At 38.2% G+C, this 144,179-nt stretch overlaps 2 protein-coding genes and 1 non-coding gene across 32 annotated transcripts in view; 2 read left to right on the plus strand and 1 right to left on the minus strand.

Moving 5' to 3' along the window:
- Nucleotides 1-4,936: 4,936 nt before the first annotated feature.
- Nucleotides 4,937-81,040, minus strand: SMARCA1 (SWI/SNF related, matrix associated, actin dependent regulator of chromatin, subfamily a, member 1). Of its 7 annotated transcripts, none has more exons than XM_054471596.2 (25): nucleotides 80,653-81,040; nucleotides 75,784-75,870; nucleotides 73,753-73,919; nucleotides 73,304-73,404; nucleotides 73,096-73,196; nucleotides 69,176-69,355; nucleotides 65,312-65,467; nucleotides 63,462-63,593; nucleotides 62,116-62,184; nucleotides 57,005-57,114; nucleotides 55,138-55,364; nucleotides 54,053-54,174; nucleotides 50,344-50,379; nucleotides 49,262-49,414; nucleotides 47,375-47,507; nucleotides 46,262-46,410; nucleotides 44,351-44,470; nucleotides 39,245-39,355; nucleotides 38,873-38,986; nucleotides 29,337-29,459; nucleotides 26,874-27,006; nucleotides 23,955-24,073; nucleotides 23,631-23,843; nucleotides 6,513-6,623; nucleotides 4,937-5,412 (listed from the first exon to the last, which is right to left on the minus strand). In XM_054471596.2, the coding sequence occupies exons 1-25, from the start codon at nucleotides 80,824-80,826 to the stop codon at nucleotides 5,341-5,343; spliced, it is 3,213 nt and encodes a 1,070-aa protein (XP_054327571.1). In that variant the 5' UTR covers nucleotides 80,827-81,040; the 3' UTR covers nucleotides 4,937-5,340. The 7 variants fall into 7 exon arrangements, with proteins under 7 accessions (XP_054327571.1, XP_054327573.1, XP_054327572.1 ...); XM_054471598.2 differs by having other exon boundaries at nucleotides 4,937-5,480; nucleotides 80,653-81,014; XM_054471597.2 differs by lacking the exon at nucleotides 50,344-50,379 and having other exon boundaries at nucleotides 80,653-81,014.
- Nucleotides 75,999-76,070, plus strand: LOC129025572 (small nucleolar RNA SNORD112). The gene has a single exon (XR_008497317.1). It is a non-coding gene; the product is annotated as a small nucleolar RNA SNORD112 (small nucleolar RNA).
- A 9,154-nt stretch (nucleotides 81,041-90,194) lies between the features above and the next one.
- OCRL (OCRL inositol polyphosphate-5-phosphatase) overlaps nucleotides 90,195-144,179 on the plus strand; it is a 58,670-nt gene continuing 4,685 nt past the window's right edge. For 3 of the 24 annotated variants that reach the window (XM_063660475.1, XM_063660483.1, XM_063660486.1), the window contains exons 1-20: nucleotides 97,710-97,887; nucleotides 98,152-98,234; nucleotides 102,344-102,423; nucleotides 105,933-105,971; nucleotides 115,014-115,124; nucleotides 115,552-115,641; nucleotides 116,324-116,444; nucleotides 116,531-116,692; nucleotides 118,262-118,363; nucleotides 118,890-119,004; nucleotides 120,129-120,245; nucleotides 120,348-120,535; nucleotides 122,384-122,495; nucleotides 123,862-123,971; nucleotides 125,572-125,707; nucleotides 131,459-131,569; nucleotides 132,199-132,364; nucleotides 132,620-132,855; nucleotides 140,653-140,676; nucleotides 143,314-143,430. In XM_063660475.1, coding sequence (XP_063516545.1) covers nucleotides 97,849-97,887; nucleotides 98,152-98,234; nucleotides 102,344-102,423; nucleotides 105,933-105,971; nucleotides 115,014-115,124; nucleotides 115,552-115,641; nucleotides 116,324-116,444; nucleotides 116,531-116,692; nucleotides 118,262-118,363; nucleotides 118,890-119,004; nucleotides 120,129-120,245; nucleotides 120,348-120,535; nucleotides 122,384-122,495; nucleotides 123,862-123,971; nucleotides 125,572-125,707; nucleotides 131,459-131,569; nucleotides 132,199-132,364; nucleotides 132,620-132,855; nucleotides 140,653-140,676; nucleotides 143,314-143,430 — 2,259 coding nt within the window. In that variant the 5' untranslated portion in view covers nucleotides 97,710-97,848. Of the gene's footprint in view, nucleotides 90,296-97,257; nucleotides 97,344-97,615; nucleotides 97,888-98,099; nucleotides 98,235-102,343; nucleotides 102,424-105,932; nucleotides 105,972-110,928; nucleotides 112,144-115,013; nucleotides 115,125-115,551; nucleotides 115,642-116,323; nucleotides 116,445-116,530; nucleotides 116,693-118,261; nucleotides 118,364-118,889; nucleotides 119,005-120,128; nucleotides 120,246-120,347; nucleotides 120,536-122,383; nucleotides 122,496-123,861; nucleotides 123,972-125,571; nucleotides 125,708-131,458; nucleotides 131,570-132,198; nucleotides 132,365-132,619; nucleotides 132,856-140,652; nucleotides 140,677-143,313; nucleotides 143,431-144,179 lie in introns of those variants that run through there. The other 21 variants (XM_063660484.1, XM_063660482.1, XM_063660487.1 and 18 more) reach the window with 19 other exon arrangements.

Genomic DNA, 144,179 nt, shown 5'->3' on the forward strand with positions numbered 1-144,179 from the left:
ACATAATAAATATTCTAGCAAAGGTGAGACCTTATGCAAAGATCTTTTCTATCTTGGATATAGCAAATAGGCTTTGAGCTCCACCACTGAAGGAGATATGTTAATTCAAAACTATTCATGATGAGAGGTAGACAGTTGGGAGATGAATAGTGCTCACCATCAATCTCTCATAGATATATGGAGACTCTTGAGGACAGCCCACATAATTTGGTAATCCAATATGTTGATGAATTCTAGTATCTGTATCACAGGAAGATCAGAAATCAACCAAGCATATCTTGGGGGCAATACAGACAGGGTTGAAAGTCAATGGAAAGATATAGCTTGGATCTGACTACAGTGGCCTAGATGGAAGTTTCCTCAGCAGGAGAGCAATGTATCAGGAAAGGGACAAATGATCAAGTCACTAGGCCAACAAATGAAAAGAGCCTGGTATCAACAAGCTTTTGTAATGGTTGCATTACAGTAAGAAAGGCCAATGCTTGGTCCAATTATCTAAATGAAACATTGGCACAGGGAAGGGATACCAGCTAGCATGGAGAACACTTAAAAAGACAATAGCTTGGGCACCAGCTTTGGCCTTACCAAACACCTGAGAACCTTGGAACCTCTGCCTAATAATAATACCCAATACCAGCCGGGCGTGGTGGCTCACGCCTGTAATCCCAGCACTTTGGGAGGCCGAGGTGGGCGGATCACGAGGTCAGGAGATCGAGACCAATCCTGGCTAACACGGTGAAACCCCATCTCTACTAAAAATACAAAAAATTAGCCGGGCGTGGCAGCGGGCGCCTGTAGTCCCAGCTACTCGGGAGGCTGAGGCAGGAGAATGGTGTGAACCCAGGAGGCGGAGCTTGCAGTGAGCCGAGATGGCGCCACTGCACTCCAGCCTGGGCGACAGAGACTCCGTCTCAAAAAATAATAATAATAATAATACCCAATATCATAGCTATTGGTGATACAAGAAAATTTATTTTGTTACTTAGCTTCCAGAGGCCTGGAAGGCTCCTCTAGCCTCTGTAAGGTAGCCTGGAAGAGCTAGGAGTTCCCAGTGCAAAATACCCTGATTCAGTCACACCACCCACTAACTGTTCACGGAGGGAATATAATTTACAAGAACAGACCAATAATATGCTATCCAGTCATTACTCTTATTAAACACCCTATGATTTCTAAATGAATTACTAAGGGGTAAGAAGAGCTATGCACACAAGGTGAGTATCTTAATTTGAGTTCCCTCAGAAGCAAATGCTGATAGGAAGATTCTAATGCAAGTAGTTTATTCAGGAGCTGACCTAAGGAAATACCTACAGGGGAGTAGGGAAGTGATACAGGGAAAAGAAAGCAGTTAATAGAGTGTGTTATCAAGACAGCCACTACTGTGGGTGGCTGGAGCTTAATCCGGTGGGTAAACTCTGGGGAACCATAAATCACATACCTTAGTTACCTTGCTCAAGAGGTAAGAGAGTTGGGGCATTCATACACCAACTCCCATCAGTTTTTTTATTCAGAGCCACTTCCAGATGTGTTAATCCCTAGCTCTTCCAGCCTACCATGCGGAGGGTAGAGAAGCCTTCTAGGTCTCTGAAAAAGCCTTCAGAGAGAGATAGTGGCAGATAAAAATCAGTTGGAGCACACAAAAATAATAAGGCTGAGGGATAGGTGACAGGATAGCATTAGCTATGTGTATTTCAACCATAGAAAAATCTTACTCCTTGTCTATTAGGCAGGATGGCTTAGGAAGATGAAGGAAACATGAGATGGAGTACTCAGAGAAGTTTGAAATTTGGTAACAACTTGAGGATTTCAGGAATTGGTAAGAACACCTGGAGAGAAAGACATGTGGTGGCCTTGAAGCTGGCCTGGGACTCTTAGCTGCACTGGCTACTGCACCATAGAGGGGGAACAACAGACCACAGAGGGGACCTTTGCCAATAATTAGGAAATAACAGCATTTTATTTTGATGACAGTAGATAGATTCACCAGTTAGGTAGAGGCTTTTCAAACCAAACACTCAGCAACTAAGATAGCTGCAAATATTTTAGTTCAAAAGCTTCTCTTAACTGGGAGTCTTAGACGAAGAACCAAATTTGGAAACATATTTCATGGGAAAACTGTGTAATCTGAAAAGTATCCAAGTATAGCATAACACTTGTAGGCCAGGTAGCCAGAGAAAATGACAGAACTATACAATAAAGCCATACCAATGGCTATGACGAAAACAAGAGATTACTGAGCTCACCACCTGCCTTCTTTTGATTCTAAGGAAATTAGAGCCTGAGTAGCCAATGAATCAAGACAGAGCTTTACAAGGACCTCTGTGGAAGATCTAGGGTTGTTGGGAAATCCCATTCACCCCTTATCTTTTACAGATAGAGGCCTTGAGTGAAGGAAGCCACTCAGGGTCTCTGTTTCTCTGCTCACTTTCCTCCTTGTACATTTTCCAAACAAGGAATCAGGTTGGGTCAGATTCCAATGTAATCCATTGGACCATTTTTGCTGGTGGGCAGAATCATTACGCTTTATAAGACTGCATTCATGTATATAGCACTCTCTTCTGCTTCCTCTGGCCTCCACGGAGCTGATATAGTAAACTGACAATCCAGATTTCTCTCCCTAACATAGTAGCCATGTCTAGGCCACTTGTTTGAAATGGGATTTCTTTCTTGGGATTTTTACATTTCAATGGGAGTTTAATTTCTCTGTATAAATTTAACAATAAAAGGGGTTTCATGTTCAGACTTGAGGCATTTTTGTATTTCCAAGATGCTATTATTTGGACTAAGCTATCATCTGGTATTCACTGTATGGGTCTGTTTGGTAGGCTAGGTTCAACAGTGTAGCTATACATACTTTAAGATGAGAAGTAGAATAGGCGATGAATTTTTCACTAAATATATAGTGTGGTCTTTAAGTCCTGAATAAAACTATTTCACAAGTTTCTAAGGATGACATCAGAAGCATCCATTGAAGGCCTTGGGGACCTGAATTTCACATCACTTTGGTCCAAGAAAGACTCATAACAGCCATGATATGGAACAGGGAAATGACTCCATGAAAAGGCTACAAGAACTTACCTGCAGATTTTCTCCCCTAAGGCAGAGAATCACATATTAGCTCAGCTACTGACCCCTTTGGATTACCAGAGAAAGAATGAGAAGCAGAGATTGTTAAATGTCCGTGCTGGGGTTCAAGGACTGTAACTGTGCCCACTCCCACCCACCATCTTCTCTGCTCCCTAGGAAAAGAAAGGCTGAACTGACTGATCAGAGTCCAGACCCTTATTAGGCTGTTTTCTACTGCACAGAACTTGGGGTTATCAGTAAAACTCCCTGGTATCATTTTCTCCAGCGCAGATGACTAACTATAGCTATTCATATCGTTGGAGTGGAAAATTCCAAGGTTAGATTTTGGGCTGAAGAGCTCTGGAGTTTGCAGCCAAAGCACCAGCTAGTGAAGTATTACTTTGCTCACCTTAGCCTCCCTTTCTTACAGAAAAGGCAGTTAAGCCAAGGACAGATTTGGGTATCCCTGGGTCCCCTGATATAATATCGTCCCAACCTTGTCTCTTAATAGAACCCCAATTTTACCCCAACCCCCAACAGGGTACAAGAGTCTAAGTGCTAATAGTGGAAACAGTAAAAATAATCCAACCAGAAACATGGCAGTAAGAGATATAAAATCTGGACAATGAATGGAGACTTAGAAGAGTCCAACAGACAGTGGGTTGTTGTTCTAGATCTATTCCTCTGTTGGAGAACTTCTATGAAAAGACTGAGGATGTGAAGAATGCTGACTAACACTCAGGGGCTACCCAGAATTTGCTAGTAGTACACTAAAGAGAGTCTGACAGGAAATGCAAAAGATCTTGGAAGGGGGAAGAGACAACTCTTTAGTGGTCCAAACCTTGTTCTGGTAACTAACATCATTATCCTGCATTCTCAGCTTTACTTATTTGTTGTGTATTTCACACTAGATTTTGATCCATTTTCCCTGCTCTCTTACAACCTGACCCAGATTCTGATTAATTCCACACTAAAAGTTTCATGTAATAGACCCAGGTTCATTCCTGAACTGACAGTCTCTGTGACAGAGGCAGTAATGTAAGACGTTCCATTTATTTCCCTACATTTGCCAGCCCTCTTTCAGGTATATAGGACCACATGACTACTTTGGTGGCAATGAAATATAAGTGGATGTGACATGTGTCACTTCTAGGCTGAGGCAGTAAAGAGCCTAAGTGCTACATGTTCCAGATGTTGCAGCCACAAAATAGCAGAGCCTTAGTCATCCTGGAACTTTGAGTTACTGTGTGGAGCAGATCCCTTCCCTTCCCACATCCCTCTGACCTGCATGAGATATGTAGTGTGAGCAAGAAAAAAACTCTTGGTGTGTAAAACCTCTGACACTTTGAGATTGTTACCTTAGCATAACTGTATTCCTGACAAACACAGCCCCCCTTCTTCTGCATGCATAGTGCTTATTTCATACTCTAAACTTAACTGTTAATAATTCTACATGTTACACCCAGGCCCTTCTGAACTGACTCTATGGGACAGAAGATCACACACAAGTCAGCAAGCAAAGCTTTAACTTTGAACCAAATACACAGTAGTAAGCAATACAATTCAGTAAACACAACTACTTTCTACTGCACAAAAAAACAGGAAATAATTAAATTTCTTATAGACATTTCTTTATTATATTTTCCCACTTGAATATTTAGAGAATAATTTAAATGTAATGCATACTGACAGCAAGCACAGTATCAAATATTAGCTTTTTTAATATTTTTCTTTCCTCACCCTTTATTCCTTTAGGAAAAAAATATTTAGATGACCTCAAAGAAACAATTATTATGCTAATCACAGTATGCAGTAACACAAACAAGCCCAGACTCAATAGAAAAGAAAGCAACAAAGAAGTGAAAAAGTCTTTCTCCTCAAAACATTTTAATTCATTTTTCCACAGCCATATAAATTTAAAGTATGAAACAACAATAATACAACTATAGAATCTAGGTTCTCTTTCAAAGCAGCGGCATATAAAACATAGAAAAGCTAAAACCTCAGCACAAGCTTCAAAAGAACAAGGACTGAGAGGATTTTGATGAAGACATGAAATGCACAAAATACAGTACACAAAAATACTAGAATGCCATAAAATATAAAGCTACACATTTCAGGTAGAAAGCATTGTAAAATATATAAAATATGCAAGAAATCAAAACCAAAGAGATTTTTCTTAGAGTACCATGAATACACTGGAACTGGCAATTAGCATTTGAAGATGGGAACAAGAAAATAGCAGTTTCCCATTTAAAACTTTATTTCTAGGCTTTAGGATTTCACCTTCTTGACATCCTTCTTTCCAGAGCTCTCAGTAGCTGACTCTGCTTTTCTTTTCTGTGACTAAAATGGAAACAGATTTAATGTTCTGCTCCAATATGCACATTTTAAATGGCCCAACAATGTTAAATCTAGGATGTAAATGCATTAAAAAAAAATTTTAACATGAATATTCACTTAAATGTTATATTCACAGTTAATGTTCTATATAGCCCAACAAACTATATAACCCAATGTAAAATAACCTTCAAAGATGTTTCTTTTTATGAAAAGACATAAAATACCCATCAAAAATAGTCATCAAGTATCTACTTACACACGGTATTATAAATGTACTCTTATCTTAAAGAACTACTTAATGTTTTCTGGGCAAAATTTTGTTTATGAGTATATATTTTTTAAAAAACTTATGATAGGTTTTAACGTACCATATTTCATATCTTCTATGATACACATTTCTTTCACATTTTAGCATCTCTGAAATCAGGATGCATCTTACAACTGATGACAAATTACACCTGGCAGCATTTTCCCTCAGTGGTACATAAAATAATGCTGTGTCTTACAACGGAAGGCATCTTAGATTCGATGAAATATGGCAGTTTACTTAACCACACTCAAATAATACGATCTATTAAAGAATATTTTAAATTACAGCTGTACAAAGCAACCTGACTGGATTAAAATCAAGTTATCCTATCAATTCAACAGTTCACTTATTACCAAGCAAAGCTTTGTTGTCTGCTCAGAGTTCCCATTTGTACTCATAATTCCACAAACATCAGAAAAGTTACTTGATCAAATCAGAACTCCTAGTTTCAACTTCAGCCCCATCCCATCCCACCCCTACCCCTCTGCTACCCCCATGATAGCTCTAGTCTCAATTCAAAAGATTTCACTTGCATTATACTTCTGTTCAGATTCATGAGGAATTTTTTAAAATACTGAGCCTAGTTACTAGGGAGTTCCTAACCATATATTCTACAAACAAATAAGAAACATGGTTGTGAAGTAATTCTTCTTCTGTCCAAAACAAATTAGCATTTCATAAAACCAGCTTTTATTAATAGGTATCACTATGGCATTAAACATAATATAGGCATTTTAATTATGTAAAAAAAATGGGATCTACCTAAAAGTTAGGAAAATGCTGAAAATTTTACCATTGGAGTTTTAGTTGCCCGTTTCTTCTTTTCTGCTCTCTCTCTTTCCTCAATTTCCATATTTTCTTTCTCAATCAATGAAATCAGAGTGTTACAGCGTCTCTGGAATTCCTAAATGAAGTAATAAAAAGATTTTTAATTTCTGCAACCCAATCATAATCTTTAAAACGCTGACAACTATTTAACTGTATGATTTCTGTGGTATAGAATTTCCAAAACTGCTATTTTTCAGAACAATATTCACACATACATCCATATCATATAATGCTACTCAGCAATAAAAAGGAAAGAACTATTAATACAGTTAACAATCTGAATGAACCTCAAGGGAATTATGCTAAGTAAAAAAAAAGCTAATTTCGAAAGGTTACATACCATATTATTCCATTTATATAACATCCTTAAATGACAAAATTATAGAAAGAAAGAACAGATCAATGGTTGCCAGGAGCTAGGGAGAGGAGAAAGGGTGGGTGTGACTGTAAAGAGATAGCACAATGGAGTCTTATGGTGGTGGAGGTTACACAACTCTACACATGACAAAACTGCATTGAACTGCACACACACACACACACACACACACACACAAGAGCGCATGTATAACTGATGAAATCTGAACAAGCTCTATAGATTATACGAATGTCAATTTCCTGGTTGTGATATTTTACTATAGTTTTGCAAAATGTTACTATTGGGGAAAACTGGGTGAAGGGTGCATGGGACCTCCCTGTACATTTTCTTTACAACTTTTTGTGAATTTTTATTTCAAAATAAAAAGTTAACATAAATCACATAAACAAAAAAAAATAAGGGGATATTCTATGGTCAAAATAAGTTTTGGAAGTACCCAGTTTACAAAAGTTAAACAGATTTACTTATTACATGGCTTATCAGAGCCTTTCAGTTCCCTATGTGCACTGTGAACCACTAGGTGGGGCGTACAGGATGCAGCAGTTGTCAAAAATATTTAACCAACAGACTTTCTTCTCACCGGACATCTTGTGGGATCAGAGTTCTGGGGACCACATCACAGGAAACACTGCTGTATTTGTTAATTCAGAGCAAATAATACCTGAAAAGATTTCTACATTAACCTTGCCACTACCTATATTTCACTGTCAGCAAATCAATGCATGCAAACTATAAATACTTTTTATGAATGTATGGTGAGCATTAAACATGATTCATTAATACGGAATCCCATATATTATTAACCCTGTATACTTTGCTATATTTTAAAGGTAAATAATGGTTTAATATCAAAGGATAAGTACTATTTGAAAATGATTCCTTTTCTGTATAAGCACAAATGTCTGCCAGAATAGCTAAACACTCAAGAGAAAATGTAGGTTTATTGGCAATTAAGAACAACCCCAACACATACACACACAAATGGTCAAAGCACAGGAATAGAAAACTCACCAAAAAAAAAAAGTCCAAACATTATAGTCAAGTTTCACTGCAACTAATAACCAAAGAAATGCAAAGTAAAACAATGCCATCTTCATCAAGTTAGCAATATGTACATGCTTGTGTGCATATGCACATACATGGTATACGTATCTGACATTGACAATAAGATGTTGAAATGGGAACTTTCATTCACTGATGATGAAATGTCAATATTACTATCTGCTATGGACTGAGGTATGTCTCCGCAAAATTCATTTGAAGCCCTAACCTTCAATGTGACTGTATTTGAAGATAGGGACTTGTGACTATATTTGAAGATGGGGACTTTAAGGAGGTAATTAAGGTTAAATGAGGTCATATGGATGGAGCCCTAATCCAATAGGACTGGTTTCCTTGTAAGAAGTGGAAGAGACATCAAAGCTCTCCCTTTCTCTGCATGCACTCCAAGAATGGGCCATATGAGAACGTCACGTGCAGAAGGTGGCCATCTGCAATCCAGGAGGAGAAGCCACACCAGAAACCAGCCCTGCTGGCACCTTGATCTTGAACTTTCAGTCTCCATAACAGTGAGAAAATAAATTCCTGTTGCTTAAGCCACCCAGTCTGTGGCATTCTGTTATGGCAGCCCAAGCTGACTAACACACTACTTTTCTTGAAAGCAAATTCGAAATTTCAATGACGGATCTTAAAATTTTCATACCCTTTGACCTAGCAATTCCATTCCCAGAAATTTATTGTAAGGAAATGAGATGTATACGAAGATTTACAAAACAATGTTTAGAGCAGTGTTAAACTGGGAACTAACTAAAATTTTGGTAATCTGGAAACAGAATACACAGACACGTATTATTATTATATATATACACAGAAATAGCTAAAAGAATATTAACAATAATGTTACTAGTGGTTAACATCGGCTATCTCTAAGAGTAGGACTACTGATAACTTTTATTTTTCTCTTGATACTAGCCTGAATCCTCCAAATTTTCTGCAATGAACATTTAAGTCTTGGGCAATCTGTAACTTTTTAAGAATGGAAAATTGCTTAAAATTCAGTTTTATCTTTCCAAATAAAATCCAAAAAAATGGCATATAACATAGGAAATGTAAGATACAAAATAAGATCAACTATCCAGGCAAATGAATTTTAGGCTCTAAATGAAACCCAAAAGGAGGCGGAAAACCAGAGTCTAGCCAGAAAAAAATTGCTCATTAATGAATTGTTGTTTACCTATTAAAAATAATCTAACATAACACTGGCATGTTGAAGTTTCTTATGTATCTTCAAACACCCAGGGTTAAATAATTTAGAAACAATAGCTCTGAAATTTTCCTTACTTACCAAAACAATAGTGATATCTTTAGTATGCAGACCAAATATTCTCCATAGCTTCATTCAATAACACACATACAAATTAAACAGCATGTTATTCAATTTATCTATTATAGAAAAGGCTAAGTTGACCCTGATGAGATTTGATCATCGGTTTCTAGGGAGACTAAATAGAGTCTTTATGTAAAGCTGATTCATGAATCATTAAGCTATATCCTCTGGCTATTATTATTCTCAATAAGTAATAGTTGCTTGTGACTGGAGATATCTTTAGATACACATTCATGGTTCATGTGGGTGATTCAGAAAAAAAAACTAATACTTTTGAGACAGCCTCCTATGCAGGGAAGTAGAATACCTCAAAATGATTATAAATGGACTGTGTAATTAGTTCATACCTTCATTCCTTTTAACCTGTAACTACTCCAGACAGAAAAATAATCTAAGATGCTAGAGAAAGACATCGAGGAATGGACAAGTATGGGTATTACCTTCCTATCATAGGTCATGTCATGTTCTCTATAGATACCAGCTCCATCTTTTTTTTTTTTTTTTGAGACGGAGTCTCACTCTGTCGCCCAGGCTGGAGTGCAGTGGCACGATCTCGGCTCACTGCAAGCTCCACCTCCTGGGTTCACGCCATTCTCCTGCCTCAGCCTCCTGAGTAGCTAGGACTACAGGCGCCCGCCACCACACCTGGCTAATTTTTTGTATTTTTAGTAGAGACAGGGTTTCACCATGTTATCCAGGATGGTCTCGATCTCCTGACCTCGTGATCCACCCACCTCAGCCTCCCAAAGTGCTGGCATTATAGGCGTGAGCCACCACACCCAGCCTCCATTTTTTTATTCTCATGCTTCATGACTGCCTAACGCAACATACGTTATCATAAACGGAACACTAGCTAAAACTAGCAGTTAAAAGGAGAAAGGCTAGATTACCAATAAAAAATGACTCATTTATTGAATAAGTGACTATGAAATGACTAAGAAATTTCATGATGTCAAAAGCACGTTCTTTTTCTGTAATTTCTCCTTTCATATATTCTCCTAGATTCTTGTACATCTTTATCTTCCTATTTTGTGGGGGATTACAGGGAATTGTTCATAGGACCTCAAACTGTTTCCACAATTCTATAGTCTAGTTATCTCTTTCTCTCACCATTTCCCCACACTGGATTTAAAAATGAAGTTGGAGAAAAACAGCACACAAGAGGAAAAGAGGAGATGCAAAAACAATAAAGACAACAGAAGAGAATAGGAAAATAACAAATGGAAAACTGCTCTGTAGTGTTAATAGTTGTGGCAAAAAATTCCTATGTTCAAATGTGTATGGGAAATGTTGGTTTTTTAAAATGTTAAACAAATTTCTTTATGATAGGACTTCTCAGAGCTTTTAGCATTCTAATGCAGAGTGGAAATGTGAATGGCAGGATTCAGTATAATCAGCATGTCCCAACTCTATCTGAACACAGAACTCTTGTTCTGCATATCATCTATTTGCACACCCTGGAACAACGTTTGGTAGAAATCAACTTGGGAAATGTTGCACAGCATGAGTGATGAATACAACTAAGTTAGGATCAAAGTACAGGCGTATCTCGTTTTACTGCACCTCACTTTACTGAGCTTCATAGATATTGTGCTTTTACAAATTGAAAGTCTGTAGCAACCCTGCATTGAACAAGTCTATTGGTGCCATTTTTCCAAGAGGATATGTTTGCTTCATGTCTCTGTGTCACATGTTGGTAATTCTCACAATATTTCAAAGATCATTATTATTATATCTGTTACGGTGACCTGTGATCAGTGATCTTTTATGTTACTATCATAATCATTTTGAGGTACCACGAATCACACCCATATTAGATGGCCAACTTTATTTATAAATGTTGTGTGTATTCTGACCACTCTACCAACCAGCCATTCCCCCAACTCTCTCCCTCCCTCACGCTTCTCTCTATTCCCTGAGACACAACGATATAGAAATTGGGCTAATTATAACTCTAAAATGGCCCCTAGGTGTTCAAATAAAAGGAAAAGACTTACTTTAAATCAAAAGCTAGAAATGATTAAGCTTAGTGAGGAAGTTGAGACAGGCCAAAAGCTAGGCCTCTTGAGCTAAACAACTAGCCAAGTTGTGAATGCAAAGGAAACGCTCTTGGAGGAAATTAAAACTGCTACTCCACTGGAAGCATTCCCTATGAAAACCAGCAAAAGAGAGAGACAAGGATGCCCTCTCTCCCCACTCCTATTCAACACAGTATTGGAAGTTCTGGCCAGGGCAATCAGGCAAGAGAAAGAAATAAACGGTATTCAAATAGGAAGAGAGGAAGTCAAATTGTCTCTGTTTGCAGATGACATGATTGTACATTTATAAAACTCCATCGTCTCAGCCCAAAATCTCCTTAAGCTGATAAGCAACTTCAGCAAAGTCTCAGGATACAAAATCTATGTGCAAAAATCACAAGCATTCCTATACACCAATAATAGACAAACAGAGAGCCAAATCATGAGTGAACTCTGACTTACAATTGCTACCAGGAGAATAAAACACCTAGGAATACAACTTACAAGGGATGTGAAGGACCTCTTCAAGAAGAACTACAAACCACTCCTAAAAGAAATAAGAGAGGACAAAACAAATAGAAAAACATTCCATGCTCATGGATAGGAAGAATCAATATCATGAAAATGGCCATACTGCCCAAAGTAATCTATAGATTAAATGCTATCCCCATCAAGCTACCATTGACTTTCTTCACAGAATTAGAAAAAACTACTTTAAATTTCAGAGCCCGTACAGCCAAGACAATCCTAAACAAAAAGAACAAAGCTGGCAGCATCACGCTACCTGACTTCAAACTATACTACAAGGCTACAGTAACCAAAACAGCATGATATTGGTACCAAAACAGATATATAGACCAATAGAACAGAAGCCTCAGAAATAACACCATACATCTACAACCATCTGATCTTTGACAAACCTGACAAAAACAAGCAATGGGGAAAGGATTCCCTATTTAATAAATGGTGTTGGGAAAACTGGCTAGCCATATGCAGAAAACTAAAACTAGACCCCTTCCTTACACCTTATACAAAAATTAATTCCAGATGGATTAAAGACCTACACATAAGACCTAAAACCATAAAAACCTTACAAGAAAACCTAGGCAATATCATTCAGGACACAGGCTTGGGCAAAGACTTCGTGAGTAAAACACCAAAAGCAATGGCGACAAAAGCCAAAATTGACAAATGAGATCTAATTAAACTAAAGAGCTTCTACACAGCAAAAGAAACTATCATCAGAGTGAACAGGCAACCTACAGAATGGGAGAAAATCTTTGCAATCTATCCATCTGACAAAGGGCTAATATCCAGAATCTACAAGGAACTTAAACAAATTTACAAGAAAAAAACCCAAACAACCCCATTAAAAAGTGGGCAAAGGATATGAACAGACACTTTTTTTAATCATTATTATACTTTAAGTTCTAGGGTACATGTGCACAACGTGCAGGTTTGTTACCTATGTATACATGTGCCATGTTGGTGTGCTGCACCCATTAACTCATCATTTACATTAGGTATATCTCCTAATGCTATCCCTCCCCCCAGTGAACAGACACTTTTCAAAAGAAGACACTTATGCGGCCAACAAACATATGAAAAAGAGCTCATCATCACTGGTCATTACAGAAATGCAAATCAAAACCACAATGACACACCATCTCACACCAGTTAGGATGGCGATCATTAAAAAGTGAGGAAACAACAGATGCTGGAGAGGATGTGGAGAAATAGGAACGCTTTTACACTGTTGGGAGTGTAAATTAGTTCAACCATTGTGGAAGACAGTGTGGCAATTCCTCAAAGATCTAGAACCAGAAATACCATTGAACCCAGCAATCCCATTACTGGGTATATACCCAAAGGATTATAAATCATTCTACTCTAAAGACACATGCACACGTATGTTTACTGCAGCACTTTTCACAATAACAAAGACTTGGAACCAACCCAAATGCCCATCAGTGATAGACTGGATAAAGAAAATGTGGCACATATACCCCCATGGAACACTACGCAGTCATAAAAAGGATGAGTTCATGGCCTTTGCAGGGACACAGATGAAGCTGGAAACCATCATTCTCGGCAAACTAACACAGGAACAGAAAACCAAACACTGCATGTTCTCACTCATAAGTGGGAGTTGAACAATGAGAACACATGGACACAAGGAGGGGAACATCACACACTGGGGCCTGTCGGGGGGTGGGGGACTAGGGGAGGGATAGCATTAGGAGAAATACCTAATGTAGATGCTGGATTGATGGGTGCAAACCACCATGGCACGTGTATACCTATGTAACAAACCTGCACATTCTGCACATGTATCCCAGAACTTAAAGTATAATTAAAAAAAAAAAAAAAAGTGCTACTCCATTGAACACACAAGTGATAAGAAAGCCAAACAGCCTTATTGCTGATATGGAGAAAGTTTTAGTGGTCTGGACAGATCAAACCAGCCACAACATTCCCTTAAGCCAAAGCCTCATCCAGAGCAAGATCCTAACTCTTCAATTCTATGAAGGCTGAGAGAGGTGAGGATGGTGCAGAAGAAAAGTTTAAAGTTGGTGGAGGTTGGTTCATGAAGTTTATAGAAAGATGCTGTTTCCATAACATAAGAGTGCAAGGTGAAACAGCAAGTGCTGATGGAGAAGCTGCAGCAAGTTATCCAGAAAAATCTAGCTAAGATAATTGATGAGGGTGGCCACACTAACCAACGAATTTTCAATGGAGACAAAATACCCTAATATTAGAAGAAGATGCCATCTAGGACTTTCATAACTAGAGAGGAAAAGTGGATGTCCAGCTTCAAAGCTTCAAATGACAAGTTTACTCGTTAGGGGCTAATGCAGCTGGTGACTTTAAATTGAAACCAATGCTCATTTATTATTCTGAAAATCCTAGGGCCCTTAAAAATTATGCTAAATCCACTCTACCTTAGCTCTAGAAATGGAACAACAAAGGCTGGGGTGACAGCACTATTTATAGTATGGTTTTCTGAATATTTTAAGCCCATGTTGAGACCGTACTCCTCAAAAAAAGATTCCTTTTAAAATATTATTGCTCTTTGACAATGCACCTGGTCACCCAAGAGTTCTGATGGAGATAATATATAAGGATATTGAGGTTTTTCATGCCTGTTAACACAACATTCATTTACAGCCCATGGATCAAAGAGTAATTCTGACTTTCAAGTCATATTATTTAAGAAATACATTTCATAAGACTATAGCTGCCATAAATAGTGATTACTCTGATGGATCTGGGCAAAGTCAATTGAAAACCTTCTGGAAAGGATTCATCATTCTAGATGCCATTAAGAATATTCGTGATTTATGGAAGGAAGTCAAAATGCCAATATTAACAAGAGTTTAGAAGAAGATGATTCCAGTCCTCATGGATGACTTTGAGGGATTCAAGACTTTAGTGGAGGAAGTCACTGCAGATGTGGTGGAAATAGCAAGAGAACTAGAATTAGAAGTGGAGCCTGAAGATGTGACTGAAATGCTGCAATTTCATGATAAAACTTGAGTGGATGAGGAGTTGCTTCTTATGGATGAACAAAGAAAGTGGTTACTTGGGAAGGCATCTACTCCTGGTGAAGATGCTGTGAACATTGTTGAGATGACAACAAAGGATTCAGAATTATACATAAAATTAGTTAATAAAGGATTGGCAAGATTTGAGAGGACTGACTCCAATTTTGAAAGAAGCTCTACTGTAACACGCTATCAAACAGCATCCCATGCCAAAGATAAATCTTTTGTGAAAGGAGGAGTCAATCAATATGGCACACTTCATTGTTGTCTTCTCTGAAGAAATTGCCACAGCCACCCCAACCTTCAGCAACAACCACCCTGATCAGTCAGCAGCAATTCACACTGAGGCAAGACCATCCACCAGCAAAAAGATTACAACTTGCTAAAGGCTCAGATGATTGTTAACATTTTTAAGCAATAAAGTATTTTTTAATTAAAGTAAGTACTTTTTTAGACATAATGCCATTGCTTCCCTTATAGACAAAACTTTTATATGCACTGAGAAACCAAAAAATTCATGTGACTTGCTTTATTGTGATATTTGCTTTATCGTGGTGTTCTGGAACTGAACCTGCAATATGTCCAGTGTGTGACTGTGAAAAGAAACTGGGAACTAAGAACAAAGAACTTAAAAATTTTACTTAATTCCATTGACAAAAGGATCTTATTAACAATTTTTGAGCAGGAGGAGTGATGTAATCAAAGTGTACTTTGTACTCACAAATCTTTTCTTGATACAGAGTTCATAAAATCATAAACTCGCAAGATGAGAAAGGAACTTTTAAGTCATTCAGGTTGATGCTTGAATCCCTACTACCAGGTCCTTGCTAATTAGTTGTAGAGACTGTCTGAATTCTTCCAATGATGGGGTACTCACTACCTCACAAGGCTGGCTATTCCAACTTCAGACAAGTTAAAAATGTTCCTTTATGCAAAGCTACAATTTGCTACCTCATGGTTTCCAAAAATTGGTTGTAGGTCTACCTTTTGTAGACATTAGAGAACAAGCTGACTTCCTTTTCCATATGACAATCTTTCACATATTTCAAGGAAGTTCCCATGCCTCTATCACAGTCACCCCTAGGTCCCCAAATACCCCTCTTTAAGGCTAAATAACCTCTCCCTTTATACACCCATCCTTCACTTAACCCTTTTCTTAAAGAATTGAATGACACTTATATCAACCCTTGGTTATAATTCTTTCCACCTTTCTTACACATACTTTTAAGCCAGGTGTTGGTATACTGTTTCAATAAAGAGCCTGATAGCAAATATTTTTGACTTTGCAGACCACACAATCTCTGTCACAACTATTTAGCTCTGCCATTGTAGCACGAAAACAGCCAAAGACAATACATAAACAAATGTGTGTCCATTTTCCAAGAAAATCTTACTTATGAACCCTAGAATGTGAATTTTGTATCATTTTCACATGTTGCAAAATATCCTTCTTCTTTTGATTTTTTTAGCCACTTAAATATATAAAAATCATTCTTTGCCTTCAGGCCACACAAAAACAGGTGGGGGGCCACAGTTTGCAAGTCCTGTTTTGAGCTACAGACTTAGCTTCACTTTAAACAAAATTGTGCTGCCTTGATTCTCCATACTTTTTTAATGGTTTATGATTCTATTCAATGCAAAGTCACTCAAGTTTCAATTTTTGAATACCAGGATATGTATCTCTACCTTTAATAAATGATGTAATGTTTGCAGTGAGTGGCACTGCCCTTAGTGTGTAGTGAATATCAATCATCCTGGGCACTAAGTTCAAATATCCTTTGCTCCAATACTCAGCTTCAAAGCATCAATTCAAAAGGCAGAGAAAGCATCAGTAGACTTGAAGTGACTTATTGAAAGAGATTAAAGAGGCTCCACATTACATTTCCTATGTACTAAAATCCTAGACACTAAGCCTACCTAAGTCTGAATGACAGAAGGTCTGCGCCTGTTATGGTTGAAAGTCAAAAGCAGCTGAATGAGCAAGGGCACACAAAAAACTCCACTCCGCATTTGTGCCTCTGAATTTGTAGCTAAAGTTCTATGAGGTCAGAATTTTCTTCTACAGCTCTAAGTAAAACAAAATGGACATTGCTGCACCTTTGCTCTTTTTTAATCGATGTCTTCACCTATACATTCTGCAGTATATTTCCCAGGTTCCTAGTCACTTTTGAATCTCTATCATACTAATGAAAAGCAATGGCAGTCTATACTAGAATGCACACAGGCAGTTATATGAGAGTTAACATTCAAATAAACATATCCTACATTTCACAAACAAGTATTAAATGTTATGATGCTTTTACGTAACTGCTGCTGCTAAAGCATTGCTATTTAGAAAATACTGTATCACTGGGCACAGTGGCTCACACCTGTAATCCCAGCACTTTAGGAGGCCGAGGCGGGCAGATCATGAGGTCAAGAAATCAAGACCATCCGGGCCAACACGGTGAAACCCCATCTCTACTAAAAATACAAAAATCAGCTGAGCATGGTGGCACATGCCTGTAGTCCCACCTACTGGGGAGGCTGAGGTAGGAGAATCACTTGATCCCAGGAGGCAGAGGTTGCAGTGAACCAAGATTACGCCACTACACTCCAGCCTGGCAAGAGAGCAAGACTCCGTCGCAAAAAAAGAAAAAAAGAAAAAAGAAAATGTTGTATCACTTCCTCGCAAGATAACACATAAGAATAAATACCTTAAAAGAACTCCTGTTAGTGCATTAATTGTATTTCATGTCAGATTGTTACAACAGTTCAAGGTACCAAATCAAACACTATTGCTGCATAATAAAACATATGACATTTATAACTGGCTATTCAAGTTTATGAATAAATAAAAGTTGCAGGGATGATAGCCAAATAAAGTCTAACCTTAGAAAAAGGTAGATTAAAGGAAAAGTAAAATGAACTCCAACCCACTGGCATATTTGCTCGCATTCTATCCAAATCTGGTCCAACTGTAGGAGTCTATGGGATAGAAGCAAACTTAAATACAACCGTTCTATGCCCATTTATTCACTGAACGCCTACTCTGGGTCACGTGCTATGCTGGTCTCTTTAAATATAACTATTAATAATTGTGGCCGGGCACAGTGGCTCATGCCTGTGATCCTGATACTTTGGGAGGCCGAGGCAGGAGGACTGCTTGAGTCCAGGTGTTCAAAACCAGCCTGGGCAACACAGTGAGACCCTGTCTTCACAAAAACTAAAAAAGCCAGCTGCGTGCAGTGACATACGCCTGTAGTCCTAGCTACTCAGGAGGCTGAGGTGGGAGGTTCGCTTGAGTCCAGGAATTTGAGGCTTCAGTGACCCATGATCATGCCACTGCACTCCAGCTAGGCAAGAAAAAGACCCTGTTTCTAAAAAAAAAAAAAAAAAACATTTAATAAGAAAAGAACATTTTAGTCTTTTAAGTGCATGAGGAAGTAATAAACTCCTAAGTGCATAAATATGTGGTTTTAAATATTTTAATTCTATAGTCAAGAAGAACCCATCAGTACATTTTACAGTTTATTAATTTTACCAATGATGTATTAATTCATATTTTTCATATTCTACTAAGAATGTAATGCTCTAAAATATCAATATTAGGCCAGGCACAGTGGCTCATGCCTGTTATCCCAGCACTTTGGGAGACTGAGGTGGGTGGATCACTTGAGGTCAGGAGTTCAAGACCAGCCTGGCCAATATGGTGAAATCCCATCTCTACCAAAAATACTAAAAATTAGCTGGTTGTAGTGATGCGCACCTGTAATCCCAGGTACTCGGGAGGTTGAGGCACGAGAATCACTTGAACCCAGGAGGCAGAGGTTGCAGTGAGCCAAGAAAAAAAAAATTAGCTGTTATCACACAATTAAGTACTAACATGAAAATTAAAAATCATGAGTAGCTGTCTTTCCTTATGAAATTTCCTAGACTACACTCCATAAGCGGCAAATAAAAGTGTTACTGTGACTATAGAACAAGTTGGCAATTTTTTAATTTGACTGTCATTTTTCTAAAGTATCTGTAAAGAAAATCCATTTCTGACTGGACTGATAATTTATAAAATATCCTGTGCTGAATCAATACTAATTAACATTTAATACCTCCTGATAAGCCAAAAACAGGGAAGTTAATAAACAGCTAAAGCAGTATTTTCTAAAAAGTATTTTTTTCCTACAATTCTAATGGAGAATGTCATTTTCTTACCTTTTAAATAAAAAACACTTTCATTTATAATAAAGCTGTGATTTGAAAACAAGCAGTAATAACACTATTTTCATTACATTGTATACCACAGTATGTGATTCTCTTTCTTAGATGCTATCAGAAAAATGCATTGAAACTACTACAAAAGACATGGTAATTGTAATGACTAATTACTAATACTCGGATTCAACTCTAATATATACAAGGCCACAGGCAATGCACGCACAGGCTCTTGAGCTGGCTGGAAAAGGAAAAAGCTCCCCAGAGGTTAAAAGGTAAGAATTTTTTTTTAACTAAAATTAAGAGTCAAAGCAACCCTGCAAATAATGCAATAAATGGTTCTATCAAGAAATGTTCCTTATTTCAGAGAGTTAAATTCTGCTTTTTCTACTTTAACTACTTAGAAGGACCTAAGAAGGTACAAGGAATTACTGATTGAATTTTGGGTACTCTTTCCACATGTCCTTTGCAGTAAACTGACTAATGTGCTAGAACTTTTGGACTTCTTAGATTCTTCTAGAATCTCCCAGTCACGTTTAGTCTGTCACTAAATGAACAGAGATACTCTCCTGACATTCATTTCCTAAAAGAAGTGGCAAGAAAATTAAGCTAGTGTTGGTAAAGGGATTGGCAAGCATTATATAAAAGGTACTATATAAATACAAAGTATTACTTCCTCTTATGGTTATTTCATAAAGGTCCTTTTAACTCTGATAAGTTTTGGACTATCCTAAGACTATGACCTCATTCTAAGATGGTTTTCTTAGAAAGAAAATGGTAGGGCAATTCATATGCTCTGAGCTTAAAAAGCTAAGTTGATCATATCCTTCCTACTTGTTTATGTAGTTCAATAGAGACTGATTACTTACTTAAAGACCACACAAATTCTCAGAGAAAGAAATCACAATCCTTTTAGCACAGAGAAATTGAACTGAAACTCATTTTCTCTTTTGTATAGCTAGCATTTTTTAATGAAAAAGAGCCTCAAAGAAATTTGCAACCTTTAGCTGAAGGCTTTCAAAGTGAGGCATATTTAGAAGCGGAAGTTCGTGCCTTTAAGCACTTTATGGCTGTTAGTTAAGTCAGGAGCCATGAATTCAGTACTTTGAGATCTCTGAATCAAATATAACTATTAAGGTTTCTACTTTTTATAAGATGCATTTCACACTATTCGTGTCTCTGAGAAAGAAAAGAGTCATCTTTAAGCCAGATCGTTTTTAAAGGTATCTTTAGTCAGCTAAGTTCAATCATTAGTAAGATTTTCATTTGAACACAGTGACACACTCACATAATGAATCAAATTACATTCTCTGTAGTTCTAAGATGGGATTTTTCAGTGAAACAACTTCTTTGTATTTCAGAAGTCACAAGTGCCTCTTTCAAAGGGGGCAGTTTCTCTTCCTAGTTTGTGAATGTGATTCACTATACAGAACAGTTACTAAAAATGAAAGGGGGAAAGAAGATCATCAAGAACCGTCAATCCATTTCTATAATTTCCTAACTGTTGAAATTATCATGAAATATTCTAAAAAGAAGTTCCAAATGTATGTTTTAAAATATATTATTTATACTCTAAATCCAGAATTATAAGCAAAAATTATTATAAGCAAAAATTATCCATTAACTAGAAGGGAAATAAAAATTTAATACGATAGAAAAAGTAACAAAACTTTTCAATTAAAATATTTAAATATAAAATAAACTATTGCATGTCTTTGAAGATCGTTCAGAAATAATAAATTCCACTTTCTAGAAGGTAATTGAAGACAGAAATGTCTTCATTTTTAACAGACAGAAAAAGATTTCATTTTATGATCATTTAAATAGTTAATATGTGCTTTTTGGAAAACACACTTGAGATTTACATTTCTCGGTAAAGAAGGAGTACAGAGGTAAATGTTTTGTAAAAAGAAGATGGAGGAAAAACAGATTTTTTACAAGGGAGTTCGGAGACATCTAGTGGTTGGTAATATTATCCTGGATTTTTTTCTTAGAAAATAAAATAAGGTTATGTAGTTCCACAGTCGTGTTCATATTATAAATAGTGTAAGATTTTCCTGGCACTTTGAATGTGTTTCGTCCTACTGGTTTAATGATTTCAGAAACTGAAAACAGCATTAAGCTCTCAACCTTTTAAAAAATTAGCAAAATATCACTGAAATAAAAACTCAAAATTCAATAACTGTTCTATCACAGAAAAGGGTATGTATATTCTAAAATATGATTAACTGACAAATGCAGGTAGGCATTTGTCTTTTACAAGCTGTTAGTGGTGCTCTAAATTAAATCATTACATGTATAAAACCCCAAATGGCTAAAAGATTTATCCTGCATGGCTTTTAAAAGGAGTTCTCTGCTAAACATAGTCATAGATTCACTGTGCTAAAGGGGACCTTAAAAGGCCAAGTAACTCACTGCCAATGTCTTCAGAGAGTCAAAATAGAATTCCACTTTCAAAGGCTAATGAAAAGCTATTCTACATTGTTCTTCAATAATCTATTTCAATGATCCAAAGAACTCTATAAAACAACTCTTCCCTATATCTAACCTCAGTCCTTCATGCTACAGATTACCTCTTTATCTTTTTTATTCTTTTCTTAATTCTTCCTACTGTATCTTGCTAACATATACATCTTTTCATATTCTTTTGTACAAGTATAGCACTTTACATTTATCCCTATTAAATGTCATGTTTGCTGGGCGAGGTGGCTCACGCCTATAATCCCAGCACTTTGGGAAGCCAAGGCAGGTGGATCACATGAGATCAGGAGTTCGAGACCAGCCTGGCCAACATGGTGAAACCCCGTCTCTACTAAAAATACAAAAGTTAGCCAGGCGTGGTGGCAGGTGCCTGTAATACCAGCTACTCGGGAGGCTGAGACATGAGAATTGCTTGAACCTGGGAGATGGAGATTGCAGTGAGCCAAAACTGCACCACTGCACTCCAGCCTGGGTGACAAGAGTGAAACTCCATCTCAAAATAAATAAATAAATACCTACATACATACAAAAATAAATAAAATAAATAAATGTTGTGTTGCTAGATTCAACTGATCCATCATTCCAACTACTCTAGTTCCTTCTGGATCATGGCTTGGTCTAAAATATTTGCTAGCTCTCCAAGCATACACCATTCATAAATTTGATGGACATATTCCACACACTCTAAATTTGTGTTAAAGTTTTAACAAATATGTGATCTTCTAAAGCATCTGCCAAAATTAATGTCTTCACTACAGTAACCCAGATTTTTCCTTTCCTTTTATTCAACTTGAACTGAAAATATAAAGTGAGTCAAGCAAAATATTAAGCATTGTTTCACACTCAGTCAACTTTTGGACAAAAAGATATTTCTGATAGGTAGCAGCTAAGAAAAATGTATCCTATTTTATGACTAGCCACAAAAACATTGTTTGCATTGTTAGTTTCTGGTTGCTTTTAATTTTTAGGCTGCATAAATCTATTTTGTCTTAATTACCTTGGCTGACAAAAGATTAACAATTCCAACATTAAAAATGTGTTGCATGTATTTCAAAATAATCATGAACACCACTGCTAAGTAGGACTAGAATAGAAACACAATTCACATTAGAAAGTAATGAAGGAAATCACATAAGCTAAAATAAAATATCTCTTCAACTTAAATATTCTGTTTCCTAATAAAAAACTCAACTTAGGCAACAACTCCTTTTCATTAAAAGTCCATCTTTAAGTCATTCGCATAGTCTCAAGCATAACCTGCTTACTTACAAAGGGGAAAACATAACTCTAAAGCGGAGAGCTCTGAAGATCATCACATTAACAAGTGACCAAACTTAGCAACACCAACAGTGTGACAACATGACATAATGTGCCGTCTGATGGGATGCAATAAAAAATACATAACATCACTTCCATAGCACTCTTGCCAAATACGTTGAACCTAAATCTTACAATGAGTAATAAGGTAAATCCACAATGTGGGACATTCTACAAGACAACTAGCCTGGACACCTTTAAAAAGTCATGATCACGAAAACCAAAAAGTTGTGGATTAAAAGAGATTAAAGAGACCCAACAACGAAATGTAATGTGTGAAACTTGCAGGATCATCAATTTAAAAAAAAAACAGCTATAAAGGGCATTTTGGGGGCAACTGGAAAAGCTTATACATAGACTGTATACTAAATAACATTACTGAATCAATGTTTTCAGGTGGGATTGTGGTTATGTAAGAAAATGTCATTACTCTTAGGAGATACATGCTTAAGTATTTAGAGATGAACACTCACATTGTCTGTAATTTTCAAATGGTTCATAAATATAGTTAAGTATACTTATAAATATAAAATATAGATATGCATTTAAGAATATAGAATATAGATGTCCCCATATTTTTTAATACAAAATATAGATTCTCCACGTATATATAGGTGCTATGTATGTACACATATATACACAGAGAGAGAAAAAGAGAGAGCGCCAATGTGCCAAAATGTTAATTGGAGAATCTAGGTGAAGGTTATATGGCGTCGGAAATTTTTCAAAATAAAAAGTTGGAGGAAATCGGTAAGAAAGGAATACATACCATGGCAGTCCTAGACTTGATAAACCAGTCAAATCTAAACTGGGGAGCATTTCGTACACACTGTCTTAATTCTTCATATACATTTTCTCTATCAAAGCCCATTTTGTGTAACATACAAATCAAGAATCTATCTTCTTCCTCAGTATAGTTCTTTCCTTTGCTGGTTCCATACTGAATGCGCAACTGATGAAATGGAGCCTTGTATCTTGCAATCTGTGTATTTAAACAAAATAGTGCTTTTAATTGAATGTGCAGTAAGAAGTCAAAGCTGACCACTATTTCAATTAAAACTATCTAATAATAATTTGACATAAAACATAGTACTTTGGCATCCAGGGCTTTCTTGATACTGATCCTTCGTTGAATTCTTGCTTCTCCACGTTCAATTTGAGCCATAATTTTCTCAATGTCCTGTAATTCATTGCAACGTTCCCAAAATACAGCTGAAAAACAGAGTTATTTCTTTAAAATCCTATCATTTAAGCAAATAAATCCAAGGAATTGTAGAATAAGGAATTAATGGGAAAGAATACAATGAGCTTGTACTTCTTAAAATTAAGATTCAGATTGATCATATATATAATATGTTAAATTATTAAATACTACTAACTTTTCACTTAAAAATAAGACCTCAACAAGGTTTTAGGTTAGCAATTTTCCTTCATGAAATAGTATGGAATCTTATGATCCATTCCAAATGACTAGGATTTCAAAAGATGATGCAGATACTGATTTAAGCTAGGCTTTTTACTCAAACATGATAGAAAAGGGACCAAACACATAAAGTGACACAGGAGAGAGCAATATATAAACAGTGAATATAGCTTCCTAGCATGCAAAAACAATTATGGGCCAGGCACAGTGGCTCACACTGTAATCCCAGCACTTTGGGAGGCCAAGGCGGGCAGATTGCCTGAGGTTGGGAGTTTGAGACCAGCCTGGCCAACATGGTGAAACCTCATCTCTACTAAAAATACAAAAATTAGCTGCACATGGTAGTGCATGCCTGTAATCCCAGCTACTCGGGAAGCTGAGGCGGGAGAATTGCTTGAACCCGGAAAGTGGAGGTTGCAGTGAGCCGAGATCGCGCCACTACACTCCAGCCTGGGGGACTAAGTGAGACTCCGTCTCAAAAACAAACAAATAAACAAAAAACCCAAGCTATTATGAACAGGTTGTTCAAATTTTTTTCTATGGAGCAGCCATTTCTCCTGAAATTGTCATTTGCTTTTGGAATCACTCACTAATCATCTTATGGTATTTCCAATGACCAGTAGTGTGTTTTTAAACTTACTTGGAATACCCTTTTCTCATAAAAAAAAAAAAAAAAAAAAAACTCATTGGGATTTTAATTGCATACACATTGAAAAACATTCCAAGTCACTCAACCAAATTTTATAGATGAGCCAAATAATCTAGCTGTATTAATATGTCACATGACTTCAATGAAAGGCCTTTTAATGACATACTCCACATCCTCAAGCTTGTCATTTTTAGAGCCTATCAAGAAAGGTATGTGAGCACTCTGATTTTTATAAGCACCTGTGTTCATTTACTCATTCACTCACATATTCATTCAACAAACATTTAAACACTTGCTATGTACAAGATACTGTATATTCATGGGTGGCCAATTGTACACATTTCTTCTCTTACTGTAACCAACTACAACAAACTCATTGCAATCTCCCCACCCTGTGACATGGCCCCCAACCTGGCAGGCAGCAATTAAACAGTCCTGAGCTAGTCATGCCACCTGGCTTGATGTCAAATTTGAAAGAAAGTCTGACAGGATAATCTTTTTAAATCACATTTTTTCTTGCAACTTCACATACACCGATGTTATCTCCCTACCTATCTTCTGAAGAAAATTCTTCTTAAAAATCTCTCTGCACATACCCTTTTACATTCTTTTCATTCAACTCTTGATGCTAAAATTTCTCTCTTCAATCTATTTTTTCCCCTAAGCCTCCAAATGCCCTAAATTTATGTGCTAAATGTTCAGAGTAATAGTAATGTCATGCTGGTATCAAGGAAAAGGAAGTTCATAAACTTAATGTTATATTATATGTAATAAAAACTCAATACAACTGACCTCTAAAGTCCCCCAGAAGACTCTTTTAGATTTCCAGAAGAAAAAAAAATCTCTCTAATTAAATCTGGATTTCTTCAAGCACTAGCACGCTAGATAAATTAAAAGCTGTTCCTAGCCATTATTAATCTTTAGTATATTTATTGGTACTGTAACGTTTCTTTCCTACTATTGCAAAAACAGAATTTCAGTGGTAGGGTTAAATAGATTTGGGGCAGGGGCTATCATAGAAACTTAAACCTACTTTGTAAACTTAAACCTACTTTGCCATTGTTTCAATGACAAAAAATGCTCTAGATTCTAAACATCTTGTTTCAAATTATAAGTTTAAGAGCTGAACCTATGTGGAAGTTAGAAAAGTCCCATGTACTACATATAGAAAACTTGCTAGACATATTTACCTATTTTTAATAAGATTTCTGGATAGCTAAACATGAAGAGGTTTCGCCCAGGGAGGGCACCAAAGCGCTGCGCCCTCTTGGTCCATACCTTGCCCTACACGCTTCATCTGTATCCTTTACAATACCCTTTATAATAAACCAGGAAGTGTAAAAAAAATCCATATGCTTCAGCAGCTAAACTGATTCTGGTCGAGCTCAACAACACAGGTGAGTAAGAGAGGGAGAGGATTTGAGGACCAGTTAACAGATAGATTAAAGCAACCTTTTCAGCTCTACGCCCACTAGCCCCAAGTTAATGGGACCCACGGGAACTCTCTGGAATAGGGTGGAACTCTGAGGGTGTTTGAGTATCTAAATGGGCCTGACAGGAACTCTTTACTTTAAGGACGACCTAGAAAGAAAGGCACGAATTCAATCCACTGAATATGAATCTCAGAACTGAACCAGAAGAGGACCAAATTCCAGAGGTGGGAAGGTGGGAAACTAATTTTGTCAATGCTTATCCAATAGCCACCCTTGTTTTATCAGAGCTTTATTTGCCTCTTTTAGCTAGGTGATAGAGACAATAGCAGTCAGTTTGTTAGGATAAATCTTATAACCTTTTCATAGAAATACAATTATAGTTTATACTCTCATCTATGTCTTATTCATAAAAGTTTAAAACATCTCTGAACAAAGGTACAATTAAATTGATGCTAAATAAATGAATAATGTTAAAATACAACTCCATGTTTCAAAGTATACACAAACCTGAATACTCCATGACCTCCTCAGGGGATTTGCCCTCTACCTCTCGAGCTATGTTATCAATGTCATCTCTTCCATATTTCTCATTAGCTTTAATAAACTGGTTAAAATCTCGTTTAGTCCAGTTTGTGAAACCCTGTGAACAAAAAGTTAAGCATTATCAATAGAGGTTAAATTAATAAATCCATTTATTGTCCTATTTACTTCTATACAATGATACATTAAAAAACACTTTAAAAGACTTAAAATGTTTCTCCTTATAAAACTGCACATATTTTATCTTGGAATCAAAAGTTGAGTGAGAGTTGTTATAGAAATAACTGCTTTTCTATTACAAAGAAAATGTAATCCTCTCCAAGTACTTGAAGTTGATACATAGTTCTAAGATCTTCTGTAGTTTTTAATTTCATATTTTATAGATGCTTACTACATTAAAATACAAATGCATGAAAATAAAAATGCTAATATAAATGCTGAAGTCGTGATATTCTAGTACTTCAATGATTTTTTTCACAGATCTGTTCCCACATAAACTAAAAGAGAGAAATGTGGATGCACTAAATCAAAAGAACACTGAGGAATAACCAAAAGAGAATGCAAAAAAAAATTGTAGCTCTTTACATCATTCTGAACTAGTGTGAATAAATAATTTCTGTTCTAAATTATGTTCATAAATAGAACTTCTACAAGCAGAACGTTATTGGAGCCACTCAATTTCTTTATTAAAACATAAAACACTTTAGCCAGTGTTTTAAGTTCCCTTGGCATTATTAGCATGTCTGTGAAGTCACAAGACCAAGAATTTGTTTTCCACTCCTCGAGCCCCAACTCACATAAATGTGATACTCCAGACATTGCAAAACTCCATCCCTGACTTTTAGTTGATAAAGATTTCAGATGACCCCACATTTTGTTCCCATGTACTGCCATGGTTTTTTGAAAAAGATTAATTATTTAAGGCAGCAGAGAAGGACAAAAATGAATTCATCTACTAGGAGGGGCAGAAAACTGATTATATTTCTAATTACAAACTAAAATATTATCTCAGTTGAGACTGTATATTCATGTTATACCATACATTCACAATATACTCCAAGTCATGTAGCATTCTAAAGCCATAACTTTACTTTTACATTCAGGAAATACATTTTGAAAATAGAACATGAATATTTAAATATTTTATTTTATTCTGTGGTAAGTTCTAATATTCAGCCATCTGCAATTATATTTTCAAGCTAAACTTTATTACTTCCAGGCATTTGGCTCAAAAACTTATGAATATAATTTGTGAAAATCCATACAATAAAATTACATGTTATAGCAAAATAAAACCTATATAATAAATAATATATAAATATAAAAACTCTTTCAATAATTAACATGGAGAATTACCTACTAGTATGCACTGCACATTGTTCAAAATTTGTTGAATAAATAGATCTTGCTGGCAACCCTCCATACTAAAGTAATGTCCTACAGTACACATTTTGTTTATTTTGCAAGCCTTCTATGCTGAAATTCTTTTTATCTTCTATAGTTTATTTTAGAAGTAGAACACTCGTAAAACCCATTATAGCAATACCAACTTAAAAGCATTAATATTTTGTTCAAATGGAAACCTTCCTAATTTAGTAATTGTTATACAATGATCACCTTAAATAATAATAATAATAAAAAGCTTCAGAAATCTCTCATCATTGTATGAAAATTATAAAAAAAGATAAAAAGAATTTTGAAAATTATGAAATTATTCCATTAATGAAAAATTAGTAGAATATAACTTCAGGAGACAATTCACATCTATAAACAAAAGAAATTTAAATTTTCAAGAATATGTTAATAACAGGCTTGGCGCAGTGGCTCACACCTGTAATATCAGTTGCACTTTGGGAGGCCGAGGTGGGTGGATCACTTTGAGGTCAGGAGTTTGAGACCAGCCTGGCCAACATGGCAAAACCCCATCTCTACTAAAAACACAAAAATTAGCCAGGCATGGTGGCGGGTGCCTGAAGTCCCAGCTACTCGGGAGGCTGGGGCAGGAGAATCGCTTGAACCTGGGAGGTGTAGGATACAGTGAGCTGAGATTGCACCACTGCACTCCAGCCTGAGTGACAGAGCGAGACTGTCTCAAAAAACAAAAAAGAATATGTTAATAACTACTGTCTATCAGAATTCAAATGTGGATTCACTGACCTTATTATAATTGGCAAAATGTATGTCAAATTGCTAATACTTGACACTTATATTTTGCATATACATACTACCCAGTATTTTCAAAAGGGCATATTCTATAAGATCAATTTTTAAAAATAAGGATATTTGGTCTAAACATGTTTACAAAATAGCCCTGAGTTTTGTTGGTGTGTCACACTAGGATACTAGGCCCATACAATAAAAAGTGTGATCTATATTTTCTTTTTTTCTATTGATTGACTGTAAGTATTACAGCCACTGAAAATATTTTACTTGTGTGAGAAGTTTTTCCTTCTCTTCAGTCTCTTCTGGTGTAAGAGGTTCAGCTCCATCAATCTTTTTTTGCTCTTCTCTTTGAGCCAGAGCTGGATTTGGGATATCAGGATTCCTTGGGACCTATAAATCAAGAGACAAACTAAGAGTAAACTGATGAGAAAAATTAATTACTAAGGCTGTATATACACATATCAATCTTTAGAGTTATTTAAAGAGTAAACAATATAAAATCATAGCCAGAATGACACATGGTCCTCCACATTTCTGCTACCATGATCCTAGTGAAGTAAAAACCACTCTTGTGCCACATAATATTCCATAGTTAAAACTCACTGGTAAATGCCACATTAGATTTCAGATATGACTGTACCCTGGAACAAAGTCTATCCTTACACTGTTGTAATATACAGAACAAACAAAAAGTTTGGCAGTAAGAAAAAAAAGAACCCATATTCCCCTGGCAACATAAAGCAGGATGAAGAAGTGGCAACGCACCTGAACATTACATCCAACAGTCTGATCAGTTCAACATGCAAAAAGAAAGGAGTGCTTTTATTGCCTGCCAAGGTATGTAACGGGAGAGAGCATTTTTACATAAAATGGAAAGTTTGGAAAACGTAACAGGATAATGAAGAAAAAAAGAGGAAACAGAGAATATAAGAGGGAAGGGTATAGTAGAGCACACAAATAGCTATAATAGGACCAGTGGTCAAGGAGAAAAAGACTACAACAGCAGTGACCAACAGAAATCATATATGGTGTTTTGGGTACAGAACTGCAAATACAGTGAAAACTGAGAAGAGAACTCGAGTTCAAAAGATAAGGACAGAAGCTCGGCTCTCCAAGAAAGCAAGCTGTCACCTGTATCTCAAAACTGTAGCCTGCAGAGCCTCAGTGTATCACAGTGAGCATATATAACCAATGTGGTTCAGCAGTATGGGGCTGAACTATACTGTGTGTATGGAGGAACAAATGAAGTCTCTCAGCCTAAAGCCTGATACCATCGCTATGTGCATCTGCAGCTACAAGGAAGCATATTGATTTAAGAGGGCAAGTACATAACATGTGTACTACACTTTATAGCATTCCATTAAACATGAAAATAAAAGGGCTGGCAGTAAGCCTTCCACTGCTTGAAATGCACACATGACTCATTCCCTAGGGGCATCAGGTAGTCATGGTTTTACTACCCTGTAATTATAATACACATTAGAGTGCATTTTTCTCATTGTTATATGTATTTCATAGAGTTTGGAACTATATCATTGCAACTTAAAAGTAACTGAAAAACTATTAAGTACAATAGTTCTTCAAGTATAAAACCTAACTGAGCATTAAAAAGAAATACTGAGAAATTAGATTCACTTGTAATCATCAGTATCAGGCAATCAAATTAGCAAGTATTGACTAAATGTCTATTATGTTTGTAGAACTATGATAAGTATTGATTGGAATATAAGTATAGGTTTTATCCCTTATCCCAAATGTTTCAGACCAGAAGTGTTTCAGATTTCAGATTTTTGGGGGTTTTGGAATATTTGCATTATACTTATCTGTTGAGCATTTCTAACTTGAGAATCCGAAATCCAAAAAATGCTCCAATGAGCAGCATTTCCTTTGGACGCAATGTCAGAGCTCAAAAAGTTTTGGATTTTGGAACATGTCAGATTTCAGATTTTTGAATGAGGGAAATTCTACCTATATTAGATATGGTCCTTGCCCACAAGGAGCTCACAAACTAGTTATGGAATTTTGAACTGTACCTTAAGAACTCTAAGGATCTGGGGAGATGGAGAAGGAAGAAAGAATATTCTAGGCTAGGGCAGTATGAGCAAAAGCATGAAGGCAGAAATGTGCAGGAAGGCACATATGGGGTTTATGTTGAAAAGAGATAAGAAACAAGGCCGGGTACAGACAGATTTACAGGGTCTTGAAACTACACAGAAGGTGTTGCAGACTTTTGAACAAGGGAGTAAAGTGTCAAAATGCAGTGTTTTTACCTGGAAGCCTTTTGCTGAATGGACTGAAGTGGGGCAGCGACTAACAGGCAAGAGAACCTGCTCAACTATCATAATCTAGAAATGATGCATGATCATCTGGACTAGGATGGTGGCAAATGGAAATGGAAAAGAAGGTGTACATTTAAAATGAAATGTAGCCCAGTCATAGCATGATTAAAAACAACTTCTCTTCAGTAGCTAAACCCAATGTTAAAATTACAGGCATACCAGCAATTCCATTCCTAAGTATTTACCCAAAGAAAGGAAAACGTATCTATACAAAGACTTTGACAAGATTGTTCGCAGAAGCTTTACTCATCATAGCCAAAAGCCAGAAAACAGCCCAGATGCCCATCAAGAGAATGGATAAGCAAACTGTGGCCTATCCATACAATGGAATAGGTGTTCCACAATCAAAAGGAAGGAGCCACACAGATACATAGGACAACATGGCTGAATCTCTAAAACATTATGCTAAGTGAAACAAGCCTTATACATATTGTATGATTCCATTTATGTGAAATTCTAGAACAAAAATTTAAAAACCTAATCTATGGAGGGAAAGATCAGAACAGTGGTTGCCTCTGAGGAGTGCATATGGTCACTGGGAAGAGGCACTTTCTGGGGTGACAGTAATGGTCTATATCTTTATAGGAGGAGTTCGAGTTACATAAGTGTATGCATTTGTGAAAAAACATTGAATGGTACACTTAAGGTTTATATATTTCACTCTATGTAAATGTTACTTTAAAAAATCATAAACAAAATATGACTCTGGATAATGACATGCATGTTCAAGTGTTTCTGGGTAAAATGTACTTATGTCTGCAACTTTGAGATGCATAATAATAAGATAAATATCCATATGATAGAGGGACAGAGAAATGGAAAAATCGGTGAAAAAGCAAATACGATAAGATGTAAATTGTCAAACATATGTGGGGTATATATGGGTGTTCACTGTACAATTATTTCAACATTTTTGTATTTTTAAAAATCCTTCATGATGTTTTTTTCAAAGTACAGATACAGCTTTAAAAGTTAATAGACCCCTTAAATTGCTGGTATGTGAAATTACTTTGGTTTTATATTTTAATTTTAATTGAAAGAAACCTCTTTGATCTTAAGATATTCTTCTCTTAAACATTTTCAAAATTTCCATGTCCAACAAACCATATTTTTAACAAAATGAAAATATTTTATAAACATCTAACTTATGACAGAAAATAGGTAATATACTCACATAAAATAAAATAAAACTGTTTATTCCCATGCAGACATCCCCATACTAAAAACTTCCCCTTTCAACTTCTAATAAAAGCAAAATCAGAATATTTTATAAAACCATTAGATTTTAGAATCCACTGCAATTTATTCTATATCCAGTGGTCATATTAATTAACATAGCAAAACAAGAATGACTTCATGAAAGCTATGTTTGCTATTTTAATTCTAGAAATTACTCAAATAGCTGCTAAAATGTTTAGAATTAGAAAAGGCTCAAAGTTTCTAAATTCCTATATCTCCTCCTGATATGGTTTGGCTGTGTCCCCACCCAAATTTCATCTTAAATTGTAGCTCCCACAATTCCCATGTGTCATGGGAAGGACCCAGTGAGAGGTAATTGAATCATGGGGGCAGGTCTTTCCCATGCTGTTCTCGTGATAGTGAATAATTCTCATGAGATCTGATGGTGTTATAAAGAGGAATTCCCCTGCACAAGTTCTCTCTTCCCTTCTAACACGGAGGACGTGACTTGCTCCTCCTTGCCTTCCGCCATGATTGTGAGGCCCCCTAAGTCATGTGGAACTGTGAGTCAATTAAATCTCTTTTCTTTATAAATTACCCAGTCCCGGGTATGTCCTCATCAGCAGTGTGAAAACAGACTAATATACCTCCTATAAAAAAACCTTAATAGTCATCATTTTAATAAGACATACTTTTTTTTTTTACCTCATGAGGTTCGTATCAGCATTAAGCTTCCTGGAATGATTTCAAAGTACTACATTATGAATTAAGCAGATAGGCCAGGCGCAGTGGCTCACACTTGTAATCCCAGCACTTTGGGAGGTCAAGGTGGGTGGATCACCTGAGGTCAGGAGTTCGAGACCAGCCTGGCCAACATGATGAAACCCCGTCTCTACTAAAAATATAAAAACTAGCCGGGCGTGGTAATGGGTACCTGTAATCCCAGCTACTCGGGAGGCTGAGGAAGGAGAATTGCTTGAACCCAGGAGATGGAGGTTACAGTGAGCTAACACAGTGCCACTGCACTCCAGCCTCGGCAAGAGAGTGAGACTCCGTCTCAAAAAAAAAAAAAAAAAAGAATTAAGCAGACAAATTACAGACCAATAGTACTGAACAGATACCCAGGAGGTATTTAAAGTCCTCATACTCTATGTCTCATTATGATCTCCATCAACACAATATATAAAAAGTTATCTTTCTAAAGTAAAAATCTCAATTATTATTTGGATTTCTACTCAGATGCTAAGGAATTTGTGATTAAGAAATGTATTCCATGAAGTAGTGAAAAACTTTTTTTGGCCTTGTTTCTTAGGAGGAGTTTAGCAAGCATTGCACAGGAAATATGGAGTACTGAATTAAATGTGACACCACACAAAATAAAAGCAGTAACCTGAAATCAGCTCACCATATTTTAGTTCTACCACTGAAAAAGTAGGTGGCCCACAATGACACATTACCAAAACTCACAAAGATTATGGAACTTCCTCCATTTGTCAAATGTTTATATTTGTCCCTAAAAAATTTTTATTGGGGATAAACATTAGAATGTTCTATAGCTTTCTTTAGCTTCGAATGTGGCAAAACTCTTGCATTCCAGGTGTTAGACTCAATGGAACGTCCAGATATTCTGGATATTTAATGCTGCAACTGAAATTTCAATTAAGTCATCCTCTTCCAATATAAAGGTTTTAGTGATCAAGTGACTTGCATGCATTAAATAACAACTCCTTTAAGTCGAAAGAGCAATGAAGCTTTTGAATATGCCTAAGGTCAAAGCTTAGATAGCAGCAAGAACGGGCACATTATGTACTGCTGTCCACCAAGCGGTTAGGGCGAAACAAATACTTCTCTCACCTTCAAATAAAACAAAACTCTTTAACTCCAGATCTTATTATCAGCAATACTGCTGTGACCTTGTGCTGAATATGAGGGTGGGAAAGGGGGAGAAAAACAGAAAATAAAAATGCGAATAACCAGGAAATACAAGGAAACCACTCTCTACCAACTGCTTCAAAACTTGTGGGCCCTTCACTAGCCCCACTCCAAATCACAACAGAATAAGCCTTTGGAGACTCAACATAGATAAAATGTAACCATGAACCACAGTGCCCCCAGCTATGGGCATCACCTATGTCCACTTGGCTAACAATCCTTTAGGCAGAAAAGGGGGAAAGAGTCCCTTTTTGAGAATCTGTGTACACAGAATACCAGGTAACTCCACTAAAGCAATTTTGTTTTGTTCATTTGAGGATAAACTAGTGTTCTATTTACTCTGTGGCCCTGATGAGTTTTCTGAAGGTACAAGGGGAAAATAAAGCAATGCTAGTTATGCCTTGAGAAGATATGTCTAATGGTTACATATCACATCATCCTTAAAAGGGAGCTTTTTAAGATGATTAACATGCCCGCTGATTTGTCTATTCTCTGAACTCAAACAAAAAAACATCCAATTAAAGAACCCACCTTAGCTCAGGTCCATAGTTTCTAGTAAAGAATGGAAGAGACAAGGTCCAGAAAGAACCAATATCCAGAATGTATTCCTATTTGTCATGTAAATCCTCAGCTAAGCATGCATAAGGAGGATCAAGGCAAGTACCATAAAATCTAAAGTATAATAATAATAATAATAATAATAATAATAATAAAATAATAAAATAAAAATAAAAATAAATTTAAAAAAAAAAGACAATACAGAAGCAATCTAGGATACGGCTGAAGAGAGCACAAGGCTAGGAGTAGAGTAGTAGGGGATTGGTTCTCCTTCCACCACCACCACCGCAGTCCAAGTCGCCACCATCTTCTCTCATTTTGATACTTCAACAGCCTCCTGGCTGGTTTCCCTGAATAAACCTGCCATTCTCTGCATCGCAGCCAAAGTGATCTTTTAAAAATGTAAATCCGGGCTGGGCATGGCGGCTCACACCTGTAATCCCAGCACTTTGGGAGGCCGAGGCAGGCAGATCAAGAGATCAAGAAATCCAGACCATCCTGGCCAACACAGTGAAACCCCATCTCTACTAAAAATACAAAAATTAGCTGGGCGTGGTGGCATGCGCCTATAGTCCCAGCTACTTGGGAGGCTGAGGCAGGAGAATCCCTTGAACCTGGGAGGCAGAGGTTGCAGTGAGCCAAGATCACGCCACTGCACTCCAGCCTGGTGACAAAGCGAGACACTGTCTCAAAAAAAAAAATGTAAATCTGATCATAATTTACCATTTATAAGTTGTATGACCCTGAGCAAATTATTCAGGGCAAACGACTCAACCTCTCTATGCTTGTTTCCTCATCTGTAAAATAAGGATGTAGTTCAAAGGCTGTTAGGAGGATAATGAGCTAACATTTATAAATAACTTGGAACAGTAAGTAACACATGTAAGGACTAAGTATCTGCTATTAGTATTACTTTACCACCCGCCCACCCACCTCCCTGCCTTAAAAACATCTCAGTGGGTTTCCTTTACTCTAAAGCTAAAGTTTGATCTCATTAATAAGACCTACAGAGCCCTCCATATGATTTGACTCTGCCCACTCACCAGCCTCATCTCAAGTCACCTTGTTTCTCACCAGTCCCTAACAACACTGGCTTTCTTACAGCTCCCAAAAGGAGCCATCCTCCTTCCCACCTCAAGACCTTTGCATATGAGGTGCCACTTGCCTCAGCTTTTCTCTCCCACACTTCACTTAGCTCATTCACATCTCTGGAAACTCAGCTTAAATGACACTTCCTTAGGGAACACTTCCCTGATCTCCCAGTCCACATGAGATACCTATATTATACTCCCTCATTAGCACCCCTTGTAAGCACAGAACCACACAAATGCCACCACCATTACGTTGTAGTATCTAATGCCTATCTCCTCTATTAGAATGTAAGCTCCATGAGATGAAAGACTTTGTCTTATTCACTGCTTTATCCCAAGTGCTTGGCCCAGTATCTGGCACAGAGGATTGCTCAATAAATAGGTATTACACTTTAAAAAAAGGTCTTCCTTTTACTCTTTTTCCCTTTCCTCTTGCTTCTTTCAGGGAAGTGAGGAAGAGCAAACAATAAGGTGCAATAGCACGAATTCCATGCCATCTCCCCTCTCCCTATTCATCCCTTTCCTCTATTCTTATACCTCTCCTCCTCCCCTTCCTTTCTACCACCCTTCACAGCTGTCCCTTCATTCCTCCATCTTCTGAGGTTTCCTCTCTTCTCCATCTCCTTCCAGCTGGCCACCACCCAAAGAGTCACTGTAAGAGTTCACCCCTAACCACAAATTGCCTGTAATGAAAGGCATTGTTTATATTCAAACCAGACCCGTGGCCCGAATGCAGTGGTCACTGTAAATTATCATGGGGAACAAAATTTCAGTATGTCCAAAGAAGGAGCATAAAGTTATATCAGAGATGATTTTTTTAATTGTTGCTACTTGACTACCACTTGGCCCAACTCCCAAATGTCATGCCACACCATTGTAAACACAGTCCTTATTTAGGACTGCAGAAAGAAGCAGGGTTACATCACATGCCGAAAGAGCCCAGAATGTCTGAGTGGAACGAATAGAACATCTGAATACTGAGAAACTGGTTGTGAGACCAGGACCCATGGCAACCCTGTTAGTTCCATGATCTTGAACAAGGTCATTTAACCTCTCTGAACTTCAGTCTCCTCACCTATTAAATGGAGATGATAATAACACCTACTTCATGAGGTTGTTAGGAATCAACGACCTCAGCATGTGTTAAAGCACTTTGTAAATTATAAAATGTTCTATGCAAATATTTGATTTATTACTGAGGTCTAACATTTCAATTAATTCTCCTTTCAAGTCTCACTAACAACAGTTAATGAAAGTAACAGAAAATAATATTCTAAACCTAAAATTATTATAAACCTTAATGAGATGATATGTATTTGTTTACCTAACTACTTCATTATTAAACAATAATTATTGTTAATAATTATCATTAATTTTCCTACTTTTATTTTGCATTTGAACCTATAACTTACCTGTTTCTTCTGGTATATCACTGTTTTCACTTTCTTTGAAACTAGTTTTATGTCTTATGTGAATGTTCACCCTAGAGATCTACTCTAGTTCCAAAATATAATGAGTTAAGATATAAGTATCTTATATACATGGAGCTTTTCTAGGCACATTCCAGCTACTAATTAAAATAATGGGTCACAGTTCCAGTTGTGACAAACGTTTACAAAATAAAATTTAAAACACAGCTGTTAATTCATAAAACAGAACACTTCATAAAATTAAAATAGTGTTAATATTATTTTATTTTATTTTATTTTATTTTTGAGACAGAGTCTCCCTCTGTCGCCCAGGCTGGAGTGCAGTGGCGCGATCTCAGCTCACTGCAACCTTCACCTCCCAGGATCAAGCGATTCTCCTGCCTCAGCCTCCCCGAGTAGCTGGGATTACAGGCACTTGCCACCGCACCCAGCTAATTTTTGTATTTTTAGTAGAGATGGGGTTTTGCCATGTTGGCAAGGCTGGTCTCATACTCCTGACCTCAAGTGATCCTTCTGCCTCGGCCTCCCAAAGTGCTGGGATTACAGGCATGAGCCACTGCGCCCGGCCAGTATTTTATAATTTTTTAATATTAGTGATTATTATACCTTTAGTCATCTCTCTCCAATCACTAGGAAGTCAATTTCAACATACAGAAATTATCTGGTATGCTTATTCTCTCAATATGACAGATTCAGTGTGACAAATATTAAATTTCACTCATGAAAACTAGGATTCTATCTACCTATATAAATAAGAATTCCAAATACCAAAAGATCATTTTAAAATTGTATAATTCACTATCATGTTTATCATTATCTTTAACACCTAAGTGACTACAATCTACTAACCACCAGCAAGGCTTTCAGCAACATATAAGCAATAAAGACAGAAATACTATTTCTTGGACCTATTAAGGAAACGATCAAAAATTTCCTATCATATATTAACATTCGCTTTTAACTGCATACCTATTGTTCTCTCTACATATTCTTTAACTATTCAAACACTGGCATTATAAAAATAATGTTGTTATTACTATTTCGAAATATTGCATAATTCTTCATTAATCTCATTTAGTGATGACTGTACTGGTGATTCAGTGGTTAGATGTTTTACATCTAGTTAAACTTCCTCTTTGGTTTTAAAAACATCACTGTTGTGATTTGCTGTCACATTCTCTCAAATTAAAATGCAACATCTTCTAGTCTAGATTAACAGATTAAATTATTTTAAAGATTATATTATATTAATTTTAAAAAATTGAAAAAAATACCTTATAGCCTATTGTCTTCCGATAATAAAGAATTTCCTTTTCCAGGAGCTCAAATAAGCGTGGTGGGAAAAATTGAAAATCCTGAACATTTGGCTGTTTTGGAGGCCGTGGAGCCTATGAGAGGAAAATGTATTATATATACTTCTTTTCAGTACATGAAGTAAACTTACTTATCTTTTACTATTTCTGTTATATATGGAACAATAAATACAATAAAATCCATTTATATGGCTGGGCCAAATCAAATACTTTTTTGTACTGTTATATTTTAGAGACTATGATTTGGCAATGATACAAGTAAATCTGACCCATAGATCATGTTGCAAGAGAAATCTACTTTAGGACACAAAAACTGGCCTTGTACAGTTTTACCTTTGGAATCTTTGGCTCGCTGACACGCAAAGCCTCTCTAAAGTAGGCATCCACTGCGTAGTTTGCTTTGCGTTCTCGTTTAGGAGGTTCAATCCATTCCACCATGCCAAGCTATACACAACAAACAACAACAAGGGGTTTAATGACTCCAAACAGTTTTATCAAAATCAAGTACAACAAGGCTGCAGAAACATAAGAAAGCAAAAGCCATCAGGAAGAATCAAAACTTGCCTTATAAATCACAATTTACCTCCAAAGTTCCAAAACATAGTGGTACACCAAGTTTAGATGCAAAGACAGTTTTCTTTATTTTTATTTGAAAGTAGCTTTAAAAGTTAGTTCTTCCTTGGTGATTGAGAAGAATCTGTACAATCTGGGTTTTTTTGGTCAAATTAAATAAATAAAAGGTAGCTAATATAGACGAAAGAGTAACATTGACTGTGGTAACTGTAATACGTGTATGAATTAGAAACAGATGAAAGGGGTAAATAATAAATATCAACATGATAAGCATATATCCCTTCAAATCAAGAGAAATATTCAAATGAGACCTTTTGGAAACATAGGTATGGCAGAGTTGGAAAAGTTGGTAGAAACAGAAAGACCAGGATTCTGCTACTTCACTAGTTATATAACTTTGGGGAAATTATTTTTTTCCATCTGCAAAATGAGAATAATAATACCTACCTTGAGGATTACATATGATCATATATGTGAAAGCATTAAGTAAACTGCCAAGAGTTAAATGCAAGATATTATTAAACATCCAAAGTAGCATCAACCATGATTTGGCAGCATTACCAATTTTACCCTATTATCAGCTAGAAAATATAATTTAACAGTCAACAGACAAAACTGACACTACAATGTTCTGGAGTCTGAGAAATGGCTTCCTAAATCATATTTTTCTTTATTTCAGTCCTTAGCCTAGTATATTTACATAAAAGGGGGCATTAATCCACCATTAGTTGTCTCACTCTACTTGATCTAATCTAAGGGCTGAATTCCAACCTTGGCATCGTATTTTAAGAGTGGATAATAAACCAAGATGACCAGGACAGTTAGAGATCTACAAATTCTCACAGTGTCTAGAGAAGTAATGGCTAAAGACAGACACAATGGTGACATTCGCATATGAAAGTCTATCAAATAGAAAAGAACACAGTCCTTCGTTGATCCATAAGATTAAAATCAATGTGCAAAGTTAGAGAAAGTAGATGGCTACTCAATATAATTTAACTATTCATTAATTACCTACTGTATTATGTGCAAGTCAGTGTCAGGGATATACACATGAATAAAATAATCTCTTTCATCAAGGAACTTGTAACTCAAATAAAAAGTTTTCTGAGAACCAGAGAATATAAAACAGTGAAACAAACTACCCTGAAAGGGATAAGATTCCCAACACTACAGTGTTCAGAGGCTGCATATCTGTCTTGGATGCTAAAGATGAGATTTCTTAACTACAAGAAACTTAGCATAAATGACCTTCTAACTCTAACAGCCTATGAGATATCGATATTATAATGAGATTATTAAGTAAAATGAGAAATTCCCACAGCAATGAAACAAATTTCGCTTTTCTTTCAGATGGATTAATGTGAAGCGACAGTAATGAAAGAGATATTTCATAAATAACCATTATTTTATATTTCTCAATTGCAGTAAAAATAAATTAATAATAATTTAAACCAACATTCTACAAGTGATGTATTTAGCTATTTAATCTATACTTGTTTGATGGTCTAGGCATTCAAATTTGAAACAAACATTAAAGGCCAATTCCTCAACTTTCAAAAAAAAGAATAAATCATACCAAATTATTTTACATAAGAGTACATTAATGCTAACTTATCTGGGTTAATTTATTCAGGATCACAGCCATCATGACTTAATTTACCAGGTATGGTTGTAAAAGTAATGCAACTGATTCAACAAACCATATACAAAAATCTACCTCAATGTATAATTTCCATGATTTATAAATGATATTCTTTCAAGTTTTCACTTCTCCTCAAAAGATAATTTAAACCTATTTTAAGAACCTATCTAGAAAACACAAGGAGGCAGAAATAAAATATAACCTCAGCTCAGAATATTCAGAAAAAAATGTGATTCTGGACACCACTGTTACTGTCAGACATTTAATTATAAAAATACAAGTCATCATAGTTATTAAAATTCCTTTTACGCATCATTACTTTGCTAAAATTAGAAGCACAAGGAAACCAGTTAGAGATAGACAAGTATTTTACTAATTTTTCTCTAAAAATGTGGATAAGAAGCTCCACTGGTATTTAGACTTCATTGTTTAAAATTTTTCCACTTTATAAAACACTCCTATTACCCATAAGTTTGCAGGAATAATTGTAAAATTAATAAAACTTATATCACATAATGAGATCTCAAAAGCATATTAGAAAGGCAATTTCCACCCTGTGCAGATAGGCCATCACCTCCATCTCAGCAGGATAAAATATAAGCCGTCTAAGTGAAGATTAGAGATAGGACAACCTGACAAATACAAGTCAAGAAACTAAAAGCTATCAGAAGCAATAACAGAAACAAAGCATTATCAGCATACTAGCTACAATGCAAAACCAAAATGTCTCACCTCTCATTTTTCAGTAAAATAAGTACCTAAGAATGAGCTTTTTTATTTTAAGAAAATTCATTTCTGTCAGTTCAAAAATATAAAAGCTTTATAGAGCAATTTGAGCAACAAAATATATAAAGATAGAACTGGATTATAACTCAAAACATCCATGAGTCCATACTGATATAAATAAATAAATGAAGACACAAATAAATTGGGGAGAAGGGGTAGATCTTCCACACAGAAAAATATCAATTAATAAATACATATAGGTGGAATGAAGAAAATACAAAATTACCATTAGGCAAACACCACAATAATAACTACTGCAGGTAAGCTCCACCAATACATGCTAAAATCAGTGAGTAAAAGTTTGAGAAAGATCTCCCCACAAGGTATTTATCAATTACAGAGGGAAAAATGGCAGACGATGTATTGGAAAGCCTGGATTACCAGGCAGAAGCCTGCCACAGGGGCGCTGCCCTGTGGAGCGACTCTACTAAGGCAATGCTGAGTGGAAATGTGAGGTTGGAACTCCTACAGAAAGTCCCCAACAAGGGCACTGCCTAGTGGAATTGGGGGTGTTGCAGGGACCCTAGAATTACAGAGCCACCAGCATCGAGCAACTCCTATCTGGAAAAGCTGCAGGCACCATACTCCAATTCATGAGAGCAGCCACGTGGGCTGTACCTAGCAAAGCCCTGGAGGTAGGGCTGCCCAAGGGTTCGGGACCCCATTTCTCACACTAGTGTGCCCAGGATAGGGGAAACAGAGTCAAGGGAGATCATTTTGGAGCTTTAATGCTGGGTTTTGGACTTGCATGGGGCTTGGTACCCCTCTCATTGGGCTGATTTCTCCCTTTCAGAATGGAAATGTTTACCCAATGCCTATATAACCATTGTATCTTAGAAATAAATATCTTGTTTTTGGTTTTATAGGCTCACAGCTGTAAGGAACTTGCATTGAGACTGAGATGAGACTTTGGACTTTTTAGCTGATGCTGGAACAAACTAAGACTTTTGGGGACCATTGGGATGGAATGATTATAATCTGCAATGCGAGAAGGACATGAGATTTGGGAGGCCAGGGGCAGAATGCTATAGTTTGGATATGTTTGTCCCCCAAATCTCACGTGGAAATTTGATCCCCACTGTTGGAGGTGGGGCCCAATAGGAAGTGTTTGGGTCATGAGGGCAGATCTCTCATGAAAGGCTTGGTGTAGTCCTCGAGGTAATGAGTGAGTTCTCTCACTCTGTTAGTTCCTGACAGAGAGCCTATCATTTCCCTCCTCTCTCCGGTACTGTCTCTCTCTCTGTCTCTGCCATGTGGTCTCTGCACACACCAGCTCTCCTTTGCCTTCTGCCATAAGTGAAAGCAGGCTGAGCCCCTCACCAGAAGCAGATGCTGATGCCATGCTTCTCTTACAGCCTGTAGAACCATGAGCCAAATAAACCTCTTTTCTTTATAAACTACCAAGCCTCAGGTATCCCTTTACAGCAACACAAATGTGCAAAGACAGTAGATATACCAATTACCCTGATTTGATCATTACACATTGTATATATTTAACAAAATATCACTCTGTATCCCATAAATATGTACAATTAGTATGTGTCAACTAAAAATAAAAGGAAAAAATAATAAAGTCTATTTTTTAAAAAATGCACTGTGGGATACTAGATTAGATTCCCCTGGAATCTAACACCAGTTAATTAGATAATTAACCAATGTCCTTTTCCTGGCACAGGAAAGGACATTAGGAGAAAAACTGGTGTTAATTTCCCGGTTGTGATCATTATACTAACATGTAAATTGTTAATATTAGGGGAAGCTGAGTGAAGGATATAGGTTAGCTCTGTACTATTTTTACAACTATTTTGTAAGTCTAAAGTAATTTAAAAATAAAAAGTTTTAAAATCCCAGCCTTAATTTCAGTTTAAAAAACAAGATAAATAAAACCCCCATTTCTTCAACAGACCACATGTAACAAAGTCCTTCTGCATTTAAGTAACTAAATGTTACTAATATTATTGTTCATATAGTTAACATTAAGTGTCAGGCATTATTCTAATAACTTTATGAGTATTAACTCATTTCATCATCAGAATCCCTCTATGATGTAACTATTATAACCTCCATTTGATAAGTGAGAAAACTGAGAATACCCAGAGTCACTTAATTAGTGACAAGAGTTGAGATTTCAGCTCCAGAATTCAGGAATTCAACCTCAATCCTACACTGCTTCTCAGTAACAAAAGTAGTACTAGCAGTAATAGTAGTAGCAGCAGCAGCAGCAGCAACAGCAAAAATGATGATCACGATGATGATGACGATGATGATAAACCAGTAAAATATATGAAAGATATACCTTGCATGAGATATTTAGACCTATATCAAATTTCACTCTAGAGCAGGGTATTACAATAGCTAAGTGCCAGTGTTATTTTGTAATTGTTATGGGGAGAAATGCTCATTTGAGGGTCTAATGGTTGAGAGTAAAAAGTTACCTTCTGTTTTTCTCTATAATCTTCTCCTTCAAACTTGTATAAACTTTGTTCAATGTCCATTCTAAAATTTCTTAGAGAAGACTCTCCCATTTTTTGCAGGCGTTCATTCATCTCTGCAGTCTAAAGGTGAATACATTGAAATGAGAAAATTATCACTGAATTACTTGTAAAAGTCTGTGGATTCTCTACCTTTTTAATAGTCAGGTTTTGACATGAAATATCCAGTCTGCTAATTTACAAGGTATGAATGCAATGCTAACATCAAACCTGAAGTGCAAATTTTACTTGCCCAAGTATTTCAAATATTTAAATGGTGCTTCCCAAGTACTCTCACTTAGGCTTTCTTTAAAATCTTTTATCAGTGAAGTTGTAGCCACATTATAATTGCTCTTGTATAATTTAAATGGGACAAATAGCTAATGCTAAGAGAAAGGCAAAGATGGACTAAAAATACACATTTTGCATACTGGTATGAAACATATTAACACAAGATTATTCAAAATGCAGGTTATTACCTGAACTACAAAATTCTTCTGAAAAGCAAATTCAACCAGTTTACAAGATATGTAACAAACATAGTAAAATACACCATGGAGATGAAATCAGCAAAATCCACACTGTGATTAACTCAAAAGGCAAACCACCTAGTCTTTTCACCAAATAAATTACAAGGAATACAATACATGGCAGGAGAGGGGGGCCTATAGATTTTAAAAGATAGAGATGAAATCTCAACCATGGCAATTTGTATTTTGATTTGCATTCTGATTTAAAAATGAAAAGAAAACTTTTTAAGTATAAATATTTATGAAACAATTGTAAATTTGAATACTAACTGGATATTTGGTGTTATTAAAGAATTATTGGGGTTTTTCAGGTGAGACAATGTTATAATGATTATCTTTAAAGAGTCCTTCTATTTTAGAAATACACAGTAAACTATTTACAGCTGAAGTATGTCTGAGATTTGCTTCAAAATAATCCAAGGAGGGGAAAAGATAACTGGGGATATAAACAGAACAGGATTGGTTGATGGTTGTTAGAAACAGGTGATAAGTACTTCGGGGCTCATTATACTACTCTGTCTACTTTTACTTATGTTTAAAATTATCCATAATTTGTGGAGAGGGGAAGGTGAACTAAACACAAAATTACAATATTCTGAAACAACTTATTATGCTTTAACAAATAGTGATTTAGCATTTCATGAAATGTTTTATAAAAGATTTTCAATTAACCAATGTATCAGTAGATGATTTCTAGTCCAGTGCAAAAAAAAAAAAAGATTATAAAAATACAGTCCTGGTCAGGCGTGGTGGCTCTTGCCTATAATCTGAGTGCTTTGGGAGGCAGAGGTGGGAGGCTCACTTGGGGCCAGAGGTTCAAGATCAGCCTGGGCAACACAGCAAGGCCCTGTCTCTAAAAAAGAAAATTAATTAGATGTGCATGTTCGTACATGCCTGTGGTCCCAGCTACTCGGGAGGCTGAGGTGGGAGGATCACTTGAGCCCAGGAGGTGGAGACTACAGTGAGTTATGATTGCACCACTGCACTCCAGCCTGGGTGACAGAGCAAAACCCTGTCTCTTAAAAAAAAAAAAAAAGAAAAAAAAAGCATTCCTTATACATGTGATTAAACACAAAATTTACTTGGCTTTTATAGTATTTTCAATAAAGCATTAGATATAATGTCACTCAATTTTAAACTCTGGTTCTTAGTCTTTCTCACCAAAAAAAAGTTTTAAAGCCTTAATCTACCCCTGGAAATAGATCTACAAGTTGTTGGAGAGAATATGAGCTATCTGAAACATGTAGATAACGTAGATAAACATGTACAATGAAAATATAAGTATGCTGAAGTATGTTGATATTAAAACAATTCAGCATGAAAATAAAATGCTATTTTAACTAACCTTCTTTTCCCCTCTTTCCAGAATAGTTGTAATGTCTTCATCTGTCAACTCACTCTCTTTAGAAGCAAAAACATGGGTGGCTCCATGCCGTATCATTTGTAACATTTCCTCTTTTGCCAGCTTGTTAGACTGTTGGTCAATGAGTCTTCCTAATGATAAAAATTGAAATTGTACATATTCAATCAATCATACTCCAAAGAAGGCATAATCATTCTAATCAGACATTACCACATTTAACCATACATAAAGCTTTAAAGAACAAAAAATTAGTGAGCATTAAGGTTATTTGTTTAATGAACAACCCTACAAGTTTTTCTTCTAGCATACTTTCTATTTCTATATGAATTCCCTTCTGTAAAACTCAGTTAAAACCCAGAAGGACAGAAACTTTTTTTCATGTTCAAACTCTGTTTTCAGATCAAACTTCTCTATATGAAAAGGTACCCTCTCATATGTTTTCAAAAAATTAAAAGTCGCCATTTTATCTGCTAAATAATCTCAGGTACTTCAAAAAGCATGCTACTGACATTCAAGAATAAGCTAGTGATGTTCGACTACTCCATATATTAAATGCCAGGGTTTCAATTCAGAAGATTTCAGTTAGCATTGTTTGTTTGTTTGTTTGTTTTTGAGACAGTGTCTTGCTCTGTCGCCCAAGGTGGAGTGCAGTGGCGCGATCTTGGCTCACTGCAACCTCCACCTCCCAGGTTCAAGCAATTCTCCTGCCTCAGCCTCCTGAGTAGCTGGGACTACTGATGCACGCCACCACACCCAGCTAATTTTTTGTATTTTTAGTAGAGACAGGGTTTCACCATGTTGGCCAGGCTGGTCTCAAACTCCTGATCTCAGGTGATCCGCCCGCCTCGGCCTCCCAAAGTGCTGGGATTACAGGCATGACCTACCTCACCCGGCCTCAATTAGCATTTTTAAATTTTTTCCTTTTATTTTTAGGTGATACATAACAATTGTACAGACTCATGGGATACACAGTGATGTTTCAATTTTTCCTCTAAGTTTTCAAATTTTGGTGAATTTTTATTAAAAGTAATCTCCTTTGAAGAAAACTACATGTGTTTTACAAAAACACCTAATTAAGTTTCTATGTATAAATACCTTGTTGTATAACAATTGAATCGAGTCTCAGTTTTATCTCAGCTCTTTCTACAATCCTCTCTTCAACAGTGTTGTCAGTGATGAGACGGAATACACGTACTGGTTTCTTCTGACCAATACGATGTGCTCGATCCTAGTAGAAAGAGTTCTAATATAAGACGTTGGATATTCTGGATAAAATTTAGAGTATAGCCATCATATGCTATAAAATTCTAAAAATAAAATTAGTTCTTTTTCTCTAGATCTGACACTTTGGAAAAGAGCATGATGAATATTGAGAATATCTAAAGACCACTGGGAACAAAGAAATCTGCAAATATTATATTGTACCATTAATGGGAAACTTCCAGGACAAAGGGCAAAGCACCTGTAAGATGAATAAAAGAGGGAGCTGAAAGTTTCTGGATTCAGTTACTAAGTAACTTTAAGCAACTAAATATAAACATCTTCCAAACTAGCAAGGAATTTTATTAAGTAGTTAGTAAGGGTTGCTATGGTGGCAAAAGTCTGCTTTATCTCATCATCAGGCACTTCTTTCTGCTTACTGAGGGATATGCAGTAAAGAGTTATAAAAGTTAATGGGATATTAATATCCTTACTATTCAGTAGTCTAGGACTGGTCCTATGGTTTATAGTTGGTACAGGTGACAGGTGGCAAACTTCTAGTGGTATAAAACCATCTAGGGAGAGTATTTTTAAAACGCAGAAGCTGCTAGAGCAAATAGGTAAAGGGAGGAGGGTGGTAGAGAAAAAAAAAATTTAAGTTCAAAACAGGCCTTGTACTAAATATAAAAACACTAGAGCCTAGTAACAAAGTTTCAACACAGCACATTTTTAAAACAGAATGCAATCCCCTGCACATATTTACATTAAACCTGAACCAACAAATCCTGAAAGATGGGATGCACACTAAGACTTCCACGGAAATGAAGTGCTATCACTATTAGATTTTCCAGTTCAGTAACACTGTAACTTACTGGGGCTTACTCCTAGTTAGTCATATCAAACAGGTAGTTCAATACCATCGTAATGTAATAATAATTACGCCAAAGCATATTGATTTTGGAATGTCCCAGTGGTCAATCCCTTTCAATTCTCTATTATAAAAGGAAAGACTCCTAAGTTATACCTCATTGGCATATGACTTTTCATTGCTCCCAAAAAGACAATTATCCATAGCTATATATTCAAAATCCTAAGAAGTTATTTTGCATCTTTTTACTTCTAAATTATATTTCTTTATCTGAAAATGTGAGTCACACTGAGAGAAGTTGTAGCTCTAGTTCAATAAATGACACCAAAATATCAAAGGGGTTACCTGTAGTGTCATGATGAAAGGTCAGAGAAACTTTGCTCCCTAAAAAAAATTTTTTTAAGTGTAGAATAGCTTTTGCATGGTACATTATTAAGTAGCAAGTGTTTTTCTGGAATATATTCCTTTCTTACCTTTTTGCCTTCTCTCCCAAATTGTTTTTTATGAAAGTTAAAATCCTACCTCTCCTAATTTCAGTACTAAGGATTTTAATATATTTAGTTGTTAAGCAGAATAACAACAAGAGATTTTTTTTAATCCTTTTCATTAAAACAAATTTATGTGTCCTCTTCAATCTGTAGGAATGGGAAAAAACTGACATTTCTATTTCATGATAAAAACCAAAATCAACACATAAATGCTACAGTTGGATCTGGGGTGTGTTTGTTGTTTGCTTTCATTTGTTTTGTTTTTGCAATTAGCATAGCAACTGTGTTTTCCAGGATAATCGACTGTAACTTCTACAAAATCTTTCAAAAATTGTTACCTTTTTATCATAAATGACCTTTATGTGTGTAAATAGCAATAGTATTCAGAGCTATGATAAATTTCTGACACCAATAAAGATTACTAACCATAGCTTGTAGATCAACCTGTGGGTTCCAGTCTGAATCATATAGTATAACCACATCAGCACTTGCCAGGTTAATTCCGAGACCTCCAGCCCTGGTACTTAGCATAAAGATGAATTTGCTACTATTGGGAGCATTAAAAGCCTCTATTGCTTCCTTTATTTTTAATTGATAAAGGGATAGAAGAAAAAGAGAAAAATAAAATTAGACTATCAGGGTCCTTAAGAAACAAATAAAAACATTTAAAATACATATAGAAAATCTTCACACACTTTATAATATTCCTATAAATATACTTTATAATATTCTTCCATCTTCAAGAATATTTAAGCATCTATACATATACTGTACTGTGTGAATTTCTGTAGAAAGTATATTATATAAATGAAGTTCCTAATCTTTAAAAGCTTACATCAATAGAGACAAACTTAGAACGATTACATACACAAATTTAACTAAGCAAGTAATAATTCATTTACATTATTTAAAAACAATAATAATGAAAACGTTTTGAGTGAGAGCTGAAATATATCAGAAATCTCAACTTCATTTCCATTAGCTTATGAATGATTAGTTTAGAAGATCAACCAACAGAGAAAATGGTTTACAAATGGGAATGAGGGCAACGGATAAAGGGGAAAGTAAGAAGATTTCTATCAGTATGGTAACAAGGAACAAGCAGGTAAGTAATGAAGAAAATCAGGATGACAATCCAAGGATATTTAGTAAAGAATGTTAAAATTAATATGAATATTCTTACTATATAAAGATCTCATACAAATTAATTAGAAAAACAAAGTCCAGTAGAAAAATGAGCAGAAAAAAAGAACAGACAATTCACAGAACAAATACAAATGGTTAGAAAACACAATAATAATGTTCATTCTCGCTAGTAATCAAATAAATGCAAACTAAAACAACATAATAACATTTTTTAAGATTTAAAAAAAATGATAATACTCAATGTTGACGAGGGGGCGGTGAGACGGGCACTCTCATACATTGCTGCTGGGAGTATAAATTGGTACAACCTTTCTGGAAAGCAATTTGGCAATATGCATCAAGAGCCTTAAAAATGTTCATACCCTTTGACCCAGAAATTCCACTTCTAGGAATTTATCCTAAGGAAATAATCAGAGATGTGCACAAAGATTTATGTATAAGGACTTTCACTATAGCATTATTTATAATAGTGAAAATTTTGAAACAACCTAAACGATCAAGAATAGAGGGATGAATTATTTATAGTACATCCACAGGGTGAAATATTATTCTAAAATTACTTTTACAATTATTTTTTACGGACATTAAAAAGTACGATATAATATTGAGTAAAAAGTATCAGGATACTGTACTTTGCATATAGTATATGAAGTCTGATACCAATTACTTACACATATTACATATACCTAAAAAGATAGGCCAGAAATACTTGTATTTAATTTCAAAACTTTCTTCAGTAGTCATATATTACTTGCATAATCACAAAGTATGGGCGATCTTTTTTAAAATAAATGGATGGCATGGTCAAAGTTTCAGGCAGAGAAGGTAACTACCACCGTCACAGCAGAGCAGGTAAAGGGGGCAGTATAGAAAGCAGCGTGGTGTAGTGAGAGGCACCTTGGTGTAGAGGAAATAGCAAAAACTTGGGCATGAATCACAACTTCACCACTGATTACATCTGTGATTCTGGGCAAGTATTTAATCTCTCTGAGACACAGTTTCAAATGGAGAAATTATACCAATACTTTACCGCGCTGCTGGGAGAATTCAATTGGAACTTTAAGTTGCCTAGCTTATAGTAGTTGCTTGACAAATGTTAGTTCCTTTCCCTATAAAAGTGAGGAGGCCAATTAAGCAGAGGTTACAGGAACTGAGTCAGACGATGACCAGTGGCTTTGTTAGCTGAATTTAGCTGTAGTAATGGAGAAAGGGAAAATCTGAGAGCTGTTGAGAAAGAATTGCTTATTCACAGCTGGCACACAATCAAAGCAAGGAATCAAACGTGGTCTTCTTATTGGGAAAATAGATGAAATGATGGTGTGGACAACATAATGGGAAAGCAGGGCATTTCCAAGAAAAAAGGAACAGCTCTGACTTTGCTATATTTAAAGTCAATACATGAAATTCAGAGTCTCTGAGGGGATAACATTGTTTGGAATTTTTAAAAACCAGAACAATTTGGACATAAATAGGTAAACAGTAGAGAGCTCAGTCAGAAATGCAAATTGGCTATTTGAGGCCAGAAAGCACGTACTGCTCTGCCATGATATTCTCTTTGTCCTAGGAAGAAGGATCATCCTGAATGGTACTATAGGGCCTTATTTAGTACGGATTCGGGGAAACCAATCCTCAGGAATAAGTCAGCAAAAGCCCAGTAACGCTTCAAATTGCCATCTCAGAGAGAGTGAAAAAACTATAGGACACGGAATAGTGTAAGCCTTGAAATATCCTCATACGTATAAATGTTATTGCAACTGTTTCCCCATAGAGGTAGCAGTAAGACCTTTAATATGAAAAGGGTCTGTGTGCTTGCTGTGAACACTATGCTATGCTAGAACCAGGCTTCAATAAGGAGGCACACAAGGAACAGAGTGCCCATTGCAGCTACGGAAGGAGAGGGATGCGGGCTAAGAGAGAGTCCTTGTAGCCTGAGATGGGGCCCTAAAGGTGTAAGGGAGAAAGCCCTGTGTGCAATTTCACGACGTGCAGTACGTACTGCAATATGCCGTTTAAAACTGTGCTCATACCTATTATATCCACTTATCCTCACAACAACATTGTCAGAGAAAAGAAGCCTAGGTGTTATTATCCTTAGAATTAAAGCTACTGAGGCTCAGAGAATTAAATGGCTTGCACACACTGCAAAGTGGTGAAGTTGGTGCTAAAATTCAGGTCTTCTGAAACCAAGTTCAGTGCATTTTCCACTATACCATAAAACCATGATCTTTACCCAAAGCATGAGTACAGCAGGTCCTCAAGTAACATCATTTCATTATAAAACTGATGACAAAAAAACAATCAATTCCTGGCCAGGGCCACTGTCCATATGGGTTTTGCATGTGCTCCCCATGTCTGTGTGAGTTTTCTCTGTGCCCTCCCACAGCCCAAAGCTGTGCACAAAAACCAAATTGGCATGTCTACATGGTCCCAGTATGAGTGGCGTGTGTGCGAGCATGCCCTGTAATGGAATGGCATTCTGTCCAGGGTTAGTTCCTGCCTGGGGTCCTGAGCTGCCAGAAGAGGCTCCAACCACTGTAATCCTGAACTGGAATAAGCAGGTAAATAATTATCTTACTTGTTTTTATTAATCTTTCTTAAACGTATGTATGGCTCACATTTATTTCCATGTTGAATATTATAAGTGTTTTGGTCTTTATTTAGAAGCTTGGTGATGTCTTTGTGACCAGAAATATGCCACAGGAATTGGGGTCTTGTCCTGTCACACAGTTTGAAGTGCAGTGGCACAATCACATCTCACTGCAGCCTCAAACTCCTGGGCTCAAGCCATCCTCCTGCCTCGGCCTCCAGAGGAGCAAGGACTACAGGTGCATGCCACCATGCCTGGCTAATGCTTTTTTAAATTTTATTTTATTTTTGTAGAGACCGGGTCTCGCTATGTTCCTCAGGCTAGTCTTTACTGGGCTCGAGCAATCCTCCTGCCTCAGCCTCCCAATCCCAAACGTTGTTATTACAGGCATGAGCTAACACACCTGGCCAGAACTTAAATCTTGTTTATATCAATTAGCCTAAGACAGAATTGATTTCATCATACATTGTTCTGATTGACGTCGCAGTTTCTATACGAACCTATCTTTTTTTTTTTTTTTTTTTTAGACAGAGTCTCATTATGTCACCCAGGATGGAGTGGTGCAATGTCATGATCTTGGCTCACTGCAACCTCCACCTCCCAGGTTGAAGCGATTCTGCTGCCTCAGCCTCCTGAGTAGCTGGGATTACAGACGCAGACCACCACACCCGGCTAATTTTTTTTTGCAACGACATTAAGTGAGGACTTACTGTACAGACTTAAAACAGTAGCCAAAGACAGAGCTCTGAAGGATCACAGAAAACAGAAGATAAATTAGCAAAGCCTTCCAAGAAAAAGCGCTTTAAAGGGTATTAAATGCATTAGACCCATGACATTTGTGAGGAATAATCTAAAGACCTGTAAGAATTTCCATGTTTGAGAAAAATACTGCATACTAGATAAGCTTACTCACTAAGTGACTCATTCCTGCAGGCCAACCTTTTAGTGTCCCAAGGTTTAAATTCATGATAAATACCTATACCTATGTTTTCACATTTAGTTTTTACAAGAGCTCTATAAGAACAAAGATCATTCCCTTTACAGATTACTATGCTTCATGAGTCTTTAGGGTTGCTTATAAACTGGCAAAATCTCAACCATTAAACTCCACAAATGGCAAAGGTCTGCTATAGCTGGCAAATTAGGAAAAGAAAATGACATGAAATTGAAGGTCAGAGAGTAAGGTGAGAAACTGTTAGTAATTTAAAAGGTCAGAGATAGGCATGGTTAGAGAAAATAAGGATGGGATGGTGTAGTGCCCTTTAGATAAGTGGTGATGTCTTTGAAGACCTTGAAAAAGATGATTTGTAAAGAATCAGTGGAATGGAAGCCACACTGAAGACTGAAGAGAGAAAGAGATGCTAATGAGAAATTCAATGCACCCACCTAAAGAAAAGGCAAAAGTTCAAAGCTACCTAATGTTGATATACATTGCTTAATTGAACTCTGATTTCTGAAATCTTATTTTATTTTCTCTTCCTCACCTCTCTTTCTTCATGCGGGGTTTGTCCATCCAGTCGACAATACTCATAACCACGCCACATGCAATAATCTTCCAAAATATCCAACAAGCGAGTCATCTGGCTGAAAATGAGAACCCTTGAACCTAAAACATTTCACCAAGAAAAAGTGAGTTGTACAACTTGTGTGAAACTAACTTAAAAGCTACAAAATAAACACATGCAACATAAACGTAGAGCACATGAACACTCCACTAACGCACACACACACGTGCATACACACACACACACCTTCAAGAGATGCTATATATAGAATAATGCATTTGTTGAGTTAGGCATTTTTTAAGGTCTTCAAAATCCTCCACACATATTGCAATGACTTAAAAGATAAAAGATTGCCTTTACTTTTTCTTAAGGATGAATGATGGGTCCACAGGCTCTCTCACTGGACTACAGCAATAGTCTCCCAACTAGTCTCCTGTTCCTAGTCTCTCATCCTCAATAGACCCCCATACTGCTTTCAAGGTTCTCTTCCTAACATGTAAGAGTGACATACTCTGATTGTCACTCTTCACAGCCAAGTCTTCTCTGACGCTCCCTCTGCCTTCAAAATACAAGTCCTAACTCCTTAAGGCATGGTTTAAAATACCTTTCATAATTTGGCTCCATCCATCTTTCCAGATTCATCAACTGCCACTCTACCCCAAGTACCATATGCTCTCTGTGTTCCCTTGTTTCACACCTCGTTTCATTGCCCTAGAAAACCCTTCCCCTCCTTTTCCCCATGGTTCACTCCTACACATTCTCCAGTGCTCACCTCAAAGGTCATCTCTGTGAAGACTTTCCCAACTCCCAGTTTCTCAACATATCATAGCACTTATCACAATGAATTGCAACTATTCCTCCTCACTACACTGTGAGCTTATCCAAGGCAAAGATTGTTGTCTTATTCATCTTTGTACACCCAGCCTGTAGGACAATTCCTGGCAAATGGTAAGTACTCAACAATGTCTGCTGAATAAGTGAATGAATGAATATGGAAAATTTTATTTATATACAAGTCATTAACATAAATTTATTCCATGCTAATTTAAAAATTTATTACTCACCCTGTTCTTTGAGTTTGGCCAATAGTTTATCCAGAACTACCATTTTACCGCTGTTGCTGACAATATGCTCATCAGTGGTATAAGGTGGACCAGGTTCAGCACCATCAAACAGATATGGATGATTACAACACTTTCGAAGCTGCATCAGAATGTTTAAGAGTCGCATCTTGTCCATCTTGCCAGAAGAGTTTAAAACATCAATATCTTTCATCAGGATTTTTGTATACCTAAAAATTTAAACTATAATTAATCATCAATTACTAGAAAGTTAATGTCATAAACAAATGTTCCTTTGGCCATCAGATTAGATTCCTGTCTAAAGATAAACAAGATTTGACTTGAGATTAAATCTAATGGGCAAAACCAACAAAGTAATGAATATTTGAACATGTGAACTTGTGTGTTGCTTATAAACCTGTTTCCTCCTGCTTTATCCATGACGAGAAATTGCCATCAGTTGACAATTATTTAGAGAATTCTACCTGCTAATTATCAGTAACTACATTTGCCTGAATTTGACACTCAACATTTACTTGTTTGAACTAAAAACAATTTCAATTTCTTATACCTGTCTTCACAGGTCATTTTTTTCTGGTCCTATAAATATTTTTCATTCTCTTTTCTACAATTCCACCCCCACAGAGACTTACGTATATATATACACCCAATCAATGATAATATGTAATTATAATAATTATCAACTTTTGCTGAGTGCAAGTGCCAAGTATCATGTCAAGGGCTTTATATGAATTATGCCACTAAATCTTCATAACAATTCTGAGTATTTACTAGTATCATCCCCATTTTACAGATGGAAATTAAGGCAGCTAAGAGAAGTTAAACAACTTACTCAGGGTCACAGAAGGGACAAAACCAAGCTGTGATCTTATGTCTGAGTCCAAAGAATATACTCTTAATCTCGTGTAGTAAAGAAATCATATATTTTATACATGATCTAATTGTATTTATATACGTAACATTTTGCTCCTATTAGCAGCATTATTACATTATCAACACTTCCCACTTATGATTCCTTGTGACTTCCCTTGTCAATTTCCTGCTTTAATTGCATTTATCTAACCGTTCCAGATTCTATTTTTGTAATATCCACAATCACCGAAATTTTCATCAACACTAGTAATACGGTTATAATTATTTTCACTGAAGGAAAAAGCAAGAATGCTTTTTTTTGAGACACGGTCTCACTCTGTCGCCTACCCTGGAGTGCAGTGGCACAAACATAGCTCACTGCAGCCTTCACTTCCTGGGCTCCAGTAATCCTCCTGCTTCAGCCTCTCATGTAGCTGGAAACACAGGTGTGTGCCACAATGCTCAGCTAATTTTATTTTTTATTTTTTGTAGAGATGGGGTCTCACTTTGTTGCCCAGGCTAGTCTTGAACTCTTGGGCTCAAACGATCCTCCTGCCTTGGCCTCCCAAAGTGCTGGGATTACAGATGTGAGCCACTGCACCTGGCCAAAGAATGCTTTTAAAGAATGCTTTTTAACTAACAAGTATGCCACTGACATTACCCCCTTTAATCCTAACATCATCCTCATAAGTTAAATATTATTATCCCCATTTTACAGAATGGAAATTTAGGCTATGTAACTTGCCCAAGATAACTAGCTATTAAGTGGTAATGCATGGAATTCAAACACAGATCTATAGACTCCAAAACCTATACTCTTTTCAAAGGGTTAAATAAAATACTTACAAATTTTCTCTGAAAATATCTGAACTACTTAACTTGCCATTTAAATATAAAATGTAATTTTTGAACTAACAGCATAACTGAACAACTACAAAGCTAATTTTTAGTAAATTCTTACACACAAATAAGTTTTAAAGGAAATGAAATAGCTCACCATTCTCGTTGCATCTTACTCAGCCCCAAGTAAATCTTTATTTCCTTTTTAGGTGGCAGACTCTTCTCTACATCAGTTTTTATACGGCGTAACAAAAATGGTTTTAAAACCTAAAAGGTGATCATTTTTACAAAAGTTTATGAAACATTTAATATGATTAATAATGTATTTCATTAACAACATTAATGTGAAATTTACTTCCCACTGCATAGTCTGACAAACACTACCAATATCAGTTGTGAACTTTCTTGGTAAAGAACCACCAAGTAAGAATCCATTAGAAAATCAGAATAGGGGACCTAAAGTAGGCATTCATGACTGCATGGCACAAAATACATGAAAAATTAAGACAACAAGACTATTGGTTGCTGAATAAGCACTAAAGAACCCTTAAAAAAAAAAAAAAAAAAAAAAAAAGAAGCTGCTGTAACACAAGATTTTTTTTTTTTCTTTTTGGAGATAGTCTCACCCTGTCACCCAGGCTGGAGTGCAATGGCACAATCTCAGCTCACTGCAACCTCCGCCTCCTGGCTTCAAGCAATTCTCCTGCCTCAGCCTCAGCCTCCTGAGTAGCTGGAATTACAGGTATGCGCCACCATGCCTGGCTCATTTTTGTATCTTTAGTAGAGACGGGGTTTCACCATGTTGGCCAGGCTGGTCTCGAACTCCCGACCCCGTGATCCACCCGCCTTGGCCTCCCAAAGTGCTGGGATTACAGGTGTGAGCCACTGTGCCCAGCCCACAGGATTTTTAAACCTGAGAGGAAATCTGAAGTCAGAATATCTATCATGGAGTCTTCAAAAATAAAATAAAAATGCAGGTCATTTCAAAGTACCATCATGTGCCACTTAATGATGGGGATATGTTCTAAGAAATGTGTTGTTAAGTGATTTCATCATTGTGCTAAGATCATAGAGTGTTCTTACACAAACCTACATGGTATATGTATTTATTTGTTTTTTCATATAGAAAACCACGTGTCCCAGCACCATTACTCACTATCAATCATTTCCCCTACTTGATCTGCAATGCCAGTAACAAGTGCCATATATAAGGTCTCTATATATGCTCCATTATAATCTGATGGGACCACCATCATCTATGCGGTCCATCGTTGACCATAACGTTGTTATGCCAGTGCATGACTGTAGTTAAATATATAAATGAGGAGAAAACATTCAATATGAAGGAAAATATAGATGAATAGAGAAAAAAAGATAAAATAGTCAGTGTATACCTGGAAGACAGGTTCTATCCCAAGACAATAGTGCCACAATCTATAGAGTACCTACCTACAATGTGCCAGATACTATACTATGAACTTTACATGTATTATTTAATCCTTACAATAAATCTGAAATAAATGTTATCATTTCTATTTTAGTAAGGCCATCAAAGGAACTTTGCTAGCAAGTGGTAGATGTGGAATTCAAACCCAGATCAGGCTAATTCTAAAATCAGCTCAGTCCTGACTAGCTGTTGTGAGCCTAGGAAAGTTCTCTAATTTTTCCAAGCCTATTTCCTCATCGGTTCATCCAAAAACAAATATATGATATGTGTATATACCAAACTTTTTTTTTTTTTTGAGACAGAGTCTCGCTCTGTCACCCAGGCTGGAGTGCAGTGGGGCAATCTCGGCTCACTGCAACCTCCGCCTCCCAGGTTCAAGCAATTCTCCTGCCTCAGCCTCCCAAGTAGCTGGGACTACAGGCACACACCACCACGCTCGGCTAATTTTTCCTATTTTAGTACAGATGAGGTTTCACCATGTTGCCCAGGCTGGTCTCGAACTCCTGAGCTCAGGCAATCTGCCTGCCTCGACCTCCCAAAGTGCTAAGATTACAGCACATTGTAAAAAGTGCTAGGATTACAGCACTTTGTAAAAAGTGCTAGGATTACAGGCGTGAGCCACTGCGCCCGGCCCGCCAAACTTTTTTTTTGGGCGGGGGGGAAGGGGACAGAGTCTCACTCTGTCGCCAGGCTGAAATGCAGTGGTGAGATCTCGGCTCACTGCAACCTCCGTCTCCCAGGTTCAAGCCATTCTCCTACCTCAGCCTCCCGAGTAGCTGGGACTATAGGCGCCAGCCACCACGCCCAGCTAATTTTTTGTATTTTTAGTAGAAATGTGGTTTCACCATGTTGGCCAGGATGGTCTCAATCTCTTGACCTCATGATCCACCGGCCTCGGCCTCCCAAAGTGCTGGGATTACAGGTGTGAGCCACCCTGCCCAGCCAAACATTTTTAAATGGGGATAATGATACCTATTTCCAAGTCTGCTGTGGAAATTTGTGGTAGTACATGTGTAGAACTTAAGTATATAGTAGACAATAAACTGTAGCTATTATTATTAGAGATCTATGGGAGGTAAGGACAGGGGAAGAGTAAAAGAAGACTTCTGGCTTCTGGTGTGAGCCTCAAAGTTTTCTAAAAGATATCCTTAAGAGTTTAAACTGCCTGTGAGATACTTACAAAAAGACTCCGAAGGCAATGCGTTATGAAAGTATAGTGATTAGGAGAGGGATACAGAGAGGTCAATTAAGGAGGCATCAGTATATAGGTGGTAGGTAAAACCATGGCAGTGGATCCCCAGGGAGAGCATGTACAAAAGCCAAAGACAAAGCCCTATAAAATGCTAAACTTCATAAGAGACAGTCAAAGAAAGAAAAGCCCACAAAAGGGACTGATAGGGGTGGACAAAGGGTAAAAGAAAATCCAAAAGAGAACAGTATCCTAGAAACCAAGCAGCAAAGAGTTTCCAGCAGGAGGAGATAGTCAGCAGCTTCAAAGCAATAGCCAAGATACTGACCAAAAAGCGTACCCTGAATTCAGCAACTGGAAAGTCATTGGAGACACTGTGAGATAAGTTTCAGTTGTATGGAATAGATAGAAGCCAGTGGTCAATGGATTCAAGAGTAAACAGGAGACTAGGGAGTAGATATGGAAAGGATAAACTACTCTTTCAAGGAACTTAGCTATCAAGGGAAGAAAAAGGAATCACAGCCAGAGGGACACAGTGTTGAGGGAGCACTGTTTTGCCTATGTGTGAGGGTGGATGGGTACATGTTTGGGTTTGGAATTAATAAGGGAGATACCTGAGCATGTTTACACTTAGGGAAAAGACCCAATATGGATGGAGAGGTAGAAAATACAGTCAGTTAAAAAGACAGAAAATATAGTCAATTAAAAAGAGGTAGAAAATATAGTCAACTAAAAAGATAAATCATGGGGGAAAGTCCATAAAGAATAGGAAGAGATGAGATCAAGGATTCACATGGAAGAATTAGCCACTGACCAGAGAAAAGACACCTCTTCCACTCAAACAGAAGGTAACACAGATGCAGACCTCCTTAGAAGGTTGACATGCTTGAAGGACTTCCTACCTACTGTCTTCTTTTTTCTCTTTGAGAAAGGAATGATGTTACCTGATGAGGGAGAAGGAGGGCAGGAGATACCTGGGATAGAAATCTTGGGGAGACTGGGGAAGGTCTGAAATAGTTGTTATAGGAAACAGGAAAGAAGACTATAGAAGGCCATGCTGAAGGATCACCAGTATCATGACATCTCAGCTTATGTTAGAGAACATGGAATCACGGTGGTTCCAACCTGGACAGTTGTGAAATCTTCTTTACCAATGTTGGGCAGCCCCAATACAGAGATGTCCACTCTGCTAGTAAGTAGCAGAAGCAAAATTGAAACCCAGAAGACAGAGAGACAGTTACATTACATTATTCCAGGTTACGGTTTTTAGGCAGGTATGGCAGACGGAGAAGGGAGCAAGGGAGTTTAGGAGTACTGGCCAAAGATGGTTCGAGTGATAGAAAATGAGTTCATTGCTGGATACAGAAAAAAGTCACAACAGAAATAAGCTGATAGATGGGGAGAAAATGCAGAGGTCTGGGGATTAGAGGTCTCTGTGAGGTAACAGGACAAGTACAGAAGGATTAACATGAACGAAAGCACTAGAAAGAGATGAGAAATTGCGATCAAAGAATAGAAAGTTGGGGCCGGGCACAGTGGTTCTCGCCTGTAATCTCAGCACTTTGGGAGGCCAAGATGGGTGGATCATGAGGTCAGGAGTTCGAGACCAGCCTGGCCAACATGGTGAAAACCCGTCTCTACTAAAAATACAAAAATTAGCTGGGCGTGGTGGCATGTGCCTTTAGTCCCAGCTACTTGGGAGGCTGAGGCAAGAGAATCGCTTGAACCCGGGAGGCAGGAGTTGCAGTGAGCCAAGATCATGCCACTGAACTCCAGCAGCCTGGGCTATAGAGCGAGACTCTCTCAAAAGAAAAAGAAAAGAAAAGAAAAGAAAGGTTGGACGCAGTGGCTCACGCCTGTAATCCCAGCACTTTGGGAGGCCCAGGCGGGTGGATTACCTGAGGTCAGGAGTTCGAGATCAGCCTGGCCAACGTGGTGAAACCCCATCTTTACTAAAAATACAAAAATTAGCCGGGCGTGGTGGCACACACCTGTAATCCCAGCTACTCGGGAGGCTGAGGCAGGAGAATTGCTTGAGCCAGGGAGGTGGAGTTTGGAGTGTGCCAAGATCATGCCACTGCACTCCAGCCTGGCCGACAGACCAAGACTCTGTCTTAAAGAAAAAAAAAAAAAAGAATACAAAATTGGTATACAATGAATGTTAAGGAGCCACCCAATGATGAACAGATTAACAGGAAACAGAATGGGTGGAGGATAAAACTGCAAGACAGCTTAGGCTTCAAAGGAAGAGCTTTATACATGACAGTGGAGAAGCAGTAGCTTAGAAGTGGCAGTGGGGGAACTAGGAGAAGACCGATACCATCCTGAGGAACTGTGGGGTGTGGGAGCAGGAACAGCCTCTCTATTGGAGAGGACCACATTATTCACAGGGGAGAGCCAAGGCAAAAAAGCTGCTCTAGAGAGAGGCTGAGGACATAGAGGAATAAAAACAAACAAACAAACAAACAAAAAAAAAAAAACAAAGAGGCTGTCACAAAGGTTAGGAGGGAGAAACAGTGACATTGAGCCAAGAGGCAAACACAAGTTCAAACAGATTCCATAGCATTTTGTTTTCTGGGTCAGTTTGTGTATACTATTTAATTACTGAATGTTCTTGTCTGCTATTACTTACTGCATGAAGTCTTTCCACGAGTTTTTGATCACCAAGACAATTTTTAGTGTCAAACCAAGAATCAAAGTCCTGTAGAGGGGTGGAAATTCTCCAATGAGTGCACAGTTTTTTAAAATATACCCGATATTCTGTAGATTCTTACACAACCAATACGGAAATAATGCATTTAAAAAGTACTTTCAAAAATATTATCAGCTGTGATAGCTACTATTATTTACTTCTGAAAATAGGTAAAATACTGGAGCAGTTAACAAAATTTGAGCCCCATTGTGTAAGAATTCCATCAACTTTTTCCTTAAAAGACATTTATTAGGCTTCCCCATACTGTAGCAATATTATATCTAGTTTAAAAAGTAGAATATAAAATCAAAGACATAACGCTAATAAGAATGTTAATTTTACCAAACAATAAAACAAATGAAAGCAAGATAAAGTGTGCAAACCAACTTATGGCTGAACTTGCTACTTTTTATTATCAATTAATAGTCATAATGGGGCCGGGTACAGTGGCTCACACCTGTAATCCCAGCACTTTGGGAGGCTGAGGCGGGCAGACCACTTGAGGTCAGGAGTTCGAGACCAGCCTGACCAACATGGCAAAACCCTGTCTCTACTAAAAATACAAAAAATTAGCCAGGTGTGGTGACGGGCACCTGTAATCCCAGCTACTGGGGAGGCTGAGGCAGGAGAATCACTTTAATCCGGGAGGCGGAGGTTGCAGTGAGCTGAGATTGTGCCACTGTACTCCAGCCTGGGGGACAGAGTGAGACTCCCTCTCAAAATAATAATAATAATAATAATAATGGGAAAAATCAAGCACCAAAGTTCTTAAATCTTTCCATTTAGTTTGGTGTCCTAGCATAACTTTGTGTTAATGATAAAAAAAAATATAAATCACACATTTACACAATATGCTGTCTTTCAAATCACATACTCTGAGCTCTTTAGCACTCACCAAATGTCAATGCCTACAGTAATCAAAGATTATTTTATAGCTTCCACCTGCCAAACTAGTATACAAAAATATGTTTCAAACCCCTTCAACTTAATGAAAATAAAATGGTGAATGCACTACTATGGACTCAGCCTCACATCATAAGTTTTAGGAGTAATGTGATAGAGACAAAGTTGAACAGGCAAGTTGATCTCAAAGACAAGAAGCATACTATTTCTCAAAAGATCCTCATTTAAAACTTTGTATTAAAGAACTCTTTCCTAAGAAAACCAAAACATGCAGATAAAAAATTACAAATTAAAAAGTACCGTAAATTTCAATCTATAGTGTTTTAAAACACACGTCAGTGAAAATAAGAAAGTTATACTTAAAACATATGGCTTAAACTTACATCTGCAGAATTAAAGACATCAGGCAATAGAAAGTTGAGTAAGGCCCACAGTTCATGCAGGTTATTCTGCAAAGGTGTTCCAGTTAGGAGCAAGCGGTTAGTCGACTTGAACTCACGAACAATCTCTGAAAGCTAGAAAATAATACTCATATGAGGATTATTTTACTTATTAGAATGCTCAACGTTCAGTTATACTGTAATTTATCCAACCAATATATTTTTGACTACAATATAACTTGAAAATGTTCTATGGAAAAATACTCTAGTTCAGGTGACAATGCTGCAATGAGGCAAAACTGAACATTTCTATACTTAAAAGAATGCAAGCCAGGCGCAGTGGCTCATGCCTGTAATCCCAGCACTTTGGGAGGCCGAGGCAGGTGGATCACTTCAGGTCCGGGGTTTGAGACCAGACTCGCCAACACGGTGAAACCCCATCTCTACTAAAAATACAAAAAAAAATTAGCTGGGCGTGGTGGTGCATGCCTTTAATTCCAGCTACTCAGGAGGCTGAGGCAGGAGAATCGTTTCAATCCAGGAGGCGGAAGTTGCAGTGAGCTGAGATCATGCCACTGCACTCTACCCTGGGCAACGGAGTGAAACTCCGTCTCAAAAAAAAAAAAAAAGAAGAAGAATGCAGATCATATTTATACCTGAGACCCTCCCCGCAACTTCAAAATGTTCGTTTCTCCATTTTGGGCTCACAGAAAAATGTCAGAACTTCTCCATGGAATCCAGGTTAGCCATTTTACACAATAAAATCTCCATCTCCCCACCAACCACATTCATCTACATGCCTAGACACGTTCTAACTTGGCCTGGTCACAATTTTTAAGCCCCAGAATTGAGCCGATTTTCCCAGTAACTTATATTAACTTTCTAAACATAAGACCACAAAAATTAAGACACAAAAAGCACAAAAGAATGGTAATCATATGAACAAAAATGCACATTTTTATAATGCTCTTAAATAAAAAATTATTCTCTAACATGCGTCCTCTTATCAGATATTAGTTCCAATTTGAAATTAGTATAATCCACCTGGTGGTTTTGCTCCAGTTCTGTCCCTGTTTCTCCCAAATTAGCCCAGTGATCCAAAGAGAGGTTCATCATAATTGAAGCTTTTCCTACTGTTGATGGAGTTGAATGGCAAGAAATATTGATATTTTTCAGTGTTAACACCACACTCTAATTTACACAAGTCAGATAATTCCAGGAAATTATTTTCTCTCATTCATATAAATACATATAAGGTAGCCACTCAATAAAAAATAAATCAATACAAATGATATTTGTACACTATTCTCAACAATATTAAAATACTACAGCATAACAGAGTTAGGCACAGGAGGTATACCAAAGGAACACTTAATTTTCTTTACATTAAAAACTGTGCTTAATTTTAATGTGTCTTGTATTCAATAATTTAGATTTGCATTCACATTCCATGAATAAAATCACAATGTTCCATCTTTTTTTTTGAGACGGAGTCTCACTCTGTTGCCAGGCTGAAGTGCAGGGGTGCGATCTCGGCTCACTGCAACCTCCGCCTCCTGGGTTCAAGCTATTCTCCTGCCTCAGCCTCCCAAGTAGCTGGGACTACAGGCATGCACCACCACACCCTGCTAATTTTTGTATTTTTAGTAGAGACGGGGTTTCACCATGTTGGCCAGAATGGTCTCAATCTCTTGACCTTGTGATCCACCCTCCTCGGCCTCCTAAAGTGCTGGGATTACAGGCACGAGCCACCACACCCGGCTGTTCCATCATTTTTTATTCTGAATACAGAAAAGTGAACAAACCAACCTGGTAATTAAATGTAAACTTTAATAAAGATATTGATAACTTACCTTAGATTTTTCATTCTTTATTCTGTGAGCTTCATCAATGACTAGGTATCGCCAGTGAAACTTTTTGAATACAGATTTTTCTTTAATTACCATCTCATAAGAAGTAACGCAAACATCCCACTCTCCTGGCATCATTTCATCACGAATAAAAGCAGCCTAATGCAAAATAAATACTTCACATTAGAATATATTTATATTAGAATATGTTACAAGATGACCACAGAATTAAAATATCAAGAAAATATTAAGAGTTCTAAGAGACCCTGAGGATCATTTAGTTTCATCCATTTTAGAGATGGGAAAACTGAGGCCCAAAGATAGTTGTGTGGTCAATTATCTGGATGACCTGCTAATATATTCATTAACAGAAGAGAAACAAAGGCTTCCCTTACAGAAATACGGCATATTCAATGACCTAGAAAAGTTCGTATGACCAGAAATCACAAAGTTACTGGGCTTGTCTTCATATCATGGGGCATCCAAAAGAACATAGACAAAGTAACTCTTTCTGAACAACATATTCTTGCCAAGATCCAAGAGTTACCAACATAATACAGTTTCAACAAATAGAAAGAACTCAATGTGCATGAATGATTCCAACCTTTCGAGAACTCTTGTATGTCCCTTCTTCATTTTCTAGCTGGGCTGACTCATACACTTTGCTAAAAGGTCATGGAAGCCCACTAATGTTTTTGTGAAGTTCCAGATGTTGCCATGAGGTTACAAATGTGATTTCATAAAGGGGACTTGCTCTGTCTAGTACAGGAGGCTATGGAAAACAGTGAGACTATTTAAAACTATTTTTAAGTCTTCACAGGCAGTGGCCAACATGGTAGGTAAGTTGACTGAGAGCATTTTTAACTTGTATGAGCTGAATTCCAGATGTTATCGGTCAAAATAAAACCACAAAAGTTAATGGGAAGCAACAAAATCTATATAAAGAAGAGGCTGATTAGTATTATAAATCTAGCTGGGCACAGTGGCTCACACTTGTAATGTCAGCAACTTTGGGAGGCCAAGGTGGATGGATCACGAGTTCAGGAGTTCAAGAACAGCCTGGCCAATATGGTGAAACCTCATCTCTACTAAAAAATACAAAAATTAGCTGGGCATGGTGGCTCACACCTGTAATCCCAGCTACTTGGGAAGCTGAGGCAGGAGAATCGCTTGAGCCCAGGAGGCGGGGAGGTTGCAGTGAGCTAAGATGTCACCACTGCACTCAAGCCTTTGCGACAGAGCGAGACTCCGCCTCAAAAAAAAAAAAAATTTTATAAATCTGAAGTTACAGTGCATAAGCAAAATTAACTGTTCCCTGCAAAGTCTTTATTTCATAATTCACAACTATACACTAAACACACTGCAGACTCATTCAACAGATATTTACTGAGTGTCTACTATGTATAAGAGAATCACCTGGACTGAAGAGGAGGACAGAAAAAAAAAGGCCTTTTCAGAGATCTCAGTTGCACCCTGGGAAGTGATCACATTTATAAATTTAATTAAGACATTAGGGAATAGGAGACAAAATAAAGAGAAGTAGAGTGCCAGATCCCATTCAATCGTGCTAACACCTTATCCTTATTTGATTTTGTGAAGCTCTCAGTTTGATGGTTTCGCCTACAAGTTTCATGGAACAAATGCATATTTTTAATTTAAATTAGCTCTGCTTTGAATTTTTTGTAAGTATTGGATAAATTTAGAGTTAAACATCTCGATAAAACATTAAAGGTGTCACATAATCCAAAAGCTCTCATTTTAGAGGTGAAAAAATTAAGGCCCTTGAAGACTCACTCAACCCCACACAATCAGTAGCAAAGCCACAACTGAAATCAAACCCATTTCTATGTCTACTATCTTTGATACCTCTGGTGTGGAAAAGGAAGGGGCCACAAAGCACATTGGTATCAATCAGACAGGATCAAGAGTATCTCTAATAATCTCCCAACTCAATTAAATGCCTATTATAACCTACATCAAATTTTTATGACTAAAATATTACCTTCATAAAATGTTTACAGAAGACCAGGAAAATACAAAGACCCAACATATCTATCCTATGTTCTACCAAGATTCAAATCTGTCTATATGTAATGATCTGGACTTCCTCTATACATATCCACATCAATCTCTAAGTGCTGAACATGGTACATTTATTATTTATGTAATTGGCAATTATTGGTTTTCAAACTCTTTTGACCATAGCCCACAGTAAAATTACCTTTTGAATTGCAATCCAGTATATACATATATGTCTGAATGTGTGTACACCCAAAGAGGCAATTTAAAAGTTTCTCAAAGCAATATTTATCCTTATTATAGTATGAAACACTCTGCAATTTGCTAGTCCATTCTCTCTCAATGTTGCAGAAAATTGTTGTCACCAAGTACTAAGCTAAAGTCACAACCCACTAATGGGTAGCAACTCACAATTTGAAAAACACTAACTTTGAAGACTGGTGTTCAAGATTAAGAAATTTTGCAAAGCCAGGCACAGTGGTGCACACTTGTAGTCCCAGCAACTCAGGAACCCGAGGTGAGAGGATCGCTTGAGCCCAGGAGTTCAAGGCTGCAGTGAGCTAGGATCACATCACTGCATTCCAGCCTGGGCGACAGAGCGAGACCCCGCCTCTGGAAAAAGAAACAAAGAAATTTTTCAAGCCACCAGAATCCCAGCCTCCCCAGGAAGTAGAGATAGGGCAGTCATAAATTAAATATACTGAGATGTTATAAAAACACAAACCTAGATATTTAACTTTTGCTTTTAATCTTTAAGAAATAATTCTAGCAAAAGCTCAATACTTTAGAAATGCAAAGTTTATATGGAGTGGTATTACATTAGATAACAATGGTGACCAGAAAGAGTTCTAAGTGACTAATTTGCTTTAGGGAAATATTAGGCATAGGGAAGAATCTGGCCTGTAATTGTAAACTTATGAGCTCAGTATTTCAATATTTAAATTATTTATAAGTTAAATTTAAATAAATTTAAGTAATTTTTCTTCAAGCAAAATGATAAGGATAAAATTATGTAATTCATTGCACTACCATTCTTTTGAGGATATCTTTAGATAACCTATCTAAATATGGAAAACTGAATACATCTCTAAACTGTGTTCTCTGGAGGCAAATAAAGACAAAGTTTAATAATACGCTTTCTAAGCTGATTATCTGTTTTAGTATTTTTACATAATATATTATTTTTAGATTAATTCTACAGTCCTAAAATGATTGTAGCCACTAGACTGACAAATGGCTGATTTAAACACCCCCCCAAAATGCCCAGTTTCTAATATTACCTGAGTATACAGACATGTATTTTTCTATTCGAAGACCAAAACTGAAAGCTGCGTCTATGCATAAACACAAAACACGAGGCTCTCTGTACATACAGAAGAGGTTCCAGTTGTGTACATGCATACGCGTGTGTGTACACCAAGTCAAAAATCAAAAACTTGAATATAAAATTTTAAGTAATGCAAATTTATATATTGTTAGCTTCAAAATAGCACAAATGAGAGTCACTGGTAAGATATACTGTCAATAAAATAAGATGTTTTTAATGAAAAGTCACTCAAAGTACAATTCAAAAATGCTTAGGTTAATGAACTAGTTAAAGCAAATGTAGATGAAGCATAATAATGGATTGTCTATTATTAATAGGTGATATATCTACCTCATGGGAGTGTTGTGAGAATTAAATTAATAGATGCAAAGCACTTAAAACAGAGCCTAGCTTAGAGTACATACACCTTAAGTCTTATTTAGTGGTAGTCAACTCAGATGTTTTTAACAGCAATAATATGTAACTAAACTCCAGAAATGATGTTATTCTTGACTGCCTTTTTACACTTGTTTCTCACTTACTCTGGCATCCTTGTCTCCGACAAAACAAATGACACGGAGAGATGGGACCCATCGTTTAAATTCATTCATCCAGTTGTGTAAAGTAGACTTTGGAACTAAAACCATGTGAGGTCCAGGAATATTTCGGTAGTGTTTCAGGTAACCAAGCAAAGCAATTGTTTGTAAAGTTTTCCCAAGGCCCTGCATTTATCATCACAAGGAAAAAAAATCCATGAACATTTTTTCTGTAAGGAAACATTTTGTTAGGAACAACATAACAAAAGATCTTTGTCCACTATCTCGCAAAGGCAATTATGTTTCTACCAATGAAAAGTAAAAATACCAAATACCTTTTTTTAAAGAAGATAATCAAATCATTCCAATTCAGTATTGTACTTACCGTGAGCACAAACAGAAACCAATAACTTGCAGTCAGAATGTTGCTCAACAAAGCAACTTTCTATTTAGAACATTTTCCTCCTAAAGGAGCAAGCAATCTACTATATAATTTTTCTTCTTGTTCTGAAGTTAGGAATTTTCTGTGTGTTTGTTTTATAAAGACATGCTTCCTTTGCCAGCCTGCTTAGATACTGGTCTTTCTTTCCTATTGTTCCTAACATTATTACAGCCCAGACATTAAATATTCAGACTATGTGTCTCAAGGGGCTTGTGGCTCTGTACTTGCATCTCACACTCTTAAAAACCTTAGGAACCACAAAACAGAACTTTGCAGCCAGAAAGAACCTGAGAGAGATCACCAACTCCAGAGGAGTTTTTAAAAAATAATATATTCAATATCTATGAACCCATACCTAACCCATAAGAAAGGGAACTAAGTCCTTTTCTGGCCTCTTAAAACTGCTTTTGGTTTTATCTCTGAGCAAGATATATACTTCTTTTTATAAATATCTGCTTAAAGCTATTTTTTTGATTATATCCTATCTGATATGTCACTTAATGAGACAACTTTTATGAGTACTATACATCAAAACCTTAAAATGTTTATAATCCTTAACCAAGTAATTCTACTTCTAGGAATCCTACGGAAATAATCTGAGAGGTACAGAAAAACTACAAGATTCTTATAGTGGCATTATTTACACTATACATCAGGCAATCCAAATGAACAGCAATAAGAGAGAAGTTGAATAAAATTATGGTACCTCCCAAGGATTATTATGCAATAATTAATTATGTTCAGAAAATGTCTTAATTACATGGAAAATATGTATGAATGTAAATAAATCAGAATGCCAAATTATATATACAATACCATTTCAACTATACAAAATAAGTACATCCAGAAGAAAAAGACTAAAATGAAATATGCCAAAATGTTAGCTGTGGTTACTTCTAAGTAGCAGAATTATAACTTAATTTTAATTATTCATTTCTTTCCAAATTTTCTATACTCCTTAAAAGTGTCTATTTTTTAGTAATTAAAACATATCTGGTATCGGCTGGATGCGGTGGCTCACACCTGTAATCCCAGCACTTTGGGAGACCGAGGCGGATGGATTCACCTGAAGTCAGGAGTTTGAGAACAGCCTGACCAACACAGTGAAACCCCATCTCTACTAAAAATACAAAATAAGCCAGGCGTGGTGGTGGGCGCCTGTAATCCCAGCTACCTGGGAGGCTGGGGAAGGAGAACTACTTGAACCCGGGAGGTGGAGGTTGCAGTAAGCCAAGATCACGCCATTGCACTCCAGCCTGGACAACAAGAGCAAAACTCCATCTCAAAAAAAAAGTATGTGTATATAAAAAAAAAAGTATATATCATATATTATATATATTTATATATAATATATATTTATATATCATATATTATATATATAATACATATATCTGATATCAGCACAAATTCATCACTAAAGATCAGATCCTTCATGTTTAGACAGGCTGAAGCCAAGAGCTGCTTGGGGCAAATAATCCTGGTCCTTCCATTGTCCAATTAACCAAGCTCCTCCCCCTCTGAGCTGACAACAGTCTTCAAACTAGAATACCTAAATATAAGGAGCTACAGACCCTTGCTTTAAGGGATCCTCTGCCACACACCTAACAGTTGCTCAACCAGGGATGAGTACTTATGCGACTGACTACCAACTATACTAGACGCCATAGGGCACGTATCATCATGTGGCTCTTCTGGATAATAGCGATTACAAGTATGGTTTCAGAGTCACACAAATATGAGTATCATTGAGTTATATGGATTTAGAACTTTCCCTGCCCTCTCTTAAACCCCATTTTATTAATTTGGCCTTAAAATACAAATATGGGGCCGGGCACAGTGGCTCACGCCTGTAATCCCAGCACTTTGGGAGGCCAAGGCAGGAGGATCACCAGGTCAGGAGATTGAGACCATGGTGAAACCCCATCTCTACTAAAAAAATACAAAAAATTAGCTGGGCACGGTGGCAGGCGCCTGTAGTCCCAGCTGCTCGGGAGGCTGAGGCAGGAGAATGGCATGAACCCAGAAGGCGGAGCTTGCAGTGAGCCAAGATCATGCCACTGCACTCCAGCCTGGGCGACAGAGCAAGACTCTGTCTCCAAAAAAAAAAAAAAAAAAAGCCTTCATATATTCCCCCTTTAGCTGATGAATTAGCATCTTATGTGCCTTACTTTTTCCTGTTCAGTTATTTTATTTACACATTTATAACTCCTTCACTGATTTCCAAAGCCCCACCATGCACTGTCCTGTATCAAGATTCAACATTACTCTTTATTCGTTCCTTATTCCACCTATGCACTTTTTGATTGTTCACAAGTCAAAATATTGATAATCATTCACACATGCATATATTCAGGCAGTCATTTATGTATTGTTTGGTTTGTATACCCCACCTTATTCCCAAAAGGATTTCAGGTAGCCTACAATGAAAACATGGAACATAAATTAATGGCAAAATAGAAATAAAGAGACGACAAGAAAAGTAAGAAAGACAAGTAGATAAAGAATAGGAAAAGACAGAAGGACACACAGGGCAGACCATTAAAGGTTACATAAGGCCAGGGTGGGGGTGGCTCACACCTGTAATCCCAGCACTTTGGGAGGCCGAGGCAGGTGGATCACGAGGTCAGGAGTTCAAGACCAGCCTGGCCAAAACGGTGAAACCCCATCTCTACTAAAAATACAAAAAAATTAGCTAGACGTGGTGGCAGGCGCCTGTAACCCCAGCTATTCAGGAGACCAAGACTGAGAATTGCTTGAACCTGGGAGTTGGAAGTGACAGTGAGCTGAGATCGTGCCACTGCACTCCAGTCTGGGTGACAGAGAGAGACTCCATCTCAAAAAATTAAAAAAAAAAAAGTTACATAAAGGCATCATTTGGGCATCCATCTTGACTCTGTGCTTCCTGGAAGCCAAAATGCAAACAAAAACAAAAGTACAGAGAAGGTTTTTGGACCATTTGAGGAAAGCTCAGTAAGAGTTTTATGGCCTGTGAAAGTCTGTGTTCTAGTGGTGACTTAACGAAACAATTCTAGCCAGGCGCTGTGGCTCACACCTGTAATCCCAACACTTTGGGAGGTCGAGGTGGGAGGACTGCTTGAGCCCAGGAGTTCAAAATCAGTCTGGGTGACATGGCGAGACCTGTCTCTACTAAAAATAAAAATAAAAATTAGCCCAGTGTGGTGGGCACATGCCTGGAGTCGCAGCTACTCAGGAGGCTGAGGCAGGAGGATCGCTTGAACCCAGGAAGTCAAGGGTGCAGTGAGCCGAGATTGCACCACTGCACTCAAGCCTGGACAACACAGAGAGACCCTCTCTCAAAAAAATAATAATAATTCTAAGACTACAAAATACCTTTTACATGATAACAACTTTTAAAAAGCCTCCAGGCATGGGGGGGGGGGTGGGGCAGGTAAGCTCAGGTTTTTCAAATTTACGTAAAAATCACTGATAACTGAGAATGTGTTTTTGCCTACCAATTCCTTACCATTTCATCAGCCAAAATGCCATTGACTCCATTTTCATATAAAGAGATCAACCAATTCAGTCCTCGAATCTGATAATCTCTCAGTGGCCCCCCTTTCACATCTGGGGAAAAAAATGCAAGGATGTTTCATACTTTCATTAATATACTCAAGTAAAATTTTTCTAAAACTAAATTGAAAAAGAACTCACCAATGTGATGAAGTACTTACATGAAGGTGACACCTCAAATCTAATACACACATTAGATGTTTTCCGACTCTCGGACAGTAGCTCTTCATCTTCTTCTTGCTCTGTGCGCCTATGGCGGTAGCTGAAATTAAAAAAGGAAATCCCTTCATATTCGGCCTAAATGATAAGGTATCAATTAAATCAGTGTACATGGCTATTATCTTTTATAGAAAAAGAATGAGTTGTCCAAGGTCTCGCTTAGAAATCAGTAGAACCAGCCTACATTTTTACTGATCAGCCTCTAGTGAGAAAAAAATATAGTGAGAAAAAAAAAATTACGCAAAACATAATTATAATGGCAATATTTTTTGTCACATGAAGGTATACTGAACAATGAAGAGGGAAGGGGTGCACGAAGGGATCAAGGGAGGACAGGAGGAAGAAAAGGTAGGAGAAAGGAAAGAAAGTAGAGAGAGAGGTGCCAACATACTCTCCAGCAGAAATTAAGCTCTGCTTTTCATCTTTCTTTATTCGGGGACGTCCCAATTTCATGTTCAGTGGAGATGTTGGAGATTTCTGTGCTGAAGGCTGAATGAAATGTGCAAAAAGTTCTGTCTGCTTCAGTAAAAATTCAAATCTCTTTGCTCGGTCGGCTTTCTAATTTGCAAAACAAAAGAAAAGTAAGGACTTTCCTTTTCATTCCTTCAAAGTTATTTAACAAATACTTGTATCGCATTTACTTTGAACAACATTCTTAGCACTTGAAACATATTAATCCATTCAGTTCTCTTAAGAAGCCTACGACGTAATTACAAGTATCATCTCCATTGTAACTACATGATACTGAAGCACAGAGAGGGTAAGTAATTTGCCCAACCTTGCACAGCTAATAAGCAGCAGAATTTGCAAACGTATTTTCAAGTAGTTTGAAGGGAAGAAAAATGATCTGACAGACAGTAAATTCCCCAATAAGAAATACCCTTCTTAAAGAGTCATAATCATAAAGCAAATCCTCTTTCCAAAACATCATTTTATTAAATAAAATAGTAACAAAATTAAGCACCAAATATATAACATATCCCAAATATTGAAATACAAATTAACTATGATATATATACCATAAACTGAACTCTTAAGAATTTCCAAGTTGTATCCAGAAATAACTTAAATCTTAAAATACAGTATCATCTTGTCTCAAAATATTTTCAATGTCATGGTATAATAATGTAATAAACATTCCTCTCCACTCACAGGGATCTAGAAAACTGTATTTTGTGCTAGTAGCATATAAACTTTCTCCCCAAAGTAAGCAGAATTTGGGAAAAATATATAAACACACGCACATATATGTGAAATAGTTTATTAACTATTAAAAGTTGATATGTATTCTAATTTCTCAATAAATTGCAAAAGGTCAGGGAACGTGTACCATATACAGGCAATAAAACTTTGTTTCACTAAAAAAATCTTAAAAGATCAAAAGATATACACATCATCCTAGATAAAGGAAAAAACAAAGACTATTTATTTATTCAAAGTCACTTTCCAACCACAGAGTAGAGAATACTTGATTGCTAATGAAGGATGCATAATTAATAACCCAGAAAACTTACAGAAGAGTTTATTAACATAAACATAAGAGTTAGATAAATTCAGACTACAAGCTGGAAGGAGGCCAAAAACTTTCCATTTTCTATTATCCTCACTGGAATGTTATTTTTAGAGTTGTTAAAACATTGCCTACCTACATTAGATGTGGCCTTAAACATTAAGTCTTATAAAAAGCTATCAACAACAAAAAAATATTTCATCTCTACTTATTTTTATAATATTACTGCAAAAACAACCCCTCAGAGGAAAAAAAATCCATTTCAACCACCTGTTAAATTCTTGAAAGATCCAAGGTTATAAGAGTTTAGTTAAAGTTAAAATATGTATTTTAGCAACTAAAAATTAAATAATTAAATGTATTATAGCAAGCAATATGTAAGTATAACTAAGATTATGCTGCTTAAATATGTGATATCTTCATGCATTGGACAAATATTCTTCCCTTTAAAGTGTACTGACATATTACATGTTTCATTAATGTGTAGCATTTATTCATATGTCCAAAGAAGGAGAAAGAAACAAAAATATGTCAATCTGGCTTTGTGACTGGATTTCTCTCAGGTCACAAAGCCACAGTGGTATTACCACTGATATTTTCACCTCATAAATAAATATTTCTAGCTGAAAGCACTTTATTATGGGACAGAGAGCACTGAACAAAAATGAGATGTGACTTCTAGTCCTAACTATGACATATAGCTTCCCTGATCCTTTATTTCCTCATCTGAAAATGAGGAGGTTAATTTATTCAACAGAAAATATTGTGATAGATTGTATATTAAATTATTTTCCAATTCTAAAATCGATGATTCTCTACGCATTATATATATACATGTATTTTTTCATCTTTAACATCTCAACTATAAAAATTAACTACAGCATTCACTATCCTATCCAAGACTACATTTACCATTTTCTCTTCATATTCTGGGTCCATTTCCTTTTCAGATTTAGACGCTTTAGCAGCAAGTTTGAGTTGAAATGAAGAAACGTTTTTCTAGAATTTCAAAGAAAATAAATGTCACCAAATTGCAAAGCAAGGTTCTTAAACTGGTCAATGCTCTCATTAGAAGAAGGCGGAAAGTAATTACATAACTAAATATATAAATCAATGTGGGACATGTATGGACTAATGATGAGAGCATGTCACAAAACAAGGCTTATGATTAATCTAGTTCTGTACACCTGAGGTCCAATAAAAAAAATCTGAAAAATTGTGAATGCCAGAGAAATATTAATTGGAATAAAATCCAAAAGGCAAGACATTGAGCTTTCTCATCCATTCTTTATAGTGTAAGAAAATGTGTAAACATTAAATAAGAGATTTTAAAATCTAGAAAAGGCTAATATCAACCACAAACCAAAGAATTCAAAGAAAGTAAATATTAATTCTCAGAAACACTCCTTTATGTCATGGAAATACGCCACACTTTCAGAAGAAAAACTGTGGTTTCTGTTCCTAAAACGATATTTTTAAAATTGTTTTCATAGTATTATAAGAATATTTAATTTTTTATGTAATGCAATGTGATCATATATACTTAATATAATAGTACAGTTTTAAACTTTTGGCTTATGTTAATTTTCTCTAACTGGGAAGAAAACTACTTTAAACTATTTATATTGCATAAACATTTTGTAGAAGCAATTTGTCAAGGCTACTTAACTATTAATGTTTGATATTTTTAAATTGTAATTTAGTGAAAACTAACATCAATCAATAACTTAATACAGAGATTATCTGGGGAAGGGGGTTATCTCATGCACCCTATCCTTTGTAAAGACAAGCCTATACTGGCAAATATAAATACATATATAGAATAAGCCTCCTTCCCTATAAGAAATCAAGAAATAAAATAATAAAAACACAAATCTACCCATCAGAACCAAAGATGAAAGTATTTCAGTTTTAACACAGACTTTGCATAAGTGAAAACACAAATTTGTTCATGAAAACCATCATGGCTTTTGTCAACCTATTTATGAAAACTTAGGTCAAAAATCAACAGAATGTGACCTTAAACATAAGTAAAATATGGCCCCCATTATGTCTTCCAATATTTACTAAAATTTCTATTTTGAGGAAATCCAAACTGAGATTATGGAATTTGACCTTGTCCAGACTCTTACTTTGTCTCACTGATCAGATATCACTCAGTTACACTAACCCAAATAATAACCATCTTGATTTACAGCATCTGATATGTACACATCTATGTGGAATGTTTTGAATGTAATCCTGGATGGATGAGAATAGAAAACTGCTGAAGAGCCCCTCAAACTCACACTTTCAGACTGCCATATATAATATAAATCATATTTATTTTCAAAGCAACAAGAAAAATTGGGTATCAAATCCATACCTTTATCATTCATTTCTTGAAAGGTATATGAAGTGTAGTTTTCCAGTATCAAAACAATGAAAATTACTTTGCCTCATACACACAAATATATATAATAATGTGGGAAGTACACTTACAGAAAATTAAAGCTTTAATCCTAGAAAAACATTTTACCCATTACTTTTTTGCTTACCTTGCGGTAGACTACCATCAAAATCTAATTATATGCTAATTAAAATTCCTAATCTTGAGCAGGGCTATTAAAAGCTGTGGGTAATTACTTAATTGGCACTATCTTCCACAACAAATTTTAAAATACCTACCTTGTAAACCTTCTCGTGTGTGTGTGTGTGTGTGTGTGTGTGTGTGTGTGTGTGTGTATTTTCAAAACTACATTTTTTCATACAAGAAAAGATGAAAGGTGACTAAGAGACTTTAATGAATTCCTTTGGATTTTGTTATCTGAGTCTAGGTGCCATGAGAATGCAGCACAAGGTCAACAAAATGGCTTGTTTTAAAGACCATGACCTTTTTCTTGACGTTTTCATTACCAAAGATACCATCTCCAATTTCTACAGTGTTGGGTAATCCAACCGTCACTTAAACCAACTAAATTCAACAACCAGAAAGTAAGCAAAAATACCTTTGAGTAGGTAAATGTCACAGGTCAGTTCACTAATTCTCATCTACTGTATTCATCATGAAAGCGCTCTCATTCAGAAACCTATTTTCTTTTTATTTGGTAGACAATTCCACCAAGTTTGAAAATCTGGCTTCCCATGTCACCGAGAATACAAGCAACAGTAAATGACATGGAAAGATCACTAGATGAAGGCACTCTACAAGAAGGCACGGCAGAAATCCAGGACGAAAGTGTCTTCCACTGCAGTAGCATCACTGATTCTTGGTGTGCACGTGTCATTATTTCCCTCTCCCTGTTTTATCACTGACACTTGTATTTTACAGTTGTTTTCAAATGAGTTTATGGTTTTGTTACACCTATAATCTTTATCATAAACTAACATTATTTCTGGTGAAACTAGATGAGGTGTTTAAAAAGTGATCGCTAACAGCCTGGCAATTAAGGAAGAAGACAGAACATTTTTATTTATTTATTTATTTTGAGACGGAGTCTCACTCTGTTGCTCAGGTTGGAGTGCAGTGGTGTGATCTCGGCTCATTGCAACCTCAGCCTTCCGGGTTCAAGCGATTCTCCTGCCTCAGCCTCCCAAGTAGCTGGGATTACAGGTGCCTGCCACCACACTCGTCTAATTTTTTTTTTGGTATTTTTAGTAGAGACAGGGTTTCACCATATTGGTCAGGCTGGTTTCGAACTCCTGACCTCAAGTGATCTACCCGCCTCGGCCTCCCAAAGTGCTAGGATTACAGGCGCGAGCCACCGCGCCCGGCCAGAAAAATTATTTTTAAAAATCAACACAATACTGGAAGAGTCTGGTAGGTGGTTACTTAATTGAGAGGGAACAACCTGAGGGATTTCAGGTGCCTTTGTGTCACTGTCAAGAGTACACTAACTGATGGCCATGAAGAAGAGGTTAATCTGCACTTTTAGTACACAATTTAAAGTGTCAAGGTAGTATGTAATGTATTTCAATTTTTAAGGAAAAATTAAAAATAAAAATGGATATCCAGGAAGTTCCTGACACACAGCACCTCATTTCCCTATCCAGGGTGGACAAATGAAGTACTGGTAGGGCAATTTCTAATGAGGCAAGAGTTGACAAATATGTAGGCATCAACTCAGTTGTTTATATTATATAGTTTTTTTATTGGTCTCCCGTTTTTTCACAATTCAAAATTTTATACAAAATTTTATACAAAATTCAAAAATTTATACAATCTGGAAATTCGACAACCTTTCCTGCCATACAAAAGGCAGTTTGGCACTCACATTTGCCCAGTCTAGGGAATAAAAGGCACACAGACATTTCCGAATTTCACAACATTTGATTTATATTGATGCTTGGTATTACGCCCACTTTTAATCAACAATATTGTCTTACTAATCCAAGTAGCGCGTAGATCTTACAATGTGTGTGTTTTCTACGGTTTTCATTTAGCACTACAATTGTCCTTCTGTTTAGTCAACCTTGTAATAGTAAAATATGTCACATAAGCAACTGCTAAATTTAAAATTACTCTTCTCATTTAAGGCGAAAGGTGTTCATTTTCCTCAAAAGCTTTTCATTTGGTCGTAAAGTATCATATAATGATTCAGACAAAGCCACTTGAGATCTCTAAAGCATAATTACCCACCTTTTTAAAATTGCGATATGACTACTCATAAATAGGAAAAAATCCACCCATAAACGATTAATTATGCAATTTTATCATACATCAAAAATGCTTATGCACCATCCTATTTTTATGTCAATTTTTCAATGTTTTATAGTTTTATTTGCATGTCTCGGGCCACATGAAATGTGCCTTATGGAGATAATACATATTTTCTGGATTGGCTTGAATATGTGTCAGAGCGGTTCCCTTACATTAGAAGCAGCTCATCTTGGCGACACTGAGTTTTTTAAAAATTAAAGGAGAAAAAAAAAAAAAAAAACCTGTGTGTGTCCAGGAGCCAGCAGCGCCCACTAGGAGAGAGAGGCGGAAGCCTGGAAAGCTTGGGGCCGGATTGAGGGACCACTGGGGTGGCCCTGGAGTGAAACCCTATACCATCGGGGGCGGGGCAGAAGAGGGTGAGGGTGCAGATGTTGGAAATTTTCCTAAGCCAGCGTCCACGGTTCCTCAGTTTGGGGGGGCGGGGGGGTACGACGCAGAGAGCTCCTTTCCTCAGGGTGACACCCCCACCTCGGCAGGCGGGGTTCAAACGAACAAGGGATGGCTTTTTCCTGCCATCCAAAAGACCGACATTGCCAATGAAAGAAAGAAATGTCTTCCCTGTCACCCTCCACCCAGCAACCACCAGCACCTTGAAATTCAAATTACAAAAAAAGCCCCAGCAAAACCCCTTTAGTGCGAGTGTGGGATTGAAGGGCCCAGATTTCCCAGGCAGAGGCCGACGGGAAGGGGGGGGAGAGGGAGCGAGCGAGAGGAGAGGGAGAGGCGGAGGCTTTTTCCTGCACAGCCCCATCCCCCACCGCGTTACCCGAGTTCCGGGAAGGTGGAGGGGGTCGGGGGCTGTCGAGGGGCTCCCGAGCCCCCAGGCCCCGGGAGAGCGGGCACCCCTCCACCCCGCGCCGCTCCCGCCCGCGCCCAGCCCCGCCCCCGTCCTCCAGGCGGCGAGAAGGAAAGGGGGAGGGGAGCGAACGCCAGGCGGTTCCGCCGCCGACCCCCGCACCCGCCGCCCCTAGCCCCGCAAAGCTCCGCGGGTACCTGTCGGCGCCGAAAGGTCAGGGTTTGGGCCCCTCAGAGGGGCCAGGCACAGGATTTGTCCACTACACACACACCCCCTTCCTATTTACCTCCTTCTTCTTCTCGCCCTTCTCCGTGGCCGCGGTGGCTTCGGTGGCCGCGGCGGCCGCTCCCTCCTCCTGAGAGGTGGACGGCCCCGGCTGCTCGTCCTCTATGACCACGATAGTGGCGGTCGCATCCGCGGCTGCCACGGTGGCTGCCACTGCGGCGGTGTCCTGCTCCATGCCGTGGGAGCGGGAACGAGGAGGGGAACGAGGCAAGGGACGAGGGCTCCTGGGCGGCGGCAGTGGCTGCACTGGAAAGAGCTAGATGGAGCAGGGGTGGGGAATCACTCCGCTTCCAACCCCTTCGCTCAGGCCCCCCTTCTTTAAATAACCCTCAACCCTGCCCCACTTCCGTCCACCCACCCTACGTCATGGCCTCCCCCCGTCACTCTCCCCCCTTCCTCCACCCCCCCTCAACGATCGCGAGACTCCCCTTCCCCACCCAGAGCCCGGGCCGGCCCCGCACGACCAACTGTTGCCTGAGTGTGGGGCGCGGACAGGGGTGGAGGCGGGAACCCACAACTCGCGGCCCCCTGAAAATCTCCTTTCCCACACGCCCCCAACAGTGAGCCTGAGCTCCCCTCGCAGATGCGTGTGGAATGAATCCTCTTTCCCTTAAATCTGCTCTTTGTACCTCGGGGCGCTCTCCCCTTCTTGCACAAAGAACTTTTCCTCTGCTTCTAACTGTACTGTAGAAGGTCTTTTTCACCATTTGCAAAGCGCGGAACCCCTCTGGGACTGCCCTTTCCCAGATCCCTAAAGAGGAAGGATTAGCGGTGCTGTTTCCACCTTCCTAAATTCTGCACAAAGAGAAGCACTCCTTGAATCTCTTGATTGCAGCTGCAAACACATTCACTTACAAGGCAAAGTCTGACTCTCAAGTTTTACGTATATTTGCTCTATTTTCACCTCTGGTACCTCTCAGGCAGCCAATGTGCAGGAACCCTTCTCTTACCTTCACCACTACATTTTTAAATTCCTAGGGGACAAGGTTACCCACCGAACCTGGGGCAACATGTGGTAGGCACTCAATATTAGTAATTGAAATGAATTACTGTGATTTTTTGGCACAGGTTCTATTTGCACCTCCATTATTATTTGGTAATAATACAACACATAATATGAATGATCATGGATATAAAATCATTTCGTGATACAGAATCAATCAGTGTCCATCAGCAGGTGAATGGTTAAGGAAAATATGGTCTGTATACACAATGGAATACTATTTAGCCATAAAAAAGAATGAAATGTCATTTGTAGCAACATAAATGAAACTGATGTTTATTATGTTGCACAAAATAAGCCAGGCACAAAAAGACAAATATCACATGTTCTCACTCATATGTGGGAGCTAAAAAGCTGATCTCATGGAGGTAGAGAGTAGAATGATGGGTACCAGAAGTCTGGGAAGGGTGTGTGGGGTTGAGGCAGATCAATGAAGAGAGGTTGGTTAATGAGTACAAATATACAGTTAGATGGAAGGAATAAGTTCTAATGTTCAAAGTAGAGTAGGGTGACTCTAGTGAACAAACAATGCAATGTATATTTTGAAATAGCTAGAAGAGAGGACATGAAATGTTCCCAACACATAGAAATGATAAATACTTGAGGCAATGGACACCCTAAATACCCTGACTTGAGAAGGACCCTTAAGGACAGCAACAGTGGGGGATTTATTTTTCACCATGTTGCAGTTATTGAAAGATAGAATTCCTCTTTCACTGCATGGGGCTGCAAAGGAGAAAAGCTCAAGAAATATTTGTTGTGTATTGGTGTGTCCCTCCTTTCGAGTCAGTTTTGTTCCACTGTATTTCTCATTGTCAGTGTACATTATTTCAGTTACATCGTGGGTTAAATGCACTTTTGTGAGGAAATCTGGGAAACTCACATCCCTTTATAACACCTTTTTTTGTGTGGGGACATGTGTTCCATGTTCCAAAAAAAGAATTTAAAAATTTATTTGGGGGCAGAACATATTTGTACGTTGGCAATTTTCCATGCATGTATAATGCAATCCTTCCTTTTCAAGATGACGCAGCTGAAAGTGCTACCAAGTATATGAATTTGGCTGGAAAGGTCGATGCTTGGTCAACAGACCTTGCCACAGGATTCATGTAAATATTGCCCTTTGGCTTGTGGCAACAGCTACTATTTACAGAGCATGTGCTATCCTTATTTGTAAATCTGCCTAAAATTCATGATCTGTAGACTTTGTTCAACAAGAGTCATCTCATTTCTGAGCCTACTCAACACCTTGCTCTATCTGCTACTACTTTCCCCAATTACGTCTTTTCATTTGAAATGGTCTTGGATTGCTCTATTCCATTGGGATTGGAGAACAGAGCAAACTTTTATAAAGAACTGGCTCTCACGCTTGTAATCCCAGCACTTTGGGAGGCCGAGGCAGGCTGATCACAAGGAGATCCAGACCATCCTGGCCAACATGGTGAAACCCCTTCTCTACTAAAAATACAAAAATTAGCTGGGTATGGTGGTGCGTGCCTGTAATCCCAGCTACTCGGGAGGCTGAGGCAGGAGAATCGCTTGAACCCAGGAGGCACAGGTTGCGGTGAGCCAAGATCAAGCCACTGCACTCCAGCCTGGCAACAGAGCGAGACTCTGTATCAAAAAACAAAATAAAAATAAAAATAAACTGGGAACCTCAGAACTAATCCTGGTCTACCGGTCAATACGTCCATTTTGGTAGATTATAGAGGTTGTTCAACAATCATTCTCGAATAGCCAAACTTGTTTAGTAGCTACTAGAACATGTGTCCACTGGTGATATTAAATGTTTTACGAAGTTCATAAAGGAAAAGCCAAAGGCTTCGTGTTCCTTCTCTTATTTTGTATCTGAAATTTGTCATTGAAACCACAGTATGACTTAAAACCACATTGTGATCCGACTGATTAATGTTCTTCAGAAACTGGCACAAAAGATTCTGGACACACTGTCTTGCTTACAGCTACAGTAACCATTCTGTTCATATCAGTAAGCTTCCTCACTATTTTTTTAAAGACATTTATGATAGTGGCATTTTGAAAATGTGCTATTTCCTTGGTGATCTGTATTTTAAGGAAAAGGTCATGGTAATAACTAGTATATGTCTACCATTTCTTGAGCACCCACTATTGTATTAGGCACTGTGCTAGATTCTTTACATATGATATTGCTAATCCTCCAAATAATTCTATGAAATAAATATTATTATCCCTATTTTACAGATGAGAAAATGGAGATTTAGGCTAAATAACTCATCTAAGGTTCCACAGCTAGTAAGTGACATTCAAACCCCAGACTGTCTAGTCCAAACCTCGTTTTTCATCTTTATTAAGTTCACTGGTCTTCACAGGGCTTCCTCCTTGACAGTAGAAATTATACTGAGAAAATAACTGAAAAATATTTCTGCCATCTGTCTCCATGGTGTTCCCTCTAAAGCAGCTGTGTCCGACCCTTTGAATGCAAGAACGTTTTTGCCTATCTGTGGTGGCAGATATCATGAAAATTAGGCATGGACCTTTTTTTTTTTTTTTTTTTTTTTTTTTAGTATCAGCTATCGTTGGCATTAGTATTTTATGTGTGGCCCAAGACAATTATTCTTCCAGTATGACCCAGGGAAGCCAAAAGGTTGGACACCCATGCTCTAAAGTAAACTCTCAAAACAGTAATGGGACTCAGGACAGTTTGCACAAAGAAGGGGAGAGCGTAACAGAAACAACTGAGATGTCCAAGAAGAAAGGATTGACAAAACATTGTATAGTACATTAATAAATGGAATGCTATGCAAGCATTAAGAATGATTATGTGTTGACCGGACACAGTGGCTCATGCCTGTAATCCCAGAACTTTGGGAGGCCGAGGCGGGTGAATCACAAGGTCAGAAGTTCGAGACCAGCCTGGCCAACATGATGAAACTCCATCTCTACTAAAAATACAAAAAAATTAGCTGTGCGTAGTGGCGGGCACCTGTAATCCCAGCTACTAGGGAGGCTGAGGCAGGAGAATTGCTTGAACTCTGGAGGGGGAGGTTGCAGTGAGGCGAGGTCGCACCACTGCACCCTGGCCTGGGCGACAGAGTGAGACTCTGTTTCAAAAAAAAAAAAAAAAAGAATGATTATGTAATCAGGTATCTGTTGACATGAAAATATATTCCTGTATATTGTTAAGTGAAAACATACAGGCAAAAAGTTAGAATGATCCCATTTTCACCACATACACACACTGAAAAACACTATTTACATAAATGTATTTCCACAAAGGAAAAACCCTGGAAGGTTCTACTCCAAATGTTAAACCAGTAGTTACAGCAAGGTGGTGGGATTGTGTGTAATTTTTTTTTTCTTATTTTGCTTTTCTATTCTAGTTTTCCTCAATGAAGGTGTTTCTTTATGTAATAGATAAATACCATTTTATAGATGAATCAAAACGTATTACTCAAAACTGAACAAGTTGAAATTAATCCTTAACAGGAGTATGACCTTGTAGATAGGGTGAGTCAAAAAAAAAAAAAAAAAAAAAGAAAGAAAAAGAACAGGCCAGGTGCAGTGGCTCACGCCTGTAATCCCAGCACATTGAGAGGCCGAGGTGGGTAGATCATGAAGTCAGGAGTTCAAGACCAGCCTGGCCAAGAGGGTGAAACCCCGTCTCTTTTAAAAATAAAAAAGATTAGCTGGGTGCAGTGGAGGGCACCTGTAATCCCAGCTACTTGAGAGGCTGAGGCAGGAGAATCACTTGAACCCAGGAGGCGGAAGTTGCAGTGAGCCAAGATCACGCCACTGCACTCTAGCCTGGGTGACAGAGCAAGACTCCGTCTCAAAAAAAAAAATGAACAGAACAATTTCACACAGAAGAGACAATGCAGTAGTAATGTATAATGTGACAGAAGCAATGTGAGTATTATACTGTTCACAATAATGTTACTTGATTGAGGAATGATTTTTGACATTGTTTTAGGTGGTATATAAAATGATTTTTCTACTTTTAAGCAATTTTGCAAAACTAGCTCAGGAAAAAAATGAGATTCTCTTTTTTTTTTTTTTTTTTTGAGACAGAGTCTCGTTCTGTTGCCCAGGCTGGAGCGTAATGGCACAATCCCAGCTCACTGCAACCACCACCTCCCGGATTCAAGCGATTCTTCTGTCTCAGCCTCCCGAGTAGCTGGGACTACAGGCGCATGCCACCACGCCTGGCTAATTTTTGTATTTTTAGTAGATATGGTGTTTCACCATGTTGGTCAGGCTGGTCTCGAACTCCTGACCTCTTGATCCGCCCGCCTTGGCCTCCCAAAGTCCTGGGATTACAGGCGTGAGCCACCGCGCCCAGCAAGATTTTCTTAAATGCTCCCAACCCTGAAATTCTACCCACCCCTACATGCCCTAAAACACGAAACACATGCTGAATAATCTGAATTGGGTTTGCTAAAGACACAATATTTTTTTCACTATTTAATACATTTTATTTGCATTTAAATAAGTCAGAGTTAGTTTCTATTATATGCAAGTAAAAATTCTCATGGATGCACACGTTACCATTGATTTCCATGTATTTACTATGTATGTAAAGGCACAATATTATCCATGGCGATATTATTAGAAGCAAAATAGTACAATTATTACCAGCTTTGGCTGTAGAGTCAGAAAGACTTGGAGTTCAGATTCTACCAAATTGTTTAACCTCTCTCTCCTCTGATTTGCATCTGTAAAATGGGTATAATAATACCTAATTCAACATGATTTCATGAGGATTTAATGTAAAATATATGTATAAAACATTTAACATTATCCCGGCATATAACAGATACTCAGTGGATGGTAGTTAACAAAAAGAAAAAAGCAGGGTGCTGCTTTAGTTTTGGCTAAGCCAAGGAAAAAGCCAGAATATGATAAAGTAAGTCTGAAAGTCAGTGCTAAACTAAAATAGGAATAAGGCGGAAGTGCTGTTTGCCAAGTTCATTTTCTCTGTTCATTATCATTTATCAGGGTCAGCAATTTGGTGCAGTTACACTTCCTCAAAGGTAAGTTCTGAAGAAAGGCAGTAATGAGGGAGAAGAGGGTTAGGCTACTTCTCTACTTAGACTGTGACTTTTTTGAGGACAGGAGTCATACTCGATTCGTCTTTGTTTAAAAAGAGGCCGGAGGGGCCAGGCACGGTGGCTCATGCCTATAATCCCAGCACTTTGTGAGGCCGAGATGGGAGAATCACCTGAGGTCGGGAGTTTGAGGCCAGCCTGACCAACGTGGAGAAATCCTGTCTCTAACAAAAATACAAAATTAGCTGGGTGTGGTGGCGCATGCCCACAATCCCAGCTACTTGGGAGGCTGAAGCAGGAGAATCGCTTGAACCTGGGAGGCAGAGGTTGCAGTGAGCTGAAATCATGCCATTACACTACAGCCTGGGCAACAAGAGCTAAACTCCATCTCAAAAAATACATAATAATAATAAGAGGTAGGAGGGAAGGCAGTTCAGGGACTGGCTCCCTAGCTACATCGTGCCCTCCCCACTCCACACATACCCTTCAGCTTCTATGTTGCCTTCCTTGTTTCTCCCATTTCTCTTCCTTCAGTCTTGTCCTGAGTGTCCATTCTTGCCAGATTTCACATGCATAATAATACACTTATATAACATTTTTCAGAGCTCTCCCCCAGCTTACCCACTGCATGTGGAACAAGATACCAAAAGACAAAAGACAATGATGTCTACATACACACACACACACACACACACACACACACACACACACACACACACACTCTCTCTCTCTCTCTCTCTCTCTCAAAAAAAAAAAAAAAAAAAAAGGATTGGGTCCTTGTCCTGGGCCTAGATCAGTGGTTTTCAAACTTTAGCACATCAGCATCATCTGGAGGGCTTGTTAAAACACAGATAGTTGGCCCCACTCCCAGAGTTTCTGAATTGGTTAAGTTTGGAGTGGGGCCAAGAATTTGTCTATCTAACAAGTTCCCCACTGATGCTGATGCTGATGCTGATGCTGTTGGTCCAGGGACCACACTTGGAGAACTAGTGACCTAGAACAAGGACTAGCAAACTTTTCCTGTAAAGGGCCAGGTAGTAAGTATTTGAGGCTTTACAGATTATAAAGTCTTTGTCACAACCGCTAAACTCTGCTGTTGTAACATGAAAGCAGCCATAGACTATAGGTAACCACATGAACATGGCTGGATTCCAATAAAACTGTTTTTATGGACACTGGAATTTGAATTTCATATAACTAAATATTATTCTTTTGATTTTTTAAAACAATTTTAAATGTAAAAACATTCTTAGTTCAAGGGCCATACAAAAATGGGCTTCAGGCTGTGTTTGCTGACCTTTGCCTGAAAGAGACTCATTCTCTGTGGAAGACAAACACAGGTGGACGAAAGAAGACTTAACAAAGCAATTAATATGTGAGAATGTCTTTAACCTCAATAGTCATCAGGGAAATGCAAGTTAAAACCACAATGAGGCCCGGCACAGTGGCCCATGCTTGTATCCCCAGCACTTTGGGAGGCCAAGGCGGGTGTATTGCTTGAGCCCAGGAGTTCGAGACCAGCGTAGGCAACATGGTGAAATCCTGTCTTTACAAAAATAAAAAATAAATTAGTCTGGAGTGGTGGCATGCACCTGTAGTCCCAGCTACTCAGGAGGCTAAAGCAGGAGGATCACATATCCTTGGGAGGTCGAGGCTGCAGTGAGTCATGGTCATGCCACTACACTCCAGCCTGGGGTGACATAACAAGACTCTGTCTCAAAACAAAACAAAACAAAAACAATGAGATACTGCTGCACATCCATTAGAATGGCTAAAATATTTAAAGACTGACAACAGCCAGAGTTTGTGAGGATGGGGACTCTCACAGAGTGCAAGTGAAAATGTAAATTGTACAACCACTTTGGAAACCAGTTTGGCAGTATTTATTACAGTTGAACACATATGCACCCTTTTGTAGTAGTGACACAGAGATGTGCCACCTAGATTCTGCTTTGAGGAAGAACATTCTACTCAGGTATGCGGGAGAGGTACAGTCAGCAGATAGCCTCCAGCTGTCAGCTCCTTGAGACTCTGCCTTAGCTGCAAAGAGCTGCTTCACCCGAGGTCACACTCTTCCTAAGGTGACCATTTCAACCTGACACAGAACACACCAATGGGCTCTACTTGTTCCAAAACTCAGTGCCAAGTTAGCTCAAGCTTTGTCAGCCTTGTATCATAGTTCATCTCTCCTGCCCAATACTACTCCCTCTGCCATCCTTCCACTGGTATTGATCCCTAATAAACATCTTGCACCCAACATTTCATGCCAGCTTTTGCTTCTAGAGAGCCCAACCTGTGACATCTTTCACCCCACTAGGATAATACACCCCAGAGGTAATCATTCATATATGCACCAAAAACCATGTACAATATATTTTCTAGGCTGGGTGCAGTGGCTCACGCCTGTAATCCTAGCACTCTGGGAAGCCGAGATGGGTGGATCACCTAAGGTCATGAGTTCGAGACCAGCCTGACCAACATGATGAAACCCCGTCTACTAAAAAAAAAAATGGCTGGGTGTGATGGTACATGCCTGTAGTCCCAGCTACTCGGGAGGCTGAGGCAGGAGAATTGCTTGAACCCGGGAGGCGGAGGTTGCAGTGAGCCAAGATTGCGCCACTGCACTCCAGCCTGAGTGACAGAGTGAGACTCTGTCTCGGGTGGGGCGGGGGGGAAGAATTCTCTTATCAGCTTTTGTTTGTAATAGCCAAATGCTGGAAACCACCTAATGTCCATCAACAAGAGAATGAATGAAATCCGAATATAGTCACACAATAGAATATTGTACATCAATGAAACTGAAGGGCATCTATATACGACCATATGCATGACATACTATTGGCTGAAATAAGCAAGATATAAAGAATACATACCATACAATGCCATTCATATAAAGTTCAAAAGCAGGCAAAAGTTTTAATGACTGCATTCATAAGTGATAAAACTATAAAGAAAAGCAAGGAAATGATTATCACAGAACTCAAGATAGTGGTTATGTCCAGGGATGACCTTCAAAAATTTTAATGACCACTATGGCATGGACTTTGACCACTCCAAACAGACAGAACCTTTTATACCTCACCAGGGAATGCTGGCTCAATGTGACCCTTGGTTTAATTCCGGGTGGGAGAAGGAGGAATGATCAGAGAAAGGCACCTGTTTTGGGTGCCCGGCCCAGAAGTGAAATTGGAAGCTGGAGTCTTGCATTGTTTGCACTTTCAAAGTGCTAACAATGTTCAATTTTTTAACCTGGGTAGAGGTTACATGGACATTCACTTTATAATTATTTTTTAAACTGTACATACACATTTTATGCACACTAAAAGAAGAAAAATTAGGCACACCATAGAAAAATATAAAGAAGTACTTTATAAATGTTTTTTTCAAAACATGTGACTATAAAGCACTGAGGAGATGGTGCTGAGTAGCGATAAGAATGATCAGAGCTCATCATGTGCTTGTTCATTCTGTAACAATATTGTACAAAACAGACCTTGAAAAGTTCCAAGAACTTCCCTAAGAGGTACACAGAGACACTGTTATTCAGGAGAGAGCATTCCTTTCCAACTGAGAGGAGACAGGAGAAAAGCTTCAAAGAAGGAAAAGCTTCATTTGAGGTGAGCATTGAAGAATAGAGAATTCCAGCATGTACAGTTGCAGAGGAGGTTGGGGAAAAGATGTAGCATTAGCACTGAGGTGGAGTGAAGAATAAGTGGCATGTGATCAAGAGATTAAATAGTTACGTTGGTTAGAGCAAAACTTCCCAATTTGTATTGATGCTTAACATACTTAGGATAATTCTAAATCACTCATTATTTTCTGTAAGGGACAGTTATACACTCCACAGATACCTATCGAAATGCTACTGTGCCAGGTACTAGGTGCTAGGTATACAGCCATAAGCAAGACAGACAAGGTTCTGGAGCTTATGCTGCTTATGTCTGGATTTAATGCCTTTCTAGAAGCATCATTCTTTCTGATGGCAGAAAACAATCCTCCACTTAAACTCAGTCAATTCATGTTTAAACCCAATCAGATTTAGGATTCACCCCCTCCCTCCTTCACACCCCACATGTTGATTTTGAACTCCAGAGTTTATGCAAGACTGAAATAACAGTGGTGGGGAGGAGGAACCCACTTCTCAGGTTCTTGGTATATTCTGCACTGGGCTTCCTTGGGATGTGCAGTTATCCTGTCTTCCATCTCTGCTGCCATCCATTAGGGTGGCCAACTGCCCATCAGGCCTCTAATGACATGGTCTTTACTTCTCCCAAATGTGGCTTCTTCTCATCATGACCACAAGATTCCAGCTTTCAAATTATCTTCTGGGCTGGGCGTGATGGCTCATACCTGTAATCATAGCACTTTAGGAGGCCAAGGGAGGGTGAATCACTTGAGCCCAGAAGTTCAAGACCAACCTGGGCAACATGGCAAGACACTGTCTCTTAATTTTTTTTTAATTACCTAGACATGGTGGTGCACATCTGTAGTCCCAGCTACTCAGGAGGCTGAGACAGGAGGATCACTTGAACTCAGGAGTTCAAGGCTGCAGTGAGCTATGATTATGCCACTGCATTCCAGCCTGGACAACAAAGTGAGACTCTGTCTCTAAATAAACCAAAGCATTCTCTTACTTTCCTGCTCTACTCCTTCTTCTCAGTTCTGAGGCTCTTGTCTGAGGGTGGAGGTATGGGTTGAGGAACATAACACATCTTTCTCAACAGAGACTCTTTCCAAATCTTCCTGTCTTACACCCTGGACTGAGACTTAAAATGGTAACCTAAAAACCAAGAATATATTTTCCCCTTCGTTTGTGACACCTGCATTAGAGATAAGACCAGGCTCATGTCTCCCTATCTGCATCCAGAAGGGTCACATGATTGAGAGTAGCAGGGAGCTCAGGCAGCCTTCATAGGTCATCCCACTATATCCATCACAGTATGGTTAAATGTTACTAGGCCTTGCAGCATTCACAAATAGACAAAAACCCTTTTCAAGACCTGAAATTGGAATTATTGAATTTTGTGCTTTAAAAAATATCAACCTGCTTACTTTAATAATTTTTGCATTTTGTTTCTAAATGATGATATTAGAGATCTCATCATTTGACTTTGTAGATGTGGATAATTTTTTATTCCCAATAAGTGAGAAAACAAATTGTATTTAGCCATAACTCAATTTTCTTTTTAAGGATTTCTGAAGTGCTTGAGAAATTTTTATGAGCTATATAAGAATTTTGATCAGATAAATGCAGCTTCTGGGTCTGATGAGTGTTATCTTGGGAATTTTTAGAATTGTAATCATTTTATGCTCTGTATTTCAATCATCAGCATCTCTTTGATTCTTTATGGATATATATTAAACAGCTTATGTATCATTTTTTATAATTTAACACTCTATAAAGGTCAAGACCAAGATGGCAAGCTAGCAGTGTTCAGCTAAATGATCGACTAAGTATTTGAGTCACGGACACATCCATTTGATTGCAACTAACTGCTGTACATGTTCAAATCTGAAGGGAAATCATGGGCAGAGCATAAAGTTTCTAAAGAGTTTCCTTGGGAGATAACTCTGGAATGATGCATTCAGGACAGATCCTTGGAGCTTTAATGCCAGGCTGACGCCATATTCTTTCAGTTCAGCATCTCCAATTTCTGAGAGGAAGAGGCAAGTAGGCCTGGGCAATGTTGACCTGCCTATGGGATTCACTAAGCAGAAAGGAGAGCCTAGCCTTGGTGAATGTGATAGGGGTAGAGAATGAAGGAAATTAAGAAGCTAGCCTGTACAGGAATAAAGTAGCAAAGAAGGGCCTATATAGAAAGAAGAAACTAGCCCGTATAGGAATAAAGTAGAAAGAAGGGCCTGGAGGGCATTGTGTGCCGAAGGAGGCCAGTTTTTCCTGCTTGCTGTGCCTGTCGCCATTTCACCAAGAGTGTAGGTGATAGGCTGTGGCCCCAAGTAATGAGCTTGTCTCACCCCAAACTCTATAAGGAATGAAAATAGACATAAATAACATAGAAATGTGTAAGTGGAAATATAGAAATGCAAAACAGAAATATGTAAATAAAAATGAACTCTTTATGTTGTTCTGTATGGAAAGCCATACCCATGCTGGATTTGTGTATATGAAAAGGGAGGCTTTTCAACTAGTGGTGATTTAAAAATCAATGAATCATTTATGCCTCCACTGGGCCTGCCTTCCAGCCTCTGGCTGCTGACTCACCTATGCAAAATCTTCCTTCCCAGCCTCATCTATGTTAGGCAGGCCTGTTTTTGCCTTCGCAGGCTCTAAACACTGTCACTTGTGGAGACTTCAGCCAACATCATAATAAACATATTAAAATGCATCCACATCCTGCATTAAACATTTATATTTTTGCTATAAATTTTTGAAAACGCTTTGGTAATTTTGCTTTTGAAATTATTTGTCTGTGCATAACTAATTTAATTTACATGGCTGTGATTTCTCCATAAGAATTACATGTACTTGGGAATTCTTGGGAAATGAGAAGATCCAACCTAAAAATCGTCTTCAAATATAATGGGTTTTTAAATGCATACTAAATTTAACTGTTAATGAACTTGATATACTGTTCTATTTTGTATGCCATTTAATTAAATTATTATTTTTGAATTTGTCATTTTAGTATTTTGTAACCTTTACTTAAAAACAAATTTTTTTAGAGACAGAGTCTCCTGTCACCCAGGCTGGAGTGCTGTGGCACAATCATAGCTCACTGCAGCCTTGAATTCCTGGGCTCAAGTGATCCTCCTGCCTCAGCCTCCCGAGTAACTAGGACTATAGGCACATACCACCATGCCCTGCTAATTTTATTTTATTTTATTTTTGTAGAGATAGGGGTCTCGTTAGATTGCCCAGGCTGATCTCAAACTTCAAATGGTCCTTCTGCTTTGGCCTCCCAAAGTGCTGGGATTATAGGTGTGAACCACTGTGCTCGGCTCTAGTCTTTTTTAAAGATCCTGTTTTTTTTAATTTTGTTTCTGAAAAGCCTGTAAGTTCTAGACACTTAGTGATAGTTGCCTAATGGATAAAAGACAGGCACTGAGCACCCACTGAATTTGTGTGTGTTTGTGTGTGTGTGTACGCGCACGCATGTGCAGGTGGTGGTGGTGATGGTGGTGGTAAAGGTGGTGAAATTCATGTTTTCTTGCAGCCAGAGTTTCATTTGTTTCAATTTTATTCAATTGTCTTTTAACTCTTTGCATTGGAAGCCACTTATATGCAACCATCATTTCCCTTGTGAGAGACCTCAGTTTTTAGTGTCCTTACCTCAATATATTTTAATTTCCACACAACCTCTTTTTTTAATTTATTATTATTATACTTTAGGTTTTAGTGTACATGTGTGCAATGTGCAGGTTAGCTACATATGTATACATGTGCCATGTTTATTGCGGCACTATTCACAATAGCAAGGACTTGGAACCAACCCAAATGTCCAACAATGATAGACTGGATTAAGAAAATGTGGCACATATACACAACCTCTTATTCTTCACTTAACAAATATTTATTGAGTGCCCACTATGTGCAAGGCACTGTTTAGGTTCTGAGGATACTGTAAAGTTGGAGGAAGAAGCATCTTGCCTTTTCCCTAAGGCCGATTCCGCCATCTCCATTTTGGATATTTGTCCCTCTCAATTACTGAGGGATTTTGCTTGCAACCTTACTGCCTCTCTCTTCTAGCATCTTAAAAAGCCCCCTCTTTGTTGGCTCCTTCCTCTTTGCTTTAAAGTGGCTTCAGGCTTTGTCAACAACCTCTGTTTGACCCTTCTAACTAATTTAATTAAAATTGTACTTCGCTCCTTTTTATTTCCAAACCTCTTCAATCTGTGGTCTCTTGTCTCCATTTTCTCACAATACAGTTCCTCCTCAATTCCCCATAATCTTGTTTCTATCCTCACCACTTATTGAAACCAAACAATTATTGGTCTCCAGTGAACTCCTTGACACGTCCAAAGAAAGTCTCTTTGGCCCTCATTTTCTTGTCCTATTTTCAGCATTTGATACTGCTAACCCTTCCCTGCATATTCCTTCTTTATCTTTTGTTTTCATTGACTGTAAATGATTTTCAGTGCAGGAAAGTACATGGAATAACAGAACCAATATAGGTACCCACCACCCAGTTCTATCAAATCTTGCAACATCACTTTTCAGATTCTGTTTTGAGAAATAAATATTACAGATATATTTGATATTCTCTGTATGCCTCCCCCCAGTGTCAATCCTCTCCCTCTCTTAAATTTGGTGATCATGCCCTTTCATGTTTTATATACTATTACAGTACTACTCATCTATGTAGCCATAAGCAATAGATGATATTTTCAGACTTTATATACAGTATATTGTACATGTTTTGCGACTTGCTTTTCGCTAAACATTATATTTTTGAAATTTAGCTGTTACTACCCATAGCTCAAATTCATTCATCGAGAACACCGTTATTTATTCATTCACCTGGTGACATTTACTTGGCTTCCATTTTTGAGATTACAAATAATACTGCAATGAACATTCTTTTATATGTCTCTTTGTGCATATAAAAGGTAGAGTTTTGCCAGTGTCTATATCTAGAAATAGAATTTCTAGATTGAGGGGTATTGCCTTTATTAGACATCGTCAAATTGTTCTTCATAGCAGTTCTACCAACTTAAACTCCTTCTAGCCGTAAATCAGAGTTCTACTGCTAGAACTTCAACAACACTTGGGGTTGTCTGACTTTTTAAATTTTCACAAAACTGATGGTTGTGAAATGGTATCTCATGGTTTTACTTTTCAATTTTCCTGAATAGTAATAAAGTTAGGCATCTTTTTATGTCTTTATTGGCCATCTGGGTTTTCTTGACTATGAATTACTTACTCAGATATTTTGTCAATTTTTCTATTAGGTTTCTTTATTTCTTATTTATAGGAGTTCTTATATATCCTGGATACCAAGTCATTCATTCACTTAATCAATATTTTTCTAGCACCTACTTTGCTCCAAGAATGGTTCTAGGCACTGAGAATGCAGCTATGATCAAAAGAGACAAAATCCTTGCACTCATGGAACTCAACATTCTAGCGGGTGAAGGTAAATGACCAATAATATTGATAAATAAAACAGAAGTGGTGGATAGTGATACATAAGCAGGGAAGAGGGATAGGGAACATGTATGTGTGATGATGGAGAAGGGGATTGTTGAATTACAATTTTCAATAAAGTGGTCTAGGAAGGCTTCGAGAGAAAGTGACATTTGAGCAAAGACCTGAAGGAGATGAGAGTGCATGCAGAGTGAACAGCAAGTGTAAAGGCCCTGAGGTAAGAGCGTGCCTGGCAACTCCTAGGAACAACAAGGAGTCAGTGTGACTAAGCAAAGCTAGTTAGAGAGAGTGGTGGGAAATGGTGGGAGATGTCCAAAAGGTGATGACAACTTGTCTTTTTTTTTTTTTTTTTTTTTTTTTGAGACAAGGTCTTGCTCTGTCACCCAGGCTGGAGTGCAGTGGCGCCATCACGGCTCACTGCAGATGTGACCTCGCCGGCTCAAGGGGATGCTCCCACCTCAGCCTCCTGAGTAGCTGGGACTGCAAGCACTTGCCACCACATCCAGCTAATTTTTATATTTTTTTGTAGAGACAGGGTTTTGCCACGTTGCCCAGGCTGGTCTTGAACTCCTGGGCTCAAGTGATCCTACCGCCTCGGCCTCCCAAAGTGCTGGGATTACAGGCATGAGCCACTGTGCAGGCCAGTTTGTCTTTTAACTCGTTTATATTGTCTTGAAGTACATACATTTTGAAATTTTATGTAGCTAAATGTCTTATTCCATATTCCAAGCTCATAAAGATACTCAATTTTTTTTTCTGAAAGTTATAAAATTTTGCTTTTCACATTTAGATCTTTAATCCACCTGGAATTGATTTTTCTTCCATGGTTTGAGGTAGGGGTCTAATTTTTTAATTTTCCATGTGGATAAGCAGTAGTCCTAGTACCACTTAGTGGATAATCCATTCTTTCCCCACTGATTTGAAATGTCCCACACGCTGCATATCAACCTTCTATATATGTGTGGTCTGTTTGGGGGCTTTATATTGTGTTTCATTGATTGTCTATCTCCATAGCATGCTTTTAATTACTACAGATTTACAGTCAGTCTTGATATCTAGTGTATTATAGATTCTGGAGCAAATGAATAACACGATCAAAAAATTACTTTGGGAAAAATATTTTTATGGCAGTCAACAGAGTAAACATGTCAAAGGAAAGAGTAAACCCAACAGGATTTATTTAAAGAAAAATGCAATAACCCAGCTAGGCTATCACAAGGGCTTACAATAAAGTTATGGCAGTGTGAATGGAGAGAAAATAAGGAATCTAAAAGTAATTCCACGTAAAATATTAACAGGGTGTGTTGACTGATTGGATATAGAGATTAGGAGGGGGAAGACGATATATGGCTTTCCAGTGAAACGATAATGAGTTAGTTTTGTGACGCAGTGATATGTTAACAATGGACTCTATTAGGTAAGAGGTCTGGGTCAGGGATATATATTTGGACACTGTCTAGATAGAGGTGAACTGGAGGGGACGCAGAGGAGGAGCAAAGGTCTGGGCTTTGGGGAATTCTCCGATTTAGGGCATGGAAGAAAGAAGAGGAAAGGAAATGGTAGGATAACCAACATGGGACATTATAACCTTAAGAAATATATATATATATATATGTATTTTTTTACTGAATGATGTGGGTCGTATTGAAACAACAGGTTTGAGATCTCCCACAGGTATGGCTGTGTTTTGTTTCTGTGGCCTTCAAAGTCCTCAGAACAATTTTGATGTCACAGGTGGCATTTAAAACCCATTCCTTGCTGGACCCGGTAGAGACGCCCCCAGTCCGTCAGGTCTCTCGCTGCAGTTCCGCAGTTTGACCGCAGGGGACGGAATCTGCGGCGGCCTGGAAAACTGGCGGGGGCGCGAGGCGCCGCTCTCTCTTGGGTCAGATTCTCAGCTCCCAGCTCCCCGCTCCCGGCTCCCGGCTCCCGGCGCCCGGCGCCCGGCGAGGAGCTGTTCCTCAAACGACACGCAGCCGAGGTGGGTGGGTGTGGGGACACGGGAGCCAGTGTCGTCGGATCCGCCCGCAGTCCGCTGTCCCGCTGAGCTCGGAGGCCGCCTGGATGGAGCCGCCGCTCCCGGTCGGAGCCCAGCCGCTTGCCGTATCCGCCGGAGAGAAGGGGGAGGGGAGGCCGCGCAGGGCCGGGGGTGGGGGTCGGGGGCCCTGCGGAACACGGCTGGGCGGGGCAACCGGGTGGCCCAGAGGCCGAGCAGAGAGGGGGAGGGGGCCGGCGCGGGAGACGAAGCCGGGCGGGGCGGGGCGGGGGAGAGCGGCGGGGTGGGGGGTGAGTGGAAGACCCCCTTCGCCCCGCAGTGCAACACTTCTCCCCACCGCGCTTCCAAAGGAGACCCTTGACTAGCGCCCGCATACTGTCGAGGGTATGGAGATGAAGGGTCCTCTCCGGGAGCCCTGCGCCCTGACCCTGGCCCAGAGGAACGGGCAATATGAGTAAGTAACCACCTGATTCCTACAGAGGAGGGGAGCCTGCCATTACCTCCCAACCCCAAATCGCGACTGGTCACCCACTGTCCTCCTACTGAGGCCACGCGGGCAACAGGTTCAGGTCCAGGTGTGAAGTGCCAGTGCTCTGTAACCTCGGGGCTTTGTCCCCAACTTCCAAGCCTCTGGATTGTGCTTGGCAGTGTGGCTCAGTGGAAGGACTGAATGGGCGGGGAAGCAGGAAGCCTGGGTTCTTAGTTCCTGCCCCTGCAACTGACATGTGTTGTGTAACGTTGGGCAAGTCAATAAAGCTTTCTGGGCCAAAGTTAACTCTTCAGTTTAATAAAACCATTAACTGCCTTACTTTACGGCCTTTGGAATTATAACTGGGGGAAAAATAAATGCTGGAGTCGTTTCCAAAAAGTAAAAGTGCTATGGAAATGCTTCATTGTTAACGTTACAGACTTGTCTTAACCCTATTCAGCTGGTTTCTCCAGTCTCCCCACCCCCTTATCCCACTTGGTTGAAGGTATATTCATTAATTCAGTAATGGTTTAGTGTAGGCCAGAAACTGCCTTACTTACTGACTTGACTGTTAAAAAGAAAAGGTAATGAAATGTGTAGAGATAGAAATGACAGTATTTTATCAGTGTGTCACCTTCCTCTCTTCCATAGGAGCTCAGTAAATACTGTTGACTGATTGATCAAAAGATTATTTTGATAAGCTATCACCATAGCTGCTAACCTCACTCTATTGTCACTAATGTCTCATCTCAAAAGTATCCATGGTGACCATTACATATCATAGGCCCCTATCCCTGTGTGCCCAAGACACCTCACTTGGATATTCACTGGCTTCTTGACATCATATTCCTTCCCACTTTAAAAATTGTTCACTTAAATCTTGCCATCTCCCAACATTGGCTTCTGCCTAAAACCAATTTTCTCAGTCCCCACTTTTAGATCCTCTGTGTCTGTGCTGTCTGATTTACACGGAAGAAATTCCCACTGGCCCAACCTGCTCTTCTCTGAGACTATTGATGCCAGTCTAACTGGATGTCAGCTAATTCTGTGAAGTAGCTCTTTCATAGGTCCTGCTTAGTCAGCTCTATTGGGAAGTTCATCAAACCCGGATTTAATCAAACCCTGGAAGACTAGTTTAATGAAACTAAACTAAATTCAGAATTTAATAAAACTAAATTCAGCAGAAAAGTGGAACACCACTAACATTTCCAAAGGCTAGAGTGGGTTAGAGAGAGATGACCCTTGGGCAAACCAATAAAACTTCTGTGCCTTGGTTTCCTCTAATGTAAAAACAAAATCATGAAGATTGAATAGAATAGCTACGTTGTTGAGATGACCACTGCCCAGAATCTAGTCCCTCAGATTAGTAGATTTGGAACTCTGTTGAGCTAATAAGGAAGTCTTGTGTTCCAATTCTGTGTAAGTTATGGCGGTATAGTTGGGGGTATATGTGGGGGTATGGGGTTGCTGTATAACTAACACTAATATATAGGTAACACTATATAACAACTATATAACTCACTAATATAGTTGTTGTTATATTAGCAGTTTATATATAAACTATGTAAATAGTTTTAAATATATATAAACTATAGTTTATATATAAACTAACATATAACTAACAACTAATATAGTTGTTGCTATATAACTAACATTCAATGGCTGCTTATGTGCCAGGTACTGTTCTAAGCACTTTTCATTAGTTAGTTCATTTAATCCACATGTGAGGGTTACTATAAAATAGTAATATCATCATCTCCCTTTTATAGATACAGAAATTGAAGCACAGACAGGTTAAGTCACTTGTTTGCAATTAGGGAGTAGAATACCTGAGATCTGATCCTATGTAACATGTCTCAGAATTACACTGAGAAGTTTCTCTTGAAAGCATTTACTGGAGACACCTAATACCATAATACCATCTGTAATCCTCATATTCTTGTCTCTCTGGTGCCTTTTCTGACTCGAGTGTCCAGAACTTTTTACTTTTGGCTTTTTTATCCTAGAACTTGAAGCCTGACTTAAATCTTTAGGTCTGTGGTTCCTACTGTCAACCATAGGAAATTTACTTGACCAAACTTACAATTAAAAATCAGGGTTTTTTTTGGAAACAGGGAATCAAACACTAAGATTCATCTTTTTCAAGGATAATAGATGATGACAAAACCTGTTTGACCTTTAACCTTCCTTGAACAAATCAAAGTGTTTCCTAGGGATAAGGCAGAGTTAGCATTCAGGATTTGTCACTCTTTTCTGTTTGACAGCTACCAAATTCTGAATTCCATTGTTTTGCTGTATACCAATTATTTCTAATCTTTATATTCTGAAATGAATAATTACACTCAGGTAGAATTTTTATGCTTATTCTTAGCCCTACTCTTTTGTTGTAATTTAGTGGGTAACACGTAGTAAATATTCAATAAATGTTTGTGAAATTCACTTAAATTCTCAGTTTATTTGTTTTGTAATAGTTTTTAACAGTACTGTCCAGATGAAGCTTTAATGCTAATGTTCAACACCATTTCTTGTTTATGTATTTTGAGATTTTAGTGGTTTGTGTTTATCTTACTCAAAGTAAGCTCTTCCTCCTTAACCCTTGATTTCTCAGCCTTTTATCTGGTTTCTGGTTTCCATCTGGGTTTATAGGACTCTCCACTCAACTTATGAACTTTACAGATTGAAAGGGGCCTGCCCCATATTCCTGTAATCACCTTAGAGTACAAACCCCTGCAAATTAGGCAAGAAGGATCAGAGCAGAAAAATAGCATTAATACTTTTATTTCCCCTAGTTCTATCTAAGTAATTACTTATCCTATCCCAGGTTATCTTCTTCAAAGTTAACACATTTGAAAATGCAAAAAGCAAAAGCAACAAGCACCCCCAAAAGACAACAAAATAGAAATCAAACCCTTCAAAACAATGACATTTTAATGTCAGAAGTTGGATGGTTTCATTTAAAAATTCACCTCTGCTTATAGCTTAATTAAGCTAGTTAATTTATTCAACCAGTATTTGTTGAGCATCTATTAGGCTGCAGACAAAACTGAATATGATCTGGTCTTTGCTTTCAAGGAGCTCAAATCAGTGAGGGGAAATAAATATAACCATAATGGAGTGTATAAGTGTTCTATTAGAGGGGCAAACAAAGGCGATAAGGCTGCTGGTTCTGCTTGGGGGTACTGAGGACAGTTTCATGGAGGAGGTGATATTTGAGATGAAACTCGGAAAGAAACAGTGTTCCTGACAAAAAACTAAAAACAATACTTGAAGAGTGCTTGACTTTGAGAATGCTAGTTGACGTTCAGAATGGCTGTTTACCAGTAGGTTGTACCTTGATTCTGGACCACTAAGGATAAATAATAAATGAAAAATTAGTATTTCAGGAGTACGTATGGATTTAGAAGTATGGATTTCATCTGGGGAGTCAGGTTTACTCATGTTTATGTAGAAATACCAGCGTAAACTTGGAAACCAGAGAAGAAACAAGGGATTTGAAGGCAATCCAGTTGTGATATCTGCCACCTTGTTGGTCACTGATATTTTGACCAGTCCAGCTGGCTGAGCACCCCCCTTACTCCTCCATGAACCTGAATGCTTGTTTGAAGAGGCGGATCCATTCTTTGGTAAAAAGCCATGGGAATATAATTGGAAAGTTAATTTATGAATTTTCTAATTCATTGATTCCACACACACGAGCAACTGCTGTGTGCCAGGCTTTGTGCTAGGTACTAGAAATTGCATGGTGTAAAGATAGCTGTGGTCCCTGCACTCATGGACTTCACATCTAGCTGTCAGTTCTTCACTCTGGTATGCATAGTCTGAAGCTATATACTCTGTAATTCATGCTCTTAAGTTTGTACACTGTTTTTAGGATATATGGCCTAGAGAACAGTGTGGGTAATCAGATGTTCATCACCACTAGCATCCTTTTAGGCCTAGAGCAATATCTAGCTGTCATGATGCTCAGATCCAGGGAACTAGATGCAGCAAGTCTAATAAATACAGACTAGATTTGTATAACAGGACAGCGAAGTATTTTGTTGCTAAATGGGTTTTTCAGTGGCTATTCTTTGATGCGTTCTTCTGTTTCCTAGGTTAATAATCCAGTTGCATGAGAAGGAACAGCATGTTCAAGATATCATTCCTATAAATAGCCACTTCAGATGTGTTCAAGGTACTAGCTTTAATTGCTTAGCTAGTTTTATAATGTTTTTTCTCGGTCATTACCGCATTATGTAATACCATACATATTTAAATTTGTCACTGCATGTAAAATGAAATGTATTACTCTTTGCATAAAAAGATAACGTTGAGGAGATGATACTTTCTCTAAGAATGCTGAAGGGTTATATTGAAATATATTTGTATATGTGTGTCTATAGTCTCACCTGTTTCCTTGGCTTGGGTTAGAGATGTATGTAGATTGTTACCTGTGTAGGTAGTTTTTTATGCTGACTGACCTATATGTGGATTTAAATAACATTCTCGGTCTTAACGGACACAGTGCTCATTATAAGGTACCAAGGTCACTTGGATTCACACACATTCAGCACTTTCTCCACATGCTATCTGAAATTAAGACATTTGGCAACATACCTTGCCAGATTGTAATATCTTACACTCAATTGTGCTGATTCTCAAACCTTGACATTGGTGAATCATAAGAAAATCGACTTTGGGGAGGAAATATTTGGCCTCCTGCCCTCAAATTTGGGGACGGAGCATAGAAAATCTGTTGTTTCATCTGCTACAATGAAACTTAAAAATTGGGAGATTTGTGTAGGAGGTGTTGCTTCTGTCATCTCACATTGCTCTAGAAGGGAAATTGATACTAGAGAACAAATACATTCTGTTTTCACTAGGACCAGTGGCTTTATCTGGCAGAAGCATTTTGTATCAATTGTAGCTTCTTGGAAAACTTGTTTTTTCAAGACAAGGTCATTTCCCAGGCTCAAGTGATCCTCCCACTTCAGCCTCCCAAGTAGCTGGGACTGCAGGTGCACCACCCCCCAGCTAATTTTTTTTGTAATTTTTGTAGAGACGGGGTTTCGCCATGTTGCCCAGGCTGGTCTCAAACTCCTGAGTTCAAGCAATCTGCCTGTCTCGGCCTCCAAAAGTGCTGGGATTACAGGTGTGAGCCAGCATGCCTGGCCTTTCTTGGAAAACTTAAATCTTACCTTGCGTGGATTATTTCTTAAACTACATTGAACTTTTTTTTTTAATCACTAAGTGACATGTACATAATGTAATACATTTGGAAAGAATAGAAAAGTGTAAAGAAAATAGGTCACTTAAATTCCCATCCTTCAGAGATAAACACCTAGCATTTTCTTTTTTCCTACACATACATTGCAGGGTGAGTGATACTCATCTTATACAATTTTTTGTCTCTTCTACATGCTGTTGTGTTACGAGCACTTTTCCATACCATTAATGGCTATATACCATTCCAGTTTATGAATGGTCCATAATGTAATTATTCCCCTATGTTGACATTTGGGTTATTTTTCACTAGTATAAATAGTAATATGATGAACATCTCTGCACCTAAATATACCTGCACATCTCTTATTTCCTCAGGATGTATTCCTGTAAGTGAAAATACTAAGCTAGTGGATATGACTTTTTAAGAGTGCATGTGTTAAGAATTAAAAATAACTTCAATGAATAGTGTCCATGTTTGTATAGAAGAATGAAGTGATAGCTATTTAGCCTGCCCTATGTGAGAGAGACATACTAAACAAGGTAGCCGCATTCCATAGTAAGTTGCTGTGGCCACCTCACTTTTCAAGGTGTAGGCCTTCACAGAGGGGAAGAGCCAAAGAACATGACTTTAATATCCTATTAGCTTTGTACCTTTTTACTCTACCTCTAGGATCTCTTTTACCCTGTTTCTCTTAGTATTTTTAATAAGAAATCAATTGCTGATTGTTAGATCGTAGTGCTGCTTCTTAGAACCTGAGAAAATATGTGCACACATGTAACGTAGTTCCCCATGACTGAAGGAAGACTTACTTTTGATTTTCATCTCCTTTCTATTTCCTGACCCCTGCATCTATTTTGTAAACTGTGGCCAGGCGCGATGGCTTGTGCCTGTAATCCCAACGTTTTGGGAAGCTGAGGCAGGAAGATTGCTTGAGCCCAGGAGTTCAAGACCAGCCTGGGCAACATTGCGAGACCCCATCTCTACAAAAATAAAATTAAAAAAAACAACATTTGCCAGACGTGGTGGCAGATACATGTAGTCCCAGCTACTTGGGAGGCTGAAGCAGGAGGATTGCTTGAGCCCAGCAGTTCGAGGCTGCAGTGAGCTGTGATTGTGCCACTGCATGCTAACCTGGGTGAGAGAGTGCGGCCGTCTCTAAAGAAAAAGAAAACTGGCTGGGCGCGGTGGCTCACGCCTGTAATCCCAGCACTTTGGGAGGCCAAGGTGGGCAGATCACGAGGTCAGGAGATCGAGACCATCCTGGCTAACACGATGAAACCCCGTCTCTACTAAAAATACAAAAAATTAGCCGGGTGTGGTGGCGGGTGCCTGTAGTCCCAGCTACTTGGGAGGCTGAGGCAGGAGAATGGTGTGAACCTGGGAGGCGGAGCTTGCAGTGAGCCAAGATCGCGTCACTGCACTCCAGCCTGGGTGACAGAGCGACACTCCGTCTCAAAAAAAAGAAAAAACCATCTGTAAACACTCAGGTTTTAGAGAACTAAAAGTTAATGAAGAACAGTAGTAAACATACAATATCTATGTCTTGATGCCCTAATTCCCCTTGTTTAATCATCCTAATAATAATATCGAGACTACTTTTTAGTGTTAAATGAGTTAGTACCTTGCCAGTTGCTTCTGTTGTACCTGAGTAATGGAGCCAAATAAACAATTCAGTCTTGGGAGGGAGGTGAAAAAGATGAGACTACTCCGTTTGACCAAGGTAGATCCAGGCTAATCCCAAGGAGTCAGTACCCAGAGTTCAATTAGCCAGGAGGGTCTGGCAGGTGCACTTGGTCAAATCCAGAGAAATCAGAGGGGAAGAGATAGGTTGGGTCTAGACACTTGTTGTAAAGGAAGAAGTCCGGGAGAACCATTGAGAGATAAGAGAAATCTAAACTTGCAGACTGCTTTGCACCCTGTTTGGTATGGAGGGCCTTGGGCCCACAGGTAGTAGTTGTAACCTGAAGGTATACTCTGCCCCCATGTGTAGGGCAGGGGCAGAGGTGATGAGATCACTGGGAAATTTTCAGAGAATAAATCTGAGTTAAGAAAGTAATTCACCTCTGGGCTTTCAGGGTCACTTCCTTTGCCTTCTGGTATCTAAAGAAGTATCTAAAGGACCCAGAGTTAAATCAGTATGTTACAGTTAAGGGGAATTAAACTTGCTTTCGCTGAATTAACATGTTGTTATGTTCTGTACTATTAATTTCTCGTTCATTGATTTGCTTTGAGGAGTTCCATTTGGTTACTTCTTCAGTTCATTTTTATTTTATTTGATTTGCTCATAGTCTTTAGAACCCAGTGCTATAAAAAATCCCTTTAAAAAATATTAAACGAAAAAGGATTTAAAAAAATATGTTCTAAGACCTAGGAGTAGTGACTGAGAGAAGGAGTTATTTAGTTAGGCATGTATTCTTTTGGTTTTAATGAGTGGTTTTCTCTTCCCTAATCCTACTCTCTTTTTTTCCCCCTCTCAGAAGCAGAAGAAACTCTTTTGATTGACATAGCTTCTAACAGTGAGTATCTTTCTGAATGTGCTTGATTTTTATTCAACAAATATTTACTTGAACACTCACTGCATTTAAGACACCTTTTGGGGCACATTTTTTATTTTACCATCTTTTCCTGTAGTCTCCTGTAGCAGCCATACAAATTAGCATTGTTTCCCAAAAACATGTAGGCTAAGCCTAAGAAAAAGCAGGTGGCTGGTAAGAATCTTTATAAAAATAAAAAATAATGATCTACCTTTCTAATGCTGAACTTCCTTGAGCTACCAGTATTGTTGCTGTCAGTTAAATCATTGCTGTAGAATTGATAATTGTAGGAAGGGCTAATGTTTAAAGCACATAAGGTTTATTGGTGGAGTTTTTTTGGTCATTTTTTAACTGCTATTACATTTTAAGTTTTTTCCCTACCCTCTTTTTAAATTTTGTGTGTTAAGTCATAATATTTTCCTTTATTTGTTGTATTTTTTTGGAAGGCTGAAGAGTCCCTTAAATTGCTTGTCCAGGCATTCCTTTAAAAAAAAAAGTTTAGTCTTTTATTTAAGCCCCATCCCCTCAAGGCATCTCTTTATTAGAGGGAACATGATCTTCTTTTCAGTGTTTCCATTCTCTCATTTTTATCTGTTTGAAGCAAATCATCTTTGACTTTCTGTGCAAGCTGTTCTTTGTTTATCATGTAATTGTACTATTTTATGGAGTGGAGAAAATGGGCACTCGATGCTACTGTGAGGTTGCTATGGAAAAGAGTATCTGACCACATGAATCTAAATCAAATGGGTTGCCTTATCTCTTGGTTGAGTCCTTGGATGAGTGGGAACTGGCACTGAGCTTGGGACTAGGGGTTTACATAACTTTGTTTAGACAGAGTCCCTGACCTTGGCACTATTAATTTTTTTTTTTTTTTTTTGAGACAGAGTCGTGCTCTGTCGCCCAGGCTAGAGTGCAGTGGCGCGATCTCGGCTCACTGCAAGCTCCACCTCCCGGGTTCACGCCATTCTCCTGCCTCAGCCTCCTGAGTAGCTGGGACAACAGGTGCCCGCCACCACGCCCGGCTAATTTTTTGTATTTTTAGTAAAGACGGGGTTTCACTGTGTTAGCCAGGATGGTCTCGATCTCCTGACCTCGTGATCCGCCCGCCTCGGCCTCCCAAAGTGCTGGGATTACAGGCATGAGCCACCTTGCCTGGCCCTTGGCACTATTAATTTGTATTGAACAGTTTAAGTAGGCTTTTTTTCTGGCTTGAGTTTGTTTTTTTTTTTCCTTTGGTCGTGGATTTTAGAAGTCTTAAAGGCTGTGCCTGAAAGGCCAGGTAAACCCCAACTGCAAGTATCCAAGAGAGAAAATAACTTAATGTCTATCTCTTATTGTGCTTAGAAAGGAGAAGGCAAAAACAACACTTAAAAAAGCAAAATTAGAACAAAGGCAATTCCATAACAACTGACACTGCTGCTGAAATAAGAGATGGAAGTGTCCTGTATTTGATGTGGAGAAGTATTTGATTCAAAGCTGAAAAGTTAAACTGAGCTGTGCCTTTTCTCTTATAAGCACCTAATTTTCAGCATTAGTTTTGTTGTAGCCGCTTCTACATTAGCCATGTGTTGCTATGTCCATAGTTCTAGTTACTGGCTCACAGGGGGAAAATAGGTAAGTGACCACTTGAATAAAATCTTTGTTATTTCTACCCATTTAGTAGTATTTGCACTGAAACCATATTTTATCTTGGTCCTTGGGCTTCATACATAAACCTTTATGGTACACGGTGTGTTGCAGGAAGGAGATCTTGGGTTTGTTAGGCAGGCCTGATTTCAATGTAAATATGCATTTTCCCATTGGCTGGATATTGGTGTTAAATGCTTTGTAAATAATTTTTTCTCACAGAAATAATACATCTTCATTATATACAATTTACAGATTCAGAAAAGCTTAAAGTATCAAATTAAGATTATTTTCCTGCAATCTAGAGATCACCACTGTGGTTAACATTTTTATGTATTTCCTTCCAGTCTTTATATTTTTACATAATTGGAATCCTCATATATAGTTTTTATCCTGTGTCTTCATTTAACATTATATTGTCCCATTTTCTTATGTCATTTACAATTACTTTATAATATGCTTTTTAAAAACCAAATATTTCACCATAGGTCTGTGCCAAATTTTATTAAATTAACTTCTTTATAAAATTAAGTCATTGTCAAGGAACATGATATATCTATTTTTTTCAGGTCCTCTTTTATATCTTTCAATAAAATTTTAGTTTCTTAATATATATAGTTTTTAGGTTAAGTATTTTGTGGTGGATTTTATTTGCTGCTATTGCGAGTGGAGGTTTTTTCTATGTCTTTCTAATTGTTTATTACTAGTATACAGAGTAGCTGTTGAGTTGTGGATATTTATCTTTTATCCAGTTGCTTCATTGAAATTTATTTTTAATCTTTTTTGCTTTTCATTTTGTTTTTTCATTTTGGTAGCTAACCTTAATCATCTATAAATAATAATTTTGTCTCTTTTCTAGTAGCTACTATTGTTGTACACTATACCAGTGAGAATTTTGGGACCAGTGGTAAATGATGATGTTTCTTGTTTGGCTCCTGATTTCAGTGAGAATGCGTCAAGTGGTATTTCACTGTTAATGACATTATTGCTTGTTGATTTGACAGGGTTTTTTTTTTTTAATTAAGAAACTGCATTTATTTCGAGTTTGTGTTTTTTAAAATTATGAATGTATACTGAATTTTAGCAAATGTCTTTTTAGTATTTATGGAGATGATTTTATTCTTCCTTATTTGACCAATTGGTATACTGTATTGTACTAATTTCCTAAAATTAAACTGTCCCTTGTTTATCCATTATTCAACAAATATTTGTTGAGTGCCTTCTATTTGTCAGGCACTTTTGTAAGTGCAGAATCAGTACAGAACGACAAAGATAAAGTTGCTGCTCCTACTTTGGTTCTTGCTTCTCTGCAATTCAGTACTAGTGTCACACAGATACCTATAATTCAATCATTCATTCTATAAAAATATGACAATTTTTTATGTGCCAGGAACTACACTAGGCTCTAGGGATATAGCAGAAAGCAGTACAGTCATGATACTTTAAGGATTTTAATATAGGAAATAGACTTTAAACTGATAAGATGTAGATAATTGTAGTTTTTTTTGTTTGTTTGCTTGTTTGTTTTTTTGAGATGGAGTCTTGCTCTGTTGTCCAGGCTGGAGTGCAGTGGTGCCATCTTGGCTCACTGCAAGCTCCGCCTCCCGGGTTCACACCATTTTCCTGTCTTGGCCTCCCGAGTAGCTGGGACTACAGGCGCCCGCCACCACGCCTGGCTAATTTTTTGTGTTTTTAGCGGAGACGGGATTTCACCATGTTAGCCAGGATGGTCTCGATCTCCTGACCTCGTGATCTGCCCACCTCGGCCTCCCAAAGTGCTGGGATTACAGGCATGAGCCACTGTGCCCGGCCCAGATAATTGTAGTTTTAATAAATGCTCTTGAGGAAAAGTACTAAGAGTTTATGAGAGGAGTAAGTATATTAGGAGGGTGGTCAGGGAAGACCTCTTTGAAGAATTGACATTTAAATTGAGACCAGAGGGGCCAAGTAAGAGGCAGGTTAAGATGGGAGAGAGAGAAGAATTTACCAGCTAAAGGGAATCGCAAGGTTCCAGGCTGGGAAGTAGCTTGACACTTTCTTTGAAGTGATAGAAGACCAGGGTGCCTGAAACAGGTCTTGGGCACCAAGGTAAGAAAAACAGGCTAGGGGGCAGATCTGGCAGGATCTTGTAAGCCTTGTATTAAATCTGAATTTTGAGATTTCAAAAATGAGAATCATATGAAGGATTTTATGCTGGGGTGTCATCATTTGCATGGAAGCAGCAAGACCAGTTAGGAGGCTGTTTCCGTAGTATAAGCTAGAGAGTGTGGTGGCATTAGTAATGAAGAGAAGCAGTCAGACTTGATAGATGTTTTTGGAGGTAAAATCCATAGGAATTGGTTTGGGCGTAAAGGGTGAGAGGAAGTGTCAAGGATGAATCTCGGGTTTCTGACATGACTGTGGATGATGGTACCATTTGTAGAAATAAGAACACTGCAGAAAGAATGAGTTTTCCTTAAGGGGGAAGGGTCATGAATTTAGTTTTAGTCATGTTTAGTTTGAGATTTTTTTTTTTTTTTTTTGAGATGGAGCCTCGCTCTTATTGCCCAGGCTGGAGGGCAGTGGCGCGATCTCAGCTCACTGCAACCTCCGCCTCCCGGGTTGAAGCTATTCCCCTGCCTCAGCCTCGTGAGTAGCTGGGGATTACAGGCACCCGCCACCATGCCCAGCTGATTTTTGTACTTTCAGTAGAGACGGGGTTTTGCCTTATTGGCCAGGCTGGTCTGGAACTCCTGACCTCAGGTGATCTGCCCACCTCGGCCTTCCAAAGTGCTGGGATTAACAGGCATGAGCCACCTCACCCAGCTGAGATTTTTTTTGAGACACCTGAGTGTAGATGATAAATTGGCAAGTGAATGTATGCATCTGAATCTCAGAAGAAAGTCATCTGGGTCACTAGCACGTAGATGATATTCAAAATCATAAGAGATGATGTGATTGTGTGTGGACTGTGCTATCCAATACAGTAGCCACTGGCTACATGTGCCTATTTAAAATAATTAGAAATAAAATGAGAAATTCAGTCCCTCAGTTGCAGTAGTCACATATCAAGTTGTTAGCTACCATATTGGACAGCACGGTTTAGAGCATGCCCATAGTCACAGAAAGTCCCATTGGACAATACTGGTATAGAATGAGAAAAAAGATTTATGTTTGAACTTGAGGAACTCCATTTTCTAAATGTTAGATAGAAGAAGAGATACTTCAAAGGGCACTCAAAATTAGTGATGAGAAACTAGATGAGTATGGTATCATAGAAGCTTTTGGAAGAGATTGTATCAAGCCCTGATTAACTGTTGATTTCTGCTAATAGGTCTAATAAGATGACTGAAGAATATCCATGGGATGGAGGTTATTGGTGAACTTAAAGCAATTTCAGATAAGTAGTGGGTGTGGAAGTCATATTGGAATGGATTCAAGTGAGAAATGGGAGGTCTGTGACTGTGTGTCTTTTAAAGAAACATGACTGGAGGGGAATATAGAGATGGACTGGAATTGGAGGGAAATCTGAGATCCAGGAAGATTTTTGTTTTTCAGATGAGAAGGACTTAGAACACGATTATGTGCTAATGTGGAGGAGCTAGTGAAAGAGAAAGCGTTAAGGATATGGGGGTGTGTCTAGGGATTAGTTGTGAGTAAGATTACTGAGAGAATCAGAGGGGTTGTAATTCAAAATGAAGGAGGCTTGATAGGAGGGATCTTCTTCCTTATATCAGTAGGGAAAGGATGAGATGAGTACAAATACAGATAAGTTTCCATGTGATAGCTTTATTTTTTTCTCTGAAGTATGAGCTGAAGCATTCTGCTTAGAATAAGAGGGCTCAGGAAGATGGGGGATCCAAATTTTGAGGATAAATGAGTAGGTGTGAAACAGTTGTTTCAGATAGTAGTAGGAGACTGATTGACTGTAGGAACTTAGGTTGCTTCCTATGATAGAGGACCCAGTTGAGATTGGCAATGAGGAATGTATAATGATAGCCATCTGGTTGTGGGTGTGCATATTTACCCCCTCTGGTTGTTCAGGTATAAGTACAGAAAGGCAATTAGTTGGATTTCTGGGGGTTGGTATTTAGCCGGGTAGGTGCCACGGAAGAACAGAGGTAAGGCAGTTCTGGGTTTTTGCAGAGTGTAATGATAGCATCTGTTTGATAAAAGGGGAAGTGAGAGCAGGAAGAGGCTGACGGATAGTAAGAAAACAGAGAAATCAATGGGCTGGAGGTTCCCATCAGATTAAAAAAAAAAAAAACAGTTACAATGGGGATAATGAGCAAGTAAGTTGGAAGGAATAACATGTCAGGGTGGGATATTTGAATTAGAGGTTTATGAAGTGGTGGCGTTTCTATGATGACAAAATCCAGGGTATAACTGAGAGGGTCCCAGTAGCAACTGAGGAAGTGGTGGCTGAGGTGGAGGGGGAATGTCATTGGATGAGGAAGTTGAAGGTGTTGACTGGGTTTTCTGTGCTAATTTTAAAGGGACCCAAAATTAATGGCAGGAGATCGAGTGGAGAGAGAGTCTTATGAGCCAGGTATTGTATCTTGGATTCTGAAGTTTCTGGGAGGATGGTGCATGAACTTGTAGAGGAAAGGGAGGAAATGGTAGATCCCAATGGATGAGCCTCAAAGGAGAAAGGATTTTGCCTGAGGGAGAAGGAGAAAGAGTAGTCTGATGGTGTTATTAGGACAAATAAAGACACCAACTCAAAATTACTTCAGGTGTGAGAGAATATAAACAGACTCCATTAAGAGGGTTAGGCCAGGCGCGGTGGCTCACGCCTGTAATCCCAGCACTTTGGGAGGCCGAGGCGGGCGGATCACGAGGTCAGGAGTTTGAGACTAGCCTGGCCAACATGGTGAAACCGGGTCTGTACTAAAAATACAAAAATTAGCTGGGCGTGGTCGTGCGTGCCTGTAATCCCAGCTACTCAGGAAGCTGAGGCAGGAGAATCACTTGAACCCGGGAGGTGGATGTTGCAGTGAGCCAAGATCGCGGCATTGTACTCCAGCCTGGGCAGTAGAGACTCCTTCTCAAAAAAAATAAATAAATAAATAAAAAATAAATAAATAAATAAATAAATAAAAATAAGAGGGTTGTAGGAGAAGTGCTCCTCCTAGGGACCAGCCAGTTTTGCGGTTGACTCTGAATTTTAATGTGAACATATGGTCAGATCACTCGGAAACTACGAGTGCCTGGGCTTCACCTCCAGAGGTTCTGTTTTAATTGTCCTGGAGTGGGGCCTGGGTTCAATATTGTTTTTAAAGTGCCTCTGGTGGCCGGGCACAGTGGCTCACACCTGTAATCCCAGCACTTTGGGAGGCCAAGGTGGACGGATCACGAGGTCAGGAGTTCGAGACCAGCCTGACCAACGTGGTGAAACCCGATCTCTACTAAAAATACAAAAATTAGCCGGACATGGTGGCGGGCACCTGTAATCCCAGCTACTCAGGAGGCTGAGGCAGGAGAATTGCTTGAACCCGGGGGACGAGGTTGCAGTGAGCCGAGATCACGCCACTGTGTTCCAGCCTGGGCAACAGAGCGAGACTCTGTCTCAAAAAATAAATAAAAACAAAAATAAAGTGCCTCTGGTAATTTTAATGCATGCATAGTTGAGAACTACTGAGAGATGCAGAGAATATTCAGATGAAGTTGAGGATGTAGGAGTGTTTGCAGATCACAGAGGTCCAGAAGGTTTTAGGATGGACAAGAAGAGTAGAAGGTTGAGTCTTGAGGTAATTTGTTCTCTTTCTCAAGCAACATGGTGAGGGAGCATCCAGTGTTATTTTGTAAGCAATTTCTGGAATCTTCTGGCCCATTAAGTAGGTCAGTTATATATTTGCTAAAATATGTCTTTCAAGAATTGTGTGTTTGTGTGTGTGTGAGAGATAATAAGGGTTTTTGTTCTAAATTTATGTCAGATAGAAACTACTCTTTGAAAACCACATTTAGTATAAATAATCTGAGAAAGAAAGGACTTGTTAAACCCTGAAGGAGTTTTCCCTATATCTTCATGGCTGCTATAATTGACACTTTTTTCCTTCCCTCTCTTTTTTCCTCTCTACAGTGGCACCCTCATTAAATTTTCTTATCCGTAGTCTATTTGGGTGCCTTCTTTCACATTTTTCTCCATTTTTATCTCTTTTCTTCTAATTAATTATTTTCCTTTTTGTAACTCATTTTACAAAGACAGAGAGAAGAAGAAATGCAGAGGACAAAAAGCCAAAGGTTCAGAAGTGGATTTCCACCATAAAAAACTAGGATTTTCGTTTCATTTTCTCATGAATTTGTTATTTACACGTGGTAAAGAGTCCAGTTCATCAGTCATTAAATACCTTCTGTCTGTGAAGTCTGATGTTACTGTCACCAGTAGAGTGACCAGCAAGCCTTATTTGCCTGGGACTTTCCCAGTCTTAGCATTGGAAGTCCTGAGTCCTAGGAAGCCTCTGAGTGCCATACAATGCTGGGACAGTTGGTCACCCTACACTCCTAAAAGTGCTGGGTTCGCTGTATGTGCACCCTGCATGTGTACCCTGCCTCTTGCCCTTAAGGAGCTTGTAGTTTCCAGAGGCATGAGAAAATAACCTATGTAATAAATCAGTTACAATAAGAATAGAAACAAGTACATAGGTTTCCTGGATCACCACATCCAAACAGTTGATATAGATGATAACTATAGGGCATCAGAAAAGGGGAGACAATATGTTATACACATAAGAAATTAAAGCCCTAGCTAACTTTGCTTCTAATTCTCCTAGTTTCCAATTGGCTGTACTTGAACCAAACCACTTCTGAGCATAGGTCATTATATTGTTTTTGTATGTTTATTAAAGACATACATTTTAAACTTGAGGTAATGAGTTGTAGATGCTTCTTTTCAGAATACTTCAAACCAGTATCACTATTTTTAAGTTATTTTGTAAATTTAGTCTGTACTTATGGACAAACCATCCTACTTCTTTTATTCCCTTCATGCTTCAGATACTCTGACAATGTGATCTGGACTTGAAATGGTAGGAATTTCCAGCTAAGGAATGGGAGGGAGGGTGATTGAGGAATTTACCTTTTGCTAGAATTTGAAGGTCCCTGCTTTGATGTCTGAGAGATAGATCAGAACGCAGGAAAGTATAATTTTAGTATGTGTCATATCCTTAGATCGGGCTGCTCATGGACACAGTTCATCAGCCTTAGGAGTTCTCACTTCCCTTAGGGTTCCCTCTCTGCATCACCCCTTCCACCACCGTCATACTGACTCTCTTGATCTTGTATGTGTGCTTCCTATATTAGAGATCTGGAATATTTGTGATCTGGACCTTCTTCTGTTAACCTGATAAGTTGAGAATATGATCCCAGTAAGACATTTTATCCCATAGCAGTATATGTATGGATTTCAATTCTTTTTAGGTGGCTGCAAAATTCGGGTTCAGGGAGACTGGATCAGAGAGCGCCGCTTTGAAATCCCTGATGAGGAACACTGTTTGAAGTTCCTCTCAGCTGTCCTTGCTGCTCAGAAAGGTAACTAGAGACTCAGCGATTTTCTTTCTTCTATTTCAACGGGAGTGAAATTCTGACATGCTGATACAGAGGAAAGTGGCCATTGGCAAAATACCTCACCCTTTAAGCCCTGATAGCTGATTTTTTTTTTCTTCAGGAGTGAACACAGGGATAGGTTAGGGAAAAAATCTGCCCAGCTTTAAGGACACTAGGCAAGTTTTCAGAATATTCAGTGTCATGGCAAGCACAGCTTACCATAGACTATAATTCTCCTTCTGCCCCTAGATGACCCCAGAGCTCCCCTCATTTCCCTTAGTTTCTTCCACTGTATCCAAAAATGGTGCTGGCCCCTGCATATAAGGAATGTTGAAAGAATGGCTTTTGGCTATAGTAAATTCTACTCAATGAAAGACTTCCCAGTTTCTGACCATGAACCTTATCTCTCTAGCTCAGTCACAACTTCTTGTTCCAGAGCAAAAGGACTCATCTAGCTGGTACCAGAAATTAGACACTAAGGACAAACCTTCTGTTTTTTCAGGTACTAAAAAGTTCCTGGTTTCCTTGTTGCTATGGTCATTGCAGAGTCAGTAGATTTTGTCAGGCCAAATATGGTGATGTAGATTAAAGCCAATGTCAGACACATTCTCCTGCAGAGTAGTTTTATCAAGTCCAGGCCCACTGACCAGTGTTCACTCCTTATCCTTTCTGTAGCATGGTAGCTGTTCAGGAGCCAGCTTAGCAGGGTGGTAGAAAGTACAAGCTCGAGAGCCAGACAGCCTGGATTTGAATCCCAAGTCAAGGACTTACTAGTTATACAACCTTCATCAAGTTACTCAACAACTCTGAACTTCCATTTTCCTTTCTGTAATATGGGAAGATTTTTAATACTACTACCTTCTTGGGGTTTTTGTGATGATTAAGTGAGATAATGATATATTCCCTTACTCTCAACCAGGCATTGTGCTCAGTCTTCAATAAATGTTAGCTATTACTAGTCTGTTCCAAGTTCTTACAAACTTCTATTGTTCTAGTTAGTATATCAGTGCTTCAGGGATAGGTGTGCTTCTTCGAACTCCAATCCAAGTAATTTCTACCCTTATGATAGTTTTCTGTTTAGTAACACCACTGATCAAATTGTGATCAAATCAAAGCCCTGTTACCCTGGATATGTTGGATGTTAGATTTTTTCCCTGTTTGACCTTGGGGTCTGTGTCTTTCAGGGCTTCTTGGATTTGAAGACAATTTTTCTTCTATGAATTTGGACAAGAAAATAAATTCACAAAATCAGCCTACTGGGATTCATCGGGAACCCCCACCTCCACCCTCTTCAGTGAATAAAATGTAAGTCCCATGTAAAAACATATTTCCCTTGTAGGAGAATTACAGTTTAAACAATTTTACTTTTGAATCTCTCATTTATTTGCTAGGCTTCCACGTGAAAAAGAAGCTTCTAACAAGGAGCAGCCCAAAGTGACCAACACCATGCGGAAGCTCTTTGTACCAAATACCCAATCTGGGCAGCGGGAGGGTCTCATCAAACATATCCTGGCAAAGCGAGAGAAAGAATATGTCAACATTCAGACTTTCAGGTTAGTGTCTCTTTTGCTTCCTGAGTCTAAAAAGTTAGTATATATAACAGACAGTGGCCTGTTGATATTTAAGACATTAGCCTAAATATGATAAAAAGGAATGGTTGCCTGTTTCAAGCTCCTGTCTCTATGCTGGCCAATAACATGCATATCAGAAATAATGCAGCAGATGCTACAGTTTCCCTTGGATTTTCTTTTTCTTTTTTTTTTTTTTTTTTTTTTTTTTTTTTTTTTGTGAGTCAGGGTCTCTCTTTGTCACCCAGGCTGGAGAGCAGATCATGGCTCACTGTAGCCTCAACCTCTCAGTCCTAAGCAATCCTCCCACCCCAGCCCTGCAAGTAGGTGCGACTACAGGTGCACACCACCACATCCAGCTAATTTTTGTATTTTTTATAGAGACTGGGTTTCACCATGTTGCCCAGGCTGGTCTCAAATTCCTGAGCTCAGGCAATCCACCCGCCTCGGCCTCACAAAGTGTTAGGATTACAGGCTTGAGCCACCTTTCTTGACCTTCCCTTGGATTTTCTAACTACTAATAATGCCATGTCTACTGATGTCTCTATTGAGTCCTAGAGAACCAAATCAAGGTCACATGTACTAGAGAATTTTTCCCTAGCACATTCCATAAGCAAGCGTGTTTATATATCTGACCTGTTTTTTTTTTCAGCCAATATTAGAAAATTAAAGTCCACCATTACCACTAGCTCTTAATTTACTTACTTTGGTAAATAAAGAAAGTTTCATCCAGTCCTCTTGATTGGGAGGTCTATCTTGGATTCGTTCATCTGTATTATTTTTTATCTCATCTTTACTAGTTGACATCTTCTTTTCTGGACCTGTGTGTGTATGCTGCATGTGAGGTACCATGTGGCATGTATCGCCAATGCATGAAGCAACACCACCTTTCTTTGTTATTCATGAGTAGAATGTACCCTTCTAGTCCAAGATTCTAGTCCCATCTGCTATCCTGTCATACCTCATTTATTCTAATTCAGTCATAACTATATCACTATGCTAAAACTTCTAGTTCCTCATATTCCCCACTATGCTTATATTTGTGTGTCAACAGTTAAGACAGTCATGAGTTTTCCCTTCTGCTTTCCCCTTTAATACTACGTCTGCCTCATCAGAATTTCCTACACAGATGTCCTTGTAATCCTTCAGGAAGTGAGTTTCTGGAGTCACCTATAGCCCCTTATAGAACATTTATCCATATTTGACTAGCTTACAGCATGAAGATACCTCTTTCCCATCCATAAGCTCTCCTTTCAAGTATGAGTTTGGATGGAGCTTAATTGAAAGGAAATGTGGTATAGCAATTACCTTTGCATTTTTTAAAAATAAAGACTTGGTTTCCTTCTGTAGTTTTACTTAATGTAAAATTTAGAGAAAATCCACTGCCTTTGTGTTCTAGATGCAAAAGATCTTTCTTACATATGTGGCAAAACATTTTGAGGAATTATGTTAGCATATTGTGAACATACCTTTGTATGGAAGCGAAAAGAAAGACCTTCTGTTGGTTTATACTTGATCTTTGTTTTCAAATTATCTTTTCATTTTATGTATTAGATTTTTTGTTGGAACTTGGAATGTGAATGGCCAGTCTCCAGATAGCGGGTTAGAACCTTGGCTGAACTGTGATCCCAATCCTCCTGATATCTACTGCATTGGGTAAAGAACACTTCTGGAATTTCCTTTTGGCTATATGTTTGGTGTTCGTTTACATGATGTTTTGCCTTTTTTAAAAAAGACTGTTTTAAAAAATACTGTAGACTATACATGAGAGTTAACTTGCGGGTCAAATTTGTGAGAACAGAAAGGAACAGATACCTAAAATGGTGTAAGGAAGCATCTAATTTTCTTGAAACCCATAGGAATCTATATATTCTGCATAGAAACTAAGACTTGAGGTCGGTTCTAACAGTGACAGTTCCTAGGATATAAGAGCAAAGCTCTACTGTTATCCTCTGTGGGAGGTATTTTGATTTATTTTTTGCATAGCTTATGAATGTACTTGTGGGAATTCTTTATAAAAGAAAGCTACTTGTTCTTACTAATCACCTGGGTGAACAGAGCAGTTCTATAAAATTTATCTCTCTCCCATCTTTTTTTCATCTAATGTTTCAACATATGGGACAGGAGGTAGCCAGAGATAATTATGGGATATGTATAGATCTCACATCCCTTTTTTCCTCAGATTCCAAGAGCTGGACTTGAGCACAGAAGCCTTTTTCTACTTTGAATCTGTGAAGGAACAAGAATGGTCCATGGCTGTAGAGAGAGGTTTGCATTCCAAAGCCAAGTATAAGAAAGTAAGCCGCATTAATTATCTTTTTAAGTATATGACTAAATAGGGCTCACCGGGAGTTATTCCATTATCTACAACTTGTTCCAAAAGTATAGTTTAATTGAATTCTTCTCTGTGTGTAATACTGGGATAGGGCAGATTGATCATTCATCCTTATTTCCTAGAAAAAAAAAATCCCTAAGCTTTCTGATACTATATTTTCATTGCTTAGATAGCTTTTAGGGGAAAAAAAGAATTTTATTATTCTTGTATCAATACGTAGTTTGAAATAATTACATATAAGATTTCTGATTTATGCAATAAAACTTGAAGATTTAGATTACTCACTGACATGGTCAGAATTGAATGCTTTACAGAAAAGCAATATGAAACGTGGGCGCATGGTGCATGTGTTGCAATCAGAGCAAGAATAGAAGTGGTGTGGAATTTGAACGAGTTCTAAACTTGGTTTTAAGTTAAGAGGAGAGTTGACTTTAGCAAGATGGGCCAATTTGTTTGTCTTTAGAAGGTATGTGGTAGAGGCATTTAGCTACCAGAAGAGTTAATTACAGGGCTATCATACTAAGCTCTCTAAAAGAAGTAATGTGAGTAATTTTTCTCTACATCTTCTAACAGTTTATATAGGTAATAAAACTCCTGGGGATGTTATTCCTCTCATATAGGTCCTGACTAATGCATATCTCAGACATATTTCTAGCTGTAGTTCACAAGTTAAAAATAAGTGAAGTAAGAAGGATTGCTGTTTGGTTGATTTCAATTTCTTAGAAAATTAGACATCAGAAACTAGGAAGGAAAGGTGGAAGGAACAAGCTGGGATAGTGGCTTTATTATTTGAACTTTTAATGCTGCTTACTCCTGGTAGGCTAAGAAGTGATTAAAAGAATAGATCTAGAGCTGAAAGTACTCATTGTCCCTCCAGGCTTTTAACTCTTATTGGTCAGTGCCAGATTAGAGCCTCCCCAGAGAATATTGGTTTCCACTTGATGGGGTCCACTGAGAAATTAGAGGATATGAAGTCAGATTTGGGCACTGGTATATCATCTTGATGGAAAATTAGTGGTGGGACATTAGAAATGTGGCAAAGATTGGTATTAACATTAACCTTTTATAACTCCCTGGAACTCATAGGTTCAACTGGTGCGCCTTGTTGGGATGATGCTTCTTATATTTGCCAGAAAGGATCAGTGTCGATATATTCGTGATATTGCTACAGAAACAGTTGGAACTGGAATCATGGGGAAAATGGTGAGTTACTTTGGAAATGAGCTTGATTATTATTCATGTTCATGTAAATAAAGTTCAGTTGCTAGTTCTGTGTACTAATTGAGTAATTACTCTTGCTAACAGGGAAACAAAGGTGGGGTAGCTGTGAGATTTGTATTTCACAACACCACCTTTTGCATTGTCAATTCCCATCTGGCTGCCCACGTGGAGGACTTTGAGAGAAGGAATCAAGATTATAAGGACATTTGTGCGAGAATGAGTTTTGTGGTCCCAAATCAGACCCTCCCGCAATTGAACATCATGAAACATGAGTAAGTGGTTAACTCACCTGTAGCCTTTGAGTAGTGGCTACAGGAGTTTGGATAGTGAAGAGATTAAATGTGGTGAGATACTGTAGAGCTGTGAAGAGTGAAAGATTACCAGTGAGGGATTGGGGTCACAAAGAAGAGAGGGTTTTTGAGTAATAACAGAATCATTGAGGCAGAGAAATTAGACTTGATATCAGAGGAAAGGATAGTTCTATTAGTGGGGCACCTAGAATAATGCTAGAGGGTCTGTAGTTGGAGTCAGTTTTTATTGTTTTTATGATAAAATAGAAATATTCATTGCAAATGTAATAAAAGATAAAATTAGAAGTTAAATTTCCTCATTTCTTATTCTCTACCTAGCCAGTCCCTCTCTCCAAAGGAAACCATTCTTAACAGTTGGGTGTGTAACCTTTTAGATCTGTACTGTCCAATATGACAACCAGTAGCCATATATGGCTGTTAGGTACCTGAAAGTGACTGGTCCAAATTAAGATATGCTGTATGCATAAGCTATATATTGGATTTTAAAGACTTAGGAAAAAGATGTACGATATCTTGATTTCTAAAATATTGATCACATGTTGAAATAATTTGGATATATTGAGTAAAATGAAATGTATTGATATTTTCACTTTTTTTTTTCTTTTTAAATGCAGCTACTAGAAAACTTAAAATTATGTTGTGAGGTGCATTATAATTCTATTAAATAGCACTATTCTAGCGTTTTGTCTGTTCACATACAAACACACACATAGGTACTTGGTGTATAAGACTGTATTATTCTATTTATTGTGGATTCCTTTCCAAGCCAGTATATGTAGATCTACATTATTCTTTTTAATGGCTGTGCTTATTAAAAATGGGGGCAGCAGAGGGAGGTCAGTGAAGAATGGGATTTAATAAGCATAGAAGCAGAGATGTGTTGAGGAGTAGATGTGGTGGTAGAAAATGATTAGTTTTAAAGAAATTAATATAGAGAGTAGAGTCATTGGGGAAAGAGGAGGAAAGAGTAGGGATATTCAACTATTTTCCATAATGTCTCAATAATTAGGATCATGTGGAATTCTATTTCACAGTGGTAAAGTCAAGTCCCTAAAATGTATGGTCATGAAGTTGCCATGAAATTCCATAAATTTATTTTCCCAGATTCCATAAATTTCATGTTGCATTTGAGATTGTCAGAATGACCCATTGGGAACTTGAGATCACTCAACAGGAGAGTCCATTTTGATGTGTTAATTGCATTGTCTCCCTTTGTGGGGCTCTCAGCACATCTAAGGGCCTGTTGCTGTTATTGGGAGCTGAGGATCCCATGGAATGCCAGTCTCCTTCCTGCCTGTAACTTGGGCAATGGTAGTCCGATCAGGCTTCACTAGAGAGCCCTGGACCTACTTTTCTTAGTGGGTCCTGCCTGGGAGAGCTGTCACTCAGACCATGCAGACCTTAGTGGAGAACCTGCAGGACTTCACGACTCTGAGAGGCAGAAAACGTTCGGGTTCTCTTCCCCTAAAGACCTGGCTAGTAGCCAGGCAAAATTTTGAAGCTAGTCCAGCAAATAAACTGCATGCTTCTCAGTCCATTAACTCCTTGGCTTCTGAATCCCATACATAATATTTCCCATTTTCATTCTTCATGTATAGAGTCCTCTTCTCCCACCTATTTTGTAATCCATTGTCTCTCTCAGGTGTTGATAGTAGTTGCCCTCAAAGGATTAGTTACAACTTTAAACCCCTTGTGAGACAGTGGTGAGTGAGCCTTTATCAATAATCTACCCATTTTTCTTCTCTCCATCCTTCTCTGTTTTTTTTATGCTAATCACTACTTCTGTTCATACATTTTTTTGATCCTTAGTGTTGTCATTTGGTTGGGAGATTTGAATTATAGACTCTGCATGCCTGATGCCAATGAGGTGAAAAGTCTTATTAATAAGAAAGACCTTCAGAGACTCTTGAAATTCGACCAGGTAAGTAAAGTTTCATTTTATAGGAACTTTCCTAGATGGGAGATGAGATTGTTAGAGTTATGGGAGGTATATCTTACTCTAGGGAGTGATGGAAACGTCTTACTGTCTTGTGAAAACAGTGTGACTAGTGATGCATTGACTACATACAAGATTTGTAGTGCTTTTATTAAGTGCTTGGATGGGATGAGGGAAGATAACATTAGTGATAAAAAGTAAATACAACATTTATTCAAAATGTCTTTATCATTAAGAGATTTCAGAGATTTGTATAAATGAGTTGGTGAATGGGTGGGGTTAATTGGAGAACACTTCCTGGAGGAAGCGGGCCTTCAGCTATGTTGATGTGGTTTGGCAGATGGAACAGTGAAAACTGTTCTATGATTACTTGGCAGGCTGAAGAACAGCTTGGAGGTAAAAGAGGGAGGCCCTGTCAGGGGAATTGGGAAGTACAGAAAAGAAGTTTGTCTGGGATCAACAGCATAGGCTATGGGCTCATGGTAGATGATAAGTTGAAGCTAGCTGGTATTTAAAACCTGCAGAAAAAGCATTGAGCCGGTAACATTTACATAAAACCTGATATTCAAGAACGTGGTTTCCATATATTTGAAGCAGTAAATTTGCCTCAGAACCTGGCATGTGACTTGAATTTTTACTTCAACATATGTATACTGGCTGCTAAAAGTGAATGCTTCTTATTGAGGGAAGAAAATGTTTTGACTTCATTCGAATAATCTTTAAATCGTTATGAGAGCCTTTTCAGCCTTCAGACGTAGCCAACATTCAGGTGATTTGCAGCAGAATGGTTTTTGTAGTGAGCCATTCTTGTCTATGTCTGCCTTCACATTGTGGTTGGCTGGCACATTTCTTTGCTTTTTCTTTATTCTGCCTCCAAAAGGGGTACATTTAGGATAAATTCTGAGTCTTATATAACTCTGGTAAAATATTTGAGTGAGGATCTTTCAAAACAATTGGAAACTATTCGCTGAATTTGGTTTGCGGAATTATTCATTCAACATTTGTGTGCTTTTTCTTTAAATTAAAATTGTGCTGGGTGGTTTCTGCCCAGCTCCAAGGAACTTACAATTATTCAGATTTCATTTTTCCATTTTACCCTCTGCCACTATGAGCAATAAAAGAATAGTGATGTGCTAATAACAGGCATCCTATCTGAGGGTGAGTTTAGATGCTGTGGGAATGCTGAGATTTAATTCATAAGGTATAGAAATTTCATTTATATACTCTCACTACAGTTGTAAAGGTTGTGGAACTAGATACTTTGAAATGGGAACAGTGGCTTATCAACCTGATCATCTCTTATATTAAGATAGTGTTATCCTGCTTATTTGATGCTTCTTTCTATCTGTAGCTAAATATTCAGCGCACACAGAAAAAAGCTTTTGTTGACTTCAATGAAGGGGAAATCAAGTTCATCCCCACTTACAAGTATGACTCTAAAACAGACCGGTGGGATTCCAGGTAAAGTAATAAGAACCTTCTCACGGAAGAGGTTAAGGCTTGATCTTATTTCTGACCCTCCATATTGGTAAGGGGCTAGGAATTTTTTAGGCCATGCCATAAGCAGATATATAAACCTAATGGCTCAGTGCCTCAGTGCTATTATAGAACAATAAGAGTGTTTCATTTATCTGTACTCAAAGGTGAGCCTATCTTAGGGAAGTTATTACTTATATGTCAAGATTGTTGAAGTTTTATGGGCTACCTACAGTGCCTTATTTCTCTCACCTCAGCACACTTGCTTAAATTTTTGCCTTCCTGCTTTTGCCTTTGTTTCTTACCTATTATCTGTTCTGGCTCTTTTCTTTTCCCAAACTACTCAGCTATTTAACTCAGGATACCAGAAGGCCAAAACAAAGCCATGAAAGGTTCTTCTAGCACCAGTAGCTCTCAATCCTTAAAAGACTTTAGAATCCCTTAAAGAACTTCAAAAAATACTGATGCTTGGACCTAATATCTGCCACAGCTGAAGAACACTGAGAACCACTGTTTAGTAGACCCTTTTGATTTCCTAATCATCCTAGTAAAGTGCCCCCAGTAAGTTCTTAGTGAGTATTTGTCCTCTACCTACTATCTCTTTTCTTTTCTTTTCCTTTCCTTTTTTCTTTTTCTTTTCTTCTTTTTCTTCTTTTTCTTTCTTTTTCTTTCTTTTTCTCCTAGCTGGCTGAGCACAGAAACTTGAAAGAGAAAGAATCCCCACTCATGTTCAGCTGTTTTGAACTCTGAGAGTACTGGCATGGGTGGGGAGTCGTTATTCCTATGCTCCTAGGTAACTGGCCAGCAAATGAAGTGATACTGTTAGATCTTGTACGCTTTGCCATGTTTGTTTCACTCACCTGACTTTAGAGTCAGCTGCAGAGCTACTGATGAGAAATATCTGTGTCACCTTCTGGATCAGGTGCACAAGGTGTTGCTTGTTTTAATAGAATGATGAATAGGTTCTTTTTCCCTACCCTTGGTATTCTGTGGACTGAGATTTGCTCAGACTTGCATGGCTTGATTTTATTTCGTCTCTATTAGAAGAAGCTAGACTTGTCCATAAATGTCTGGTTTAAAGGAGAAATCAATACTGTTATTCCTCTCCAAAGATTAAGCCCAGTCTAGGAAGAGAAAATTGGAGTTTTAGACTTGATTAGTTATCTGTCTGTTGTGAAGTGTTGTTGATGCTCATAGAGTAAAGGAAAAGGAAGTGTTCAAAATATAATCCAAATCTTCTGAGGATATTTTAAGAACGTGCTATTTTCTCCTGTGGTGACATTGTTGAAGATGTACTCCCAATCTTAACAGAACCATTCATTCATTAGATAGCTATTCGTTGAGCACCTACTTTGCACCAGATACCATGCTAGCTGCTAGGAGTTCAGTGGCAAACAAGCAAATACAATCCCTTCACAGAGCTTGCGAGATAGTAGGGAGGATGATAGGGGTTGTTAGGGAGGGAGAAGTACACAGTTCTTTGGGAGCATGTAACAAGAGAGCCTAACCCTGATCTAAACCAGTGTGGTAGGTATTATGTTCTTGTATGATATGTTCTCTTTATAAGTCATTTCTTTACTTACAGTGGGAAATGCCGGGTTCCAGCCTGGTGTGACCGAATTCTTTGGAGAGGAACAAATGTTAATCAGCTTAATTATCGGAGTCACATGGAACTGAAAACCAGTGACCACAAGCCTGTTAGCGCCCTCTTCCATATTGGGGTAAACACTTGTTTGTACATTCATTTATTTGTGTGTTAAGTATCAATTACTAGAGGGTTATTTAGACTCAGAACAGATCAGTAATTCAGCAAGCCATAAATGTTCCATAACCAAATAACCATTTGCAGCATTGAGAGGTTAGTGCCCCTAACCCTCCCAAATGCTGTCCGTATAGCTCTTAATGCTCCAGGCCTTTTAGTGACACAGATGGTGGTAACTTGAGCTTCCTAAAGTAGGTATGCATAATGAAGAGTTAAAAGCTAAGTTTTATCAGATAGTAAGGAAGGGAAACATCAGGAGGGAGATTCTGGGTGGAAGGGTAGAGACAGCAGAAGCAAAGGCGCAGACTGATCAGAATACAACCAACTCTGTATATTGTCTTAAGGGATACAGTGTTATCCCTACACTTATTTTTTCTTTTTTCTTTTTCTTTTCTTTTCTTTTTTTTTTTTTTTTTTTGAGACGGAGTCTTGCCCTATCATCCGGGCTGGAGTGCAGTGGTGTGATCTTGGCTCACTGCATCCTCCTCTTCCCGGGTTCAAGCGATTCCCCTGCATCAGCCTCCCAAAGTGCTGGGATTACAGGCGTGAGCCACCGTGCCCAGCCAATTTTTTCTTTAACTCTGTTCTATCCTGGGCTGCATTAATGGCCAGTTATTTAATTTTCTGTCTGTATTGTGAGTAAAGTTTTTTTCCCATTGTATTTTTAAACTATGTGTTATTGGTATGTAGGTCATATCTTATAATCATGCTGATTTAATTTGTTACAGCCAGTACATTTAGATTATTTCTTGTGGATTTTTCAGATCTGCAGCCCTATAATCTGTCAGAATGTATACAGTGCAGTGCTTAGTAGAATGGGCTTTGTAGTAGACTTCTGGGATTTGCATCCCAGTTCAACCACTTTCTAACTGTGTAACCATGGACAATTTATGTAACATATTTATGCCTCAGTTTCCTCCTCTATTAAGCGTTGGTAATATTGGTACATACTCATGAAGATTAATGAGTTCAGACATGTGAAGAGCATAATGGGATAGGTTTCTTTCCTGTGTGTGTGTGTTGATTTAGGGGGCTTCTGAGATAGATATCACCAACCTGTTTTTTATCCTGCTCCTGTTTTAAGGAAGAAAGACTTTGGGGCTTTTCATTTAAGATCAGAATTAGTTATTTGTCTTAGAATAGATTTTAAATTTTATCAAGACAATCATGACTTGACTTTTGTCCATTTTGAAATTTTAAAATAATAATCATCAATAATAGTAACTGTTCCTCAGCAGCTAGTGGCTGTGTGGCAGGGACTATGTGAGGCAATTTGCACACATCTCATTTACTCCTCACAACAATGCTTTGAGTTAAATATAGTTGATCCTTCAGCAACATGGGTTTGAACTGCACAGATCCACTTATACCCAGATTTTTTCAACCAGATGCAGATGGAAAATACAGTATTCACAGGATGTGAAATCCACGTATAAGGAGGGCCAACTGTGGGACTTGAGTATGCGTGAATTTGATTATACACAGGCAATGCCAGAACCAATCCCCCACAGATCTCAAGGGACAACTGTATTTCCCATTTAACAGATGAGCAGATGGAGAACAGCAAGTTGAAATAACTTATTTAAGAGCATTCAACTAGGAGGAGAGCTGAGATTCCAATCTTAAGTTGGCTTAACTGCCAACTCTGTGCTCTTTCTACTACCCCACAATGCCTCTATAATTCCATAGAACTTGATGAAATATACCTTTAGATAACTTCTTTTAGCCCATCTAATTTCTAGTTTGTACTTGCAGGCTGCCCCTTTTTCTTCATTTGAATTCTCTTAATCCATTTTGAGAGGATATCTTCCTCAAACACTAACCTCTTTGGTTAGATCAGCTATGCCTGGCTTTTTTGTTTGTATTTCTTTTCAAAACCTTCAGATGTTTTTGTTTGTTTGTTTGTTAGTTTTTTGTTTTGTTTGTTTGTTTGTTTTTTTGAGACAGAGTCTCGCTCTGTCACCCAGGTTGGAGTGCAGTGGCGCAATCTTGGCTCACTGCAAGCTCTGCCTCCCAGGTTCATGCCATTCTCTTGCCTCAGCCTCCCGAGTAGCTGAGACTACAGGCGTGCACCACCACGCCTGGCTAATTTTTTGTATTTTTAGTAGAGACGGGGTTTCACCGTGTTAGCCAGGATGATCTCGATCTCCTGACCTTGTGATCCGCCCGCCTCGGCCTCCCAAAGTGCTGAGATTACAGGCATGAGCCACTGCACCCAGCCAACCTTGGGATGTTTTTAAAACTCCGTACACATTAATGCAGGGCTTCTAGTGGGATATTTACATTTTTTTTCAGGCTTCGTGTGTATTTATGTATATCTTTAATAAAGATCTGCATTTTGAGTTTTTAATGATTTTTAAATTATACAGCAATGACAAGTGCTTTTAAAAAAATTAAAAGGAAATTTAAGCAGAATTGACAGATAAGGCAGAAGTTCTTCAATCCCTGTTCTGTCTCCTACTCCCAACTTTGCCTAACCCCCCATTCCCCAGCCAGGCCACTACTCTTAGGAGTTTATATCTTTCTAGACCAGTGCTGTCCAATAGAGCTTTCTGTGATGATGGAAATGTCCTGTATCTGTGCCATCCAGTCCAGTGGCTTCTAGCCGCAGGGGGCTATTGAGTACTTGAAGTGTGGCTAGTGCAACTGAGAACTGAACTTTTAATTTAAAGTAATTTAAATTCAAATTCCCTATGTGGCCAGTCACTATCGTACTGGACAGTGCAGTTCTAGACCTTTGTATATGCTTTTTTGTTCACTCATAGACAAAATACTGATTTGTGTGTGTCTCTATATCATAAACGGTCTTATATGTATGTGTTGGTCTGCAACTTGATTTTTTTTTTAAATCAGCAGTGTGTCTTGGAGAACCTCCCATCTTATTACATAAAGACCTAGCTCATTGTACTTTTTTTCAAATTCCTAATTTTGTCAGTAATTTCCTTTACTAAAATGGATGTGACGGGTTGTGAAATTCTTTGGGGTTCCCCCCCTCGTTATCTTTGATTTGCCATTAAGTGCTGTGATCATGATAACCCGCTGAGAAAAAGTTTGATTTTATTGAGTAATCACCTCATGTTTTGGATTCTTGGGCATGCTATGATTAGAGGCTTTAAAAACCACACTACATTTTCACCACCATTGGCACCAATGACTGTTAACAAAGGAGCCAAGTGCACCGTGGCCAATTAATTTCAGAAGACTTTCTGTGGGCTGGCTGAGATAGAGCTGGGATAGGGTTCCAACCCTGCACTTGGTACTGTGATCTGTTGCATTGGTTCTCAGACTTCAGTGGGTTTAAGAATTGCTTAAAGAGTTTTAAAAAAAAGTGTGGATGCATGTGTCCCCACCCCTAGAGACTGTGATTAGTAGGCCCAGGCAGCTGTGCTTTTAAGACATACTCAAGTTGATTCTGTCACATATCTAGTATACTGGAAAGAGTCTTAAACTAGTCCAGATGTCACCTTTGGTATTAACTGTAGCAGTGAGCAAGTTTGTTGATTGTTTTGTATCTTAATGTTCTCAACTATCAGAACAAAAATATTCCTTGCTTTGGTAGCCTTCCAGGTTGTGAAAATAAAAAGACATGTGCAAAATACTTTTGGAAATTAAAAGTTGCAAAGTTTTGTAAAAGTATAAAATTCATCTTAACCTAATGCTATAGTATGGGCCCTGGTGATGGTAAAGTGATTGTTTGATCCTCGGTTCTCTAAGAGTTACAGTTCAAATATGTGAAAAACTTCCCCAGTCTGAGATACTTGACTCAGCTTTGATGTTCTTATTTTCAACATTTTAAAAAATTTTTATTTTACTTTAAGTTATGGATACAAGTGCAGAACGTATAGGCTTGTTACATAGGTATGTGTGCCATGTTGGTTTGCTGCACCTATCAACCCATCATCTAGGTTTTAAGCCCCACGTGCATTAGCTATTTAACCTTAATGCTCTCCTTCCCCTCGCCCCACTACCCCGAGTGGCCCGTTGTGTGTTGTTCCCCTCCCTGTGTCCATGTGTTCTCATTCTTCAACTCCCACCTATGAGTGAGAATATGTGGTGTTTGGTTTTCTGTTCCTGTGTTAGTTTGCTAAGGATGATGTCTTCCAGCTTCATCCATGTCCCTGCAAAGGACATGATTTTTTTATTTTTTGAGGTGGAGTCTTGCTCTGTTGCCCAGGCTGGAGTGCGGTGGTGCAATCTTGGCTCACTTCAACCTCCGCCTCCTGGGCTCAAGGGATTCTCCTGCCTCAGCCTCCCAAGTGACTGGGATTACAGGCATCCACCACCATGCCTGGCTAATTTTTTTTTTTTGTACTTTTAGTCGAGACAGAGTTTCACCATGTTGGCCAGGGTGGTTTCAAACTCCTGACCTCTAGTGATCCTCCTGCCTCGGCCTCCCACAGTGCTAGGATTACAGGTGTGAGCCACTGTGCCCAGCCTGATCTCATTCCTTTTTATGGCTGTATAGTATTCCATGGTGTATATTTACCACATTTTCTTTATCAAGTCTTATTATTAATGGGCATTTGTTGGTTCCATGTCTTTGCTATTGTAAGTAGTGCTGCAGTAAACATATGTGTGCATGTGTCTTTATAGTAGAATGATTTATATTCTTTTGGGTGTATACCCAGTAATGGGATTGCTGGGTCAAATGGTATTTCTGGTTCTAGATCCTTGAGGAATCGCCACACTGTCTTCCACAATGGTTGAACTAATTTACACTCCTACCAACAGTGTAAAAGAGTTCCTATTTCTCCACAGCCTCACCAGCATCTGTTTCCACATCTTTTTAGAACCTTTGCTGCATGTATCAATTTTTTTTGACATGAATTTTTGTGAAATTTCCTAGTCTAAAAAAGAAACCGGTATCTCATTAAAATCTGTTAGTTATGTTAATTTTGGCATTGGTTTGTATGAAGTTTTAATATTTATAAAAACACAGCTATATCAGGAAGCTGAAAGTGCTGTGTCAAGTGGAAAATTTTTTTATCAGTCGCGATGTGTTTATCCGTTGTCATGGTTTTACTCTAGTCTAGGACATTTTGTTTCAGCCATTTTCTAAAATGGCTGTAGGTTCCATTTATTAATGTATCTCTGCTATTATATAATCTGAGCAGTGATATTATACTTCTTGGTATTGTACATAGAATCTAATAGAGTTAAAAGCTTTTTAATAATATTTGCTGCCACCTCACCAAGTTATGATTGTTAGAAACAGTAATTGCTGTGTTTTGACACCGTCATTTTGTACAGTGCAAGCAATCATTTTTACCACAATTATCACATTTTTTCCACTACCAAATAACAACAATGAAGCAAGAAAATATTCTTCCCAAATATTTATTATTGCCAAGCTTCTTAACGTAGGGGTTTAACTTTTACAGGACGTTAGCCAATTAATCTTACCTTTACCTTAAAGGGTGTGCTTCCATAATGCTTTGTTCAATTTATGTTTGCTTTAGTGACCTTAAAAATTGTTAGAGACTCTTGGAGATATAAAAGTTGAGAGCACATAAAACTAAAGCAAGGATCTGTTTTCTTTCAGGTGAAAGTTGTGGATGAAGCAAGATATAGAAAGTGTTTGAGGATGTTGTTTGCACCACAGTTTATTTTAAATGGTTACTGTAATGACCAGTTTTAAATTGTTAGATAATCTCCAAGGGAGATGAGCTAGAAGGATATAAGACTGAAAAGAGGATACATTTTCTTTCAGGTGAAGGTTGTGGATGAACGAAGGTACCGGAAAGTCTTTGAAGATAGTGTACGCATCATGGACAGAATGGAAAATGACTTCCTTCCTTCCTTAGAACTCAGCAGGAGGGAGGTGAGCAAAAATACATGATCTCCCTGTCTGCTACTCACTGTGGTTAGCACAGAAGAAACTGCTACTTTAAGGCAACATAGCAAAGTGGTTAAGCCCATGTCGCTGGAGTCAGACTGCCTCCATTCCAATTCTAGCACTGCTGTTTAGTAGATGTATGACCTCAGGCAAGTATCCTACCCGCTCAGAGCGGCAGTTTCCTTTTCTGGATTAAGGGGTAGTTGTAAGGATTACATGAGTTGATACATGCGAAGCTCTCAGAACAGCACCCGGCACATAGTAAGCCCTCCGCTGTTAGATGCTCTTATTTAGTATTTCAGAGTTGCTAGTTAATTTATATCTCAGAAACCAGGATGAATACTCTGAACCAAGGTTGGGTTACCCTCTTAGGATCCTAGGAATGATCAGAGTAGCCTGGAGAAGTAGCAAGAGCCACCTAACTCTTCTCTGCTGGTGTGAGTATAATAATACATGCAAGTGGATGGTGTGAAGTTGGTTCAGTTGGTGAATGTCTATGGCATTTGCACACCTGCTTAACAATTACCTTACTCCTCATATCCTCTATGGAATAATCCAACTGACTTACTTCCCCTACTAGTGATGCATGTTTGTGTCTGTCTGTTATTCCCCAGTTTGTGTTTGAAAATGTGAAGTTTCGGCAACTACAAAAGGAGAAGTTCCAGATCAGCAACAATGGACAGGTTCCCTGCCATTTTTCTTTCATCCCTAAACTTAATGACAGCCAGTACTGCAAGCCATGGCTTCGGGCTGAACCTTTTGAGGGCTACTTGGAGCCAAGTGAGTTTTCCCTTTACCATTGTCTCTGCTGGTGATGTCCTCATGACTCCCATCCCCTTGGTTTAACTTTCTGTTTTCTAACCACATGTCTCTTACCTTTACTGTCATATTGGTGATACCTCTGGTGTGTGTCCTGTCTCTTCCCCCTCATTGCTTATGATTTTTTTAGAGGACACTTTTCTGTTGGTTCTTATACTCTTTTTGCTTTCCCACTGGAAGTTTTTCTATTACCATGTATCATCTCTTACATTTCAGATGAGACAGTGGACATTTCTCTTGATGTGTATGTCAGCAAAGACTCTGTAACCATCCTGAACTCGGGAGAAGATAAGATTGAAGATATTCTCGTCCTTCACCTGGATCGAGGCAAAGATTACTTCTTGACCATCAGTGGAAATTACCTCCCAAGTTGTTTTGGCACATCTTTAGAGGCTCTGTGCCGTATGAAAAGACCAATCCGAGAAGTTCCTGTTACCAAACTCATAGACTTGGTAAGAACTGTCCCAAGACATAAACCTCTTTTACATTTAATTTTCACAATACTTAAGTGACGTCCTCATTATCTTTGTGCTTTCTGTCTTCTTTTGGCCATGGGGGATGTCAAATGATAAGGAAGAATGTTACTTTAGCACTGTTTTGATTAGATTAAGCCTAAGAGGAAAGAGGGGGGACTAATCTGCAGTTGGCTCTTGTTGGGAGTACAATAGATAATACTAAGCTCACCAAATAAGATTAAAGACTCCCCTCTCAAAGATATAATGCTTGTTTGTTAAGCTCTTCATACTCTCATGTCACTTTTGTATAAATTAGCATGTACGTGAGGTATGCTAAGTGGGGCAGGCAGAATTATCCTCATTTGAGCATATGAGAAAACAGAGGCACAGAGACATTGACGTGCCCAAAGTCAAATACCATCAGTTAGTAACAAATCTAGCACCCAGATTTCCTGGCTCCCAGTTTAGTATTCCTCACTAATACCACATTATATCTAATCAGAGTAAAACTTTGCTGTTTATGGAAGCATAGAACTATCCTGGAATCCTGGAGTACCTGAATCAGAATCCCTGGGGGTGCTTATTACAGGTATCCCCACTTCTGGCAATGGAATGAGAATCTCAGGATATGGAGCCTACAAATCTGCATTTTATCCGCATTCCAGATGCTTATAATGTACATTGAAATTTGATACTTATTTAATGTGATGTGCTTAAGAAAGAAAAGGAGGTTGATTTTCCCACCTCTCCCCCAAGCCAAGCTATAATATTAATGTTTTTATGAAGGAAGTACTTACTATCTTCAGTAACATAAGTTGATTTAGTAATAAAGTTCATTGTATTAAGAAATTTCCTTCTAAATGAAAATATTGTTGGATTGTATGCAGAATCTCTTTGGGCTACAAAAGTATATTCTTGGTTTTTTTACCAAAGAAAATTAGGTGAGGTGACAGCACACGTTATCCTTACCTGTAGTATTCACGTGGATCCTTTAGACCTAGCCAGAGCGAGTGAGTGTATCTAGCAGGGAGGTCTAGACCAGCGGGCAGGCTGCTGGCTTGTCTGAGTCCGATCTGTTCTGTTGCCATGGAATTGTTTTAGCTGTGACTCAGACAGCAGATTAAAACACTGAGTCCAGCCCCGGCATTCTTTCTTGGAATTATACTTATTTCCCCAGAGCCCTCATGACTGAGTATATTACCTCTGTTTGAGAGAGAACCATTTTCTTCAGAAATTCATATCCTACCGTTCTGCTGTTTTTCATGATAATTGTTTTTCTCCTAACATATTTCTGTCTTTTAGATTTTAGTATTTCACCTTTTAGAATACATTTTGGATGATGAAGTTGTTTTTCTTATTTCTCCTACCCCCTTTCCTTCATCTCAGACATAATTTCCCAGCTTTCTTTGTTTCAGCTTTTTCTTATGAAAAATGTCAAATGTGTAGAAAAATGGAAAGAACAGTACAACACACCCCCACATGCCTTCTGTACATATATACACACAGATGTTTTTTGCTGTGTCGTGTAAAATTAAGTGGTAATATGTCACTTCACCACTAAACACTTCAGCCTGCATCTCTTAATGAAAAGGGCACACTTAAGCACAATGCCATTATTATGTATAAGAAAACTAACAGTAATCCATAGTATCATTTAACATTCGGTCCATATTCAGATTTCTTCAGTTGTCCCAAGAATTTCTGTTACACCTTTTTTTAAACCAAAATCCAATCTGGGTTCATATAGTATTTGGTGAGATCTCTGATGTCTCTATTGGAGTAGTACAGTTCCCACTTTCTTTAGTGACATTGACTTTTTTAAGAGTCCAGTACAGATGTCCAGTCAAGGGTCCACCATTTCCTAAATTCTTCTGGTTGTTTCCTTCTTGTTTTTTTTTTTTTTTTAAACTTATCCCATTTATTCTCTCTCCTTCCGCCTTCATGTAAACAGGAACCTACTCTTATTTTTAGAGTCAGTGAAGATATTAGAATATCTTTGCCATTAATGTGGAAAAACTGCAAAGCCATTAATATGAAAAACTTTGCAGTTTTTCATATTCTGGGATTGGCCAGAAGAGGCTCAACCAGCATAAAGTTTTTATTTTATGTAAAGTGTACTATCGGGTAATTTTACCATGTTTGCCCACGAATAGAAAGGAACCAAAATCATTAGAGGAATGAATGGCTCTTTGGGAAGTCTTTTTCCTTCTTTTTGTGCACAAGTGATTCAGGGTTAAAATAATAGAACCCTGATCATTTTTAATTACAGAATTTCTGAGTTTTTATTAAATTGTATGTGTGTGGTCATCATTTTTCTTTTAAAGCTTTTATTTTGTAGGATTTAGGGTTCTGATTCTTTTCACAGTCTGTTGCATTTCAGTGTTATTAAATTCCTGTATCTCATTGATGAGGAAATTATCTATACAGGTTGATTATCCATTATCCAAAATGCTTGGGACCAAAAGTGTTTCAGATTTCAATCTTTTTCAGATTTTCAAATATATGCATTATATACTTACCAGTTCAGCTTCCCTAATCTGGAAATTGGAAATCTGAAATGCTCCAATGAGCATTTCCTTTGATCATCATGACAGTACTCAAAAAGTTTCGAGTTTTGGAGCATTTTGGATTTCTGGATTGGGAATACTCAACCTGCATTACTGTGGAGCAGTAAACAAGAAATCTAAAAACAATTAGTACCCCATCTTTAATACCTTCTCACTCTGTTGTGACTTGATTTTCACCTTCTGAAATGATTCCTCAGGTATAGTATTCATGTTTTTTTCCCCAAGGCCCAATATCGTATTTCAAATCTCATGAGATGATGCTATTAATAATGGTACCTGCCCTCTGTTGTATTATTTGCTCTAAAATTTTGGTAAAGCCAGAAATGAGTTCAATGTATGTGTTGTCTCTCTATGTACTGTTTTAGAAAGATCCTTATGCACTGTTTTAGAAAGATCCTTATGCCACACCATCTTCCCACCAAATGCAGAATGAAATAACTGACATAATTATTTTTCATCCTTCCAGCCCTTTTCATAACAGTGATTTTGCCACTCCTAGAATAGTTGAGATTAGCACAAGTGGGAAACGGATGAAAATCTACCATTTGTAATCATCTTTATTGTTTTTCAGAATTAAGATAGATTTTTCTGTTATATTAACTAGAATATTAAGTAGCAAATAATCCTCAATATTGATTCATTACACACTGGATACAAAGTATTATGGAGTTTATGTGAGTTCCCATAATTTAGTAGTGATGAAAGTATATTTGCACGTAAAATATGGCTAAACTTTAAGTCATGGTTAATAGGGAGTTTGGTTAAAGATAACCTGAACATTAACCACCTTTACTGGCTAATGTCTGGTGTGCTTGGTAAGTCAGTATTTTGGAAAGTCATTTAAAGTGACTGCTATGAAAGTTGTAGTTTGTATTAATAATAGGTTCCTTTCCTATGTTGTTTATTCAAGCCCTTATATGCTATAAAAGCTTATTGACTGACCAGCTAATCCCTGTAGAAATCAGAATCAGCCTGTTTTCATTTTAATGAATATTTGATACATGTAATATTAACATGACTGAGAAATAAGTTTAGCACATAAGAATAAAGTGAACTAGGAAGGTGATTTGGGGTTAGTTATAGAAGTATTTTCAGTCAAGTCCAAGTACTTAGGAAACACGTATTAATATAGTGGGTGAGCAGGCTCCTCCAGGCTTAGAGGACATCTTGAATAAAGGGTAGAAGGTGAAAGTGAAAAGATGATGTATGAAAAACTGTAAGATTTCCCTGGGACAAGTGAAGATCAAGGATAAGAATGTATGAAGCTGGTTAGGGAAAATGGGGCGGGTGGTAGAGAGTCTTGAAGTCAATAGGTAAATTTATGTGTGAGCCAGAGGGTATCTAGAACCATCAGAAGGGTTTGCTGATTAGTATGAGGTTGCAAATTGATATAGTTGGAAGAACATTCTGGTGTTGCTTGTAGAATGGACTAATTGAAAGGAGACAAGACTTGATCTTGCCAGATATGGCTAAGTTGTAAATACAGAGATGAAAAAAGTTGAGGGATGGGTAGAGAAACTATATTTGCTTGGGGACATATCTGTTGGGAAAACAATATCAAAAATTTGAAATAACAGGAATAACTTGTTAATTTGTCCGTAGTGTTTTTTTCACTATGTTTTTACTTTGTCTTACTAATCTAACCATCCATTTCTTACTCTGTTAAGTATATGACTTGTATTTCTTCTCTATTTCATATGAACTAATCCTTTTTAGAACTTCATTTTCCATTCAGTTTTCGGCTATTTATTTATTTATTTTTGAGATGGAGTCTTACCCTGTCGGCCAGGCTGTAGTGCAGTGGCACAATCTTGGCTCACTGCAACCTCCATCTCCCGGTTCAAGTGACTCTCCTGCCTCAGCCTCCCGAGTAGCTGGGACTACAGGCGTGCACCACCACGCCTGGCTAATTTTTGCCTTTTTAGTAGAGATGGGATTTTACGGTGTTGGCCAGGCTGGTCTTGAACACCTGACCTCAGGTGATCCACCCGCCTCGGCTTCCCAAGGTGCTGGGATTACAGGCATGAGCCACCGTGCCCGGCTATGCTTTTTATTTTTAAATTTGCATCTTCCACCTCTAATTGACTCTTTTATATTATTTTAGCTGCATTTACCAAGGGAAACAGTCTTCTGAGGGTGAATGTTGGGGTAAAGAATGATTTGCATTGCATTTGCTATGTGCCAGTGTTGTCCCACTGGGGAAATCCTGAAATAAGTTCCCTTTTTAAATGTAATCCATATATAGCCTTTTGCAGAGAGTGGGCATCTCTGCTCTTTAAAATTGGTTGAACTAAGTGATTCATAGTAGAAACCTTAGGATTATTATAGGAGTAAGCTGTTTGCTAATAAAGGTTAAGTGATGCTTCTGTTTTCAAAATTGAGACCAAGGTTGAATTCAATGTAATTTCTATGTTGTTTCTTTGTGCCTGTACCTAGAGAAGTAAATCTCTTGTCCCTCCATCAGTATTTAATCAAAGTCCTTTTGATTCTTCTTTCAGAATTTTCTCTTGTATTCATTCATTTGTAAGTGTATGTATATACCTTTTATTATATATATATAATATACCCTTTAATATATATACTTAGAAATTGTATATATATATATACACCCCGTGTGTGTGTGTGTGTGTGTGTGTGTATGTATAAAATTTTCCATTATTAAGATGTTTACCTTCTTCTGCTTGACCTACCTTGGTAGCCTTTGAATGATCCCTTTGTCTTTCTCACTGTCTCTCTCTCTTTCTCTCTGTCTCTGCCCTTCATTTTTTCCTATTCAGGGCTGTCAGATTGATCTTTCTGTACTACTGCTTTGGGGCCTATCACTTCCTTGCTTAAAGGTAGTCAGTGGCTTCCCCATGCCTGCTGAATACAATCCAAATGCCTTAATCTGTCATGCAAGGTCCTCCTAAGTCTGACTTCAACATACCTTTTCAGATTCATTTCACACTATTTTTCTTGGCATTCTCCATGCCCCCCACAAACAGATGACTAACTTCTTCCTAATATCAATTTGTGATTTACTGTCTCTGTGCCTTTTGTTTATTTCTGCCTCTTCCACTTGTAATATTCTCTCCCCATCTCTACCCTTTAAAATTCTGTGAGTCTTTTAAAGGGCTAGCAATGATTTATTGAGAACTCGTATTCATGAATTATAGCAATACCAGTCTGTAAACTCTGGAACTCCTCACCCCAACTCAGTTGCAAATCAGAGTCCAGGACAAACCAGGTCTTTCTCCTTTATCCTCATTTCTCATTGCCTTCCCCTGCAAAGGCATTTTAGCACAATGCCTTGTACTGGAGGATGGCTGCTGCTTAAAGAAAACTTTTTTGAGAGCCTGGTTCGACAGGTTAGTATACAAAATCTCTGTCTAGTTTTATTCATATCATGTATTAGATATTCATGGGAGGAAAAATATAAAATGTGTCAGATAGATTCTTCATTTGATAACAAGTCCTAAATTTTACAAGAGGTTCTAGTCTAAAATTGTATCAGATGTTGGGCACTCAAAATCAACTTGACATTAAAAGGTATTGTAATTATAGTACTATAAATATGTACCTTATAAAGACTATTATTCTAATTGCTTTATTTCATGTGATATTTAAGAGTCTAGATAAACCCACAAAAGCATGTTTAATTCGTGAAGTATCTACCAATATTAAAATGCCTAATCCCCATGGATAACAGTAGTCTGGGAGGAATGCATTCAGTATTACCACTAGGAATGCCAGGGAGCACATACTTTTCCTTCTCCCTCTCCACTCCCAGCTCCCGTGCATCTCAGACAGTAAGATTGGGATTTCTCCTTTTACCTATCAGAACTAAGACATGTAATTTAGACTTGAGTGCTTAGTGGTCCATAGTCAGATTCGAAACAATCCAGGTTGGGAGTCACTGGGGAGGTATGAGGAACTTTGAGGAACCCAGACCTTCTGCTGGCATACTGCCCCATCACCCGTTGGTTTTACGCTGCTTCAAGGTAAATATTACTATCCCTATTTTAGAGATGAAGAAACTGAGGCTCTATGAAGTTTGGTAACTTGTGTGAGGGCTATACAAAATTGCCAAGAGGTGGAATGAAGATTTGTACCCAAGCCTGTCCAACACCAGTGCCTATACTCTTTCGATTAACCACGCTGTCTTTTAAGTGGGGTTTCCTCACTGTCCTTAGCCTGTTATGGAGAATACATTCTCACAGTTTTCCTCTACCTCTCTGTCCAGGAAGCAGTCACATTTTCTTTTTTGAATTGTCTAACGGAACATAGTGATAATGACTGTGGAGTTGGTCAGACCTGGGATCCAATCCTGATTCAGCCACTTACTACCTAATAGTGAGTGTAGCCTTGGGCAAGTAATTTAAGCTTTCAGAGCCTCAGTTTCTTCATCTGTAAAATGGGAATAATATCTACTTTGCACTTGTGTACAGATTAAATGACTGTACATAAGCACTTTGCACAGTTCCTGGTACATGACAGATGCTCCCTAAGTGGTGGTGGTAGTTATCATGGCTGCTATTATTATTGGATTGTAATAACAGCATAAAAGATAGGAAGATTAAAAAGATGCCTTCTTACCTATCCCCTGCCTCTCTTTTTTTCTCTTATGCCCAATAGGAAAATAAAAATGGGATAATGATGGATCTTCTGATCCACAAAGGTCTGAAATGAAATTCATCTATAGTTCAGAAGGACCTTCAAATCTGGGCACTCTGGGGGCCTTTGAGGAGGGGGAGTGGGTACGAGGAGATAGAAAGGAATCTGGGATGCTGCTTAGGAGACTGGCTGGGGTGAGAAGAATGAAAATGGAAAGTAGAGTGGTTTACCATCTCCTTCCAGATGGCCACTGTTGGGCCCACAGCCATATTCTTTCATTGAGGTATATACCTCAGTGCACCTGCCTCCAAGTAGCAGACAGGAAGAGACATCAGGGGCATTTGGCTGGGTCAGTTGGCAGATGCCAAAGGGCACTGAAGTCTAGAACTGCACATATTTCTTGAGTGATATTCTCAAACTGCACAAAAATTTAAAATGTATAGTAGAGAACTTTGTGTATGAAAAATGTATTTCATTTTCAACAATCATAATTTATTTGAAGAATTCAAAGCTGTTTAAAGCATGTATATCTGGTAAGATAGTGAGTTCTAATACTGATCTGTTTCTAATTCTGTAAATTAATTCTAATCATATTCTGTCTGTCAATGACTTTCTTTTCCTGCTCCGCTCTCAGGAAGAAGACAGCTTCCTAGAAAAGGTAATGCAATCCATTGGTGGTTATGAGAGTTTCCCTGTGCTTGATTAACACTTAACTGTGGTCCCTGGAATTTGTCCCTAGGCGTTCCCATATCAGAGACCTCTGACTTGGTGAGACTCCCCCTAAAGTCCTGCCAGCTGTCCTTAAGTGTGTTTGAAGTACAGGAAAGATATTTACTGTAGCAGTCAAGTCACTGAGACTCAGTACATAAAAACAGTAGGACTCAAGGTTCTAGATTTGTATTTTTGAAATGAGAAGTAACTACAGAGCCGTCTTGATGTATCTGAATGCTCGTGAATTGGAGGGGGATACCAGTTAGCTGTCCTCCATTTCCAATGACAATAAAACCTGAAGAAGTAGCTTTCTGTTGCATTAAAAATGATTTGAGGTTAATGATCATAGCAATTAATTTCAGAAAAAAATACACAGACATGATCAAGAAATAGAGCATAGAATAGAATCGTGGACCTGAACAAGATCATAAAAGATCATCTGGTTCAGGCCTCTACCTCCAGACAGGGTAAGGTATTTTCTCCATTCTAATAGATGAGACAACCAAGGCCCAGAAAGGTTGAAAAACTTGCTGAAGTCATACACCCTACCCACTTGGTGGAATTTAATGCCTTTTGATGATGGGGATGGTATACTGTTTTCATGCTTTAGTTATTAATACTAAGTAAGGTTACAGAGTGTGGGCTTATCAGATGCTGAATGTGTCTTGTTGAAAGAAGACAGAGTACCTTGGTTTTCCTTTGAAAATTAGAGTTCAGGATAATTTGTGAAATTATTCAAGTATTGTTTTTTGTGTATGATCTTTCTCTAGACTTTGGAGACACAACTGTGGCATTCCATATTATCATACAGGAATTTGAAAATGAGTAGTGGATGGTGTATATAATCTATTGACATTTTATTAACCTTTTTAAACCACCAAGGTTTGAGACAGCTGTGCTTCCTAGCTCTTCCCTGTTAAGAGCAGTCCATGTTCTGTCTTTTTATCTTAGACAGTGCCTTGTGTTGCCTTAATGCCTTAGTACAGGAAAAGCTCCAGTTGGATGTCAGACTTTTTAAAAAGTACATGAATCAGTGCTGCATAATTTCTATATGGCAAGTTTGGAGGCATCTGCTAAAGAATCAGTACACGTGCTGCATTTGGTCCAGGGAGTTAGCAGAGTGCATGATGGACAGTGTTTTGGCTCAAATACCATGTGGATGCTTGGATTTGATATTTGCAACTGGAAAGAAGTAAATGGATGAGCCATTGATAGACATTCTGGCAACTATTAGGAACATGAATATCAAGTGATAGAATCCCAGGGAAAGAAAGGAAGCAAACAATGTGGAAAAAAAAAAAAAGATTTTAAATGGTAACCAACTGTCACACTCCCTTCTCTTTCTTATTCCCTTAGAAAGGCACAGCAGCTTTTAAAGGTCATCAGTGCTTGTTAAAGAACACAATGTTAAGAAGAGACCTCAGCTCGTCTGTAGTGTATGTGGTCTCTGTCAAAGTAGTGACATGCTCCTTTTTTTTTTCTTTTAAAGCTACATGACTGGGGGTTGTGGATGGAATTCAAAAGTTGCACAATGTTAGGCAAGAATTTCTTAGTTAAACATACAGAATATATATGACCTCAAGCTAGAGGCAGGGGAGGGAGGAGGATGCAAAAAAATTGGTCATGGTTCTCTCCACTGGGATTTTTATGAAGGGTGCCTTCAGATGCCTTTACTATTTCAAACATTTTTTCATGTAATTTATATTTGACTACATGAACCTAAGGTAACTGAGTTTATTTCCTAGCCATTTCCAATTCACATATAGTGATTGATTTAATTTATGTCACTTCTGGGTTTTTCTCTTAAAAAATTCTTTCAGAGGACTATAACAGATAGTAGAAAGATAGACGAAAGGAGTAAAAGCCCCTAGAAATCTTGGCTGAGCTATTCCTAGAAACTGTAACTTCTGGACTCAGACCTTAAACTTTTCATGGTATTTCTGCCTCTTGGTTAGCTGTATTCAGTTTACTATTTTTGGACCTTAAGGCTTATGAGTTTTAGCACCTTAAGATTAGAACTTCCATCAAGCCTGAAGTATTTACATATGTGGGTCTAATGTTGTGGAGAGTTGTCTTTAATTCCTGAAAACCAAAGAAGCTCACTTAAATCAACATTGAAAACAAACAACAGTATCTGTGGTAAGACCTGAAGGAAGAGTAAGAAATAAACAAAAACATAAGTGTAGACCCTGATCTCTCAAACTACTGTATTGACAATTGTAATTTAATAGTCCCCAAGTCACCAGTGCAGTATGGACTCCACCTTGACTGTATCACTGGAGAACTGGTTCTCAGTATCACCTTTGAAAAGATTTAAACACAAGGCATCCACGTAATAAACATCATAAATGCAAATGAAATGCAGAACAGTTAAGTGAAGCATTTAGGAAAGGACATCCTTTAACTATGGGACTCGCTATCAAGTGCCTTCTGACCAGGGGTGTCCCCAGTGAGAAGAAATGGAAAATCTTAAGAGATGAAGATCACATTTTACCTGCATGACCAGAATTTGAAGGACTTTAAGTTATACACGAAAGTCTTTATTCTGAGACCCCTTTGATTCTCATACTTTTCCATCTGTTAGGAGAAATCCCTTCTGCAAATGGTTCCTTTGGATGAAGGTGCCAGCGAGAGACCCCTTCAGGTCCCCAAGGAGATCTGGCTTCTAGTAGATCACCTATTCAAATACGCCTGTCACCAGGTAAGTGAGAGTAGACCTTCCCTACAACTTTGGAAGGTGTGTAACTACTATAGGAAATTACAACACCTCACATCAGCATAGCGCTTTTAACTTTCCCAAGCTACCGCACACAGTGGCACTGTCAGATCGACTGGGTGGGTGGAAGTGTCCCTAGTCACAGATGTCACAGCTGAAGCATGTAAAGCTAAGTTATTTACTAAGACCAAGGCCTAAGTGTGTAGTCGTGGCAGAGTCAGGGCCAAATTAAGAGCACCTGTCTCCTGGCTACTCTCGTTTTCCCTGGACAGCTGCACACCTGAGTCTATAATGCCTACTTTGGCTATGAGTCATGTAGGCATTAGAGATTTTAAAATCCAAAGCAGATTTTAAACCCATTTTTTAACTTGGTCCTAATTTTTCTTTTAAATCCTATCTAAAATGCCACCCCACCTCATTCGCCCCCAAAAGAGACATTTCTTGGGACTAAATTGAAAGGTAATGTTCTCTTACCTACTGAAGAATAATGTAACTTGAAAGCAAGGTTTAGTATGAGCATGCGATTTCCTGCGTCCCCAGCATTCAGTAGTACTAGCATTTGAATGTGGTTATTCTGTTGGACTCTGCCTTCTGCTTCTTGTCAAGAGGCTACAAGTAGGCCGGGCACGGTGGCTCATGCCTGTAATCCCAGCATTTTGGGAGGCAGAGACGAGTGCATTGCTTGAGCTCAGGAGTTTGAGACCAGCCTGGACAACATGGTGAAACCCCATCTC

The sequence above is a fragment of the Pongo pygmaeus genome, chromosome X (genome assembly GCF_028885625.2).
Source record: "Pongo pygmaeus isolate AG05252 chromosome X, NHGRI_mPonPyg2-v2.0_pri, whole genome shotgun sequence".
In the NCBI taxonomy this organism is placed as follows: Eukaryota; Metazoa; Chordata; class Mammalia; order Primates; family Hominidae; genus Pongo; species Pongo pygmaeus.

What these genes read in the sequence shown, in the direction of transcription:
- SMARCA1 (XM_054471596.2), bottom strand. Translation starts at nt 80,826, where the DNA reads ATGGAGCAGGACACCGCCGCAGTGGCAGCCACCGTGGCAGCCGCGGAT. An exon ending in ATTATAGAGAAAAACAGAAG is followed by an intron (nt 39,356 to 44,350) that starts GTAACTTTTTAC and finishes TGTTGTGTATAG; the next exon opens with CTTGGCATGGTGGAATGGAT. An exon ending in GGAAGACAATAGGCTATAAG is followed by an intron (nt 29,460 to 38,872) that starts GTATTTTTTTCA and finishes CTTGATTTATAG; the next exon opens with GTCCCAAGGAATCCTGATAT.